The sequence below is a fragment of the Chiloscyllium punctatum genome, chromosome 26 (genome assembly GCF_047496795.1).
Source record: "Chiloscyllium punctatum isolate Juve2018m chromosome 26, sChiPun1.3, whole genome shotgun sequence".
Taxonomy (NCBI): Eukaryota; Metazoa; Chordata; class Chondrichthyes; order Orectolobiformes; family Hemiscylliidae; genus Chiloscyllium; species Chiloscyllium punctatum.
Genome location: NC_092764.1, coordinates 24,783,537 through 24,927,715, shown reverse-complemented (window position 1 = coordinate 24,927,715; position 144,179 = coordinate 24,783,537). Strand labels below are relative to the sequence as shown.

The window sequence follows — 144,179 nt, the reverse complement described above, 5'->3', positions numbered from 1 at the left end:
GCAGCATCCAAGTAGCTTCGAAATCGCCGTTTCAGGCAAAAGCCCTTCATCAGGAATCTTTATTCCTGATGAAGGGCTTTTGTCCGAAACGTCGATTTCGAAGCTTCCTGATGAAGGGCTTTTGCCTGAAACGGCGATTTCGAAGCTACTTGGATGCAGCCTGAACTGCTGTGCTCTTCCAGCACCACTAATCAACAATCAAGTAGATTTACACTGTAACTTTTTTATTGCCTCGACAACCTTCTGGTGTTGTGGATCCTAAAACTTCCATCAAAATGAACACATGCAATTTCTAAGGCTGTGTAATCATTATTTCTTATGATCCCCATATTCATTGAGTGTAGGACCATGGGATTGGACCGATGATATGCTCAAGATGGTAATTTTGAGCATATCAATAACTAATGATCGTCATTTCGATTTTAAGAAATAACTTTTATCAAACACATGGGGCTAACTTTCATCAAAAATTGACTAAATGCCAACATCAGGGAGTTTCCGGAGGCTTTGCCCATAAGTCCTAGTGAATTTTCTTGTACTATTCTCTGGCTGCATTCCTCATTATGTATGCCCTAACTCTGTGCTGGTGCTCACCAGCAGCAGAAGTACTCAGCATTACTCAGACACTCTGGGATTTCCAGCACCAGCACCATATTCCAAATCCAACTGTGCACCAGGTCAAGTACCATCAGCCAAGAAATTCCCTTTCAGATACAGTTAGGGGGAAGGGAATGTAAAAGAATGGCTTCTGAGGGTATGCAGGTGGCACAAGAGACATGTCATTGCAAAAACAAGCTCATGTTCAAAAAGGTTTGTTATTTTACATTATTACCTGTCTGATTGGCAGTCATTGTACTTGCAGCTGCAAGAATTGAGCTACACAGGTTACCCATGTCATGTTAGAACCCTACCTTTAGTAGTGCTACTCTCTCTCTAATGCTCAGTGTAGCATCACATCTTGTTCAATGTGGGAGCATCATGTGCTGGAAAACCTTCAAACAGGTGAAAATGTTTACATTTATTGCACAACAGCAAAAGTGAAGACTTTTTTTTAAAGCTGCATTTGCTTCTGGGAACTAACAGGGAATACTTGCTTTTTGAGCAACAACAGATTTACAGTCAAGGGATAATCACTGCACTCAGTTCACATCTTTTGGAATGGAGTACCAATTAAATCCTGCCTGGCTTGCTGCACTCAGCTCTGCACTGCTCTATTATTCTGAAGGTGATATCCTCCTGCTCGCCATCCTCATCTACCTCTTCAGAAGACTGTTGCTACTCTCCTAGGTCTTTGGGATGTTTATTACAGCCCCTCCCTGCCTACTGAAACAATGAAGAGCAGAGCAAGCAAGCATTCCGTGGTTTGGTGCGTCTGGACGGACTAGAAGGCCTCCAAGACTGTTCTGAGCATTGGAGCCTCACCTGCAATTTGCTTCGTCATGGGATTGGTGGAATAATAGGCTGCATTGTATCTACACTGCACCTCAGTTCGGGGGTAGCATGGCAGAATCATCAGCCATGGTTGGACAGGGTAGCTCTCATCTCTCAGTAATCATTCTTGTAAGACATCCAGCTCTTGGAATGAAGCAGCATAACAGTTCTCAAGAATACGGGCATCATGGCAGCTCCCAGGCTACCTGGCATTGATTTGTATGTGTGGTACAAATGATCACAGGTGACATATAATGAAAATGCAATGCAAACTTTTTCTGCTGATGAAGTCAGCTACATCAGGAACAGTCTGTGTGCAGGGTATAGTGCCCCACACCTGGAGTAAACCAGTGATATTGGCAAAGATTACTGCCTAGGCTGCACAACCGACCTCAGCGCAGGGAAATAAGAATTGGTGTGATCTGGCAGCGTTTGGAATAGTCACAGCCTTGATATATCTGTGGGCGGAGGATTGAGAGATTCCACACAGGTCTCCTGTGGACCTTTAGGATCAGCAAGTTGAATAAAAATTTAATGCTGTTTTCACTTCGATGACTGCCTGCTCCTCCAGACCACAGGTCTTGCTTGGGCAGATGGCAAAAATCTTTGACAGTGACCCAAGACATTTGCTGGAATGTTAAATTGCAAATTCTTCATATACATTCCCCCCCCCCCCCCCCAATAGTACAGGTCTCCATAGTACAGGTCTGTTAAACCTGTGTGGGGAATGTCAGATCTAGAACAGAGTCTTGGTAATGTTAACAGTCAGTATTCACAACACTCAAAATGATGGTTTAGCACAGTCCTCCATACAGTGGGTCATGCAGCACTTCAACAAGGAGGATGATGGATTGCCTCCATGTGGACCTTTGACAGAAGAGACCTTGTTCTGATGTATGCAGCACAGCTATGATTTGTAAATACTGTAATGAACTGTTCAAGGTGAGAGAATATCAACTCCACATACTTGTGCAGACTCTGAGAGCCTGGTTAGTCTTTGTGAATTGGTGACCCACTTTTACGGTAACCTATCATTACTCCTACTGCCCAGAGATGACTATCTTCAATTTCTGATGATCAATGACATGGTCAAAATTGCCTGTGATCAGCACATGTATCCCTCATAATTGAACACTGCATGCATCTCGTATGCAGATTACTATGAATACAAGTGTCTTCTATCTGTACTATATGAGTGCCTGATGGTTGCAACTGCTACTTGAGAGGCCTCACTTTGCTTGTAAGTGGAGTCCATATGCTCAGGTAGAAAAGAATACTTACTTCACCCATTTTGGATTTGATTGCAGCCATTTTCTATTTCCAGTGCATGTTTACAATTCACATAAGGATGGAAGACTACACCAGTTACGCTTGGCAGAGTGAGTCTGGTAACCATGTGTCTGCACCAAACTTTTGTTTGGTGAAGATGTGGATGTAATGTACCTTTAAGAGAGTGAAAAGCTTGCAGAACTATCTGACAGCACCAAGTGTTCCGAATAAGGTAACAATGTAACACTTGGTTGAATGCTCGATTAGCTGGATTGCTTGGAAATGACAAAATGGATTTGAATTAGGCCTATCAGTTTAAATCATCCCTTGGAAAATACCAAACTCCAATCAAGTTTTAATTTAGTATATTGACAACCTTAAAGGCCAAAGACACAATCCAATGGCTTTGGGGGTATAAGACTGGGAAAATCTGAACAGCTGGGGGGAGAACTGCCAAGCCAATGACTTCTGCAGACTGCCTGGAGAATAGCTCTCCTTAAGGTATCTTTATTGATCAGTAATCTATGAAGCAGAAATCCCGAAGAAGAAAAGTAGATTCGACATCTGGCTGGTTTTATTTACATCTTCATCTCCCAACATTACCCCTAAGTCTGGACCCTATAGCTTAGTCATGTCCAGCATTGCACTACATTGTTTCCCTGTCAAAGCCGGACTGTTTGTGACTGCCAATGATTCCTCTACCAATGTGATGAGTTGTTTTCTTTCACTTCCTTGCAGTGCTTTAATGTTGATACAAGCATGTTTGCACACTGATGTTCAATCCTTCATTCCCTGGTTGATAATTTCATCTCTCAATTTCTCTAAAAGGGCTTTTTCTTAAGGTCCTTCAACAGAGAATTTGAAGAGAGAAGAGAGGAAGCCAGCTGTATCTGGAAGCTTTCTGGTTTGCCTCTACACTGTATGAGACACAAAGATTTCTGATGCTGTCTATTCACAGGCTAGACATGTTCCGCTTCATTGCCCCCACATGTACCATGGTCACTTGGTCAGGAACCAGTTGAAATACTGTTGTCAAGAAGTTATCTTTTAGTTCAGAATCTATCAACTCTTTTACGTCTGCATTCTCTCTTTGTTTTCCTAGAAAAAAGCAATATTGTACGCAATTCACAATGTGCTCCAGTGAACATGAACTGCAACCAATCTATTTCCACAGTCCCCTGGTTTAGAACAATAAGTTCCTTTCTTAGTTCACAGTCAAAAAGAGGAAATAAAACATTTGGGCTTTACACTCTGGAAAGAAACAGAGCTAACATTTTAAATCCAAAGTAAGTCTTTGGAACATAGCTTTGCAGGTTGGAAAAATTGGAGGAAAAAGCAGGGGATAATCGTCAAATTGGATTTTAGAACTTGTTTTCTGTCAGAGAAAGGAAGAGCTGAAGGAAACAGTGCATTTGTTGCATTGTGACTAACAGTGAGCCCTTCAGCATTCACAATTAGCATGGAATAAATCAGATGTTGGTTTCTCGATGTACATATAAAAATGAAAATCCAGAAGGTGTCATACAAGTTAACCTATTCCTCAGACTGTGCTGTAACAATTTGGCAGCACAGTGGCTCAGTGGTTAGCACTGCTGCCTCGCAGTGCCAGGGACCCAGCTTCGATTCCAGCCTCAGACAACTGTCTGTGTGGAGTTCCCACATTTTCCCAGTGTCTGTGTGCGTTTCCTCTGGGTGCTCCAGTGTCCTCCCACAATCCAAAGATGTGCAGGTTAGGTGAATTGGCCATGCTAAATTGTCAATAGTATTCAAGGATGTTTAGGTTAGGTGCATTAGTCAGGGACAAGTGTAGAGTAATAAGGTAGGGGAATGGGTTTGGATGGGATACTCTTCGGAGGGTCGGTGTGGACCTGTTGGGCTGAAGGGCCTATAGGGATTCTATAAAATAAAACTGTAGACATTCTATTTAAAAAATCCTGCTGATAGACTTGGCATTAAAATCCATGTACAAGCCTGAAATTATGGCTCTTGCCCACAAAACATGTTAAAACATTCAGATGCAAGTGTATTTTTATTTTTAACAGGGTAATTTTGTTTTCATAGTTGAAGCCAAAAACTCTCCCTGCTGCTAAAAATTAAACTTTATAATGTAGTGTCTCATCCCTTCAGAGTTTAATTATTGTTAGAGATATGTATTTTTTTTTAAAAAAGTATTGTACACATATGTTAAAATATTGCATTTTCTTTCTTTCTTGCCTCTACTGGAATTGAACTAAATCTAATTTATACATTCTGGTTTGGATTTTGTAAGTCTCGGTGAGGATTTTAAAATCTAATTGTTTGAAGATTAACTATTATTTTTCCTTTTTGCATGAGATAGATTTATTCTCGACGATGCTTAACTGAATGAGATATTTGATGACTAAATGTTACGGCTGAAAATGTCTGAGTGCAGCTGTGAGTATGATGAATGGGAATGCTTTTCCCTGTCACTGACTGTAAAACCTAGGTGAAGTTCTGCATTTGCAAGATCTTGGTGAATGCAGAGTTAACAAAAGCATTTACTAATTATTACTTTAAAAAAATGATACTTCAATTTCATTCTGTTAAACAGTCAGCATTTATATGTATTGCCCCTAGATTTTTCTCAAGCAATTTGAAAACAGATGTTCTGAGTAAGGGAATTAAGTCACATGTATGCAGACCAGGAATTGGTGATAGGTTGCCTCCTAATGAATTCAGTTGGGTTTCTTGAACCCTGACAACATTTATGATCATTTCCTGCTGCTGGCTGCAAGCTAGCCGATTCGTTTCACAATTTCACAATGTGCTATATTGGGACTTGAACTAGGATCTTTGGCTGCGAGTCCAACCCAGTAACAATAGACAGAAGGAATTCAAGAAAAAAATCTATCAAGATATACATCAGAGAAATAATACAATCCATAAAGTCTCTTATAAGTAAGTCAAGGTTATGGGGTGCAGACTGTAAACATATGAGCCATAATCTTACTGAATGATGGAGCAGGCTTGAGGATCTACATCTGCTCCTGAGTATATGTTATATTGTCTTTAGAAACTTACATGGTCCATAAATATCACATCGTTTCTCAAAAACAAAGCACTTCAGAAAACATGAACCAAAAACTAGAAATACACAGATCTGGCAGCATCAATAGCATGAAAGAGATTTACCGTTTCAGACCAACGGCAGGTCATCAGTTAGCGATGCAACTGCTTTTAAGTAGAAGTGTAAAATGATACACTTTTAGAATCATTAGGTAGAAGAAAGACAAGCGGTATCTCTGCTAAAAGCAGAAAAGCATGAGACATCTGTGCGTAAGTCACTGAATATGAGAGGGCAGGATCAGACATCTCTTTGACACCCTGGTCTTGATAAATAGAGGCATAGAGTACAAAAACAGCAAGTTAGTGATCAATTGATAAAAATAAACAAATTTGGGCCTGGTCTCAACTAGAGTATTGTGTATAGTTAATCGTAAACCATTAAAATTTGCCAATTAGGCATTTTGACTTGTTATACTTTTAAATGAAGCTCCAGAATGACCAGCACAATCATCTCCAAGTATGACTGTTTTTTAATGTTTCTTTTCCCTGAAGGACACAACACGTTCAGATAGATTCATGAAGATGTTGCCAGGGAAAAACTACTTCAGTTACAGGAACAGAATGGAAAAATTGGGGTTTAACGCATTGGAAACTGTGAGCTGTAAGGACAGAGTAAATGGGAAGAAAAACTGTTTCAATTAACAAGAGTCAAGATCCAAATGACACTAATTTAAGGTAATTGGCAAAAGAATGAGAAGTGAGATGAAGTAAAATCTTCTTACACTTTAAGTGGTTGGGATGAGGAATGCATTGCCTGAGTATGGTGGAGGTAGATTCAATCAAGGCTTTCAAAAGAGAATTGGATAATTATCTACAAAGGGAAGGCTCACAGTATTGCAGGAAGAAGTTAGGTGTGAGGACTAGGAATATTGTTCATGCAGGGGGCTGGCACCAGCACAATGGCCTCTTTCTGTGCTGTAACCATTCTTCCATGAAGCAGAGGCATGATGGGGAAGGATGGGTTGAACAATGAATGGGAAGATCTCTAATGGGGTGGAAGGCAGTTTTGGCTCTATGGTTAAAGGGATGAACTCATACAAGAATAAAAAAAGGGTGATAAGAGGCAAAAAAAAATCATGATCCAGTGAAGCTGGAAATGGCAATAGTGGAACTATTATCAGCACCCCCTGTCCAAACATAGGAAACAAAGATTATGAAATAAAATTGTTGATTCAGTGTCATTGTCAGTATATTGTAGAGTTCTCAACTGAAACTATTTCTTGAGCATCACTTGAGGTTTTTTGAAAGACCGTAGGAGACTGAGAACAGCAATGTTAAAGAAAGAGTCAGAAGGAGAATTAAAATATTAAGCAACTGGAAACTCAGGGTTATGTTTACATGTGTTCAGCAAAACCTTCATGCCCTTGGAATCAATTGAAATTGAATTGGGACCTCCACAAAGTAATCATCATGTTCAGAGAGACCTTTTACTTCAGTTAATTACAGAACTCAGAAATGAACTGAAGCTTTTACCATTAACTAATTACTTTTATTCACCCAAATTCCTTTTGAGGTCAGTTTTCCAATCAAATTGCATGAGATTAAAAATGATCAATTCAGGAAGGCCAATCTGACAATTCAAATCTACCTCTATACAGCTGTTAATTCAACTGTGGGAAACATATTGAGCTAACATCAGTATTAACAAAATATGTGTCTGAGAGGGGTAAGGCAATAACCATTAGATTAACAGGTTCTGTCTGGCGTAGCATTTAGAACTGTGGGCCATTAGCAACAACAGAACGGTATTCAATCAAAATCTGCAACCTCACTCGAGCATTACCATAAAATCCTGGGATTAATGCTAAATTATTGAAGAGGATAATGCCAAGGGCAGCACAAGGCATACCAAAAACTAAGACCAAACCTAGTGAATTGATGGACAGTGTTATTGGTCTGCACACTGGCTAGATTGCAGGTGGGAAGCCTTGTAAAGTTCCCTGAACGGGCATTCCCCATCTATGAATTGTTCACAAGTCTCAATGGAACAAGTGAGCCGAGAGTGGCCCATCCATACGTGGCCCCTTTGAGGCTAATAATTGGCCGCTTGGCATTCAGACTCAATTTCGAGGCAGCAGTGAAAGACTCACACATGGGGGGAAAGTCCAGCACCTCAGATTATTCAGGTCTCTGTGTGAAGAGGATGGGTGCCTCTTTTAGGACCCTTTAATACATTAGATGCTGGCACTTCTCCCTCAGGTTTTCTGCCTGCAGGTGCTCCTTCCTGCCTACTCCCTTCCAGCTCCTCCAATAAAATCCCTTGCTCAAGTTCCTCTCCCTTCCATATACTTATTTTGTCCTGGAGTTAGAAGCTGGGAACTGTTTGTAGTCCCAGTTCTGGCCACTGCTGCCAGTGGCACTGTTGGAGCTTTGCAGCTGCCACTCGATGTGTCTTGCCGCTTGTTCATTGAGGTGGGATTTATAGGAAAGCACCATGTCTAATCAATTAAAATTCATCAAAACATCAAGTGTTTTCAGAGCTGCTATGGTCAGTGAAGACACATCCTTTCCTACTCTTTAGGTAGTGATGCAGGAAAGCCTATCTTCCAAAAACATCCCGCCCGACAGCACAGGACTACACGCTTGCTGGATGGCAGAAATACATCAAAGAGACAGGGCCAAGCAAGTCCACAACCACTGAATCAGGATCAAAACTACACTGTGCTGCCTCATCCAGTCTTGAACAGACGTGGACAATTACACAATAAATGGCAGGATGCAGTTCTAAAAATATCTCTATTATCAATGATTGTCCTTTGTATTGAGACTGCACAAAGTTGAAATCTTTTGCCAAAAGGGTCAAGTGGATTTCAGCCTCCTCTTGAGGTCTTCAAAATCATAGAATGAAGTCACACGGCACCAGGTTATAGTCCAACAGGTTTATTTGAAGTCACAGGTTTTCAGAGCTTGTTGGACCTGGTGTTGTGTGACTTCTAACTTTGCCCACCCCTATCCAACACCGACACCTCCACATCAAGAACATCATAGATAACAGTCTTCAGCCATTAGTTCACTCCATATAGTATCAAGACAGCTGAAAGGCACTGGATATAGAAAAATCCCAAGCAATGGATCTCTCTACAGTTAACAGTATATTAATTTTACTTAACTACTGTACTTAACTAACTGGATTTAAATAGGGATTCATTTATGATCCAACAAAGAAGAAGAAGCTGACACTGAGTGAAGGGTTGTGTACATGTAATGAGCAAACCTGCAAATACGTGCTTATAAAAATGTGAAGTCTGGCTCAAATTCTAGCTTCCAGCACTAGACATTCTGGACTCTAACTCTACACCACATGGACAGTAACTGTGAAAGATGGAGAGTCACTGCCACTTTCTCAAGGCTAATAAGGCTGGGAAATAAATGTGATGCTCACATCCTATAAACAGATAGTAAAATAAAATCCGTAAATTAAGTTTCATCGATCTCTCCTGCATTGCCTGCTGCAGTCTGCATAATCAGCTCAGAGACCAAATACCTCAGGCCCGCTCCATCTTAATTAATTTCTATGCTCATATGTTAGCAACCCTAAACCCCAGTTTGGAAATCTAAACAGAATCAATTTTGTAAAATTATACACCATGCAAATGTGTATCAAAGGTACATACGTTTATGCATGAGCTGTTACATGAGGACATCTAGTGGTTCATTGACCTCATTTCATTCAACCTGAAATGTTCAGGCTCTAAGCCGCATTATTACAAAGGCAGAGCTTTCATTAGATCTAAGAGGCAGTTTTTTCAGAGTCAATGACATCAGGGAAAAGTTGCTCGTTTTGAATTTGGATTTATTGTAGACCTTCTTAAAAACGTTCTGCAAGAGGAAGATATCTCAAGTATAGCAACCACATGGGTAGTGGAACATAGTAATGAGTCCAGTTTTGGTCTTCCTGTTATAGGAAGGATATTATTATGCAGAGGAGGATTTAGAAGAGATTTACCAGGATGCTGCCAGGAATGGAGGGTTTGAGTTATAAGGAGAGATGGGATAGGCTGGGACTTTTTCCACTGGAGCATAGGAGTTGAGAGGTGACCATGTCACCTATAAACTATAAAGTACAGATAAGGTGAGTGGCAAGTTTCCTTTGCTTAGGGTGGGAGATTTCAAGATGAGGGGCCATATTTTTAAGGTGACAGGTAAAAGATTTAAAGACAACTTGAGGAGCATTTTTGTTTTTACACAGAGAGTGGTTCATGTGTGGAATGAACTTCCAGAGGAAATGATGGATGGCAGGTATAATTACAAAAGTTTAAAGGCATTTCAATAAATACATGAATAAAAAATGTTTGGAGGTTTATGGGTCAACTGGAAGCAGTTGGGTCTAGTTTAGTTTGGGATTTTGGTCAGTATGGACTGGTTGAGCTGAAGGGCCTGTTTCTGTGCTGTAAGCCTCTATAGGTCAATTTAGTCTTCTGGATGTGCTCAATGTTGTCTTGTTCAAATGTTTTCCCAATTCCCTTTGAAAAGCTGTTGCAGACTTTACTGTCATTGATTGTGCATTTTCTAAAATATAAAGTAAGGTCTCTTGAAAGAAATAAGGAGTAGAAAAGGAAAGAGGCATTGTTGAACTTTCTGCAAATAACTGGTTAAGATGCAATTCTGTTTGTGTGCACTACAGGAAGTATCTCAGTGCCATAAAACTGTTCATTAAAACGAGATGAGGGATGAGAGTCTTCAAAGCCAAGTGGAGATCTGACTTGTGCAAAACTTCGAAGAGTTTTCAGAAACTAATAGGGAAAAACAAACATTTTCACAAATTGGTGAATCAGTAATGAGAGACTATACATTTGTGATAAAAAAAATAGAAAAATGTTTCAGAAGTGTTAAACACTTCATATTTAGAGAGGTTTTAAATAATGGAATGGTTTCACCAACAGCAGAGATGGAAACAAAATCTGCAATATCTATTCAAAGGAAAGCAAATATATAAATAAGAAATATTTAGAGAGTATGCAAAAGGGCAACAGGAATGAGATTAAGTGGAGCACTCTTGCAAAGTCACAGTTGGTCAATGCGCAAGATTCTGAAAAGTGCCTTTAACTTTTGTCCTGTTGTAGGTTTCATTTTCTAGGGTTCTGCAGTTATACTAATATCAAAAGTTCTCATCAACATGCTGACTGCTTATGAATTACACTTTGGGCTTCTTAACATCACGTTTTGGAGGATTGTGGAATCATTTGACCAAAATACTATATTCTGTATGTTTTGGGATTCCATTGTTGTCCATTTCAGTGCAATAATGACAGTTTCCCCATAATGACTCCAATAAAATCCAGGCCAATATTAAAAGACTTGAAGGTAAACTGAGAGAGACTATCTGGGACCTTGCTGATGTACTTACCAAGATGTTTTAAGTAAGGAAATCTTTACATATTCACAATGTGAGAACTATTTAACTGAATTCCACATCGGAAAATTCCAGATATCCTAAACCCAACATGGCATATTAAAGATTAGAAGCATGTTCTGTTATTGTCAAAAACTAAGAGGAATACAAATTATGTCAGCAGTACAAAGAAACCATTTAAATAACGACTTTAAGAAGTGTTGATGCAGGTAAGAATTTAGAAGCTTAGAATCCAATAATAAGTAAAAGAAAATATGACACTTCCAGGGGGATGTTTAGTTCAATCCTTATATACATCCCAATATTTTACAGTATTTTCTATGATTTTGCCTTTTTTTTACTTTGTCAAGACGGTTACATATTATGAAAGAGCAAATGTTTGAAAAAAAAATTCCAAGGCTGTATTCTCATCATCAATGGTTATTTTAAAAAGTAAATTTATACTGTATAATTCAGAGCTATTTTGAAGATCGGGGGATTATCTCTATTGCCCTGGCCAATATTTATCCTTCAGTATCACAAAAACAGACTATCTGGTCATTATCATATCACTGTGCAGGAGTGAGCTTGCTGTGCAGATATTATTTGTCTCATCTCCTACATTGATAGAGAGACTATTCTTCAAAAGTACTTCAGTGGTTGTAAAATACATCGAGATGACCAGAGGACATGAAAAGCACTGCAATAGTTTTAAGTCTTTCATTTCTAAATTTCTTTGGAAACAGTTCTTCAATTCAACTTGCCGTGTTAAGATGATGCTGAAATTGATTAACATTACATTTCCATACACGTTTAATTACTGACCTGCATGCTCAACTACTCCAACGAATTCCCCTTCAGTCTTTCACAGATTTCAGAAAATCCAAAACTCTCCTGCCCATACTCTTTTATTCACACAGTCATTCACGCAGTGGTTATGTTATTGTAATAGTAATTCAGAGGCCGAGACGAATCATCTGGGGAGAAATCTCATGGGAGCTTGGGGATTTTAAATTCAGATCATACTATGAATCTGGAATAAAAGATTCAGTTGCCATGAAATTATTGGATTGTCATAGAAGCCCAGTTAGTTTACCAATATCCTTTAGGGAAGTAAACCCCCTGTGCAGACCTTACTAGGCCTCTCATATTGGTGACTTCAGAGGTACAGCAACATGGTTGACTTCCAACTGCCATTTTAGGTTGTCAAAAAAAAACTGTTGCTCATTCTCATCTGTCACCCCTGAGAACATGGGCTCTTGCTTCTCTCAATGCCTTTAGTATAACATTCTAACTCTCCTCTTCTCCTTTGACCATATTATTTCCCATCTCTTCAACCTCCTTCAACCTTAAAGCACTTTATGTTCCTCCAACTCTGACTTCTTTTGTATCCCTCACTCTGCCTCATTAGTGGCAGCCCTGGCTTCAATTGTTCGGTCCTAAGTACTGGAATTTTCAACATTAAAGATGAAATTAATGCCATTGAATTATCTTTTTGAATTCAAGATCTGTTGAGTAATGTGTTGAAGGTGAAGATTACAATACCCAAAAATAGATTACTTCTTTTTTGCAATGAGCTGGGCTGAGAGGTGGCAAATGGAGTTTAATGCAGAAAAGTGTGAGGTGATTCATTTTGGAAGGAATAACAGGAATGCAGAGTACTGGGCTAACGGTAAGATTCTTGGTCGTGCAGATGAGCAGAGAGATCTCGGTGTCCAGGTATGTAGATCCTTGAAAGTTGCTACCCAAGTTCATAGGGTTGTGAAGAATGGTGTGTTAGCTTTTATTGGTAGAAGGATTGAGTTTCTGAACCATGAGATCATGCTGCAGCTGTACAAAACTCTGGTGTGGCAACATTTCAAGTATCGCATACAGTTCTGGTCATCGCATTATAGGAAGGATGTGGAAGCTTTGGAAAGGGTTCAGAAGAGATTTACCTCTGATTTTACCTGGTATGGAGGGAAAGTCTTACAAGGAAAGGCTGAAGAACTTGAGGCTGTTTTCATTACAGAGAATAGGGTTCAGAGGCGACTTAATCGAGACATAAAAGAAATTCAGAGGGTTAGACAAGTTGGATAGTGAGAGCCTTTTTCCTCGAATGGCGATGGCTCGCATGAGGGGGCACAGCTTTAAATTGAGGGGTGATAGATACAGGACAGATGTCAAAAGTAGGTTCTTTGCTCAGTAGTAGGGGTGTGGAACGCATTATCTGCAACAGTAGTGGACTTGCCAATTTTAAGGACTTTTAAATGGTTCCACAGGTCAGCGCAACAGCGAAGGCCGAACGGCCTGTACTGCGCAGTAATATTCTATGTTTTACCTCTGACAATATTGAGCACTTCCAGTTCAAACAGAACATAGATCAAATCAAAGTTCAAACATAATTATACCAAATTCATGAAGTCAGCAATGTTAGTTTTTTTTAAATTAATGAGATTATATTTGATTATGGAAATGCAGAAACATTACATCATTATAATTCCTTCAACTAGTCCCTGCGGACACTTATCATTCATATGAATAAATAATGTAAATCAAATTTCTCAACCTGTTACAATATTCCTTATCACTTTTACTTCATCCACCTGTCCAATTTAATGTTAAATGCTGGAATACTTTGTGCTTAAACCACTAATCCCTGAAGTGGAATTTCCAATCTTATAATTCTTAAATCCAAGGCATGTCATCAACTAGAAATGTCCATTTGATCTACTTCATTGCACTCTTTAAAAAGTTATTAACATTTTTATCAGATAACCCCATAATCTTAAGCAGGTCCTGAGACAGCACCTTCCAAATCCATGATCATGACCATTTAGAAGGACAAGAGCAGCAGCTACTTGGGGACATCATCACCAGCAAAATCTCCTCCAAGCCATTAACTCTCTTGACTTGGAAATATATTGCCATTCCTCCAGTGTTGATGAAGTAGAATCCTAGAATTTCTTTCCTGCTCCAAATGGATTGCAACAGTTCAAGAAGGGAGCTCACCACCACCTTTGTAAGGGCAACCACGGATGAGCAATCAACGTTGGCCCAGACAGTGACACTTAGGTCCTATGAAGGAAGAAAATAAGCCAATGTTTTCATTGAAGACCAAGTCCAAAAACTAGGAAGACGTCCTTCACATTTATATTTTTTTTATTTGAAGCTGACTCCCATTAAAGCGCTAATGAATTCTTTCTGAAGTTTCAATATTCGTCATGCAGAATGAAGACGAATACTCAACTGCTTGTATTGTTAATTGATTTGCTTTGACCTTTCCCATTCTACAGATAACTCTTATTTTTGTATTTCTTTTTGTTTATGATACTCGATATTCACCTTCTTTACTTCTGTACAGGATTTGAAAAATGTGGTGCTGGAAAAACACAGGCTGCAGCTGAGAAGCAGGAGAATCAACGTTTTGGGCATAAGCCCTTCTTCAGGATTGTACAGGATTGGTTAGAATTGTTGACGATGTTCGACAACTGCATGACCTTGAATAAGTCCCGCAATAGGCAATTGACATTCCTCTATGTGCTGAGGACGGCACAATCAACTTGTTTTTCTGTACTTGCTGTTTGCTACACTGTATAAGATGGAGCATTTTGTTCTGTGTTGTTGGGCTTCATCTCAGACCAGGATCATGAACAGTGCCAGGAATGCACCTGAGCCTCTAGATCAGCCGTCGATTGAGGGGTCATTACCACTCAGTTTCTATTATTCAGTAGAACTTTTCCACAATCAGTATCCACTGTTGATGCTGAATTTTTTTTTGTAGAAAGGGCTAATTTTCAAAAAAAAGTTATTAACAAAAGATTGACAGATTCCTAGAACTTGTTGACTAAAAGACAAATAATTATCCTTTGAATTAGACAACACAAACAAGAAGAGTTGGATCGGTGGAGGTGGCTTCTCAAGTCAAGCCAGCTGTAATTTGCTGCTACTCTATAGCTCACCCTGCCTCAGCAGTGTAACTCCACTGTCATGGCATCGAGTTTCCTTAAGGTAGGATCGTTGCAATTGCAAAATTGCACCATAGAAGTTGCTTGCAGTGAGCAATTCTGTTTCAAGAACATTTTTAAAAATCAGTTTCACTTGAACTTGCACAACAGTTTTTTTTATTCTCTCTTGGGATATGAGTGTTGCTGGCTGGCCAGCATATATTGCCCGTTGCTAGTTGCCCTTGAGAACGTTATGCTGATCTGCCTTCTTGAATTCACAAATTTTCTAACTTACCGTTTTATTTTGCTAAGGTGCATGGACTCTCCAGAGTAGTACTTTAGATACTGTAGCATATCAACAACAATACCAATGTACATTTACATTAGTTATTATTTATTTATTGAACAAAATGGTTCACTAAGATCAATCTTTTAAAAAAACGCAAAAGCTTAGCATGAATCAATTTCTTTCAGTTGATGCTACTTTCTTTAAACCATCCTTTGCACTGTACCATAGCACAACCTTGAGATATTGCATGAATGGTGCCTTAATGGATTCTTCATAAAAGAATGGCTCATATTGTGGCACTGTCATCGGAGCCAGAAGATTATAGTCTGAAGCCTCAATTTGGATTCCCACATAATCTGATCTGACATTGTATGGCAGTATGAAGGAACATAATGACCTCAGTCTTTTGATGAAATGTTAAATATTGGCCTGGCTTGCTTCTTTGGGTAAATGACACTATTCAAAGAAGAACAGCAAATTCTCCTGTTTCTTGGTTAACATCCCAAAAGTATTAATCTTTCATTCATTGCAGGGCATCCTTGTGAAAAATCTGGAAGTTACATTTGCCTGTATAATAACATTGACTGCTATTCAAAAAAAATTCATTGGCTTTAAATAGCTTTGGGATATTGTGATCTATGGTAGTGCATTTACATTCGCTCCTTCCAATACCGAAACTCCCATGCAAAACTGCTTTATTCCTTTAGATTTAACGAAAGCTCATAGAGATAACAGAGAACATTCATTAACAATGGAAAGGGGGCAGGGAATAGTAATTATAGCACTTCTGGGTTTTGACAGACTATGCAATTACAAGTGTTTTCAGATTTTCAAAAAATGCCACTTTCACAGTTAGTGGTTGGATTCAGAAGAAAGCAAGGGAGTTCAATATTAGAAGTTTTTTGAAAAAAATGGAAGACTACATACAACTGCTTCAGTAGCTGAGGAGTTGTGAATGGGGCTGAACATTGTGCAATCTGTGAATATCCCCACTTCTGACCTTATGATGGAGGGAAGATGTATGATGAAGCAGCTGAAGACCCATTACTTGAACAAGTCAACCTCCTGTGAGATTATATATGGAAATGAAAAATAAAGCAGATGATGTAGTTAAGGCTATCTGCAACTTCCAAAGCCCTATACATTGACAAACATGTGGTACTGAAGTTGCAACTATTTGAATACTGCCTTTAGATTGGGAAAATCCCGTTGAGAAGCCACCTGGAGGCTTATCAGACATTACCAAAATGCGCAGGACAAAAACACCAATTTAATCATGATATTAAGGAAGCTGAATACTGTAGTTGGAAAACAAGATTAAGACAAGTGGAATTCAGGTTTAGTTATTTAAAATGTCATTTCTGATAAGCTAATTAACCTGCAATACCCTGTCTACATTAAGATTTGTGTACCAATATTCCTCTGTCCAGTCACAATGGCATAACTGAACTCTTTAAATAGTTTAGTATTATATTTCCATGATATTAATGCAACCTTCTAAATGGACCTGACTCTTTAGTGATTGAAGATGCCTAGTCACTTGGACGCACTATAACAAAAGAAGCATTTTAAAAATCTTTATCGTACATTCAACATTAACTATTATCAAATACACTTTGTCTGGCTCATACTTCCCTCCTTTCCTCTGATCTTCCCTTGCCAATACTTAAGAACTCCCAAGTGGTTTAACATGTACGTGCTCACAAATCCAATATATATGCAAATGCATCTATACACACATACATATATATTCTCAAAACATGTTGTTTTCTTGGCTATAAAATTGGGGGTGGGGGTGGTATGGTAGAAATTGGTTTTTACTCAGCAAGGGCACTACAGTACTTGGAAATGTCATTGTAATGTAATATTCTGGGGTCAGGATTGACAGCTATTCTAAGGCACCATAAGATGCAGATTTAGTTACCAGCTGGGTACCCGTACTTCTCATAATACAGATGACATTTTCACACTGATGTTCACTTTGAATGGATACTGAACGAATGTACCGACAGATCAGTGTGTGCTCAGTATCTTGAAATTCTTGAGAATGAAAGTAAATCTAAGAATTTTAATTTACTTTATTGTGGTTTACATGCAAGGTAATATTTTTCTTTAATATTATCATTGAATCTTAATAACACAATAAAGGAAAAGGTCATTTTGTTGCCTGGAAATACTTTCATACCTGTTTCATATTGTACACTTATGACAGATGCTTCATCTTTATTAGTTTGGCTTGCCAGCTGCTTGATTAGTTCAGTTGCAAAATGCTGTACTCCTGCCATCATTCCAGTCTTAAACTTCTGCTTTGTGCCTTTCCATTGCTTAACCATTCTTTGACCTCCATAAATACTCATGTAATCTTCCAGCCTCATTTAATCTCTCCTGCAATAATATACAAACCTGTGTCTGTTTTCTTCGTCCAGAGAAGGGAAATAACTGCCCTGTCATCTCTTCCAACAACGTGGATGAAAACATGAAAAGTCCTGGTATTTAAAATACAGAACGTACTAATTTTAACACAAATTAAACACAATAGCAAAGCAAAGCCTCAATTTATCAATGAGGCACCGATATAGTTGCAATAGTATACTGCTGCAGACTGTATTAGTTGAATGTTTTTATTTACTGAAAAACATTGGAGAAATAATACCTAGTGAGTAAAAGTAACACAGAAAATCAGTAGGGTTGGAACCAACCTGAAAGGAGTTGCAATAATTTTGAAGGGTTAATGTTCATGTTACATTGGTTGCATCCATTCTATTAGTGTCACACACTGACTGTGGCTGGGGACAAGTTCTGTGGGGAGCTCGTTCTTACCTACAACCCCACCAGCATCCACATACAAAGGACCCAGTGCTGCCATTTCTGCCACTTCCAGTGAGATACCACCACCAGGCACATATTCCCCCTCCTCTCCTTTGTCAGCCTTCCGCAGAGATTGTTCCCTCTGGGCCACCATGGTCCACTCTTCCTTCACTCCCAGTACCAGAATGCAATGTTGCTTGAGGGAGCTTACTGCCACCAATCGTCCACTATTATTGCTTTGTCTTGGGTCTATTTAGTGATTAGTAGGGGAGAGCACACTACCTTAGACCACCTACAAAAGGAGGCACTGTTCTTCAATAACATGATGGATCATTGCAAAAAACTTGTGATAAGTATATTACATTTGGTCAGGTATAATTATGAGGATCTGGGGGTGGGGGTGGGTGGGGGAGGTCTTACACCCCCTCAAGGAACCTTTACATGCAATCGCAGAAGGTGTAAACCTTGCCCATTTACTTTTTCTCTCCTCACTATCCCAAGCCCCAGATAAGCAATGATTTACCTGCACTTCACTCGAACTAGTCTACTGCATTCGCTGCACACAATGTGGTCTCCTCTACATTAGGGAGATGAAACGCAGGCTAGGGGGACCGCTTTGCAGCACACATATATTCTATGCAGAAAAATGACCCTGAGCTTCCAGTTGACTGCCATTTCGACATGCCACCATGTTCCCTGGCTAACACATTCGTTTCAGGCTTGCTCCAGCGAAGCTCAGCACAAACCAGAAGAACAACACCTTATTTTGCTCTTGGGAGTCGTCGAGCCTTCAGGACTCAATATTGAGTTCAATAATTTTACAGCCTAAGCATTTCCTTCATGTCCCTTACCCAATCCCACACAATGGGCTGCTACCACAACAATCGTCAGCTTCTAATGGCCCCCATTAGCAACTATTCATTCTCCCATTCCTTTGTCTTCCCAACTGTTTTTCTCTCTCTCTGGGCTCCATTTCCACCTATCATTTACTCTTTCTGTTTCACCACATCTTCCCCCCCCCCCAAAAAAAACCCTTCTTTAACATATATACCAAGCTACAATCAGCACTGCAGAAAGGTCACTGGATCCAAACTGTTAACTCTGCTTTCTACCCACACATGCTGCAGACCTGCTGTATTTTCTCAACAATTTCTGTTTATGTTGTCTACGGGTAGCTGGTGTATCTGTACCCGACTTCTCCGCTTCCCGACCCCAACCCCCTCATAATTATGCCTGACCAAATGTAATTGTACTTATTGCAAGTTTTTTGCAATGATCCATCATGTTATTGAAGAACAGTGCCTCCTTCTGTAGGTGGTCTAAGGTAGTGTCCTCTTCCCTACTAATCACTAAATAGACCCAAGACAAAGCAATAATAATGGACGATTGGTGGCAGTAAGCTCCCTCAGCAACATTGCAAACTGGTAGAGGCGGCAAATAATGCAACTTACCACAAGTGATCATCTGGGAAAATATCATGAAAGGAATTAAGAATGCAGGATGCAGGCTGAAGGTTAACCTCTACATATTTAACTTGACTGTTATACTATTTGGTATTCGACAAACATGCTTTTGAACATTTACATATGTTCTTAGGTTGCATTTATGAACTAAAGAAGTAGGAGCAGGAATAAAGCCCCATTAGCCTGTTTCACCAGTCAATAAGACCTGATGGAATACATTTCATTTTCCTGTCTGCACTATGTAACACTTGACTCCCCTAAACTTCAAATGTACAATATTTAACTCAGTGTTGAATATATTAAATGATTCAGCCTCTGTTGCTTTTTAAGGGAGAGAATTCCAAATACTATTGACACTCATAAAAAATAAAATTACTCCTCATATGAAATAAGACAAAGAACTGTAAATGCTGAAGGTCTGAAATGAAAATAGAAATTGCTGGAGAAACTCAGCAGGGCTGGCAGTATCTATGGAGAAAATGCAGAGTTAGCATTTCAAATCCAGCAACCCTTCATCAGAACTGTGAATTTTGCTTTCTCTACACAGATGCTATCAAATCTGCTGAGTTTTTCCAGCAATTTGTGTTTTCATTTCCATTTGCTCATTTCCATTTTAGATGGGTCACCCCTTGTTTTGAAACTGTTTCCACTAATTAACATACAATTACAGAAGCTATCCTAAATTTATAATGGTAAAGAAACAATACCACCCTTCCAAGTTGGATAACATATGAATATTAATTCTTGAACATGTGTTATGGTTGAAATCAGCTGCTGGATTCAACTTGGCTCTTTGACTGCTTTTACATTTCCTCAGCCACTAATTCTATTTTTCAATACAACAGGTTGATATTTGCTATAAAATTTGGAATTATTTACCTGATCTTAAATTCCACTAAAGATTAAATCAAATTATCCAGATGAAATGTGAAACCAAAGCCTCACCTTGCTATTTGTGGGAGCTTGCTTTCTCCAAAATGGCTACTGCATTTCCTATATTACAACAGTGAGCACACTAAAAAAAGTCCTACATTGATTGTCAAGCACTTTAGGACATCCTGTGATCATGGCAGACATTATAAATGCAAATCTTTCTTTGAAGCATTTGTAAGGATTACACATTTGACAGCTTTCTGCTAAATATTTCACAGAAGGCAAAGAATACTATAAATGTTTTGACTTTTGTATATCTGTGGAATAGCACTAATTATCACATTGTTGCTTAGCTTCACGGCAAGCTGACCTTCCCTGCCCTATTTAATGCAACTAATCTCAATATAAGCAGCTGCAGAATCTTCCCCAGGGCCCTGCTTGACTGGCTTCCAATTGAAAATATACATTGCATAACAGCTCAAATTCAGCTCAGTCTCTCAATTGTCAAGTTAACTTATTTATTTTTCTTCCTTTGACAGTGTGAACCTCTCACTGATAAACAGTGGATGCCTTCTGGCAGCTCATCCCAGTGACCATTCTTCAAATGTAGATGACTTAGCTGCAGAAACACCACTACTTAACATAATCCTATTCTCAGCTGACTTCCAAACATCTGCATTGCACTGGTAATCACCAAATAACAATCAAGCATAAAAATTCTGTTTTTGACTAGAAACTGAGCGCAACATCAGCATCCTCACAATTTCAGCCATGGAAGTCCATCTATCACTCACTCCACATTAAAAACAAATCTTGCTGAGGTGGAATGTGGACTCAATTTCAATTACCCTCTGGTTGAATTCAATAGGTTATGAGTAGCTGAGTTTTCTTATACAAATCAGGTTAGCAGCTAAACATCTCAGAAAAACTTCAGATCGGAGACCTCTTGGTATCAACAAGGAGCATAAAATGCGTGCAGCTTTGGAGTTTAATCTCAAAGGTCTTATACTGTAATAGGTAAAGCAGGATTACAAAACATATTACATGAAGGCCTGCAGTGTGTCATCTCTTCTAAAGTAGGATAAGTACCTTATAGGGCTGCCACAAATTGTAGGGCAGCTGGGTGACAAGTACTGAAATGTTTTAAAGCCAATAACAACTGTTAGGTAGCAGACGCCTCAATTATCATTTTGCATGTGGTTTTAAATTTTGAGATCACATCAAACATGCAAGGCAGTCTCACTTTAATATATTGTAAATTAAATCAATAAATACAAAGCATTGCCCTTGAACCTTGGGGTTAATGCTCCTTGCTTCTAAAATATAAACAAATATAGTGCTTGCTTCATCAGGGAAAGGAACCTAAATCAGATAACTGTCATCCATACATTTACATTTCAGTGTGGTTTAGTGTGACAAGGACATGGACACAACTTCAAAGCAACTAATCATCTAACCAATCAAGGTGACCTTCTAGCTATTCCAGCAAAGCATCAAGTACAAGAAAATGTCTGTTCTTATGCACATGCACACTCAGCAGTAAATTTAATACATGTAACTTTCTGAAGACTATATTTAAACTTTTAGAACATCACTGCAGGTTTTAGCTTCTTGTAATATATAATCCTGTGATGCATAATACATTGGATTTGACAGAAACATTTATACAGCTAGGTTAATTTAAATAAAGACTTTAATGCTTAAGTTAGTGCTGAATGATTCAAGCCAGGAATCATTGCAGGAGACAAACCAGAGGTAATTTTTTTGAAAATAATCAAACCTAAAGCAATTTCACAAACCATTTAACATTATACAAAGTTTCCAGTTTTTAAATCTGAGTAATATTTTACTAATTTGCAAAAATTGAGTGTCAGGATAATTTTTTCCATGAAATACATGAAATCAAATAGTATTAAATGCTTTGAACAGAAACCATGTAATCATCTGTTATCACACCCTCAATTACTTTAATTACTAGAAATAAAGTATCTCAAATGTTAGTGCTATCCAGCCTAAAAGCTTTGTAAGAATATACCCTCTGTTATTACCTCACTAGTTATTGCACTTAGCTTTAAGCAGGATTTGTTTTTATCTCCCAAAGATTGCAGTAAAATAGCAGCACAATTAAGGATCAGTTGAAACTGGATCCCCATTCAGTGGCTCAGATAAGCCCGCTCTGTTGGGAGTATGTACAAGTAGCCAACTTAGTGCAACTTGCAAGCGCGTGGAGTTGACTGTCTCAAGGAACCAAGTGGAAGAAGGAAAGAGGTCTTTGGTTGCAATTTGCCAAAACAAAGCAGCTGACTGGCGAGTAGAATTGGCATTTCTAGTCTTTAAAGTAAAAATAAGATCTACAGTTTGTGTTTAGGCCTCTAATGCATATTTCTAGTCCATTTCTATTACGTCTCTTCTTAAAAAGAGCTTAAGTATAAAATTGAAACTGCTGCAAAATAAATAACAACAACAAAGTATAAGGAGCAGGGATATTAGAATGAGGAATTTTTAAAAAATTAAAAAGGTGATTTGATATATCTGGTGGTGTGTTGCTAGACACCCAGGTGATCCAGAATGATCATGTCCGTAGCAAGTATCTGAAGTTCAAGTAACTTCAGATGCAATTTGAGGAGCTGGAGTTTGAACTGCAGATATTGCATCATATCAGGGAGAGGGAAAATTATTTTGATTATTTTCAAACAAAACTTACATCTGTTAGTTTGTCTCCTGCAATGATTCTACCAGGACACTTTACTACATGAAGAGGTCACACTCCTCAGATTAGATTATTCAAATCTGGACTGTGATCAGAGACAGGAGACGTAGATATGGGAACCAAAGGAATGGAAGATCTTTCAAGCTGTTGGATGAGAGAAGGAACTGCAGAAAGGATGAGCAAACTGATCACAGCATCATGGCACAGGGAGGCATTCAAGCGTGGAGAGGAAATAGGAATACAGTGCTGATATGGGACTGCATGATTGAAGGGATGAATTCAGAATAGGACAGGGGAAAGGACAGGGTATACATTTTTAAAAAAAGGGTCAATGCAGGAAAAACAGCAAAAAGATTACGGTATGCACAGTTATGAGATGATCAACGCTAGGAGGGATATTGAGGAATGTTTAACTGCTCAAGGAAGAAAAGGGTTACTTTTCAGTTAGTGTTAAATGGAAAAAGAACAAGAACAAAAAAATGCTCTTGGATTGAAAGTTTTTTTTTTAAACCTCCATCCATATGGATTCGACAAAGGAAAGATGACAAAGAGAAGTTGACTATATCCACTCCCCTGCTCCCCACCTCCCCCACAAAATAGGCATACTGTTGGACAAAGAATAAATCAAGACCTAATGACGCAAAACAGAAAAAAAAGAACAGGACATTAATGATGGGGGCCTTTATCCTCATGCATATTGGGAAAATCACAATTGACAGAGGTAGTTATGAGGAAGAACTCAGAGTGCTTTCAAGACAATTTCCCAGAGCAGTATGTTCATGATCCAATCAGTGATCAGGCTATTTTGGATTTTGCTAATGTGTAAGGAAGCAGGTTTAATAAATGATCTGAGTGTAAGAAATCTTGTGGGAAACAGTGACCATAATATGGTAAAATTTAGCATTTTGTTTGAGAGGGAGAAACTTGGGTCAGAAACAACTGTGGTCAACTTAAATAAAGGAAAATATTTAAGAAAGTAGTTCATGACTCATAACAAAGACATATCCCAATGAGGAGGAAGGATTCTAGGAAGGAGATAAACCAATTATGGATAAACAAGGAAAGAAAGCATAGCATCAAACTGAATGAATTAAAAACAACAAAATGCAGCAAAAGATTTGAGGCAAACCAGAGAATTGGGACAATTTTAATAAAAATGTCAGCGTTTGGCATGTACTCGTTGGCTTTTTGAGAGGGCGGTTGACCTTGTTAAAACATACAAGATTCTTGGGAAACTCGGCAGGGTAAATGCTGAAGGGTTGTTTCCCCTGTGGGACATCCTAGGACCAGAGCGCATAATCTCACTCGAAGGGTTGGCCATTTATGTCACAATGGGGAGGAATTTCTGCTCTCAGACGGCAGTGAAACTGTGGAATTCTTTACTGCAGAAGGCTGTCAATATTGTGTCATTAAGTATATTCGAAACTGAGGTATGATGTGGAGGTGCTGGTGTTGGACTGGGTTGGCCAAAGTTAAAAATCATTCAATAACCGGTTATAGACCAATAGGTTTATTTGGAAACCTGATAAATAAGCCTGTTGGATTATAATCTGGTGCTGCGTGTGATTTTTAAGGAAGTTGAGATAGACAGAATTTTAATCAGTAAGAGAATCAAAGGTTATGGGGGAAATAGGTGTTAAAATAGAGTTGAGAGTCATCAGATCAGCCATGATCTCATTCAATGGCATAGCAGACTATCAGCCAATTAGCTTACTTCTGCTTCTACATCTTATGGTCTTGGTACATTCCATTGTAACAGTAATACAATTATAATACAAACAATATGTTGATCTGTGTTTATGTCATAACATACAACAGTAAATTTTTGATGAGCACTGAATGAGTTACCACTAACTGCTCAACCCGAAAAACTCAACTTAAAAGCGATAGAGAAGGCATCTCAAAACTGAGATACACTCTCTCTTCCCCTGAAATAAACTGTAAACTGTGACTTCTTTCATGGTGAAAGACCTCACTGAGAGCCTAATTGCTCCCCTTATTTGGGTAGCAAGCCCACTTTCTGGCCATCAATTGTCCAATTTGGGGGAAAGCCCTGCTGGGGTGACTGTTTTCACACATTATAGGTCTCTGATCAAAATTTCCAGCCCAACATTGGGTTCCAATGGAAAAGACATAGCCCTGGCCCTGTTCTCAAGTCTGGAACTGTGATACTAAATAAAAGGTCTCTGGGTGGCACAGTAACCTTGCAAGACAGGTCCACTTTTCACCTTAACTCAGGAAAAAAGATCTCACGTCCACTGACAACACTCTGATGAAGAGCTTAGTGAGAGAAAAAACAAAGTCCAATGGTAAAGGTAACATATCTTATCTGATTTAATAAAACTATATATATTAAATTCATTTTCTTAACTAGTTACAATTGCTTTCTTTTGGTCATGCGCATTTAATTTTCCACTATAGTAATTTTTCATATTTATTTGAAAATTGTTAGAATAAGGTGGCCAATCATTGAAAAAACTACCATACCAGTGTTTGATGTTTCAAATATGTAGTTGGTTAATCTACTTTAAAAATGTGACATTGTTAAAATTTATTGCAGCTTCACAACATTTTTTTAGAACTGTTCACATATCTATTTGCCTTAAGCAACTCCGAAGGAAATTTTAGTTTCACCTTTTCCCTGTCAATTCTTTCTTTTCTCAGTTTTTCTCCTAAAAGAAATATCATATTGCTGGGGTATGGTAGCATTTTTAAAGAGTTGCCCTACAGTGGTTACACTCCCACCATCCCATTTCACACTATTTCCCACAGCCTGGATGTGTTATCAGCGATTTAACCTTTGGTGCAGTGTAAAACAATCCTGTTTCTGACAAGCCTCTAAATACTTCCAGAATTAATGATAAGAATTTCCCTCTTTCCAATTTAGGGACTGCATCCAACTACAAGAACCACATCTTATCAATAAACTCAGCAAGGAATAAATACTAGTTGGGAATTTTTAAAAAAATTCATTCACAAGATGTGAACATCACCGGCAGGCTAATATTTATTGCCCATTTCTAACTGCCCTTGCAAATGTGGTGTTGAATTGCTTTCTTCAACTATTGTGGTCTCTGCAAAGTAGGTTTTCTCACAGTGCTGTAAAGAATGGAGTTGCAGGAATTTGACACAGTGACAAAGAAGGAACAGTGATATACTTCAAAGTTAGGATGGTCTGTGATTCGTGGGTGCTCCTGTGCCGAAAGTACTTATCTTTCTAGTTGTGATGCTGATGGATTTAGGTGGTGCAATTGAAGACTTATATCTTGTATATTGTACACACTGCAACCTGCATGCAATGGTGGTGGAGGAAATGAACAGTACATTGTTGGACAGAATAACCTGTGCTGGATCTTGAACTTTGTTGGAGCTGCACACATCTAAGCAAAAGGGGAGAAACCTAACACACTTGTGACTTGAGTACTGAAAATAGAAGACTTTTGAAGAATCTGCTGGCAAATTATTTGCTGCGGAACTTTCAGCCTTTAATATGCTCTTGCAGCTACATTTTTTGTGTAATAGCCCGGTTAAATCTCTTCCTTTGAATGCTTCAACTCCTCAGCAGTTTACCCAACTGAATGATTGCAGAATTTGGAGAAATAATTTGAAATTGAGAGAGCCAATAAGGAAGAATAAGAGGCGCAGTCATGAATGTTCTCACATATAGCAGAATATAACATTTATCACAGAAAATTTGTTTAAGGAGATACCAACTTTAGATTCTAGTTCCCCCCCCCAAAAAAAATCGGCTAAATGTTAAGTGCTCCTATTCAGAAAAAACAGACTAATAGATTTTGAAAAATGTCTGAGCAGCAAAAATATAATAAAAACTTACAAAATCAATTTTATTAGATGACTAAAATGCAATTCATCGGGATTTACAACAACCAACTCTTTCAAATCCAATTTTGAATTTTACTTTTCACAGAGATTACAATATATGTTATTCAATATCATCTATAATATTTTGCTTTAATAAGCTTTTATTAAGCTTTAATATTTTGCTTTATTTCTAATATCAGTTGAAAATATGAACATAAATAAGATTCTACAATGGCAGCATAGAAGTTTAGATAGAATTGTAATGTTATCAGTCAGTAAACAAATGACAAACATGATAGAATCAGATCAACAAAACATTGAATTCCAAATAAGGATAACTGTCAGATTTAATCTGCTGCTTTTCAGACTTACTGATATCCATCAACATCTAAATCAAGAGCTGTTTGCTCTATGCAGACTTGACAAGACACTTCAAAATATACATTGGCAAATTAAAAGCACTTCAATACTCAATGAATGTTAATAAAATCATAGTTAATAGCATTTGGCAAAAAATGAAGTGTACTATGAATCAGAGAATGTGTGACAGAATATGTACTTGTTTAAATCAGTACAACATTGTGACAAAGCTTTTAGCATATCTTCATGGTGCTTCTATGCTTCATTCACTTGAACTATGAAGACATCTAACAGTTTAAGTACATACTGTATGTTTTCACATTTACATGTGGTTAGAGAAAATACTTTGAACTCGAGAGTCATTGCATGTCAGTGATGGTGATAGTAATGCAAGTAATTTGAAGTGATGAATCATGAATATCACACAAGAAATATGGCAAAATTTCAACACCGTGATCTCAGTGACTTCTGTAGTACAAGTAACAGTTCACCAAATAAATCTGGTGTCAACATTGCATTAAGTTTGTATTTCAAATTAAATACCTCTAATAATATCTGATTACATTACCTTTTTAAAAAAATGCAAATGAAACTGCATTTTAAGTGTACATACTGTTGATATTTCTGTTATATTTCAATTACAAAAACTATACTTTTTCAACAATTTCATTTTAACAAGATCTTCAAAATGTAAACACTGTCAATCTATTGTGAAACATTAACCTTGTTAAAATTTCTGTTGACCTCAGTCACAATACAACCTACCTGCAAAAAAAACTAACCAAAACCAATCTCTTACCTCTTAATATAATTCTTTTCTTTATGTCTGCAACAAACAAAAATGCATTATGAAGAATTGCAGAATATGATTTCTCTTTTGATGTAAACCATGACTCATTCTAAACTTCATTTGTGACTGAGCAGGCTACCTCAGCTCATTAAGAATTAATAGCATTGAGTTTCCATAACACATTACATGTATACACAAATGGATTGTCAAGTAAGAACTCAAATAAACCAGTGATTGGGTGACACATTGCATTGGAAAACTGTAAGGATATGAATTTAATCCAGACCAATGGGGAATTCTCCTTGCTCTGTCATGTTACATGACATATGCATGCAACATATTTCTGTTTGATTTTAATGTGTGGACAATCAATTCAGCAAGATATGAAATTAAGAAAAAAAGACATAAGGAAGAATTTTTTTAAAATTTAGTTATGGTCATTTGTCCACCATCAGCTAATGATTGTACTTTTATCTCCTTGTTTCAATCTGAAGACTCCACTAGTGCATCTAGGAATCAATTAAAATTAACAATTAAAAAAAGTATTGTGTGAATAAAGTTAATTCCATTCACTGAGTTTATGAAAGAAGCTCTTTTCAAACAACATTTTTGGAACTGTTTCAGGATGGAGCATAATGATTAGGAATAGTTGGAGGCATGATTTTGTTCCTGGACTAGTAACCTAGCCTCAAAGCTAGTGGTCTGCAGTCACAGGTTGAAATCTCATGGCAACTAGTGGCATTTAAATTACTTGATAACATCTGAAACTGTAAACTAATCCCACTAACAGCGACCATAAAATTATCATAGGTGGGGGTAAAACTGCACCTGGTTGACTCATGCCCTCTCAGGAAAAATATATGCTATCCTTACCTGCTACATTGGAGTCGAAAACTGTCAAGGTGGTTGACTCTTAAATGCCTCTGAAATGGTCATTAAGGGTGGGTTACAAATGCTGTCCTTTGCATCAGCAACCAGTCAGAATCATAGAATTTTACAGAAGGAAGTTATTCAATCCATTGTGTCTGTACCAGCACCTGAAAGAAATCCCTAGCTCGTCCCATTCCCTTGCCCTAACTCAGTAGCTCTATATTCAGCATGCCATGAGTTTTTTTTTAAAATGGTGGGCCTTTGAAAATATTTTAAAATGTAACTCATAAGAGACTCTTAGATAAGGAGGATATTTACAAATAAATTAGTTGAATAAAAGACAATATAAGTAGATCACCTGTAATAGTTATAATTAGACAGACATGATCTAAGTCCTGAGGCACTTATATTTATTCTCAACCAGGTTACTGGAGATGAAGCTTCTAAATCCCCATTGATTTTGGATACAATATGGCACTCAATTAGCTCACCATTCTTTACTCTCAAGAATCAAAGCTTAAACTGAAACAATGTTTTTATTGTTATGTGAAATGAGTCTTGACTCTATTCTTCAAAACTGGAAGCGGTGTATAAATTGCTTATGATTCAGCATCAAACTGGTGTCACATGGATGGCAGGTATGAGAAGCATTGATTTTCATATTGATGTAATTGAAGGTCATCTTCCAAATTTGATGTTGAGGCACACTACTCAGGCAGACTTGAGGAAGTATAAGGTTTTGGTGCTTTAAATAAAGCATGATTCCCCAAAATGAAACAAACTTGCATTCTCCACTGTTTATATTTAAACATGAAACTGTTAAACGCATATCTCATTTCGTTGCCACAGAAGGTTACGTCCACAAATGAAAGAACATATATTTATATTATATATATATTTAATACCTTTATATTGCCCAAACTTCAGTCAGTGATTTACTATTATGTGGAACAAACATGACAAACATTCTACACTCAGCAAACTCTACAGTGTGAAGAATGATTTGTCAACCTATTTTTAGTTGTACTGACAGATGAAACATTGCATACAATACCTGGAAAACACTTGGGCATTTACTGTATAAAATCAAAGCATCTTTAGCTTCTACTGTTTTCATCTGAAAACCAGCACTGGAGTGTCAATGTATATTATGTAGTGCAAGGCTTGAATCAAAAAGCAAATGCCTCACACGTAGAAGTGCTACAAAGTCGTACGTATCCTCTGAATGGAAGTTCACTCCGTAAGTAAACTATGCATCTGCATCAACAGATAATGACAAATGCATTTCAAAAATACATCGTTGAATTTAACACTAGCCCTCTTAAATTTAAACCCTAAAATCAGCTTGTTTTGTTAGTAAACTCCCAGTTGTCCTTTAAATATTTGAGATGTTGACAGTAAAATCAATGAAATCTTTATTACGTTTACAATGCCAAATTGTTACTTGAAATTTCCTAAGAGTTGCATTGCTGCTAATATTCAGATAAGGTTTATGATTACTATATCACCAAGTAATGATACTGAGCACAATGCAACATGAATAGAGTAATATTGCCATATTTAAGATTCACAGGTCTCGGAGCTGTAACTTTCCTGCTCAAAAATAATTTTCTTGTATGCTTTTGTATGTTTTGTCTGTACTGGGAAATAACAGTCTTATCTGTAGAATATCCAATGATCAGTAGTTAATTTTGCAGTTTGCTATTTTTTATTAAAACAAAGAACAGTGAATGCTGAAAATCTGAAATAAAATCAGAAATAGAAATAGCTGGAAAAACTCAGCAGGTAGCATGTAAGGAAAGAAAACAGAGTTAATGTTTACAAATTCTGAACAAAGGTCACCAGACATGAACCATTAACTCTGAAAATACCCAGTTTTGGCAGCATCTGGAGAGAAAAACAAAGGTAACAATTCAAGTAAATGACCTTTTATCATAATTCTGTTTCTCTTTCTCTACAGATGCTACCTGGCATACTTAATATTTCCAAAACCTTTCATTTTTAAATGAGCAAGGTCTTCAATTTGACTTAAAATTTATTAAGCAAATATACTTGTGTAAAAGTTAACATTTTTGAGACCAATTCTTTTTAATAAAGGGTAAGATGGGTAAAACACATCCACTTGCCAGAACTAATATGGTAAAAAGAATCCTTAAGGAAGTAGGGGAAATGGCCTTCACATGAGCTGTTTATTATCTATCTCAAGTGTAACCTTTTTAAATGAATAACAAACTGAGGTTTTTTTAAAACTGATCAAAGAGTTTGTATTTGGTTCTGAAAATCTTGGGCTTTGATTCTAAAATGTTAGTTGATTTTGACTGGTATGAGAAACCATAGTTTTTAGACAATCGAATTTAACAAGGGTGACTTTCACATGAGCATGTTTGGTATGTTTTTAAAGCCAGTGAGTGCATTGTTTCAACGGAGAGCTATGGTGAAGCTAAAACAAACAATGGCTATAGTCAGAGTCGGAAAGTGTGGCACTGGAAAAGCACAGCAGACAGAATCGGTGTTTTGGGCATAAGCTCTTCATCAGGAACGATGCCTGAAATGCTGATTCTCCTGCTCCTCAGATGCTGCCCGAGCTGCTGTGCTTTTCTAGTGCCATGCTTTTTGATTTGTGACCTTCAGCATCTACAGTCCTCACTTTCTCCCAATGGTTATAGTCAAAGTCACAGACATTTGTACCGATTAAAGCAGCATAAAAATTAATAAATGAAAAGGGAAAGTACCTTCTGAGGTATGTATATTGCTGGTATTGAATGAATTATGTAGAGAAATTTGACAGTGTCTTGAAAAATATGATTTGTGCAGGGATTCTGAAACTGGGGATTTTTAGCCTTTTTTTAAAATGATATTTTTTGAAACTCTGTTCTCATCAAGATGAGATTATCAATGTTGGGAGTTTCAAGTATCAAACATCAGCACAAAGCAGTTCCAATTGTCGCAAGATTAGAATCAGGAACAGCTTTCCTGTTGTGTCCATACAGACCTAATCACCAGTCTATGAAAAGCATCCCAAGTTGTACCAGTAGAACATTTTAATTTCTGATGTCAGATAACTGTTGGTGCAAATTAGCAAGTATAGATTTGTGCTGGAGGCCAAAACCTAATTTGAACTGGATTCAGAGTGCCAGCACAGAAAACTTTACTCCATGGGCCTGGGCAAGATATCAACCAAGGCCCCAGGTGCAAAACGCTTCTGTTTGATCTTCCTTTTCTGGATTTTAGTAGTCTTTTATATATAAAATAAAACATTTTAAATAAAGCATATGTCAAACATGAAATGTGCCTGGCTTATTACATACACACAAAAAAAAATTGACCACTATTTTTCAATGGCCTCTAGTCACCATTTTCTGTCAAGTTATCTGTGGTTACTTGGTTAAATTTAGAAAAGTTGGGAAAGCAACCAATTTTGAATCATCTATCCATAATTTTCAATTTACCCCCAACAATTTCAGTCAAGAATAAGCAATTGCTAGTAAAGAATCTAATGATTCACGTCATTGTAAAAATTCTTCTAGTGACCAAGTTGCGAAGGCTGTCAACTGACACAGGCTGAAAAGATAAACACAAAAATATAACAGGAAAGACAACCACCTAGTGATAACGTAACTGGCATCTGGTGGATTTCATCTCAGTAAGTTTTAAATCTACATCTAAGGCAACCTGACAACGATCATCACAAAAAAACCCATTCGGCTCAGGAGTATCTTGTAGGGAATGAAATCCTACCTGGTCTAGCTTACGTGTGACCCCAGTAACGCAGCATTTGATTCTTAACTGCTTTCTGAAATGATCTAACAAGACAATCATTCAGGAAACCGGGGATAGGCAACCACTGCTGGTCCTGCCAGCATCATCCACATCCCATGAAAGAATAAAGTTTGAAAAATGTTTTTTAAAAAAAACCTTTAAATATACCAAAGTTACGTTCAAAATTCAAGCAGCAAGTTTCTCTCTTTCCTCTTCCGACAACCTGGCCTTGAGGCACCAGGATTTGGCTCCATAAATGGGGTTTGGTTTCATCCACTGGACTTTCACTCACGTTTTTGGCCAATATGCAAACATAACTTTAGCAAGCAACTGCATGTTACCATAGTTCATTGAGTCTACTTGATCAGATTTTAGATTAGATTACTTAGTGTGGAAACAGGCCCTTCAGCCCAACAAGTCCACATCGACCTGCCGAAGCGCAACCCACCCAGACCCATTCCCTTACATTTACCCCTTCACCTAACACTACGGGCAATTTAGCATGGCCAATTCACCTACCCTCCACATTTTTGGACTGTGGGAGGAAACCGGAACACCCGAGGAACCTACGCAGACACGGGGAGAATTTGCAAACTCCACACAGTCAGTCGCCTGAGGTGGGAATTGAACCCGGGTCAACATGTTCTAAAACCACACTTCCTGTGATATAACGCAAATACTGATGTGCACACAGACTTATTCATTTTCCATGTGTTAGCAATTGATGCTTCTTTTGCTGCTGTTCCAGTGGGATAATAATTTCATTTTATTATTGTGTGTGTTCATTGGAAGAGTAGAATGATATTGCTGGTAACAATATGCAAAACTGACATACTTCTCCATACCTCTGAGACTATTATTTAATTTGATGACCTAAGGATACAATTAGATCAAAATGTATTGTGCAATCTAGGTGTCAAGCCATATTATTCTGCGCTTTTATGTGGGGCTGCAATTAGATTCATCTTCTGCCAAAAGAAATAAAAAAATGTATATATTGGAATTTTTAAAAAAATCATTACTCCTACACATGAGAATGTTTTAGAAAAGACTTTTGGTTTCCGAGGATAAAACTTCATTTCAAATCTAATAATATTGGCTTTATTTTTAGCTCATAGACATCTCTTCTAAATCTACATTATAACTTCAGAATCAATAAAAGTTATAGTAAGTGTCCAGACTTTGTCTAATAAAGGATTTTAAAAATTCTGAATGCTAAAAATATATCTAAAAATAAAATCAGATTTTCTTTAATTTCTAAATTAAAGTCAAAGCAAAAGGCAATTAATTACATACTATCCAGCATTTTGTATAAATGATGCAAATACAGCCACTGTTTCAAAACAGCTTATATCCACAGATTTGCTGTGAACAAAACTGTAATCTGGTAAAAAAAAATGAATCTCTGTCAGGCAAAGAGTTAGAGGAAATTCACAACCTCTCCTTTGATACAGAAAAGCAGACTAATGAGTACAAATTGTATACATCAAGTCTCAGGAACATTTGGAACTATTCAGTCAGTGTGTGGAGAGTGCTGCATAAAAACCTTAACATCTTTGTATTCAAATCATTGACATTCTTTTATGCTTCCTAATGCTCATGGGGAAAAAAAGATCCCTGACAGGTGCAGGATAAGATAATCTGCTCCACTACAAAGACAATATTTATACTTGCAGCACATTAAGATATTACAAATATATTACTAGCACAAGAAACAAAGGGAAGAAAATTACTATATTGGTTCTTATAGCTGTAAAACATAAATATATTAAGTTTGCACCACCATATACTTAATATGATTCTGTTCTAGGATAACTTTTTTCTTCAAGACAACTTTGAGCACAATTGAGCTGAATGTTACTTGTGCATATAACATATTGCTGAAATGTATTCAAGAATGATCAGTATTTGTTTAATACAACGAAACAGCAGAATCTGTTTATCTTCACAAAACATTTTCTTTGCAGCAAATTGTAATACTTTCTAATTTTAGTATGCAAAAGATCACATTTCCATAATTACAATAAACATCCAGTTGCTGCACAGTTTCAGATAGGAAGTTCATTGCCTTACGAAGAAAAATATTTAAAGACACACTTGTGTTATTTATTCCTGAGGCTTAATGAATGTCTTCTTGCATTTACCACCTCTGGTGCTAGCTTCTGTTTCTTCAGATTGAATAGCTGATCGATCTCTCTTTTTGGTAAACTTCCTTTTTATGGTTCCCACTAAGCTTTCATATCTGAAGAAGACAAGGTTTAATAATGCTTCACTGAATACAGTTTGTCATGTTAACTGTTGCACATTATTCAATATGTAAAACGAATACTTCACAATATTACCAACTATTGATAAGAGGGTTTATGGAGGGAGATGTTAAGAAAGACTACAGCAATTATTAAAAGGAATACATGTTGAGTCGAGGGAGTTTGAATAATCAACAATCAAAAGTGTCCCAGACGATGGTCAAAACAATGAAAGGTGAGAGGATCTCTCAGTGAAAAATATAGGATAAGACAGAAGATGACGAGAGGAAAATCAATATTTTCAAGGAGTTTGGATCAAGGTGAAAATCTAAAGGAAACACAGTATGAGAGGCCAAAGTACAACTTGTGAATAAAGACTGCACAAATGACTCGACAGAATTGATGATTCAAACTTAGGTGGATGGTAAAGCTTCAGTAAAGGGCAAGTGTTTCCACATCTAAACTATGTTTTCAAAGTCTAAATAACAATGTGATCATCCCCAAGAAGGTTGCAGCTTGTAGGTGGGTGGTGGGTTAGTGCCCAACAAGTGCACAAGACAAAATGGTTGATAAGGTTGGAGTACTGTGCTTGGCTTAAGAAACAAACAAAAGGTATTTGATATAACATTGACAGTGACAAGGGTAGCTATGAGCGTGTTCAAGGAGGACCAAATCATGAGATGGGTCAAGATCATGGAGGGAATGGATTAATAACAAGCTGTTTTCAGGAACAGCATGGGTAAAGCATGGGTAGACGGGAGAAAGAAAAGCTAATATGACTAAACTACAGTAAGGAAGAAAGTGGGACAGCTAAAGAGAAAAAATAGAATGGAATCAAGTCTTAACTGGTAATCAACATATGCAATAAATCAACAGGGAAGGTTCAAGTTGCAGAGCTGTTGTGATTACAAACAGGTCAGAATGGAAAGCTTTGACTAAGTTAAAGTTGAGAATCAGTGATGAATGGATTTTTAGATTACGTAAAATCAATTTGGAAAGCCTTGCACTTAGATGGCATTTTTCAGGAGCACAGGGCATTCAAAGTAATGGAGTACTTTTGAAGTGCAGTCACTGTTGTAATGTGGGAAATAGGCTAAGGGCAGTGGCTTAAATGAAGATAAGGGAAATATAAGTACAACATTAAATTTACATTTTAACCAAACTACTTACTGTAAATTGCGACATACAAGTGGACCTGATGAATATAATAACCACATTTGTCCTCTCCAAAAATCATACTTTTGCATTTCAAAGTATACTGCCAGGATTGGAGGGTTTCAGCTATAAGGAGGGGCTGAATAGGTTGGGATTGTATTCCCAGGAGCATCAGAGGGTGACCTTATAGAATTGATCAAATAATAAGGGAGATAGATAGAGTGAATAACCAAGGTCTTTATTCCAGGGTGGGGGGGGGGTTCCAAAACTAGCAGATGCAGGTTTAAGGTGACAGGGGAAAGATTTAAAAGGGACCTAAGGGGCAACACTTTCATGCAGAGGGTGGTGAATGTATGAAAATGAGCTATCAGAGAAGGTGGGTACAATTACAACATTTAAAAGGCAAGTGGGTGGGTACACGAAGAGAAAGGGTTTAACAGAAATATGGGTCAAATGCTGACAACTGGGAATACATCAGTTTAGGATATCTGGTCGGCATGGATGAGTTGAACCTGAAGGGTCTGTTTCCATGCTTTATAACTCTATGCCTGTATATACTTGGTATGGAAATCAGCCCACTTTTCAGTCACATTACACTTGAATTAGTTGTTAGCCTCAATTTCCTACCCTGTTTTATGCCTTATAATTGATCAAGGGATCAAGCAATATAAACATATAAGTGAATATGCACAATTGTTAATAACACAGACATTCTTCACAGGTGACATTTCAAAGTAGTGATCATCCCAAAATCATACCAGCAGTTTACTTTTATACTTTGTATAAGTCGACCCGTGGTTTATCAAGGCTTCAAAGGTTAACTTGCATAATGCCATCTCCATAATTATAAACAATCACTGGGCAATATTTCAAAACTTGAAACTTTAATTATTTAAAGAAAATACAATAGAGAAGGCAGGGTAGGTGATGCATTGGAGGTGCAGCATGTGAAAACTGTACCAACCCAACTCAGGGGAGAATGGCAAAGTGCAGTCAGACACCACAGAAAGCAAGCAGAAAACTAAAATTATTTAGCACAAAGTGCCAACTTCACAAAAATACCATAGCCAGTTGTGAAATGGAGTTTGGTCTGGGTAAAAGCAGATTTCTTTTCAACAACCAATATAGCAGCAGTAGCTGAGAAGCCAGCCTTATATGGCTTGCCTTAGCAAAACTGAAACAGCTGCAATATACTTGATTCATAAAATTATGAAAAAATTAGCATCATAGATAATGCAACTTTCACACTTGTGCAATAACCATTTGTTGCTGTGCATCATACTTTGTTAGACAAGCTTCTGAAACTCAGGAGTCTTCGAGTGAAAGGAGTGATCAAACAGCTGTCTTTCAAAAATAAAAATTATTGGATAGGTGGCTAATAACCTCTCAATATCTTAGTGTTGTCGTACTCAGGGATTTCAAAAGCTCACAAGTACAATAAAAATATTCGAATGAAGGTTAAGGCATTTATTAACAACTATGTTGCATTCGTGACTCAATTATTATGTGCAGTATGATTAACATTCTAAGGTAGTTATTCTATAAATAAGTATTGTATAATGATATTTTGTGTCACTACAGACATCTGATGATAGTAGTGGAATGTGTTGCCATTACAAGAGTTAAAACCATATAGTGCTCTATCACAATTATCTAAACTTTAAAAAACTTTCATCTTTAATAGTTTTGATTGTAGCTGTTAAAGTAGTAAAGCTGTTCAAGCATCATGAAGAAATGACTATACAGAAATAACCAATCTGTTCCTCATGATTTTTTTTTAAAAAAGAGACTGAAGAAAGCATCTTAGGGATTGCTAATTCAATGTTTTGTGGCATTTGTTGGTTGGAATAGATAATGGTGGGCTGAAGGGCCTGTTCCTGAGTTGTATTACTTATCTCACAGCATCCAATTATTTTCTATAGTGGTACTATTTAATATCAGAATGATTGCACCAAAAAATCTATTCATGGTCATCTTTTCTTTGAAGTTGAGATCACTTATTCTAGTTGTATTTGATTATTCACCAATCCTGTTTTGTTTAAACTTGAGCATTATTTTCATGGTTTATGATTATCATAGAAAAAGGCCACTTTTAAAATGATACACTGCAACACCACAAAAGCTGCTGTGATCACAACGCTCACATTTTACCTTAAAATATGCACTGCGTTTTTAACTTCAATGTATTAAATATCTGTTATATTCTGAGTCAAACAGATAAATGCAGCTAATATGTAGAATCACATTCCTTTGAGATACAACAGCTTACCTCCTAGCCATTTCTACATCGGAAACATCTACCTCCATCTTAACATCTTCATCAGACTCATCATTTTCATTCTGGGAATACATCTGTGCAACTAGTTTCTGGAATAAATGCAATTTTTATCTGTTAGCTCTACGAAGTTGATATTGTGTGTGAATGTGATGCTGAATGTGATGACATTAGATTGTATGAAAAATGTTTCATAAATTTGTGCTATGATTCACTTTCCAAATGTAAAACTAATAGTGAGACACTTAGCTGTTAAGATTTCTAATTCGCTGGCACATATAAGACATTAAAAATAATAGGACTTTTAACGTTTGATCTTAGGAACATGCAGCACTGTTAACATTTTGTAAATAATCAAAATTGCCCAAAGTGCCCTTCAGATGGCATTAACAATAATCTACAAAAACTGAAGTCACGTTGACCAGATGGGGCATTCTGGAAGACAGGAGTGAACCAGCTGTGTTTTTAAAATGAACAGCAGCTGGATCTTGCATTACTAGGTTTATTGAATTCAATCTAAGCTTCAAAAGTGGCCATGTTGGGACCTCAATACCTGACCTCTGGATGTCCAGTTGATTACCTCTGCAGTATGGCTTCTGTTTATATTGGGTTCTACATTTTATCACAGCTACAAATCTTCCATTTTTGTCACTTAATATAAAAGTCCAGATTTATAAATAAATACAACATTAGTCAAAAAAAAGAGTTTGGCAAAAATTTGTGTTTAAAACACTTCTTTTAATCGAAAAGACGCTGTTGATTAATATCTCCCTTTTCCAGTATTTTATCCTCACTGCTTAAATCATAGATCCCTTTTTCAACAAGTGAGCCATAGTGATTTCAACTTGCAGCAAAATCATCTGCAATAATTTCAGATTTTCACCTTAGAATATAAGAAAATAAGAAGTAGGAACAGGAGTAGGCTATCTGGCCCATCGAGCCTGTTCCAATATTAAATAAGATTATGGCTGATATTTTTGTGGAGTCAGCTCCACTTACCCACCCACTCACCATAATCCTTAATTCCTTCAACTGTTCAAAAATCTGATATATCTTTGCCTTAAAAGTATGAGGTAGTCTCAAACAACCAGGCAGGGAATTCCATTTGGATGAAAAAGTTTCTCCGCAAGTCAGTTCTAAATCTTTTCCCCCTTATTTTGAAGCTATGCTCCCTAGTTCTATATCTATTCCCTTCATAATTTTATGTTTTGATAAGAATCCCCCCTCATTCTATTAACTTCCAATGAACATAGTCCCAGTCTACTCAATTTTCCGCAAAAGCCAACCTTCTCAACTCTGGAATCAACCTAGTAAACCTCCTCCAGACCCCTCCAGTACCAGCACATCCTTTCTGAAATAAGGAGACCTTGGATGTCAACTTCTTCAGACTGCCTTAAGTCTTGCCATTCTGCAGGACTCATTAGCTTCAAACCACTGCTTACTGACAAGATACCCCTTCACAGAACATCTTCCCTTGTTAACCTACCAAATGTACCTGGTGCTACTTCTAACAAAAACATACTACCCTTTGTTCAAAAAAAAATCTCCTTCCATTCCAAATTCTTAGCCGTATATGTGTTCACTCAAAAATGATCCAGGTCTCCTGGTTAGCACAGGAGGCCATTCAGACCATCACGTGCGGCACGGTGGCTCAGTGGTTAGCACTGCTGCCTCAACGCTAGGGACCCGGGTTCGATTCCCACCTTGGGCAACTGTCTGTGTGCAGTTTGCACATTCTCCATGTGGCTGTGTGGATTTCCTCTAGATGCTTCGGTTTCCTCCCACAATCCAAAGATGTACAGGTCAGGTGAATTGGCCACGCTAAATTGCCCATCATGTTAGGTGCATTAGTCAGGGGTAAATATACGGTAGGGGAATGGGTCTGAGTAGGTTACTCTTCAGAGGGTTGGGGTTGACTTGTTGGGCCGAAGAGCCTATTTCCATCCTGTAGGGAATCTAATCTAATATGCGTGCCGATTCTTTGAATGAGTTAATTAGTCTAAATGTCCTGTCCTCACCAAATTACCATCAAAACTTATCGTTATATGCATATCCTTGTTACTTTCAAATTATTATGGATTCAGCTTACAACATCATTGCTATTGTACATATTGCATCCTAATATTTTTGTTAAAAAAGGTCTCCTTTCATTCATTGCCGTGATCATTTTTTATGCTCTAATGCTGTTTCATTCGCTAATGGAGAAATACTGTTTTACCAATTAACCTAATCAAATCTATCATAATTTCAATCATCACTTTCAGATTCACAACCTATTTTGTCTCTTCACACAATTATAGCCTCTAACTTCATCTAAACGTATCTTTAGCAATACTCCCTAGTCCTGGATGATTTTAAAAATACGATGCTCAAAACAATGTTATATCTGCATCCTAAGTTTCATACTTCATGTTCTAATTACATTCCAATCAATAGTTTTTGTAGGTTTAGCAAGGCATAAATGTTAGTCTTTGATGCCCTGCCCCCCCAAAAATCTCGTCATCCTCGAAGTTCAATGTTCCCTGCATAACTCATCTTAGATACAGTTCGACCATTTCACGAATCATTTTCTGCATCCAACTTGTCTCTCTATTCCCAAATCATCCCAAAGTAATAGCGAATTATACAAAAATTCAATATAATACAAAATATTTGTGCATAGAGTTGCACTTGCTGATTTTAATTGCCTAATCTACTCTACACAAAGGGTATGAATGTTTCCAAATAAAATAGTTCCAACAAGATTGAGGAATCATCCTTCTCTAACAAGCCCTCCAGTTCTCTCTGAACAATTTGATGCAGCAGGACAAAATTTTAAATGTTGACTTTAAATAATTCCAGCACATTACATTCAGCAATGTGTGTTTCATAACAATCCCCACAACTTTATAACATTAAAACATGTAATTTATAGAAGTTCATTGTGTTCAGTTGGATGGAAGTGCTGATAAATTCCTTCACCAAAAAGCCAATGGCGAACAAGACATAAATGCAGATTTCCTAGAAAGAACATACCTCTATCTCTGGATTAAAACCTTTAAAAGACATTCGGCCAAACAACATTTCTTCACAAGGCACAAAGCTCTTTTCTTCAATAATGTGACTCCTGAAACACATTAACAATTTAGCAGAATTAGCTACTGAAGAAAACATTTGAGAGTTTGGAAAATACTAGATTATTTAATTGACAGAAGTCAAAGGTAATTGTTCTGATTTGTACCATGGCAAGTTTGCTGAAAAATTACACATTGGCTTTGCACAAAAAGAAAGTGCGTAACACTTAACATTTAAATTCCAAATCTGAAGTTCTTACAGCTTGGTTGGATAACAGTGGGGTAGCAGGGTGGATGAGCTAATGACAATGGCACCATGCTGCAAGCAGCTATTCAATTGAGGGGATCAAAAAGTAGAATAATTGTAGTAGAGGTCAATGTAGTGAGAGGATTGACACTGCAGTAAACAGCAAGAGCCTAGATGATTGTGCTGCCAGCTCAGCATCAGGGTTCAGGACATTTGCTCAGGATTTAAAACTAATTTAGTGGGTGTCAAGGATACATCACGTGTGCTCCACATAGATACAAGAGACATAGGCAAGTCAAGGATTGATGCTCTGAATAGTTTGAGTAACTAGGCACCATAATAAAAAGTGGCTGTGGTAGCGAGTTTGTTTCACGACATGGTTGAAGAGCTTCAGAGCAGAGGAAATGACCTGGGAGTTGCAATGGGAGTGGGACTCCCTGAGATTCTTGTAGAGAGAGGAGGAAAACTTCTTCAAGGCAGGCATCCTTGCAAGAGGATTCGCAGTCGGGTTAAAATCAATGAGGTAAAAACAATGACTGCAGATGCTGGAAAGCAAATACTGGATTAGTGGTGCTGGAAGAGCACAGCAGTTCAGGCAGCATCCAACGAGCAGCGAAATCGACGTTTCGGGCAAAAGCCCTTCATCAGGAATAAAGCAAAAAGGACAATTTCAAAAGATAATAATCGTGGGACTATTACCAAGTGCAAATAAGACTGGTGTGGAGTGATTTGGCTCTGATTCGTGGGGTATTGGCACTGGTACTGGGGTAAGTGACATCTTTACCATGGAGTCAATCGATACCTGAACCTTGCTGGTCCAGTGTTCTAGTGAACCAGATAACTTGGAAAACAGAGATGACTTAAAGCTAAAAAGTGTGATAATGATTAAATTTGTCAAGATATTGTGAATCAAAGAGTAGCCAGCATGATAAGAAGGAATAGACAGTACAATTCTAACAGTAAATCAACAGATAAGGTTACAGGTTACAAAAAGGCAATACTGATGGCTCTGTATTTGAATGTCATATTTGAAACTAAACAGATGAATTGATAACAAATAAATATATACATACAATCTGATAGTCATTACAGAGAAATGCCTCAGACTGACAAGGATTATGACTTGAGTATTTAAGTGTAAAGACACATTCAGGAAGGAAGGAAAGCGAGGAAATAAAATGGGGCTGATAACTAATGATATGAGAACAATAGACAAGGAATACTCGAGGTAAGAAAGGACATTGCCAGTTCTTGGCAATGATGCACAGTCTCCTTAACTGTTACCATACAGTAAGATGGGGAAAGTGAGGACTGCAGATGCTGGAGATTAGAGCTGAAAAATGTGTTGCTGGAAAAGCACAGCAGGTCAGGCAGCATCAAAGGAGCAGGAGAATCGACATTTTGGGCATAAGCCTGAAGATTCCTGAAGAAGGGCTTATGCCTGAAACGTCGATTCTCCTGCTCCTTTGATGCTGTCTGACCTGCTGCGCTTTTCCAGCAACACATTTTTCAGCCCATACAGTAAGATGGCATATAAAAGAAATAATAATAGGAACTCTCCAGAAAAACTATATGATAGGGGACTTTTATTCTACATATAAACTCGAAAAATCAGATTGGTACACATAACTTAAATGAGAGTTCATAGGATGATTTCAGGATAGCTTCTTAAAACAGTGTATCTGGATCCAAACAGACAGCAGGTTACATTAGATCGGGAATTGTACAATGAGATGGGGTGAATGAAAGACCACACAATGAAAGCACTTTTAGACAGCAGTGATCATAACATATTGAATTTAACACTCAGCTTGAGGGAGAAAAGAGTGGGTCCAAAACTAATATTGTAACCTTAAATAAGGGCAATTATGAGGGCATGAAAGGAGAACAAGCTGAAGTAGATTAGGGTTGGTCAATAGAGATGTAGTTACAACATGTAAATAGATATTCAAATAGATACATTCCTGAGATTTAAAAAAATTACCAAATTAAGTCTGTACCATCTAAATTTAAATAAACCACCACTTATACTTTAAAATCGCTGAGTTCCTACATTGTTAAATGAAGTAACTGAAACAAAACGCATTTAAAAATATAAAATGAAATTACATTCTGTAAGACTGTTAAGAGTCACAAGAGACCACCTAATGGCAGAAGTCAGTCAATGCAGCTAAATGTTCAGGGCTACCGACACTGACTGCCAACCGCAATTAAATAGCCCCCAGGGCCTCAGTTCATATTAAGAAGAGAATCAAAAGCCCAGCAGTAGAAGTAGCAGTGAAGGGAAGACTGTTCCTACCTAGAGATTTCATGTCAATGTCTAGAATATGGTGGTGGTGGATAGCAAGACCCAGGTGAGAGCAAGAGAGCAGGAAGTGATGCCTGGATGTAGCCAATTGGGAGACAAGATAAGAGGGAGACAAAGCTGTAAAACAAGGCCAGGGTGATACAGAAAAAAAAAGAGTTGAGGCAAAAGTGCTTGCCCAAGCCCAGAACAAAGGGGAGAGGATATTTGGAATGCAGGCAGTTCAATAGAGGCCTTTGATTTATATACTGGTGTATAGGTCGAGTTTTGAAGACATTTTTAGGCTGAAATTGGGGGTTGACACAATGATATATGCAAGGTATCGTTGAAGGGGATGAAATTCATGCTTGGCATAAGCCAAAAAATGGACAAACAAGAGCCAGATTTCTATATAAAATAATAAACAACAAAAGGAAAAAGAACTATAAATATTTATCTACAAAATAGCTGTCTCTATTCTGCTTGCAATGGTAAAGCGGTACTGTCATACCGTATTCCAATTACCAGTACCGTACAGTGCATGTAGGTATACACATATGTACAAACACTAATAGGCATACCAGCAGGTGGTCAGGCCATCTACTGGGGGTATTTGTACAACACACAATTCATGAAGAAAAGCAGAGGAGTAAAAACAAAAAATGTTTCATAGTATTTTAAGAAAAGACCGCATGAAACTGTTAACAATATACAATAAACACTACGTCAAAAACTGATATTCACAGCAAAACACTCTTCGCACCATCTACCACAAATATTATGGGATAGCTACTTAAAACAGAAGTTACCAGTACATGCAAAAGTCCATAAGAATCCTTCAAATTCACTGTCCTCGTCAGTTGCACCACTGAATAATTTATTTCAGTCATCTGGGTAAAGTGTATCATTGTATGGATCAGCTTCATCTGCACTCTCAAGGGGATCATCAGTTGATTTGTCATCACTTCCGTCTGACCATAAAAAGCCATCCTTTGTACCAGCTAAAGCATGAGAAATTGCACATTTCTTTTTGAAGGCTTTCACAATAATTGCAGTTTTCATCTCTTTCCAAGACTCAACAATCCACTCACATACAGTTGAAAGTAATGGAATGTGCACGTTGCCACCCTTTGTGAAGCCTTTTTATTTCCCCTTCTTGAATCCAAGTGTCCCATTTGTTCCGTACTAAGTCCTTAAACGGTTTATTGATGTTAAAATCTAGTGGCTGCACCACGCTCGTAAGGCCTCCAGGAATCATTGCAACGTTAGTATCGTTAGCGCGAAGTTCATTGATAACACTTTTCACTCTGTGTGATCTGAACATATCCCAAACCAGTTCAGTTTTTTCCTTTCTAAGTCCTGCTCGCAAATTCCAGACCTCCCTAATCCAAGTTTTGCTGACAACTTCATCCATCCACCCTTTTTCATGGACGAGGATAACAATGCCTTTCGTAAATTTCTATTTGGGCAAAGTTTTCCGCTTAAAAATCACCATAGACTTTAACTTTGTTCCATCTGCCATACAACCAAGTACCACAGTGTTTTGACTCCTTTCATGGCCAGTAGTCTTAACCAAAACTGTTTTTGCTCCAATCTGGTTCACAGCTCTGTTCCCTGGCATATCAAAGTTCATGGGGGTTCCATCCATATTGCAGATGCATGTCAGACTGTACTAGTTTTTCTTCCAATTTCTGATCACAAAGCGATGGAATTCAATTAATGATTAAGTTCTGTTAGTAGATGTTGGACAATCTTGGTTTTCTGTCTAAGCATTAAATCTACCTTTTCATAAACCTACTGCACCATCCACAGCACACTGGCTTTGAAATCACTGAATCATCTTTTATCGCTTCATTTGTGGCACGTATTCTGGTACATTGTCAAGACACTATGCTTCCGTTCTGACGACTCTGAATTACCCAGTCAGCAATCCTTTCTTCTAGTTGTAGCCACTTGTTCAGCTTTCCTTGTTTAGCATTCTTCGGTTTTGGCATAGCCTTTAATTGTGTGGCTTTTTTCCCCACAATCTCGGACAAGTTTTTCAGAAACACAGAACTCTCTTGCTGCTATGCTATTGTTGTTCTTCTCTGTGACTTCAATAACTTTTAGTTTAAACTGTATTGTATACTTGTTTTTTCATGATGCCATTTTGTCAGAAACATTTGGGTAGTTTTACAGCAAATTCAAGGACAACTATACGTGACACTAACTTCTAAGAAACTGACGCAACAGCGGGAAGACGGCTGTTGTCGAGGGCTGCTATAAAGATCCGTAGATATTTGCATACACAAGTCAAATATAGTATGTAAATATTACATAATACACGCACTGTGTGTGTGTAAGTGCCTGTAGGTATATACTATCAACATTCAATTTAACAATTTGAAAATCACATGGCGCAAACATATACTGGTGCGCGTAACAGGTGATGACAAAGGTATTGAATCAAAAATGTGTATTTGAATTAAAAATGTGCAATCATGCCCTTTAAGGCTGCATATAGGGTCAGGAAGAAATCCTTGGAAAACTAGGGTCAACTTACACATGAGGTATATGAAAAATACCAGATTTTTTGGCCAAAAACAAGGGATCGACTATGGTCGACCTATACACAAATATATATGGTATGTTGACAATGGTTGTCAACAAAGCATTCAAACAATGTTAAACCAAAAGATGTGAAACAAAAATGTCAGCAAATTACATTACAATGAAATAACATTAAACAAAGGAATGTTAAATGAAGACAACACTTTGTTGAGACAATAATTAAACTCAATAAATAATTTCAAACACATTGAGAAGCAAGTTATGATGCTACTTTTAATAACTGAAATTCAGAATTTGGGTGTGGTTGCATTAACTTCTACATAATAATTTGACGGACATGTCAGCAGGTAATTGAAAAGAGAAAAAGTGGACCAATAATGTGAAAAACAGCCAATTTCACAAGATGAACTTACACAGGACATTTTACCCAACAGAGAGGTGAACTCAGGCATAGATAAAGTTAGTTTGGCGTTTTTTAAAAAAAAAGAGGCTTTTGAATGAAATTAAACTGAAAAAGTAATCTCAACAGAGACCTTCAAACAACAAAACTAGAGTTTGGAAGGACTGGTCTTTGATTATGAAGCAGAAGATGATAAGTACAACTCGTAATGCTCAGTTGAATGTGTGAAGCTCAGTATCAGTAGGAGAGATTGGGACAGGGTTGGCATTTCCATGTATAAAACTTAATTCTCTCAAAGTGCCAATGTAGACAAATAAAATTTTCATAGAAAGGTCACCAGAAATTTTTTTTTTATCAATAGGGATGCAGAGTACAACAGCAAAGTTCTTGTGGTACTGAAATTTACACAAACCGTTGGTTCAACTATAGCTAGGGTATTGTCCACAGCTTTGGGAGCTCTACAATAGAAAGGACATTAAATGTAGAGTCCACTTAGCATAAATTCTATATGGCAGTAGCAGCAATAAAAAAAATGAAATGGTACAATTATTCCCACAGGAGCGTTGGGATTTTTAAATTATGACATTTTGAAAGTTTTGTATTCATATATGATCTTCCGCATGTTCAGGAAAAACTAAAGCACATTAAAGACAAGGAAATAACCTTTTTGAAGTGCAGTTACTGTTGTAAGGAAGAAAGTGCATTTCTAGATGCTGTTAAAGGGATAAACATTTGCCAAAATACCAAAGACAGTTTCACAACTCTACTTTGAGCTAGTGTTATTAGAACTTTTATTTGTACCTCAGAGACCAACCTCTGGGCATCCTAGCAGATGTCTCCTTCCCAATTTGTATGCTTTGTATCTCCATTTTCAGAGCCATAATAGTGTACAAGATTATTCAGTTGATTGAGTCCATGGCGACTCCCGATACAGCAAACCAACTGGTCTCCTTTGTTTGTTCTATCTTTGCAGCACTGCAAGTTAATTTCTCTCAAATGCCCAGACAATTTCCTTCTGAAATCATTAATCATCGCTGATTCCAGCAGTCTTGTAAACAATGAGTTCTTGTTTTTTGCTATGTATAAAATTCCACCTCAGATCATCCCTGCAGCTTTTGTCCAAAACCTTAAAGCTGTGTCCTGTCATCTTTGTATCATCAGCTAATGGAACAGATTTTTTTTGTCTACCTTGTCCGATCTTGTGATGATCTGTGTAGCTCTATTAAATCCAATCTCAATCTTCTTTGCTACATCTTTTTCAAACTAATCCTTTAACTGAAATCTCTCAGTCGTGGAGCTTTTCTAGCAAATCTTCTGTCCTATCAAGGACCGTCACTGCCTTTGATAAATCATGTCACAGAATGTGATTTGATTTTGAACCAAAAATATTCCTGGCCATGTTTTGTAATTTATTAAAGTCTATTACTAATAACTAGTGCTTTAAGAACAAGATGCAAGTTTGAAATGAATAAAGGAACAGAGATGGAACATTGTGCAAAGCATACAAACTGGGAAGGAGACATCTGCTAGGATCTCCAAAAAATAAAGAATATCAGTTGGAAGCAGATAACTGTGCATTGATTTTGTCTTTGGTCAACTTGCATATTGTTTTCCAATTCTGTTTTAGTTGTACTCATCACCCATCTATATGCTCATTATTTGTGACCTTATGTACCAGTTTCAAGTCAATTATGGCCACTTTACAGATGAATAGTACTTACAGAAAATACAACAGAAGATGACATTTAACCTTTGGGATTTTGCTCAAGGGAAATAATAAATTTATAATTAACTCGGTGTTATTAAATAACTTTCAAGCAGGGTTCTCCCCTCCAACGCTTCCACTTACATCCTCATTCTTATTCTTTGGTTCCAGTGCTCTGACTACATTTAAAGTCATTTAACTTTATCCAGATAACCTTATCAAATGCAAATGTCACAGGTGAACTTGCATTCACGCCTTTAGGCTATTGGAAGTAAAGCTCTTTCTAAGGCACAGACAGAAAAAAATGCTACATTTATATTACAGGAAGCATGCTGCATGGCAATTTCCACAGCTGGTGGTTTTATCATCATTCTGTAATTTTGTCTTTAACCATGGCCCCAGATAGTTAAAGAAGGATAAAGTAAAGTATATAAAAAGGAGGTTAGATGAACAATTTCTTCTTATTATTGGATATATTGGATTTTCTTGATCTACTTTAAGTTTTCTAATGTACTCCTTTTGAAAGGACAGTATATCTATGTGACTTTTAAAAGTTCTTTGAAGAATACCTTTTCATCACACACCACAGCTTATATCATTTAGCTTAATAAATCTGGGTAAACTTCTTACTCCTCTCCAAAGGTTCATATCGTTACACAGAACAGCCCTCAGGTCATTCGATGCATTCCACACAACATTTAGAAAGGGGTGAGGACATTGGTCACAGGCCCTCGCAACATTCTGGTTGTAATGCTGCCACACAGACCCCCTCTATCCAAGCTGTTCAAGTACAGCTGCAACACTGGCATCTACCCAATAATGTGGAAAATTACAGACATGTATGTGGCTCACAGAAATGAGGACAATTCCAACCCCACTTTGTATCTAAAGGGTAAGAATACAAAGTGACAAAACAAGTCCACATTTTGATTACTGAATTCATTTTGAAGCATTTAGGAAGGATATACTGGCCTTGGACGGAATATACAATGTACCTTAATCAGGATGATATCCAAATTCCAAGGGTTAATTTGTGAGAAGGGATTTTAAAAGCTAGGAATAAAAACAGTAAATGTTGAAAATACTCAGTAGGTCAGGTGATACTTAATAGGTCAGGTGATGTCTGCAGACAGTGTAACAAAGTTAACATGTTAGGCCAATGATCTTTTATTCCTCAGATGGAAGGACTGACATATGAGGAAAGACTGGAACGACTGGGCTTGTACTTGCTGGAATTTAGAAGAGTAAGGGGTGAATCTCATAGAAACATATGAAATCCTGATGGGACTGGACAGAATAGATACAGGAAGAATATTCTTGATGTTGAAGAAGTCCAGGACGAGAAGTCACAATTTAAGAATAAGGGGTAAGCCATTCAGGACTGAGAGGAGGAAGAATTTCTTCACTCAGAATTGTAAACTTGTGCAATTCTCTCCTACAGAAAGCTGTTGGGGCCAATTCATTAAATATATTCAAGAGGGAGCTGAACATGGCTGTTGCAGCTAAAGGAATCAAGGGTATGGAGAGAAAGCAGGCATCGGATACTGAAATTTCATGATCAACCATAATCATATTGCATGGTCATGTAGGCTCAAAGATCCAAATGGCCTACTCATGTACCTATTTTCTATATTTTCATGTTAACAGAATTTATTTTTCAAATTTCCTGCACCTGTAGTTTCTTATTTCCACTCCCATTCCACCAGAAACATGCTAAAACACATAGAAGCTAGGGTCAGACTCTTTAGAATTTAAGAGGTTACTTGATCAATGTTTTCAACGGATTCAGTGGAACAGGTACTGTGGAGACAAAGGAGCTTTTTGATTGGTTATGGACGATGCCACCTTTTCAAGCGTGCATCCAAAGCACAGTAGGAAATGTGCTGCATGTGGAACAAACAGAACATGTAGAAGCATGAGCTCTTTCAAATGTGCAATCTTGAAGCAATCCCACTGTAAAAAAATGTCAGCTGTTCATGATAAACAGAAAATGCAGGGAATTTAGAATGAGCAGATAGAGACAAAATTAAGAGGCGTATCTTTTAGAAGTGAGGTTAACAAACAATTCTACAAAGGATGGTCAACCTTTTGAACACTTTTCCACAAAACAACAAATAAATGGTTAATTAATTCTTCATTTTAAATCCAAGATTGCTAATCTCTTTGGAATGGAAACTAAACAATGTAAACAAAGGTTCCTGGGTTAGATCAAAAATCAGTCATGTCTGTTAAATAAGGGTCTAAATGGCATCATGGTGTAGTTTTGGTTTGATTTGATTTATTGTTATCACATGGACCTAGGTACAATGAAAAATTTTGCCTTGCGAGCAATATAAACATCAGAGCAAACAAGGTCATTCAAATCACAGGGTCCTTAAACAGAGCGGGGTATACAAGGTTACAACTGCAGAAGGGGTGCACAAAAGCAAGTCAATATTTTGATTTGAAATTAGAGAGGTTCATTCAGTAGTCTAATAACAGAACGGAAGAAGCTGTTCTTGAACCTGTTAATATGTGTGTGCAAGTTTCTGTGCCTTCAGCCTGATGGAAGAGATTGGAAGACAGTATTATCGGGCTGAGAAGGGTCTTTAGTGATGTTGGCAGCCTTTTTGTGGCAACAAGAAGCATAGTTGGAGTCCATGGAAGATTAGCTTCTGCAATGGTCTGTGCTGTGCAAACTACTTTCTGTAATTTCTTACAATCCTGGGCAGAGCAGTTGCCATACCAAGCCATTCTATGGTGCATCTGTTAAAGTTGATGAGGGTTATTATGGACATGCCCAATTCCTTAAGCCTCCTGAGGAACAGGCGTTGTTGTGCATTTGTGGCTGTTGCATCTATGTGGGAGATTCAGGACAAATTGTTGGTTATTGTCACTCCTAGGAAATTGACACTGTTGACTCTCTCCATCTCAGCTCCATTGAAGTCGATGGGAGTGTGCTTTCCTCCTTTCCTTCTGAAGTCAATTATCAGATCTTTTGTTTGGCTGACACTGAAAGAGAAATTGTTATCATTATGCTATGACACCAAGCACTCTATCTCCTTCCTGTATTCTTTTTGATATCCGGCCTTCAATGGTGGTGTCATCAGCAAACGTACAGATGGGATTTGTTTGAATTTCAGCTACACAGTCATGAGTATACAGGGAGTACAGTAGGGGGCTGAATACGCATCCTTGCGGTGTTGAGGATTATCGTGGAGGTGGTGCTGTTGTCTATCTTCACTGATCGCAGTTTGCGGGTCAGGAAGCTGAGGATCTAGTTGCAGAGAGCAGACTAGAGACTTAGGTCTTCGAGTTTGGTGATTAATCTTGAAGGAAATACGGCATTGAAGGCAGAGCTGCAGTCCATGAGCAGGAGCATGACATAGGGTGTCCTTGTTCCAAGGATGAGTGTAGGGCTAGGGAAATGGCATCCCCTGTAGACCTGTTTCAGGGGACCGAGGCGGGCTGGGAGGTTAGAGTTGATGTGGGCCAAGATTAATCTGTTAAAGCACTTCATGCTTATGGAAGTCCAAGCCATTGGACAGTAGTCATTGAGGCACATAGTGTGTATTTTCTTTGCTACTGGGGTGGTGGTGGTCTTCTTACGCAGATGGGGACTTCAGATTGTAGCAAGGAGAGGTTAAAGATATCAGCGAATTCTTCCGCTAGCTGGCCTGCACAGGATCTGCAGGCTCTGTCCGGCTCAATCATTTTTCTCTGATTTACTCTCAAAGAGATCGATCTGACATCTGTAGCAGTGGCCGAGGGGACAGGTGCATCCTGCACCGTCAGGGCAGGCGACACTATGCGATTGGCATTCTGCTCATAGCGAGGAAAGCATTGAGTGCATGAGGGAGGGATGTGTTTTAGTTACTAATCAACTTATGCTCTTTTAGTTTACTTCCAATCATCAATACAACAACGGTATGAATTTTATCAAGCATATACATATCCTCCAAAAGACTGTTTACCACCGCCTTCTCAAGAACAGGCAATAAATGCTTATCAACAATGCTCACATCACATGAACAAAATAACAAAAATTTTATTATCGATGGGTTTCATCAGAACCAGTTTCAAACTTCATTACAATTTAAACATGTACACAGGAGCTAAATTCCAGACATGAAATGGATATAACTGCCCGCATCAAGGCAGTTAACTACACTACTGTGACTTCATAGGATAAGGAGAATCAAGGAAAAAAATAACTCCAACAGCTGGGAGTCACCTCTGGCAAGAAAGAAAATTCTTGTTGGTTAACCTCGATTTTCCTACTCAATAATATTGAGGCTCTACTTTTATCACAGGGACTAAAGTGCCTCTGGAAGGCACACCAGTTCAGAGTAACTGGGCAAACACAACTCAAGCTAGCCTTGCCAATGATATTCCTGTCTACAATGGTAGACAGGGAAAAGCCCTGAAGAAGGGCTTATGCCCGAAATGTCGATTCTCCTGCTCCTCGGATACTGCCTGGCCTGCTGTGTTTTTCCAGCACATTTTTCAACTCTGGTCTCCAGCATCTGCAGTTCTCACTTTCTCCTACAATGGTATTTACACTGGTCTCTGATTCATCAACAACAAACTGCATTTATATAGCATCTTTAATGCAGCAAAATATTCAAAGAACTTCATAAGAATGGTGTGCAAAGCTCAACAGAGTTTTGAAAACAAGGTTGAGAATTTTGAAATTGCCGGACCAGGAAGCAATAAATCAACCAGCAGAGAGTTGATGGGTGAACAAATGTGGGACAAGATAGGACATAGGCAGCAGAAGTTTGGATGAAATGATTACAAAGCAATGTAAGCCAAACAAATGTGAGGCCAGCTAACAGCAAACTGGAAAATTCAGGTCTTGAGCAAACAAAGGCAAGAATGATCATTTTAGTTGTAGATAGACTAGGGTCAAGGTTCCAAGTTAAAAGTATCCCTGAAAGTAATGGACAGGTTTTTAGTGTTCATTTACTAATATTAGAAAGATCTGTATCATTTTCCATTGAAACGTGGAAGAATGTCTGCAATCTAATAGATCTAGGACACATGCCTTATTTTAGAAATAATGATATTTTCCAATTAATTATGACACAAGGTGTATCTCACATTAATCACAAATCATCAGGCAAACTTCAAACTGACACATTTTCATTAATTGTGTTAATTATTTCTAAACAGGATTAATTTAGCTGCTTTTAAATAGTAATAATTTGCACTTATATAGCTCTTTTAATTTCGTCAAATCTTTCAAAGTGCTTCACAGGAGTATGACTAGACAAAAAATGTACATCAGACTAAAAATGAACATATGAGAATGAGAAGGGAAGAGAGAGCAAGAAAGGGAGAACAAGAGATGAGACACAGAGCTTAATGATCAAAACTATTGAGAGTTTGGTCAATAATAGCACAGTTTTGAAAATCAGGAGTGTGCAAGTGGTCAGAAAATCAGAGGGTTGTTTGTCTGAAAAAGGTTTCAGAGATGGGCAATGCCAACTGCTTAACGACAATTATGGATGGCACTAAATATGGCCAAGCCAGCAATCATCATATCCAGCAAAAGAACACATGGAATACAGGGAGAACGGGCAATGTCGATACAGAATTGGCTCCAAAGTAGGAGACAGAGGATGCTGGTAGAGGGTTGCTTCACAGACTGGAGGCCCGTGACCAGCAATGTGGCATAAGGATCAATGCTGGGTCCACTGTTTTTCGTCATTTATAAATGATTTGGATATTAAGATAGGAGGTTAGTAAGCTTGCTGAAGACATCAAAATCAATCGTGCAATGGACAGCCAAGAACATTACCTCAGAGTACAATGGGCAGATGGAGTTTCCTTTCAATAAATGTGGGGTACTGCATTTTGGAAAGACAAATCAGGGCAGGACTTAATGCCAAGGTCCTGGAAAGTGTTGCTGAACAAAGAGACCTTGGACTTCAGCTTAATACTTTCTTGAAAGTAGAGTTCCAGATACACAGCACAGTCTAGGCAGCCTTTATTAGTAAGTGCATTGAATATCGGAGTTGGGAGGACATTGGTTAGGCCACTTTTAGAATTTACATGTAATCATGAGCAGCATAGATAGGATAGGGTGAATAGCCAAGGTCTTTTCCCCAGGTTAGCGGATTCCAAAAACTAGAGGGCATAGGTTTCATTGACTGAATGATTGATTTATTGTCACGTGCACCAAAGTATAATGAAAACCTCTGTTTACAAGTTTACAAGCAGTACCGGCAGATCATAGTAAGCAAGGATACACAAAATAAAAGATTTAGACAGAGGCATACAGGTTACATTGCACAGGGCATACAAGAGAGATCAACGTTAGCAAGGTCAGCATTATTGGAGGCCAGAGAGCCCATTCAAAAAAGGTCATTCCACTATAATGCGCGTTTCATCAGCCTGAATTGGTTGTTTAGCGATTGATGTATTGTGAACATTGTACTAAATGGGTATAATGATTCTGTATTAGCAATCTTCTACAGTGCGAGGCTACAGAGGAACACAGCTGTCATGTTATAGCAGAACAACTTGTCATCTAATAACGGCCGGGAAGATGCTATTCCTCAACCTGTTAGTATGCTCTGCATGTTCTGCCTGATGGAAAAGGTTGAAGAAGATCATTACCGGGTGTGAAGGGTCTTTGATGATATTGGTAACTCTTCCATGGCAGTTTGGTTCCTGTGATGGCCTGCGCTGTGCACACCACCTTCTGCAGTTTCTTATGATCCTGGGCAGAGCAGTAGCCATACCAGGCTGTTATGCATCCGGACAATATGCTCACAATGGTACATGCGTAGAAGTTGGTGATGGTCCTTCTGGACATACAACATTTTGCTGAGCTGCCTGAGGAAGAAGAGGTGTTGTTGCGCTTTTTTGACCATCATGTCTACATGGCAAGTCCAGGACAGGTTGTCAGTTATCATCACACTGAGGAACTTGATACTGTCCACCCTCTCAACTCAGCTCCGTTGATGTTGATGGGGGGTGTGTTTGCCTCCTTTCTTTCTGAAGAGAACGATCAATTCTTTAGTTTTGCCGACGTTGAGAGAAAGGTTGTTCTCACTGCACCATGTCACCAAGCCCTCTATCTCCATTCAGCATTTTGACGTGTCATTGTTAGATATCCGTCTTATTATGGTGATGTCATTGGCAAACTTGCAGATGGCATTCATTTGGAATTTCGCAACACAGTCTTGTGTGTAAAGGGAGTACAGTATGGACTGAGGACGCATTCTTGGAGGGCTCCAGTGTTGAGTATTATTGTGGAGGAGGTGCAGATATTTGCCTTCACTGATTGTGATTTGTGGGTGAGAAAACTGAGAAGCCAGTTGCAGAGGGCAGAGCCGAGACCAAGATCACAGAGTAGACGAGTGGGGAAAGATTTAAAAGGGATTGATGGAGTAACTTTTTCATGCAGAGGGTGGTGCATGTATGAAATGAGCTGCCAGAGGAAACGATGGAGGCTGGTACAATTACAATATTTAAAAGGCATAGAGTCATAGAGATGCACAGAATGGAAACAGACCCTTCGGTCCAACCTGTCCATGTCGACCAGATAACCCAACCTAAACTAGTCCCACCTGCCAGCACCTGGCTCATATCCCTCCAAACCCTTCCTATTCATATACCCATCCAAATGCCTCTTAAAATGTTGCAATTGTACCAGCATCCATCACATCCTCTGGCAGCTCATTCCATACACGTACTACCCTCTGCGTGAAAAAGTTGCCCCTTAGATCTTTTTCATACCCTCGAACCCTAAAATGATGCCCTCTAGTTCTGGACTGGCCCAATCCAGGGAAGAGACTTTGTCTATTTATCCTATCCATGCTCCTCATAATTTTGTAAACCTCAGCCTCCGACGCTCCAGGGAAAACAGCCCCAGCCTGAACAGCCTCTCCCGATGGCTCAAATCCTCCAATCCTGGCAACATCCTTTAAAATCTTTTCTGAACCCTTTCAAGTTTCACAACATCTTTCTGATAGGAAAGAGACCAGAATTGCACGCAATATTCCAGCAGTGGCCTAACCAATGTCCTGTACAGCCGCAACATGACCTCCCAACTCCTGTACTCAATATTCTGACCAATAAAGGAAAGCATACCAAACGCCTTCTTCACTATCCTATCTATCTGCGACTCCACTTTCAAGGAGCTATTAACTTGCACTCCAAGGTCTCTTTGTTCAGCAACACTCTCTCGGACCTTACCATTAAGAGTATAAGTCCTGCTAAGATTTGCTTTCCCAAAATGCAGCACCTCACATTTAGTTGAATTAAACTCCACCTGCCACTTCTCAGCCCACTGGCCCATCTGGTCCAGATCCTGTTGTAATCTGAGGTAACCTTCTTCGCTGTCCACTATACCTCCAATTTTGGTGTCATCTGCAAACTTACAAGCTGTACCTCCTATGTGCACATCCAAATCATTTATGTAAATGACAAAAAGTAGAGGATCCAGCACCGATCCTTGTGGCACTCCACTGGTCGCAGGCCTCCAGTCTGAAAAACAACCCTCCACCACCACCCTCTGTCTTCTACCTTTGAGCTAGTTCTCTGTTCAAATGGCTAGTTCTCCCTTTATTCCATGAGATCTAACCTTGCTGATCAGTCTCCCATAGGGAACCTTGTCGAACGCCTTACTGAAGTCCATATAGATCAGATCTACTGCTCTGCCCTCATCAATCTTCTTTGTTACTTCCTCAAAAAGTTTGTGAGACATGATTTTCCACGCACAAAGCAATGTTGACTATCCCAAATCAGTCCTTACCTTTCCAAATACATGTACATCCTGTCCCTCAGGATTCCCTCCAACAACTTGCCAACCACCGAGGTCAGGCTCACTGGCCTATAGTTGTTTGGCTTGTCTTTACCACCCTTCTTAAACAGTGGCACCACGTTTGCCAACCTCCACTCTTCCGGCACCTCACCCATGACTATTGATGATACAAATATCTCAGCAAGAGGCCCAGCAATCAAATTTCTAGCTTCCCAGAGTTCTCGGGTACACCTGATCAGGTCCTCGGGATTTATCCACCTTTAACCGTTTCAAGACATCCAGCACTTCCTCCTCTGTAATCTGGACATTTTGCAAGATGTCACCATCTATTTCCCTACAGTCTATATCTTCCATATCCTTTTCCACAGTAAATACTGATGCAAAATATTCATTTAGTATCTCCATTTTCTGTGGCTCCAAACAAAGGCCGCCTTGCTGATCATTGAGGGGCCCTATTCTCTCCCTAGTTATCCTCTTGTCCTTAATATATTTGTAAAAACCCTTTGGATTCTCCTTAATTCTATTTGCCAATGCTATCTCATGTCTCTTTTTTGCCCTCCTGATTTCCGTCTTAAGTATACTCCTACTTCCTTTATACTTTTCTAAGGATTCACTCGATCTATCCTGTCTATACCTAACATATGCTTCCTTCTTTTTCTTAGCCAAATCCTCAATTTCTTTAGTCATCCAGCATTCCCTATACCTACTAGCCTTCCCTTTCACCCTGACAGGAATATATTTTCTCTGGATTCATGTTATCTCATTTCTGAAGACTTCCCATTTGCCAGCTGTCCCTTTACCTGCAATCAGGTTTCGAAAGTTCTTGCCCAATACCGTCAAAATTGGCCTTTCTCCAATTTAGAACTTCAACTTTTAGATCTGGTCTATCCTTTTCCATCACTATTTTAAAATGAATAGAATTATGGTCGCTGGCCCCAAAGTGCTCCCCTACTGACACCTCAGTCACCTGCCCTGCCTTATTTCCCAAGAGTAGGTCAAGTTTTGCACCTTCTCTAGTAGGTACATCCACATACTGAATCAGAAAATTGTCTTGTACGCACTTAAGAAGTTCCTCTCCATCTAAACCTTTAACACTATGGCAGTCCCTGTCGATGTTTGGAAAGTTAAAATCCCCTACCATATCCACCTTATTATTCTTACAGATAGCTGAGATCTCCTTACAAGTTTGTTTCTCAATTTCCCTCTGACCATTGTGGGGTCTATAATACAATCCCAATAAGGTGATCATCCCTTTCTTATTTCTCAGTTCCACCCAAATAACTTCCCTGGATGTATTTCCGGGAATATCCTGCCTTAGCACAACTGTAATGCTATCCCTTATCAAAAATGCCACTCCCCCCCCTCTCTTGCCTCCCTTTCTATCCTTCCTGTAGCATTTGTATCCTGGAACATTAAGCTGCCAGTCCTGCCCATCCCTGAGCCATGTTTCCATAATTGCTATGATACCCCAGTCCCATGTTCCTAACCATCCCCTGAGTTCATCAGCCTTCCCTGTTAGGCCCCTTGCATTGAAATAAATGCAGTTTAATTTATTAGTCCTACCTTGTCCCTGCCTGCCCAGACTGTTTGACTCACTTCTGTTCTCAACTGTACCAGTCTCAGATTGATCTCTTTCCTCACTATCTCCCTGTGTCCCACTCCCATCCCCACCGCCCCCACCTTACTGGTTTAAATCCTCCTCAAAAGGGTTTAGAGAGATGGCGGCAAATGGGACTAGATTAACTAAGAATATCTAGTTGGCATGGACGATTTGGTGTGTTTCCATGCTGTACAGGTCTATGACAATGATTGGCAGCCTGAATTGTATTTATTTCAGTGCAAGGAGTCTAATAGGTAAGATAGATGAGTTTAGAGCTTGGATTAGTACCTGGAACTGCGATTTTTGTAGCCATTACAGAAACTTGATTTAGAGAAGGGAAAGACTTGCAGCTCAACATTCCAGGGTTTAGACATTTAAAGCATGACAAAGAGGGAGTAGGAAAGTAGCACTACTAATTAAGGAGAATGTCGCACTAAATTTGAGGAAGGTCAATTATAAAACCATTGGGCAGGAATTGGAAAAATTAAAGATTGGGGATGGCTAGTTGAGGTTAAATCTACGTCTATATGTGGGAGTCTTTTAGAGGCCAGTTGATCAGAGTTCAGGACCAGCATGTTCCTGTGAGAATAAAAGATAACTATGACAAGATCCAGGAACCAGGGATGATGAGAAAGTTAGAAAGATTAGTCAAAAATAACAAGGAAGGATATGTAAGGTTTAGGGAACTGTAATCAGACAAAAAACCTTGAGGAAGCAGGAAAGAACTTAAAGAGGAATTAGGAAAGCAAAAGGGGACCGTGAAATGTCTCTGACAAGTAGGATTATGGAGAATCCAAAGGTATATTCGGAGCAAAATGGTTGGTCCACTCAAAGATAAAGGATGAAAATTATGCATGGAGCCAGAAAGGTGCTTTGCATCCTTCATGAAGGAGGGGAAACATGGATGATGGTCAGGTTAGGGAGAGGTACTTTGATATTCTAGGGCATGTCAATATTAAGATGCTGGTGGTACTGGGTGTCTTGAAAAACATCAAGGTAGATAAGTTCCTAAGGGCCTGATGAGGTCTATCCCAAGATACTGAAGGAGGCAAGGGAGAAGATTGCTGGGCCTTGGCAGAGATCTGTGTCCTCTTTAGTCAAAGGCGAGGTTGTAGAAGACTGGAGAATACCCAATGTTGTTCACTTGTTTAAGAAGGGCAACAGGAATAATCCAAGAAATTACAGGCTGATAAACCTTACATCAGCGGTTGAGAAATTACTGGAGAAGATTCTTAGTGACAGAATCTACTTGCACTTGGAAAATAATGGACTTATTATGGATAGTCAGATGGCTATATGCAGGGGAGGTGCTGTCTTACAAATTTTAGTTTTTTGAGGAAATGTTAAAGACGATTGATGAGGAAAGGGCAGTGGATGTTGTCTATATGGATTTTGCGAAAGCATTTGACAAGGTTACTGATGGGAGGCTTATTCAGAAATCTCAGTCATATGGGATCTATGGTCAATTGCTAATTTGGATACAAAATTGGCTTGGTTATAGAAAACACAGGGTATTTGTGGAAAGGTGTTTTTCTGACTGCAGGTCTGTGATAAGCTGTGTTCCGCAAGGATCAGTGCTAGGACCTATGTTGTTTGTAATTTATATAAATAATTTGGATGAAAATGTAGCTGGTTTCATCAAATTTCCAGACATCACAAAAATTGGTGGAGTTGCGAGTAGTGAGGAAGTTGTCAAAGTATACAGCAAAATATTGATGACTTGGAAAGACTGGCAGAGAAATGGCAAATGGATTTAATCAAGTGAGAAGTGAAGTATTTTAGAAGGTCAAATGCACAGGTAAAGTATACAGTAAGTGACAGTTAACTTAGCAACAATAATATACAGAGGGATATTGAGGTGCAAGTCCATAGCTCCTGAAACTGGCAACACAAGTGGATAAGGTGGTAGAGAAGGCATATATCACACTTGCCTTCATTGGTCAAGGCTTTGAGTTGGCAAGTCATGTTGCGGCAATATAACTCTTTAGTTAAGCCACATTTGGAGGATTGTATGAAGTTCTGGCAGCCACACTATAGGAAAGAGAGGGAGGCTTTGGAGACGGTACAAAAGATGTTTACTAGGATCTTTGCTGGACTAGAATGTATTCGATGTAAGGAGAGGTTGGACTAATTTAAACTCTTTTCACAACAGCGTCAGAGACTGATGGGCAACCTAACAGAAGTATGTAGAATTCTGAGAGGTATGGATAAGGTAGATAGTCAGTATCTTTTTCCCAGAATGGAACTATCAAATACTGGTGGGCATAGGTTTAAAGTGAAAGGGGGAAAGTTTAAAGGAGATGTGCAAGATAGGTATTTTACAAAGAGGATAGTTGGTGTCTGGAACATTGTACCAGGGTACAAGTATGATAATAACATTGATGAGGCATTTAGACAGACTCACGAACAAGCAGGGAATATACAGATGTGGATGACGTGCAGGCAAATGGGATTAAGTTAAAATGGCATTGTGGTTGACACAGAAACAGTGGGCTGTACTCTTCTATGTTCATTATGACCAAGATAACAATGTGATGATCAGTGACAAAGGTTTGGATATAACCGCCTCCTTCCAATTGTGTCTAGTTTTGATCGTCTCTGCTTATTCTGCCAGACATACTCATGGCTCAGAGCAACTAATTTTACATCAACAGCTTGAAGCCAGAATGAAGTACTGCAGTTCTTGCTACTCCAGTTCGTATAGACCTTTGAAACGTCTAACAACTATAGAAAGCATTAAAAAAAAGGTAGCAACAGCAAAAGAATAAATGAACCAGAAAGTAACTTGTAAGCTGACGTTGCACTTCAGTGGTGCTACTGGGCAGCAGTCTTTTATGCTGTTTAGTGCAGTGTTTAGAAATTGACAGAGTGTTCATTCAAAGTAACAATGTTGGCCTTGAATCAGCAAAGCTGCATGAACACCAACTTTTTAAACCATTATTACAGAGCTCTTCTACCAGAAACAGGCATGACTGACACTAACTTCACACGCCCTCCATGCCTTTGGATGATGTTGTTAACTAAGTTCAAGAATAGATCATTGGAGAGCTAAAACAGAGATTACAAGAGATTCTCTGTTTCAGTTAGGAAAGAGTGGGACCAGTTCGAGGCAGTGCCATTCAGTTGGACAATGGACCACATCATGGGCTGCAGAGAAGAAAGGTGAGAAAAGCTAGGTCTTTACATGACAGAGGATATAATTTCTCACTTTGATGAGGTCCATTATGAGCTTTTACTAAGATCAGAAATATATGTTTAAGAGAGGTTCAAATATGGAACTGCAGAGGTAGCTTGCTTTAAGAGGATAGGCGAGTTATACAGAAGCAGCGCTATAAGATCAAGATCAAAGATGGGTTCTCAAGTAAGTGGACAATATCTGAGGAAAGTGAATCATTTACATTATCAATCACCATGTAGATCAGAAAGGGAAATTATGTGGTCTGCAGTTAAGCTCAGAAAGGAAATGAAGAGAAAGAAGACAAATTAGTGAAAGATGCTGATTACAAAATAGATTTCTGACTGGTATAATAAAACATCTACCTGTCTGCTTCTGACTGAAAATAAATGAGAAAGAAAAAACACTATTTTATCACACTGTTGACTAATAATGTTTCTCAACTGGCCTATTTATATTGTACTTCCCTCTGTGATCAGTGATAACTGTTTTCTTTGGGAATGTTCCTGTACATGCTTAAAAACAACTCTCACCTTGTAAACAATTAGATCAACATGAAGGAAGAAACAAACTGGTTGTTAGTGTTTTTACTATCACAGCATTTTCTCAGTGTTTCTATACTGCAACTGATACAGTTGAATTCCAAGAAACTGTCAGCTCCTGCATCACAAGAAATTGCATCTATAAATCTGTCATTAGGGTAAGGGAGTCAGGTTTATCAATGCATACGCTAAGAACTAGCTTACAAATGATGCTTTCCTGATCGCTGTAACACTAGTGTACCTTCTAAGTGGTTTTAGATCTTGTATTTTGTTTTCACTTTGTAATCACTTTCAAGCTTTTCTTTTGGTTTTGGATACCCAATTCACACTGACACAACTAAAGGCCAAGGTTAGTTTGAGATAATTTTTGGTGGTGATATTAAGGTATCACAACATGAATAAATTTGATAAAGCCTGGAAGAACTTAACTTGTTTTAATATATATAAATTATCCTAGAACAACAATCAATCATTTCTATAAATATTGAAGATGTCTCTCCTTTAGCTCGGAATACTGCTCTTTGGGATCCAAACTTCAGAAAATGGTGCTTACACCTTTATTTAAGATGTATAGATTGTGCTAAGAACTAAATGATCTTCAAAGAACCTTTTGCCATCAAAATTATTTCCATAATATGTTCAGTATTGTAACTGTAAACTTAATTAGACTGGGTCGATATACAGCATGATTGTTTGAATTTTCAAACAAATTGCAAACTATTAGAATGTAAGCCATGGTAACATAATACAGTATTATTTTCATGCTGATCCTCATAAAATTGCATTTAAAGCTGTCACTGAAAGTGATAATTTTATACTAACTATTTCACAATGAATCAATGTAGGAAGTCAACTATTTTATGTGCAAAATGATCATCACAAATAAAAAACACAAAAATATTTTTAAATCTCAACATCTTAGCACTTATTCAAATCTTAATTGGGCAAGCTCAAATTAACTGCTCACTTGACAAAAATGGTTTGAAATAATCTTGAAAAACAAGTCTGTAATTATTTTGTAAAGCTATACAATGATCCAAAGGAAAATTGTAAACATTCTTAAAGGTGAAACCACAAGAAAGTAGAGAATACACCAACGAAGAGGCAATAAAATTGTTAGGAAATCTTGATGTTTCAATAATTATTGCTTGTGAACATTTCTTCTGCCTGAGTGTATTCAAGTATAGGAGTAGGGATAGCTTGTGGGCTACTATGATGCCTCGGGGCCGCAGTAGTCTGGTCGTCACAAACCTACCACAACAGTGAAATAGGTCCTGGTGAATTTAACAGACCCCGTACCAACATCCAGCAAAGTGACCATCATATACAAAATACCCTGCAAAGACTGCAATAGACATTACATTGGATAGACAGGCAGGAAACTAGTCAATAGGATACATGAGCACCAACTATCCACCAAAAGACATGACCAACTACCATTCGTATCCATATACACAGACAAAGAGGGACACCAGTCTGACTGGGACAATACATCCATCCTGGGACAGGCTAACAAACAGATGCACAGGAATTCCTAGAGGTCTGGCATTCAAACGGAAACTCCAGTAACACATCGATTTGGACCCCATTTACCAATCTCTGAGAAAAAGAACTGGAAGTGAAATCACCAAACACAACAGACCAAGACACACAAATAGCAAGTGGGACCAAATGCCAGCACTTCATCGGAGGCTCACTGTTGATGTTACCTAGCGTGGTGATGAAACATCTGAGAATAAATCTACTACCTTAGCGAGCAAACTTATAACCTGATTCACAACCCGAGCTACAAATCTTCTCCAAACAAGGTACTGAATTGAATGAACAGCTATGTTTAAATTGAACAGCATATTAAGTTTGAAGGGTCAAATGATCTGGTCCTGCACTTACATTCCATATATCTGTGTCTCTGAATCAATCTAACTCAGCATGCTTGGTTGATCTTACATCCATGTTGAGAATAATGCTTTTTGAATTCTAAAAGCTGGAATTGTTGGGCAAGAATGATGCAAATGATTTCAAGTGGAGTAATTAACAAATCTTTGTAAAGAGTAGTTTACTTACTCTTTTTCCTTCAATTCTGGTAAATCCAAATACCAGTGCTCATCACTAATTATCTTCTTTTCTTCTTCTTCCAATTGCTTCTTAGTTTCTGTATCCAAACTCCTCTGCATAAACTAAATTTTTAAAAAAGCCATCAATTCCACTGAAAAATTAACAGTAAAATGTTTAACTTTTGGATTTAAAGTACAGATGGACAACCCTTTATCCGAAATCTGAAAAGCTCCAAAGCCCGAAAGTTTCTTTGTGAAGTTTTTTTCTCATTAACAAGGTTATTAGGCGTGCAAACGGTTTACCCAAGTCGACACCCACTCAATGCGTGTCACTCAGTTACAACGTGGTGGGCACGGGCGTGGCCCAGCACTGGTAGGCCTCAATTCTGTCATAAGGCCCGCTTTACTCAGTGAGTCTGCTCCTCCGGTAAGATTGTTAAAAATTTCACCATCAAACTGTCACTTATTCTGAAATTTGAAAATTCTGAATTCCGAAAACCAGCTGGTCCCGAACAGTTCAGATAAAGGATTGTGCGCCTGTACTTCAAAGTACAGTGGACTTATTGCTTTCCAATAAATTTGTCTGAAAGTAAAAGATCCTTACCTATCAATTTTAATACAAAATACAGCTCATGTGTGAGTATAATACAAAGAAAGTGTTGTCAAAATTATACATTTCAAACTCTTCCTTTTGTACCCAAATTTTAAAAACTGAAAAATGTTTTATGAGTGGTATAGAATAAGATCACTTCTGAAAAATAATCACATACCTGAAACAAAGTCAAATAATTTATACTACAGTAATATTACATCACACTGATTTTTCATTCAATTGTATGCAAAATGTCTTACTTAAGACTCAAAAGGGCAGGTTGTCTATCCATCTTCTGAATAAATTTTTATTGTTCAACCAAAATCATAAAAAACAGCTAGACTAACTGGACTTCATCTCATTCCCATTTGCGGAGAAGTATTGCTGCCTTTGCCTAGAAGACAACAGTGACAATTCCAAAAATAATAACTTCACCATCAATTGTCTTGGATGCTCATGTTTTCCTTCATGTTTCTAAACCATCACACTGCAACAATGATTACTAAATTGTTTGATTTTTTAATTGATTTAACCAATCGATCAAATCTTGAAAAATAAATTATGTTCGCATGCATGGGAAGGAAAATTGAGATCATCTCATGTCTTATGAAGATGTGTGACGGTCAAGTAGGTTTTGCATTCATTATCATTTGTGAACCCTGAAAAGTTTGTGGAGTAATATCCAACTAATAATGTGCAAATCACTGTGCATAAAAAATTTCAATTTGTAGTGCACTTGGACTTCTTAAAGTGCTTCATAAGGGCTTTGTAAAACAAAATATGACACTCAGCTATAAAAGAAAATACTAGTGCAGATGACCAATTAGAGAGACAGGATTTAAGGAGAGTCTTACACAAGAGAATTGAGGTAGAAAGGTTAAAGAAGCAATTCCAGAGGTTGGGCCTCAGCAGCAGAAAACTTTGCCGCCAATGGTCAAGCAAATAAAATTGGAAATGTACAAGAAACCAGAATTAGAGGAACGCATAGATTCAAGATTGTAGTGTCCAGGTGCGATGATACTACAGTTTTAAGAGGTATATTTTATCCTGGAATTTCTTTTATGAAGAAAGATTGAGACAGAGGTGCCAAGTCGTCTGCTCAAAGCCAATAAAGTAAACCTTGAGGGTCCCCCCCCCCAAGTTGCAACATTAGAGGCAGCCCGAATGGGCGGGGTTAAGCTCCCACAGAACCAGGATTTTTAATTTTAGCTTTCTGCAGTTGCCAAGATCTTGAAGCTGAATGTGGAAGCTCTCATTCCTCTCTGTTATTGCAACAAGCTGGAGGTCTCCACCTGCTGCTAGAATTGCATATGAGACAATGTGTTTTGCTGAATTTGCCTTTGTCAAGGGATGTGTTTATGGAATGTTACTCTATTGGAACAGTTAATTAGTAGTAGTTAATATATATTATTTTGTTAAGCACTTTGATAGTTACAGTTAAGCTGATTCTTTTAATTTTATTTTGCTTGTATTTTAACTGTACTATAAAAGGAATGTGGGATTTGCTTAAAGTTGAGTAGTTTGACCAATCAAATTGTATCTGGAATGCAACACCTCACAGTTATCTTTGAGAATGTGCATAGGGTATAAGCAGGCAGGGAAAGAGTTAAGTTCTGAGTTTTGTGAAACAAAAGGCTCAGCTGAGCATGACTCAGATCAGATAAGAACTTACAGTTAACAATGGGGTGCTAGAGGCAAGGGTAAGGGTTAACAAGGTGGAAAAGCATTCATCATGTAGAGCCACTTAGCAATATTGGAAGCATTCATATGCAAGGTCAGCTAACAAGGAGAAAAATTTCCATTGTATGAATCCAGTTAACAAGGTTAAGAACATTCATTGTACAACAGTAAAGGGCTTGGTCTCTGCCATTGATACTCGTTGATTGTAACGGTCACCCAATTAATATGTATGTTGCTTTATCTGGAAACTTCTCACTGTAAAATGACTATATAATTCAGTAAGAAATTGTTCTTTCCAGAGAAGACCAAAAACGCATGTCTCTGTGCACGTGGGTGATTGTTCTCCCTCCAGGGTCTGGAATAAAAATGAAGGAAGTAAAACTATGCATGTCTCTGAGTGTTTTGATTCGACCTGGGGGTGAGGGAAGAGACGGAAATGGGATGACACCTTTAGAATAAGAAAAATATATGTTCTAGGTTACTTTTTTTGTATGTTTTGAGGGGATTGTTCTGGTCCAGAACATGAGCTTAACCAAGAGCCAGCATAAGCAAGTGAGGAGGGACACTGAGTAAACAGGAATTGACGAATGTTAGAACACAGTTACAGTTATAGTTTTGGATTATCTCAACTTTAGGTAGAATGTGGAAGGTCAGTAAAGAGTGTATTAAAAGAGCTAAGTCTAAAGATGATATAGACATGGATTATACAGACGAAATTGGTATATTCTTAAATTTGTAGCTAGGAAGGAAATCAGAAAGCACTCTTCTTTTATACAAAGTGTGGTGAAAATTTGCCGCCTGTCCACAAGATTGGTCAATTGAAATTTTCAAGATGAGCACAATAAATGTTTTGTTAGGTACAATTTCCAAGGGATGTAGAGCAAACATGATAATTAAATGTAATTAAAGCATGAATGAGCTTTTCTGCAACAAAAGAGCTGAAGAGGAACACAACTGAGTATCTCTGGGAGATAATAGAGATAAACATGAAATGGGAAGAGAAGCAATTGTTTGTGATTCTCTAGCTTGTTTAGATAGTAAAAATGAGACCAGGCAAGTGCAATTTCCCCCATTATATATTAGTTGAATAGTGCTGGAACAGATTGGTGTGATCAACCATCTGAAAGGCCGCATGCATATCAAAAATAATACCAAAAAAAGGGGCAGCACATCTTTATCACAATTAGAATGCTTTTTGCAATTTTATTAACAGCCATTTACGTATACCAGCAGGAGCAGAAACCTGACTAGAGGAATTAAAACTGCCTTTTGGCAGTGAACAAACACAAAGACTTAGGAGTGGGAATGCAAGTTGAAGATGGAGTAAGATGGTTAGCACTGCTGCCTCACAGCGCCAGAAACCCGGGTTCATTCCCGCTTCAGACAACTCTCTGTGTGGAGTTTGCACATTCTCCCATGTCTGCGTGGGTTTCCTCTGACTGCTCCCGTTTCCTCCCACAATCCAAAAATGTGCAGATTAGGTGAATTGGCCATGCTAAATTGTCCGTAGTGTTAGGTAAATGTAGGGGAATGGGTCTGGATGGGTTGCGCTTCAGCGGGTTGGTGTGGACTTGTTGGGCCAAAGGGCCTGTTCCCACACTAAGTAATCTAATAGTTTGCAAGATCAGCAGGATCAAGGGTAGACTTTTAATGATGAAGGGGTTGTAATGATCAAACCAAACATTCTCAGGCTAACTGGTGAACGATGAATTTGTATAGTTTGCTTAGCTATTTCATGCTTTCAAGAGTTTCAATTTATAAAAGAAAACGCGAGCCAAGATTTAGTTTTAAATAAGATAATTGTAAACCTACTGCTACAGTTACTCAAGTAAAGGTGACAATGATATTAGATAAAAATGATACACATATCTTAAGATAAAGATTAAAGAGGCAAGTATAAAGATGATTATAGGCCTGTTACTAGATGTACAACTCCCTTTCCAAAGGAAAAGAGTTGGACAACCTAAAGTCAGATTTGGAAAGTCCAATGACTTCTCTAGGTTATAAATTACTTTAATGGGGGATTCAATAGGTACAGCAGCTTCAGGTCATGAATAAAGGTCAAAATCTAAATGGTTGCTATCCCACAATTGCACTGGAGGTCAGACGTCTCAGCTCTAGGATATTTCTGCAGGAGTTCCTCAGTGCAGTATCCTAGGTCTAATCAGCTTCAGCTGCTTCATCAATGGGGATTTTCACAAATGATTGCACAATTTATGAGTACTCAGATACTGAGTAGCAATGCAACAAGATCTGGACAATATCCAGGCTTGGGCTGGCAAGTAACAAATTACATTCACACTGCATAAATGCCAGGCTATGATTATCTCCAATCAGAGACAAACTAACCACTTATCGGTAACATACGTTGTTCAATGTTAACATGACTGAATTCCCCACCATTGATATCCTGGGGCTTACCATTGTGCAGAAACTCAACTGGGATCATCACGCAGACAGTGACGACAAGAACTAGTCAGGGGCTAGGAATACTGCAGCAAAGAACTCATCTCCTGACTCCCCAAATCTTGCCTTCCATCGACAAAGCACAAGTCACTTGATTGGATGAGTGCAACTCCAACACCATTCCAAAAAAACTTGACACTATCCAGGACAAAGTAACCCTCTTGATTGGCACCACATACACAAGCAGCCACTCTCTCCAACACCAACATTCATAGCAGCATATTCAGGATTAGCTCTAGGAAACATAGGCTAGACGGGCAAGAGAGTGGCAAGATCAGCCAGCCAGCCTACAGGTTGCATGCAAAGGTTAGAGTCATAGAGATGTACAGCAGCACCTCACCTGTGACTATCGGTGATACAAATATCTCAGCACGAGGCCCAGCAATCACTTCTCTAGCTTCCCACAGAGTTCTCAGCTACACCTGATCAGGTCCTGGGGATTTATTCACTTTTAACCATTCCAAGACATCCAGCACTTCCTCCTTTGTTATCTGGACATTTTGCAAGATGTCACCATCTATTTCCCTACATTCTATATCGTCCATATCCTTTTCCACAGTAAATACTGATGCAAAATATTCATTTAGTATCTCCCCCATTTTCTGTGGCTCCACACAAAGACTGCCTTGCTGATCTTTGAGGGGCCCTATTCTCTCCCTAGTTACCCTTTTGTCCTTAATATATTTGTAAAAACCCTTTGGATTCTCCTTAATTCTATTTGCCAAAGCTATCTCATGGCCCCTTTTTGCCCTCCTGATTTCCCTCTTAAATACATTCCTAATTCCTTTATACTCTTCTAAGGACTCACTTGATCTATCCTGTTGAAACAAGAGTAGTTTGAGCTAGCTAAGATTGATGTTCACAATGGACAGTGACAAGCATGTGGATGGGATTTTTGAAAAAAAATATCAAGTGAGAACAGAGGAAAGCATCAGTTTATCTAAAATGGATAGGCAGGGAAGCAGAGAAATGAAAGGAGGCGTTAATAATTGTAGAGAAGAGTTTCAAATAGGTAAAGAAAAATAATCCGGTAGATTAAAGTAAAACGTAAATTGAAGAGATTTAGAGAGTTTCGACCTTAAGTGGCATCTAAAACATGCCCATAATGGACAAGTTTACATAGCTATGACGAGTTTCAATAACTTGTGTGCAAATATCCTTGTAAATGTAAAGTTGCCATAGTGCAATAAGACCATAGGGTTGCGGCATCTACTGTGCCTCCCTCTATTACTTCTGCTGGCAATGCGTTCCAGGCACCTACCACCCTGTGTGTAAAGTACTTGCTTCATGTATGCCCCTTAAACATTTCACCTCTCACCTTGAAAGCATGAACTCTCATTGTTGAATCCTTAACCCTGGGAAAAAAGTTACCTCTATGTACCCTGTCTATATCCTTCATGATTTTGTAGACCTCAAATCAGGTCCCCCTCCTCAATTTCCTTTTTTCCTAATCAAAACAAACTTAACCTACTCAACCTCTCTTCATAGCTAGCACCTTTAATACCAGATAACATCCTCATAAACTTTCTCTGCACCCTCTCCAAAGCGTCCACATCCTTTTGGTAAAGTGATGACCAGAACTGTACACAGTACTCGAAATGTGGCCGAACCAACGTCATGAACAATTTTAATATGACTTGCCAGCTCTTATCCTCAATACCCTGTCCGATGAAAACAATCATACCATATGCCTTCTTGACCACTCTATCCACCTGTGCAGCAACCTTCAGGGTACAATAGACCTGAACTCCCAGATCCCTCTGCTCATCAACTTTTCTCAAGACTCTTCCGTTTACTGTATAATTTGCTCTAGAATCAGACTTCCCAAAATGTATCACCTCACATTTGCCTGGATTGAACTCCATCTGCCACTTCTCCGCCCAACTCTCCAGTCCATCTATATCCTCCTGTATTCTCTGACAGTCCCTTATACTTTCTGCTACTCCACCAATCTTTGTGTCATTTGCAAACTTGCTGATCATACCAACACAGTGCCCTCTTCCAGATCACTTATGTATATTGCAAACAACAGTGGCCTCAGCACTGATCACCCTTCTCCATTTCGAGAAACTCCCTTCAACTACTAGTTTCTGTCTCCTGTTGCTCAACCAGTTCTTTATCCACCGAGCTAGAACTCCCTGCACACCATGTGACTTCACTTTCTCCATTAGTTTACCATGGGGAACCCTATGAAACGCCTCACTAAAGTCCACGTATATGACATCAACAGCCCTTCCTTCATCTATCAACTTAGTCACTTGCTCAAAGCTGGTAAGGCACCATCTCCCCTGCACAAAACCATGTTGCCTATCACTTGTAAGTCCATTCTTTTCTAAATATGGATAGTTTTATCCCTCAGTACCTTCTCCAGCAACTTTCGCACCACTGACATCAGGCTCACTGGTCAGTAATTAACCGCGATACCTTCACTACCCTTCTTGTACAGGGGGAAGAAAATGAGCAACCCTCCAGTTCTCCGGCACCTCACATGTGTTTAAGGATGCTACAAGGTTGGGGAGATTTGGAAAGAAAGGGCCAAATGTGGCAACAATTGGCCAAGGACAGTAAATATACATTCAAGAGCCCCTTAAACAGCTAACTGCATAACAGCTACTGTGGTGGGGAATAAAGTTAATGTCATGTAACAGATGTCATCCACAGGACAGTAAGGGAATTCTCATTTGGGGAAGTTGGAAGGGGGTGGAGAAAGGAAGAGACAGAATATTTTTCCAGTGAATAAGGGAAAAAACAAAAACTTATGAGTTGCATTGGAAAGAGAATCTGACTTTTTTCATCTTGTAAAGATTTGCAATCAGACTTGCACAAAATAAATATCTAAGAACAGACAAGAGTGTAACACTGCAAATGCTAGAAAACTGAAACAACATTAAAAAAAGTCCTAGAGATAATTAGCTGGGCATGTAGCTCTATGCAGAGAAACAGATATTTCACATCTGTGTCTTTGATAGAATGTCACAGACCCCAAATATTAACATCTGTTTCTCTCTGCAGATGCTGCCTGGTCTGCTGAATACTACTAGCAACTTCTGTAAGAATTTAGATTACTTTCACAGTACAGTAGCTCTAAACCTATTCTTTTATATACAGCAAGTCAAATAAAATCCTAGGGTCAACCTACGTTAACCTAACATCTTAATTTTAAAAATCTTAATCTGTTTTTCCAGGTTACATTTGCTTCCATTCTCTCATAAGTTAAACATTTTTTTTTCCCCAGAAGATTGATTTGAAAATTTATAGTAAATAATGCTGCAAAAGTGCATAATCTGCAATTTATTTTCCTACAGAATACTGAAAATGAAAACTGAAAACGATATCAACATTTTAAAAAATAACTACTTACATTTCGTTAAACAGCCTCCACATGCAGCCAAACTCACGTAGATTAGGAAAAAAAAGTGTGCAAAACTATAACTTACGCAGCATTAATAAGGAAGATTACAGAACCTGTGAGATGAAGTAGGTTTTTATCTTCAAGTTACAGGCTACACTTGCTATCCTTATGGGTAATAGGACAGCAGGTCTGAAAGTAGAACTGCAAGTGGCAGATACTAGATCAGTGAAAGATTTTAACAAACTGCTTGAGTAATTGGTCTTTCACAAGAAAGCCTCTGAAGCATACATATGGCAGTTTTATAGCCAGGTTAAGTGATGTGTGAGCAGAAGGTTATATTCATGTACACTGTACTTGAAGGTAAAAATAACTATCCAAAAATGCAAAGGTTACAGTGATGTAATTATAAAAACATTACTGACATTATCAGTATCATAGTATTAAGTAACTTCATTGCATAAAAATTCTACAAATATTCAAGTTCCTTAAAATTTGCAATTCAGCAATCAAACATGCCCCACCGATAGTAGCACTCATCTTGGGTTTTGGTAAATGGCATAGCTTTCTGATGCATTCCAAAGGCTGATGATACAGAAATGTTGAAATGCTGATGGCTGTACAATTTCTGTCAAGCAATGTTAGCTTTGAAAATGCCTCATACGTCGAGGATATAAACTTTAATAGAAGGCAATCGCTGAGTGTTCCAGCACACATGTAAGATTTATTAGCCAAGTGCCACTTTTTAAAAATTTAGCTTGGTTAGCAGGCTAATGAATAAATGAATTGCTTGAAATGGTCAAACATCAACTGGACCCTTCCGAATTTTAATGATCCAAGAATGGCATGTAGGACAAGTAATTTTTTTTTCAAACATGACACCCCACTTCCCAAAACTACATCATTCACAATGGCCTTCTGGCTTTCAACCTATTTAAGTTAACACTTGTAAATTGTATTATGAAACTATTAAATCTGCTGTTTCTGTTGACCATATCGTATAATCATAGAATAGTCTAGCACAGAAGAAGGTCTGCAGGACGTGGAGCAGGTCAGAACATCTTACATTCAGGACACGATAATCATCTGGTTACAGATGCCAGAAGGTATACCATGTACTCATGAAGACATCATAAAATTACTTAAAGATACACAGGTTGAATTAGAAGAAAAGTTAAAAGATTTGGATATGTTATCATTTTGTATGATCTCTGACATGGTTATGTTACGTACAGACCTCTGTCATGGAATCAATTACATGATTGAATGAAGCATACCTGAAGTGCAAAGAATCAGACCAAAGCCATTTAGCCCATCAAGTTTACAGACAAAAAATCTGCAGATGCTGGAATCCAAAGTAGACAAGCAAGAGGCTGGAAGAACACAGCAAGCCAGGTAGCATCAGGAGGTGGAAAAGTATACCAGAAACATCGACTTCTCTACCTCCTGATGCTGCCTTACTTGCTGTGTTCTTCCAGCCTCCTGCTTGTCTACCATCAATTTTATAGTCAAAGAGTAATCCAGCTAAGAGAAGTTTACCTGCATTCAACCTATTCATCGAGAATGGTCAGCATCACATCAGTCACCTCAATTTCTTTATCCCCTCACCCATTCAAACCTATTTCCTGCTGAACTGACTGCATTCCATGCCCTCAGATACAACCCTGTTTTTGTAATCAAGCCTGCCAATAACTGGGGCTGGTATTGTTTGGCATACTGACTTCTGCATGGAGGAAGCTGAGCACCACGTTTCAGACACCTTCATTTGTCTCCCTTTGGACGATGACGCCACCAGTGAACACCAAGCATTTGTATTCTCGATGGTTACGAATATTTTTTGATCTGATGATTCCCCCACCACCAGTGACTCCAAGGGTACAGTGCTCCAAACTGCGCTTTTCCAGCAACACATTCTCAGCTCCAAACCAGTACAGCCTGCTTCCACCTCCTCCAAGTCCACAAACAGGACTCCCCAGGCAGATCTATTCTTTCTACCTGCTCCTGTCTCACAGAACCCATTTCTGCCTACCTCAATTTGATTTTTTTCTCCACTTGTCCAATCCCTTCCCACTTACATGTGTGATTCTTCTAATGCTTCACATCAATTTCAGAATTTCCAGTTTGCAGGCTCCAGCCATTTCCTCTTCACCATGGATGAGGAACCATTACACATCCATCCTCCATCAGGGCTTCTCCGCTTCAGCCATGTCCAACCCATCTCCTGCACTTCTGCCTTCACACCCTTTCTTCCCTCCCACAACAATGGGGATTCCGTGATCCTCACTTACCACCTCACCACCATCCACATCCAAAGGTTCATAAGCTATCATTTCTGTTGCCTTCAGTGGGATGCCACCACCAGATACGTATTCCCCTCCCCTCCCCTGTCAGTGTTCTACAGAGATTGTGCCCTCTGGGACACATTAGTCCACTCCTCCTCCACTCCAAAACCTCCCACACCTTCAAGATACTTTGCAGAAGGTGTAACACCTGCCCATTTACTTCCTCCCTCCTCACCACCCAAGGCTACAGATACACTTTCCAGATAAAATTGTGATTTACCTGCAATTCATGTAATCTAGTTTACTGTATTTGTTGCTCACAATGTGGTCTCCTCTATATTTGCAGAATACCTGCATTCTGTACATAAAAATTACCCTGAGTTTCCAATTGCCAGGTACTTCAACACACAAGCATGTTCCCTCGCCAACATCTCTGTCTTGGGCTTGCTGCAGTGCTCCAGCAAAGCGCAGTGTAAACTGGAAGAATAAAACCTAATTTTCTGCTTGGGGACCCTGCAGCCTTTAGGAGGGTGGTGGTGGGGGGTTGTTTTTCAGAATGGAGGCCTGCGACCAGTGGAGTGCCACAAGGATTGCTGCTGGGTCCTCTACTTCTTGTCATTTAAATAAATGATTCGTATGCAAGCATAAGAGGTATAGTTAGTAAGTTTGCAGATGACACCAAAATTGGAAGTGCAGTGGACAGCGAAGAAGGTTTCCTCAGATTACAACAGGATCTTGATCAGAAAGGCCAAAGGGTCGAGAAGTGGCAGATGGAGTTTAATTCAGATAAATGCGAGGTGCTGTATTTTGGGAAAGCAAATCTTAGAAGGACTTATACACTTAATGGTAAGGTCCTAGGGAGTGGTGCTGAACAAAGAGACCTTGGAGTGCAGGTTCATAGCTCCTTGAAAGTGGAGTCGCAGGAAGACAGGATAGTGAAGAAGGTGTTTGGTATGCTTTCCTTTATTGGTCAGAATATTGAATACAGGAGTTGGGAGGTTATGTTGCAGCTGTAAAGGACATTGGTTAGGCCACTATTGGAATATTGCATGCAGTTCTGGTCTCCTTCCTACAGAAAAGAAGCTGTGAAACTTGAAAGGGTTCAGAAAAGATTTGCAAGGATGTTGCCAGGGTTGGAGGATTTGAGGTAAAGGGAGGGGCTGAACAGGCTGGGGCTGTTTTCCCTGGAGTGTTGGAGGCTGAAGGGTGACCTTATAGAGATTTCCAAAATTATGAGGGGCATGGATAGGATAAATAGACAAAGTCTTTGCTCTGGGGTGGAGGAGTCCAGAACTAGAGGGCATAGGTTTAGGGTGAGAGGGGAAAGATATAAGACTGACCTATGGGGTACCTTTTTCACATAGAGGGCGATACGTGTATGGAATGAGCTGCCAGAGGAAGTGATGGAGGCTCGTACAATTGCAACATTTAAAAGGCATTTGGATCGGTATATGAATAGGAAGGGCTTGAAGGGATATGGGACGGGTGCTGGCAGGTGGGACTAGATTGGGTTGGGATATCTGGTCGGCATGGACGGGTTGGACCAAAGGGTCTGTTTCCATGCTGTACATCTCTATGACTCTAGAGATGAGTAGAAGGCAGCAGACAACAACATGAATGGCAAATGAGGAGAAATCTCAAAATAAAAATACACAGTGCCACCATAGGCCAAGATTACAGTGGAAAGCATCAGCTGCAGCAAAGACAGGCCAGCAGTCTTCTCACGAAGACTTGCAGGAGGAAGGCCACAAACAGAAGCAGCTCAGTCCCAAAGTGGGGAGGGAGATGAGAGCACCCAGCTAGAAAATGCTGGATTTAAGGAAGGGCCAAATGAAATCCTCCTCCATGATGTCAGGTGCCGTGATGCACACATTGCACCCTTTTTCCAGGTAACCAACTGATCTGTTCCCAGCCCTGCAGTCTTTCCACAAATAATCATGATAGGAGAAGCCTCCAAATGCATCCACAGACGGAATGACAATGGGGCTCAAAATGTCAGAATAAAAGAACAAAGCAGAAGTGCATGCAACAAATTCAGGCAGAAATATCAAGTGGATGCTCCACCTTAACCTCTTGCTGTGTTCTTCACCACAGTTGAAGGAGGGCAAAGAAGATTTACCAGACTGATTACTGGGGACTGACATATGCCCTAATATGCATTGGTTGCAGAAGGGATCATGCATGTTAAAGTACTCTTGCTCCCTCTCAAGGGATACTCGGGCATGGATGTAACCTTAAAAGATAGACAGACTAAACAATCCTCTTTACTGCCTGTTGCCTGGACTGGTTGCAAAACTGTTCCCAGTCCTCCTGATGCAGTCTGAATAAGGCTTTGAACAGCTAAAGCAGAAACTCTATCCCATTATAATTAAGTCCTCTAAGTATAAAAAGGCCAGCACGCCATGAGGATTTTTAAAAAAACTGTTGGCTGTATCTGTCCATGACACTTTGATGATCCATGTACCTGGAACTGCAGGTCTCCTTTGACCACTTTGTTTTGGTTTTCACAATTTAGAAATGACATATTCTTGGATAATACCTCAGCAATGTACATTGAAATCTACTTACTACAGTTTTCCTATTGGCGTAACCTAACAAAATGGCCACGTAATTTTATGCTTCTGGCATAATACCATGCTACTTATCTTTGTAATCAGTAAATTTAGATATACAGGTTTCTATTCTATCGTCTGAGATGTTACTTTAATTGCAGTAATTGAGGCCCCAGTATGAATCCAAACAGGACACCTGTAGTCACGTCTGCTAATTAGAGTACCTGCTTGTTATCACTACTCTTCATCTCCTTCCACTCAGCCAGTTTCCTAACCAGGTGAATAATTTGTCTTCAATTTCATGGGACTGCAACAGTATCTTCGAAGAGACTTTTGACAAATATCTTTTGGAAGTTTATATAAATAATACACATGCCCAATTCAAGCAATTTTGTCAAGTATAAACTATCTTTACAATTTCATGCTGACTCTTTCAGGTTCAGTTAATTATTTAAGTTTGTTTATTGACAGCAGATGATAGGCTAATAGTCTATTTTCTTGTAAGTCTTCCCACTCATTCTTCTTAAATATCAAAGTGACAATTTTCCAATGTAAAGAAACAGTTCTAAATCAAAATATCTGGAAAATTTATAGTTAGGGCACATGCAATGTTCTCACCAACACCTTTTATGTTTTGGAGATTGGTGCCTTTTTTTCCCCCCATTATCATTAACTTACTTACAATAATGTACCATTTCAAACACTTTGCATAACCAATTAGCTACACCATTACCAGGTCCAAAAGAGATCACACAGCAATATTTCAGTTAGCATCGCCACGACTCACTATGTACACCTGGTTGCTTAAACCTGTTCTGCCATTCCATAAGATTATGGCCAATCTGATTACACTGCATTCTCACCCACCCTAGATAACCTTTCACCTCAACTACCTCCCCACCCTTGCTTACCAAGTCCCTGCCCTACAAGTATCTATGGACCTTATCCAATGCTTTTGGGGCACAGAACACCAATGAGTAGGGATCGAGCAGAGTCTGCCAAATTCAGGCCATCAGCCATTAGTCCCCAGGCTGCTTGTCAGGATCAAAAACCAAGTATTTACATTCACAGAAGTCTACAGAGCGTAAAAAAGCCCTTCAAATCTCTGCCAGTCAAGAAGAACCTAACTATTCTAATTTCATTTTTCAGCACTTCACCTATAACCTTGTACATTGTGACACTGCAAGTGCACATATACTTAAATCCTATGAGGATTCCTAACTCTATCCCCTTTCAGGTAGTGAATTCCAGATTCTCACTGCTTTCTGGATGAAAAGCTTTTTCCTTACATCCCCTCTAAACCTCAAGCCTTTTGGTAATTAATCCTGCCATCAAGGAGAAAAGCTTCTTCCTGTTTACCCAGTCTAAGTCCTTCATAACTATAGTCACCTCAATCACATCCACCCCATCCCCACCTCAGTCTCCTCTGCTCTAAAGGAAAATTACTCCAACCTCTTCTTCATAGCTAAAACCCTCCAGTCAGTAAATCCAATCTGTACCCTCTACAGTGCAATTACATCCCTCCTATAACATGGATTCCAGAACAATTACACAAAACTTCTTGGTTCGAAGAATTGGCCATGCTAAATTGCCTATTGTGGTCAAGGAATTGTAGGCTAGGTGTGTTAGCCATGGGAAATGCAGGGTTACAGAGAAAAGGATAGGGGCATATGTCTGGCTAGGGTGCTCTTCAGAGGGTTGGTTTAGTCTTATTGGAGATATGGCCTGTTTGCACTCGGTGGGGATTCTATGATATCCTGAAATGATGTGGAGGAGCTAATGTTGGACTGGGGTGTGCAACGTTAAAAATCACACAAGTGGCACACCCACCCTCCGAAGAGAAACCCACCCCTCTATAGCTACCCCTGACTAATCCACCTAACACTGTGGGCTATTTCGCGTGGCCAATTCACCTAACCTGCACATCTTTGGTCTGTGGGAGGAAACCCACACAGACTGAGGCTGGATTTGAACCTGGTGCTGTGAGGCAGCAGTCAGTGCTCACCACTGCCTCTCCACAACCCTCTGATGAAGGAGCGGCGCTCCGAAAGCTAATGCTTCCAAATAAACCTGTTGGACTATAACCTGGTGTTGTGTGATTTTTTTAAAAAAAATATGTTTATTCGGAAATGATAGGGGGGGGGGGGGGGGGCATCGAGCTAGAAGCGCAGCGTGAGAGAAAAATACAATTTACTTTTTGAGAAAGTGACCTTTTTCGGTCAAGCAGTTGCCGATGGCCTTGTGTGAGAGTGTGGAGGATGAGGACATTAATCTATACCCACTCCTCCCGGGGCCTACAGTCTAACACCAAGTCGAGAAACCTACGAGTAGGCCTCGGCAGTTCAAACTTACCTTCATTTTCAGCAGATTTTTCGATAATTTCATTGCGTTTTCTCTCGCCATTTTTTTTTTGGTCGTTTATCGTTCTTTGGTTGTTTAAAGGTGGTGGTTTGGGGGAGGGGGGGCAATCACACGCACAAAGTATATAACACACTCCCGACTCGCCGGTGCTTCCTCCGGTCCCCGGCAACACGTTGGCAACGGACGCGACCAATCGATCGGACGAGCCAGCCGCCGCAGGCCGGCGAATCAACCGCCGCAAACAGGATACGGAGCTGTCCAACTGCTGCAATACTCTGCTCAGGGTGGGCTCACTATCCAGCTCAGGGAGAGAGAGAGAGGAGAGCACAGTGCAAAATAAACCATCCTGACTATCTTATTCATAAACACAAGGCATGCCCCTTAGAATCTGAAATAAAATAAAGAACTGCGGGTGTTGGAAATATGAAATTGCTGGAGAAGGGTCACTGGACTGGGAACATTCATTCTGTTTCTCTGCCATACGTGCTGCCACACCTGCTGAGTTTCTCCAATAATTTCTGTTTTTATCCCTTAGAGCAATTTCTGTTTTTACCCCTTTGTACTTAGTGCAAACTGGACATCTTTTAAACGTGTCCAATTAAATATCTGTTCACCTCTACCACCCTCACAGGCAGCAGATTTGATATATCCATCCCCCCACAGTGTGAAAAATATTCCTCAGATCTCCTCTAGCCACCTGTTCCTCAGCTTAAACTGATGCCCTCTGGTCTTAGACATGTCTACATGGGAAAGAAATTCTCAGAATCTACTCTGTCTATGCCCCTCAGAATTTTGTATCCCTCAATCAGGTCCTTCCTCAGCTTTCTCCACTCCAAGGAAAACAAACCCAGCCTATTCAGTCTCTTCACATAACTGAGACTTTTCATACCAGTCAACATCCTGCTGAATATCCTCTGCACCCTGCCCAGTGCAATCACATCCTTCCAATATAGTGACTAGAACAGCACATAGTATTCCATCTATGGCCTAACCAATGTTTTATAAAGTTGTAACAAGACTTCCTTGCTCATACTTTTATGACCCAGCAAATGAGGGCAAGCATTCAGTATAACTTTTTCAGCATCCTGTCTGCCCATGCTCATCTTCATGGATCTATGAACTTATACACCAAGGTCCCTTTCTTTCTCAGTATGCTGAAGAGACTTACCATTCATTGTGTATATTCTTCCATTATTTGACCTCCCAAAATGCATCAACTTGCACTTATTGATAATAAATTCCATTTTTCCAGTGTCCCACCCAATTTGTCAGCTGATCAATATCAGACAAAAGCACAAAACTATCCTCCTCACTATCAACAACATCATCAAATTTTATGTCAACTGAAAACTCACTAATTATACCTACTATATTTGCATCCAAGTTAAGGTACATAACAAACAGTACCGATTCTTGTGGTATACTGCCGATCACAGGTTTCCAATTACAAAATAACCTCCACAATCATCCTTTGCCTTCTATTTGTCAGCCAGTTTGCCAACTTGCCTTGGATCCCATGAGCTCTTAAATTTTACACCACCCTCCTTGTGGGACCTTGTCAAAACCCTGACTGAAGTCCAGGGAAATCACGTCAATTGCACTACCTTCATCAATGTATTTAGCCACTTTTTCAAAAAGCTCAAATAATTTGTCAGGTAAGACTACCATCGAATAAATCTGCACTGACTATTCCAAAACAATCCCTACCTTTCCAAATATTGGACAATCCTGTCAGTCAGAATTTGTTCCAATAATGACCCCCCTACCAGTGATGTCAGATTAACTGATCTGTTATTACCTGGCCTATTCCTGTTGCCCTTCTTGATTAAAGGAACCGTATTAGCTATCTTTGAGTCATCTGGCAGCATCTGTGGCCAACAAAATAGTAAATATCTCTGCCAGGACTCAAACAATCTCCTCCAACTGCCTCCTGTATAATCCCACATTTCATCTCCTCAGGTTCTGGGGACTTATGCACCTTTACTCTCATAAAAGTAAAACCTCCTTCTTTATTAATGTTAATGTGCTCTAGAACCTCACTAACCCAACTGAAATCTCCAGCCACAGTATCTTTCTCCTTTGTGGATAAAGATGAAAAGTATTCAGTCCAGACCTCACCTATGTCCACTGGTTCCATGCACAATTTGCCCCTTTGTCTCTAATAGTTCCCACTCTTTCCTTGGCAAACCTCTTACTCTTAATAGGCTTATAATAACTTTTGGTGTTTTCATTGATCTCACCTACCAAATATTTTTCATGGTCTCTATCTGCCATCCTAACTTCCCTTTTTAAGCAACCTACACACTCTATACTTTCAAAGATCCTCCCCTTGTTTAATGTGCTGTACTTAACATATAGTTCCTTCATTTCCTTTATCAAACTCTCAATATTCCTTGATATCCAGGATTCCTTGGACTTTCTGCTCTTGCCCTTCACTCTTTGAGGAACATGGTGGCCCTGAATTCTCATTATACTACTTTTGAAAGACTCCTACTTTCCAAATGTAAACTTAACTGCAAGTAACTGTTCCCAGTCTATGTTCGCCAGATCCTGATTAATGATATTGAAATTGGCCTTCCCCTAATTTAGACTCTTAACTTCTGCATTATCCTTATCCGTTTCTATAATTACTTTGAAACTGACAGAGTTATGATCATTATCCTCAAAATGGTCACCCACTGAAACTTCATCCACTTGACTGACTTCATTCCCTCGAATTAGCTTCAGTCCTGCCCGATCTCCAATAGGACTATCTGCATATTGGCACAAAAATGCTCTCCTGGACGCACTTTAAAAAATTTGACCCTGTCTAATCCTTTCACTCTAAGACAATCTCAGTTAATGTTAGCAAAGTGGAAATCCCTGACAACTATACCCTGTTTCTCTCACAACTTTCTGTGCTTTGCCTACATGTCTGTTCTTCAATCTCCCTTCTGACTGCTGGGAGGACTGTAGTAAAGTTCCAGTAAGTTAATCACCCCATTTTATTTCTAAGCTCTACCCAGATGTTGAAGACCCTTCTAAGATGCCTTCCCTTCTTAATACAGTGATGGTTTCCTTTGTCAATATTACGTTTGGACTGCTGAGATTCAAATGCGCACTGGGATCATCCATCAAAAACTCTGAGGCCAAGAGGCTCCAATGTCAAGCAGGCCTCTCCGCTCCACCTACAGAACTAGGGTCTACACTAAGATGTAGTCAGAGGGAGAGAAAGATTAAATCTTTTTTAAGGGCAATTTGATTACATAGGTGACAATATTCTGTGCATTATTTGCACATGTCTATAGAAAGCACTGTTTTGAGTTTCCATTTGGCTGCTTGTCTCTCCATGTTGTCCAGTTGTAACTATATCTTATGATGCCTAATTTCATGATCACTCAGGATGCACCATGGATTGACATTTGTGTAGAGAAGCATATAGAAGCAAGATGAACAAGATGTCAAGGGGACCCACTGACACCTTTGCCCCTCAACCTAAATCATTCTAATTCTCTGTGTCTAAAAATGTTGGTGTGTTTGAGGTGGTCAGTGATGTCTGTGATAGAAGTGTGTACAACTCACAAGGAGCCAATTTATTAGGATTGCCAGGGATTAGGGATCCCACAAGTCTGTTTCCTGTGCTGTGCATGGATCTATTTGAAATGTTGTTTCCCTTTAAATGCCTTCACATCAGTGGATCCTGCAAAACCTCCCTAAAGGGTCAAGTCACTTACCCCACTCATTATGAGTATTTCATTTTCCATCTTACACCTTTGATTTCCAACATAATGGAAGGTGACAGTGTGTACTCTTTGTCCAGTAGATGGCAGCCTCGACCTCTATGTGTAGATGGAACTACCAACACCTCCCTCATAGCCAACTCTAAGAACCCCATATGCTTCACACCTCTCCAGATCCCCACCCAACATGAGCCTGAATCTGCTCATCTTTCCCCTCCAGTGCTGGTATTTGAGGTCAGCATGCCAACTGAGCTTATACACTGCCCTTGCCATTGAAGCCAGGGTGTTCCTGACCATGAATTAACTGTTCTCCCACATGACCTCCTTCTCATTCATGCTTTAACATATCATCCCTTGCAGGGTATGTCTCTTCGCAATTGTCATCCCCCTTCCCTCCAGCCTGCAGTCACCAATAGGTTCCTGAGTCTTCCCCCTATACCGCTACATCCCCCAGCCCCACTTGCTCTTAGGTTATGTCAATGGACCTGACAGGCAATCCCTGGTCCTCCCCTTGATTGACTTAACTAGTTAACTCAGGACGAGAAGTGTTCAGACTCCTATCTGACATTTATACATCTCCAACCATGGCAGGCCTACCCTCACCATCACCCCAACCACACCCCCAACCAACTGACTGTTATTGAGCCATATGATTGTCCATGACCTACTCCATAGACTGCAGCACTGTGGAAATCCTAACTGAGAACACCTTGACACATGATTGTAACCAATTCTCTGGTCTGGTATGATGTGATGGGATAAGGAAGTTGACAGGAGCCTCCATGGACTTCAGTGAGGAAAACTTTGGTATATGGCTGCTTGCTTGCTGCTCATGTAGTATCTTTGCTGCATAAATTTGCTGGCACATGGTGCAAGGGTGAGATTGAAGTACCACACTGCCTTACAGCAAGATGTACACCCCTTGACTGAGCACTGTTAACCAGCAAGACAAGCTCCCTCGTAGTGTGATTGCACTAATTGTTATGGCAAGACAAGTCAGAGCAAGGCAAGCTATAGGTGCTGCAAACATGTAGGTACACACTAAATGAGTGACTACTACAAGCAAAAGAGCAGCCCTGAGATACAATCTAGTCCATTCCATGAGCTGGTTGCCTGCCTGCACACACGAAATGTTCTTGCAGCAATGTTTCAATGGTAGTTGCCAGTGCGCCTTGTAGAATGTCTCTGCTTCCTAAGCAGCTGACAAGCAGATTGGACAGAGGCCATGATGAACATAAAGATTTGGCAAATGTCCAATGCCAATTTCTATGGATATAAGGGATGCATGTGACTGCAACCCATGTACCGTGCTCTGGGATGCTATTTTGTACTGACCAACATGGAATCTGGTGGCCCAGGAGTAAGCTGAAAACACCATATAACTGTTCTGACTTCCATGTTAAGATTTCTCAATGCCTAGCTTATTCATCATATTTGCTAAGCTAGGAAACTTATTGAGGTGATTTGGGTCATTGACAAGAGATTTAAAAAGCAAGAATCCCCCTTTTTGGCAACTTGCCATTGTCCAGTGTGAGACTCACCTTGTTGCTCAGTAAAAGCATTAAAGAAATAGCAAGCTGCTCCTGATGTTGAGATAGGCCCCTGAGTCACCATAGCCATGTCACTCAGACCACTTTAATATTTCACCCTTTATTTTCCTTGCCCATCACTAAACACACATCTCCTCTGTAACATCACTCATCTAATTCAACTCGGCAAAATTATCTGTTGCTCAAACCCTGACCTATGCCTTTACTAACTTTAAACTTGACTATTCCAATATTCTCCTGAATTACCTCAATTTTAATATTTATTCAATTGAATGAAATAGCCACAAATTTGAGCTCATTCAAAATTGAGCTGATGATCTCTTAAGCTGTGCTGTCATTCTGTTACTCTTTCCCCACCCCCCACCCCCTGACCAGGGATAAAAACTCAGGAGGAAGTCAGGATTCAGGTGAGTGGCAGACTTTCTTCAAGTGGAAACTGGTTAATGAAGGGAGAGGGCCAAAGGATCGTCCTCAAATCTGGCCTCAATGTGAGAACATGGTTATTGCCTTAAACAGTGACTCAGATCAGAAGAGAGATCAATGACACCCCATGATTTTTACGGTGAAATAAAACAGTTTTATACATTTTGTGTTACAATAATCACACACAGCATGGTCACAATATCCTTTCCCCTTATTCCATGCTCCCTATCCTGTGAAATATCTAATCGATGAAGGGCATTCCTTTGGACAACCCCAGGTTCTCAGACTCTCATGGTGTTAAACAGACAGTATAATCTCCAGGCCTCAGAATCTTTCTATGCATCCTATTAATTCACATTTCAAAGTTACTGGTTATACTCCTTTGGGTCTGTCCCAGGCTTCCTTATCTCTAACGCCTGCTTGAATTCTGTTTTTCATTGTATTCCATATGCCATCTCTATTAAATTCTATTATTCTCTTATATTTTTCACTGTCCCAATTGTGTACATAAAATATTCAGTTGATTTTAACTCACTGCAATAAGATTCATAATATTTTCTGTTATAAAGTTAGTTATATAGTGTAAAGTTATACAAGTACTTCTACTGTTAGCACTTTATGATTAATAAGTTGTGACCAAACTATTTCATTCAGGTTTACCAGGCATCTTTTTAGAGATAGAAGAAAGTGTTTCCTAAGACTAATTAACTTCCACATGTTTAATTTTTTTTACCAGTAATGCTTCTATTATACTTTAATTATATGTGTATCTATACTTAGTTAAAATTTATCTCTATGATTATCTAAGAATCCTTAACTAGAACCTATTTCTTAATATTGTGAATAACTTCAAAGAAACAACCAATTACTACAAAGTAACTTTAGTTGTGTTCACCGCTGCTTAATGAGTCAGGTTGGCCTGTTCATGGGCTGAGGTTTACACCCCTTGTTCTAATTGGTGATGTTCACTTAATGGAACAACATCCTTTCATTAATGAGGCTGGAATCAATCACTTGTCTATCCCTAGACATCATCTTATTAAACTGTCTCGGATGGTTGATTGCAAGGCCCCTCATTGACCTTGGGATAGCCCTGTTCAAAGATAATATGATGCTTCACTTCAATGTTAGAGCAGGTTGTCTCATTTTATTTAATCCTTTTCTGTCATTTTGTGTCTTTCAAACATAGACTGCCCTTACATGCGCTAAATCCTATTACCTCTGTGCTCTCTGCCCTACATTGACTCAAGTCCAATAATGACTTAGTTTTAATTTTTCCACTCATATTTCCAAATCCCACATACCCTTGCACATTCATATCTCTTAACCTCTATCTTCAGGCCACTTTTGCATTTCTTATTTCCTTCATTCCACCACTGTCCACTATTCCTTCTGCTGTCTCAGCTCTGATTTCAAAGTGCACACAGCCGAAACATCTTCACAATTCTACTCTTCTTTTTCCTCCTTTAAGATGTTTCTATTACTTTGATCACTGTCTGAATAACTTCTAATGTGTCTTGATGTCAAAATCTTGTTGAAACATCATGGAATACTCTGTGAAATTAATGACATGACATAAACACAAACTGTGATTATATTGCTATGATTTCCTTGCTTATGATGTTTTGCAGTTAGATTCATATCCATTTTATTGTTACTTGGTGAATGAAGAACATTTTTATCTTTCTTTTCCAGATAGACGTATGCCCATCACAATACATTAACATTTCCTATGTAATTGATTTAAACTATTTGTTTAAGTTCTTTTATCTTCTACTATAGGTAATAATTTTCTTGTATATATTTTTATCTGTCTAGCTGCTAATTTTACACCCAGAAATTTACCATAGTTTGGCTTGTCTTTTCAACCAGTTATGTTTCTGCTTTCTTCCGAGTCAGCATTTTATATGTAAACCACATTTTCCTCTTATACTATAATTTCCAGTCTCCCTTTTAGCTTTCTATTTTGTTGATAGAGTGGTTTCATCTTCTATACATCACATTTTATAGATTAAGTGTATCAGTTGTTGGACTAAATGCAATATTATATTCGAACCCAAGGGCAAAAGTGTTGAATGACCATTTCACTGCTTTTATTTCATAATGCACAGTGGAACCAGAGAACATTGTATTCTGTGATGTGCATTATTTGTTATGTCATTTCAGTAAATACTTGTGAAGGTCAGTGAATAGCTAACCCTGAGCAAACAATATTAGGCTCCAGGGATCCTAAGGTCTCTCCAGATTATGCAATTGCTTATAAATCCAGAAAAAAAAATCAATCCTTGTGGGCTGATGTCTAATACACATGGTCAGCTATTCCTACAGATATTTGGACTGCAGTTTTGATCTTTTTTGCATCCTAATTCTATAATGATTTTAAAGAGGGGGCAGCTATGTAAAAATGTGTTTGATTAAAACTATTATCTTTGTTCACAAATCCAGAATCAGAAATACACCATATAATCCATATATAATATCATTGTCATAGAGCATAGAACATTACAGCGCAGTACAGGCCCTTCGGCCCTCGATGTTGCACCGACCTGCCATACCAATCTGAAGCCCATCCCACCGACATTATTCCATGTACGTCCATATGCTTGTCCAATGACGACTTAAATGTACTTAAAGTTGGTGAATCTACTAACGTTGCAGGCAAAGCATTCCATACCCTTAGTACACTCTGAGTAAAGAAACTACCACTGACATCTGTCCTATATCTATCACCCCTCAATTTAAAGCTATGCCTTGCTGTCACCATACTTGGAAAAAGGTTCTCCCTGTCCACCCTATCTAAACCTCTGATTATCTTATATGTCTCGATTAAGTCACGTCTCAACCTTCTTCTCTCTAATGAAAACAGCCTCAAGTCCCTCAGCCTTTCCTCGTAAGACCTTCCCTCCATACCAGGCAACATCTGAGTAAATCTCCTCTGCACCCTTTCCAAAGCTTCCACATCCTTCTTATAATGCGGTGACCAGAACTGTACACAATGCTCCAAGTGCGGTCGCACCAGAGTTTTGTACAGCTGTAGTATAACCTCATGGTTCCAGAACTCAATCCCTCTATTAATAAAAGCTAAAACACTGTATGCCTTCTTAACAACCCTGTCAACCTGGATGGCAACTTTCAAGGATCTGTGTACCTGGACACTGAGATCTTTCTGCTCATCTACACTACCAAGAGTCTTACCATTAGCCCAGTACTTTGCATTCCGGTTACTCCAACCAAAGTGAATCACCTCACACTTGTCCGCTTTAAACTCTATTTGCTGCCTCTCAAGCCCAGCTCTGCAGCTTATCTATGCCTCTCTGTAACCTACAACATCCTTCGTCACTATCCACAACTCCACCGACCTTAGTGCTGTCTGCAAATTTACTGACCTACCCTTCTACACCCTCATCCAGGTCGTTAATAAACATGACGAACAGCAGTGGACCCAACACCAATCCTTGTGGTACACCACTGGTAACTGGGCTCCAGGATGAACATTTCCCATCAACCACCACCCTCTGTCATCTTTCAGCAAGCCAATTACTGGTCCAAACTGCTAAATCTCCCACAATCCCATTCCTCCGCATTTTGTATAATAGCCTACTGTGGGGAACCTTATCGAACGCCTTGCTGAAATCCATATACACCACATCAACCGGTTTACTCTCATCCACCTCTTTGGTCACCATCTCAAAGAACTCAATAAGGTTTGTGAGGCATGACCTACCCTTCACAAAACTGTGCTGACTGTCTCTAATCAAATTATTCTTTTCTAGATGATTATAAATCCTATCTCTTATAACTTTCCAACATTTTACCAACAACTGAAGTAAGGCTCACTGATCTATAATTACCGGGATTGTCTCTACTTCCCTTCTTGAACAGGGGAACCACATTTGCTATCCTCCAGTCTTCTGGCATTATTCCTGTAGACAATGACGATTTAAAGATCAATGCCAAAGGCTCGGCAATCTCCTCCTTGGCTTCCCAGAGTATCCTAGGATAAATCCCATCCGATCCAGGGGACTTATCTATTTTCAAACTCTGCAGGATTTCTAATACCTCCTCCTTGTGAACCTCAATCACATCTAGTCTAGTAGCCTGTATCTCAGTAATCTCCTCGACATCATTGTCATTTTCTAGAGTGAATACTGTCGAAAAATATTCATTTAGTGCTTCCCCTATCTCCTCTGACTCCACACACAACTTCCCACTACTATCCTTGATTGGCCCTAATCTTACTCTTGCCATTCTTTTAGTCCTTAAATACCTATAGAAAGCCTTAGGGTTTACCCTGATCCTCACCGCCAACATCTTCTCATATCTCCTCCTGGCTCTTCTGATCTCTCTCTTTAGGTCTTTCCTGGCTACCTTGTAACCCTCAAGTGCCCTAACTGAGCCTTCACATCTCATCCTAACATAAGCCTTCTTCTTCCTCTTAACCAGAGATTCCACTTTCTTCGTAAACCACAGCTCCCTCGCTCTACAGCTTCCTCCCTGCCTGACAGGTACATACTTATCTAGGACACACAGTAGCTTTTCTTTGAATAAGTTCCATATTTCTAACGTGCCTATCCCCTCTAGTTTCCATCCCCATCCTATGCTTCCTAAATCTTGCCTAATCGCATCGTAATTGCCTTTCCCCTGCAATAACTTTTGCCCATTGGTATACACCTATCCCTTTCTATCACTAAAGTAAATGTAACAGAATTGTGATCGCTATCACCAAAGTGCTCACCTAATTCCAAGTCTAACACCTGGGTGGGCTCATTACCCAGTACCAAATCTAATGTGGCTTCGCCCCTTGTTGACCTGTCCACATACTGTGTCAGGAAGCCCTCCTGCACAAACTCACCCATCTATAGAACTCTTAATATAGTGTACGCGTCAATATTTGGGGAAAGTTGAAGTCCCCCATTACAACTACCCTGTCTCTCTCACTCCTATCTAGAATTATCTTTGCTATCCTTTCCTCTACATCTCTGGGACTATTCAGAGGCCTACAGAAAACTCCCAACAGGGTGACCTCTCTTTTCCTGTTTCTATCTTTAGCCCATGCTACCTCAGTTGACGAGTCCCCAAACATCCTTTCTGCAACTGTAATACTGTCCTTGACCAACAATGCCACACCTCCCCCTCTTTTACCATCTTCTCTGTTCTTACTGAAACATCTAAATCCTGGAACCTGCAACAACCATTTCTCTCCCTGCTCTAACCATGTCTCCGAAATGGCCACAACATCGAAGTCCCAGGTACCAACCCATGCTGCAAGTTCACCCAACTTATTCCGGATGCTCCTGGCATTGAAGTAGGCACACTTCAAACCAACTACTTGCTTGCCAGTGCCATCTTGCGTCCCTGAAACTTGATTTTGGATCTCCCTACTTTCAACCTTTACTATTCTCGAACTACAATTTTGGTTCCCATCCCCCTGCTGGATTAGTTTAAACCCACCCCTGGTGGGTTTAGCAAATTTCCCCCTCAGGATATTGGTACCCCTCTGGTTCAGATGAAGACCATCCTGCTTGTAGAGGTCCTACCTACCCCAGAAAGAGCCCCAATTATCCGAGAATCCAAAACCCTCCCTTCTGCAACATCCCTGTAGCCACGTGTTCAACTCCTCTTTCTCCCTTGCCTCACTAGCACGTGGCATGGGCAACAAACCAGAAACAACAACTCTGTTCGTCCGAGCTCTAAGCTTCCATCCTAGCTCCCTGAATTTCTGCCTTAAATCCCCATCTCTCTTCCTACCTATGTCGTTGGTGCCTATGTAGACCATGACTTGGGGTTGCTCCCCCTCCCCCTTAAGGATCCCAAAAACATGATCAGAGCCATCATGAACCCTGGCGCCTGGGAGGCAACATACCAATCGTGAGTTTCTCTCATCCCCACAGAACTTCCTATCTGTCGTCCAACTATGAAGTCCCCAATGACTACTGCTCTGCTCCTCTTCCCCCTTCCCTTCTGAGCAACAAGGACAAACTCTGTGCCAGAGGCCTGTGCCCCATTGCTTACCACTGGTAAGTTGTCCCCCCCAACAGTATTGAAAACGGTATACTTATTGTTGAGGGGAATGGCCACAGGGGATCTCTGCACTGTCTGCCGGTTCCCTTTCCGTCCCCTTACTGTAACCCATTTGCCTTTTTCTTGTACCTTATGAGTTACTACCGCCCTGTAACTCCTCTCAATAACCCCCTCTGCCTCCCAAATGATCTAAAGTTGCTCCAGCTCTAGTTCCCTAACACGGTTTTCGAGGAGCTGGAGTTGGCTGCACTTCCCGCCAATGTAGTCAGCAGGGATACAAGTGGTGACCCTTACCTCCCACATTCTGCAGGAGGAACATTCAAGTGCCCTAACCTCCATTCCCACTATTCTAAATTCCCAAAGAGACTGTTGAAAATAAGGAATAAAAAAAAACTCGTTACCTTACCAATCTGGCACACAGGTCCTTTTTGTTTGGTTAGAGGAGGAGGACGGGTGGGGGACACTACCTTAGTAGTGTTTCAGGTAATGCAACCACACAAATATATGAGTTCCCAGAAGTCCTTCGCTCCTCCCTCACACTTCTCAGCAAATGGAGTTCCCGACTCCCGAGGTAAGTCCCTTTTAATGCGGGAAAACTCACGCTTCCCGGCAGCTCTCGCTTCACCACTCCTTCTCTCTTCGCTGCTCTGGCAAAATAGCTCATTCAAACAGATGAAAAATCAGTTGCCAAACATCTTGTCATGAACTCAAGATTTCTTCAAGCATTTATCTTTCATTTGATCAAAAGAAATGGAAAAAGATTGGGTTATGTTTTTAAAATAGCAGAACTACCCCTTAGTTTTTCTAGGATCATTCATTATGAATCTCTGCAAGTCTTTGTATTCAAGGACAATTTTACAAACATGCAATTTACAGGCTGACATTGGTGAATTCTCTTTTTCACCCTTGTTTCTTCTATTATTGTGATTGACATAAGACCATGACAAAGAGTGAGATTTGGAGGTGGCTATGTTCTAACCATATCTTGACCCAATTCCAGCCAAGAGCTGTGGAATACAGTAATTCATTCCTGTTTAGAACTGAAGAGTCTTCAATTTGCAGCTCTATGTCCAAAGTTGAATTATTACAAATGTGTAGTCTATTGCCGCTTGGTATTGTTAAATTTGAATATTGCTGAGTAGAGAGACATGTTACCAAGCTATTGTCTAGCACTTGTCAGCACAATTACAAGAATGCCACATGAGATAAGGGTACTGATTCATTGGCACGTCAAGTTTGATTGTTTGCAGCATTGTCACAGAAAAGGTAATGTAGAAATACAGTTCTCCCATCCAGTAACCTCATAAGTAATTCAAGGAAAGGTGTAAGGCTTGAACCTATTCTCTCTGTTTGCAGATGATAGATTCCTTTGTGTCAATACATGATGCTCCCAGCAAGTGAAAAAATGCATGTTACAAGCTTCACTGATTGTTTTAAATTATTTGTTAGTGTAGCCAATAGTGCAAATAGGATTGTTCAGAAACTGCTGCAAAATTGTGAAATCACGTCAGACTTATACATTTAATGGTAAGGTCCTAGGGAGTGTTGCTGAACAAAGAGACCTTGGAGTGCAGGTTCATAGCTCCTTGAACGTGGAGATGCAGGAGATAGGATAGTGAAGAAGGTGTTTGGTATGCTTTCCTTTATTGGTCAGAGTATTGAGTACAGGATTTGGGAGGTCATGTTGCAGCGGTACATTGATTAGGCCACTGTTGGAATATTGCGTGCAATTCTGGTCTCCTACCTATCAGAAAGATGTTGTGAAACTTGAAAGTTTCAGAAAAGATTTACAAGGATGTTGCCAGGGTTGGAGGATTTGAGCTACAGGAAGAAGTTGAATAGACCAGGGCTGTTTTCCTTGGAGGGTCGAAGGCTGAGGCGTGAACTTATAGAGATTTATAAAATCACAAGGGTCATGGTTAGGATAAATAGACAAAGTCTTTTCTCTGGGGTGGGGGAGTCCAGAGCTAGAGGGCATAGGTTTAGGGTGAGAAGGGAAAGATATAAAATTGACCTAAGGGGCAACTTTTTCACGCAGAGGGTGATACGTATATGGAATGAGTTGCCAGAGGAAGTGGTGGAGGTTAGTACAATTGCAACACTTAAGAGGCATTTGGATGGGTCTATGAATAGGAAGGGGTTGGAAGGATATGGGCCGGGTGCTGGCAGGTGGGACTAGATTGGGTTGGGATATCTGGTCGGCATGGACGGGTTGGACCGAAGGGTCTGTTGGGATTTCAATGACTCTATGTATGTAGCCTGTATATCCCAGCGGTTGGTAGATTGATCTGAACAGCAAGTTCCTTTGATTGTTCACTATAGACAGAGGACAGATTGTACTAAACTAGTCTACCCTTGCAAAACCCACAACAAAATTTCTCCTGTTAAATGAGATTCTACAATTGGACAAATGACAAATTATCCCGAGTGTGCCTTTTCTAGCATAGATAGCCATCATTATTTCTTGGATGCATTGATTAGATAACATACTGAAAAATGTTGGTCATGCTTTTTGTCCTATTGAAATGAACCAGCACCTAGAAGTTCAATGCCACTTTGACTACTGCCATTTGCAGCACCACCCTTACAATGGTCCAAGGCTGTAGGCCATGTTGAAGAAAGTACTGTTGTCCTGTGGCCATGCTTTTGTTGAACCTGTGTTGCTACAGACACAATTCTTGGGAGAGTTCCTGATTTAGGTTATAGAATGTTGTCAAGAAACTCATGTCTAATAGGCTCTTCTGTGAAGAGCCACCCTCCCTCTCTTTCTTTGCAGAGTTTCCTCTGTCTGTTGCCACTGTTCCATTGTAAGTCATGCTTTCAGACCCAAGGCACTGTTCAATGATGGTCATGTTATATTATACAGTGTTGAATCACCAAATCCCCGAGGCCCTTGAGTGTTTGCATCAGTTCACAAGAAAAATTGCAAAAAAGAAGCTATATTTGTAAGAAAGAAGAAGCATTTTATCTGCAGGTTGGAATGTTGTCCTTTGAACTACCATTGACTCTGCTGCTAAACACCTTGTCAGCAGAGAGTGATTAGCACAGATATCATTTGTACACGCGCAGACTAATGTTCACTAATGTCCTTTCGGGAAGGAAACTGCCATCCCTACCTGGTCTGGCCTGCATGTGACTCGAGAACTACAGTAATGTGATTGACCCTTAACTGTCCTCTGGGCAATTAGGGATGGACAGCAAATGCTGGTGTAGCCAGAGAAGCCCTCATCCTGTGAAAGAATAAAATAAAGACCTAGTTTATGACATGTGCATCAAATCAGCTAGAGCATTTAATTGACATAAGAACTACTCCCACTCTCACACTACTGACACATATAGCAGTACGGTGCTCATGCAAGCACATTGTCTATTATGGCAAACCAGAATGCACCAGAAGTGATTATTCAGAAGTAATTCATACCATTTTATGGCTTCAGGTCTTCCAAAGCACCAGTAGCAGTGCCACTACAGAACCAACATTACGAGCATGGTTTGTGGAATCTTGCACTTACCATACCTTTGGCATCCTATGAAGTGTTAAGTCAAATTGTTCACTCTCACATTTCTTCACAATAATGAGACTTCCCATATAAGATGGAAATCACTGTTATTTCATCAGAGGTTTTGACATGAGATTGGATTTTCATTTCAAAACAGGAGTTAGAAAATTTCCCAGCTTGGTGTGCCCATCTTAGCAAAAACCGTTAGCAAACACTGGATGTTTGTTTAAAAGGAGAAGATATGCCCACCTCCCCCAGAATCTACAGGCATGTGCTGCTTAAAAGGCCTGCTTTTGGCACTTTGTCCCAGTTGGAATGAATTACAGTAAAACAATGGCCAGCCCTCCATTCCTTACCTTTTATCCCTTACTCTCCATACCCGACCTATACCAACTTATGCCATCTCTGCCAAGCAATAGCACTTTTGTTCCCAGTCAGCTACAATATGTTCTTTATAAAATCATTGAATCCAATAGTAACAGTAGAATAAATCAAAAATTTTGAAGAGATGTAAGTAATTCATTACTTCCTATTTTAAAAAAAAAACTTTCCATTCATTACAGGCCAGCAAGATTGTCAAACACCCAGACCTTTTAATGTGCTAATAGAAGAAACTGCAAGCACTTAAATCCTCTTTACCTTTTGTGTATAAGCATTGTGCAATTGACAAAATAGATCACAGGTCAAGAGCTGTCAATAAAACAAAGTATTTTCTTGGGTGCCTCTGTTCTAACAGACTGATTGGGCATGCCCAAAACATCAATTCCCCTGCTCCTCGGATGCTGCCTGACCTGCTGTGCTTTTCCAGCGCCACACTCTTGACTCTGATCCCCAGCATCTGCAGTCTTCAATCCCTCCTGACTGGGCACTCAGCCAAGTTTTATTATGGATTGTTGATTAACAGCCCAGTCATCCATTAGATGAATGAAGTGACATAGCTTCACATTGAGGGCATGTAGAGCCCAGAATGCTGATACATTGTAGCCATATGGTGTTCATACCACATAGTGTCTGCTGTCTTTGGGTTGGGGTTAAGGCAATTCTGCTTGGATCAGAAGCTGCGAACAGGTTTGGTGACAGGGCCAAAGACCAATACAGTGGCAGCACCGATATCCATAATTTCTGCTGCTGCCCCTGGGGAGGGGTAGGGGCAGTACTTAGCATGGAGGAAGGAGATGCCAAGAGGGCTGGATGGAAGGTCTTAGAACATAGGCCCTTCAGCCCCTTGAGCCTATTCCGCCACTTAATGAGATCATGGCTGAACTTTGGCCTAACTCCAAATAGCTGCCTTTGGCCCAAATCCCTCAATACCTTTGCTTAATAAAAATATATCTATCTTAGATTTACAATTAACAACTGACCTAGCATTTGTAGAAGAGAATTCAAAACATCTACCACCCTTTATGTGTCGAAGTACTTCCTAACATCTGTCCTGAACAATCTGATCCTAATTTTTAAGACTGCGTCCCATTGTTCTAGAATCCCCAAACAGTAGCAATTGTTTATCTTCATCTGCTCTGACTTCTCCTGTCAATATCTTGAAGATTTTGATCAGCTTAACCTTCTAAACCTTTTATAAATATTTAATAAAATATTTAGAGAAAATAAGCCCAATTTGCATGATCTCTCCTCACAACCTAACTCCTGAAATCTAGGTATCGTTCTTGTGAATCCTTGTTGCACTCTGTCCAAGACCAGTATATCCTTCCTAAAAAACTACCCAAATCTCTCCATAGTACTGGCATTGACAGCATAACTAAGTCCTTTTGATCTTAAACAGTTAAAATGTTCCCTCACCAAGACTGTGGTGTATGGCATCTCTGAGACGCTATGAATCACAAATCCCTTAAATTCTGGCACAACTCCAAAAAATTGCAGAAATGAAATATTGCTAAAAGGTACAAAATTAAAACTTTTTGTTTGCACTTACTAGGACTATGGCAAAAGAATTGCAGGAGTGGCGCAACTTACATAATAAAAGGGGCATAGAACCTGAAACAGGCACAATCCTTTGACGCATTATGTAGTAGATTCTTCTCAAACTGGAACTGATCGTTTTGTTGGTCTTTCCATGGGCACCAAGACTACTGAGCCGATGGTGACGTTATTAATGCCAAATAAAACTTTTGGCATACCTCACTGGAAATCAAATCCTGTAAGACTCAAAGTCATCACAGATTCACTACAATGCAGATGGAGGCAATTCAACCCATCAAGTCTGCACCAACCCTCTGAACATACCATTACAGTATATTGCTGTTACTCCACATTTACCATAGTTAACCCACGTAGTCTGCATGCTACAGGATAATTTAGCATAGCGAATACACCTAATCTGAACATGTTTGGACTGTGGGAGAAAACCAGAGCACCTGGCAGAAACCCTGGAGAACATGCAAACTCCACACAGACAGTTACCGAAGGCTGGAATTGAACCCGGGTCCCTGGCACTGTGAGGCAGCAGGTCTGAGCACTGCACCACCCTAAGAAATTAAAGACTTTTGAAACTTATTTTGCCAATTTACCTGTCTCTTTAGAGAGGATGACAAAGCATGGACCAAGTTTTTGAACTTAACAAAAATGACAGTTCAGTGCAAATAAATAGATTTTAGCGACAGATAAACAATTATGAATTGTTAGCATATAACTATACCAATTAAACTCTAACCCCATTATAAAAAAGAAAAACTTGGAAGACAGTTCAATGTTCCCTATCCACAGGTTTTGCTGAGATTATTCTTTGGCTTGCTAGGACTTGCCGCTCCTCAATTCCTCTTCTCCAGATATTTCACTACCTTCCTGAAAGCATAGGGTGACTGGTTCATAGCTTACAAAGTCTCTAATTTATTAGATAAAAGCAATATATTACAGCAACTGGCAAGGAAAATAAATTGGCTTTCTTCATGCTTCAGATATTTGTTTCTGCAGAGAGAATGACAGCACTTCTCTTCCAGGAAATCTGAAGGCTTCTGACCCTATCATTCACATACAGAAATTATCCAGCAACTTGGGAGCCAATCACACAATTGTCAGCAGGCAGAAGGCTATAGTCATTAACAACTGGTTACCATTCCACAAACTAATTAGCTAGTGGGTTGCTGGCCAATTCTTTCTTTATACTTAGACTCTGGTTTCAGTTCACCCTCAGGAACCTGCCCCTGTGCCCTCCCTCCACCCAACCCACCCCCAGCTGCGTAAACAATCTACAGTACAAACAGCATTCACGATGTGTGGTAGGCTTTTAAAAAGTGCAGCAATCTCTTGCACAATTCTTGGTTTTTAAAACAGTTCTTTTTCCATTATCAGCACACAACAAAAAGAAACAGAAAAACAAAAGACAAAACAGTCTTTGCAACATGCCAAAGAATAATGTCCACACATGCTAACACTGAATTTACAGGCATAGCTACTGGAGTGTTTGGAACCAGGTTGACATTATTAACTATGAGGTCGTTGATAGGGGTTATTAATCCTGTGCCAATCAGGAAAGCCCTGGCTGACCAATATAAGCAGGAGAGCTCTCTTGTGGAGGAACCAGAGTCACCAGTCTAGCATACCATCAATCTAGCAGTGCTATCATATAACCCAAGCTGGAAGTTCAACACTTTTTGAACTCTGGCTGTCTGGCATAATTCAAGTTCAATGAAAATCATTTTTGTAACTTTTAGTATTATACTTTGTAAACTGTGATCCAAACCTAACTGCATCCAGCACTTGGGAGAGGTTGATTAAAAAGTTGAAATCATCATAAGCTTTATAAAAAGCAGCAGCATTGGTGGTTTTGAAAACTGCAGCCATTTTATAAGTGTTAGCTGTGTCTGAATAAAAGCACATGTAAATGCAAAAAAAAAGGAGATTAGAATCTCCTCAGTCGAGAATTGACTCCGAGCTGGCTGACTACAGCCTGCGTACTGTGTACAAGTCAATAAAGGGTGACTTGGTGATGGTACACCGGCCGCTGTGCAGTTATTTCACAAACACAGTCCCACATATGGTTGCAAACAAAAACCAGGAGAGGGAAGGTTGTGATATGGTGATAATGTCATTGGCCTCGTAGTCCAAAACCCGAGATTAGTGTTCTGGGAACATGGGTTCAATTCCTAGCTCTGCAGGTGGTGAAATTTCAAAACTAAATCTCACCAGGAGATGAGAATCTCTTCAGTCCAGGCAACTGACTCTGAGCTGGCAGGCCACAGCCAGTGTGCTGTGCACAAGTATGTAAAGGGTGGTTTGGTGTGGTTATTTCAGTTGTGATGGAAGAAAACAGGATAAGCCTGAAGAATATTCACTTGCAACAGTCAGCTTGGAGTTAAGTATTTCTGGCATCATGTTGTGGGATATAGGTAAAGTAGTGTTACTTCTGCAATTATAATTACTTATGCAAGGTAAATGAACTCACACCAGTGTGTAATTGTTTCAACTAAGAGCTGAGTCAACAAGAATGCAAACTATGTGGAGGAAATACATAATTTAAATTAAGGGGTGGTAGGTATAGGACAGATGTTTGGGGTAGATTCTTTACTCAGCGAGTCGTGAGTTCATGGAATGCCCTTCCAGTAGCAGTGGTGGACTCTCCCTCTTTATGGGCATTTAAACGGGCATTGGATAGGCATTTGGAGTATAGTGGGCTAGTGTAGGTTAGATGGGCTTGGATTGGCGCAACATCGAGGGCCAAAGGGCCTGTACTGCGCTGTATTTTTCTATGTTTCTATGTTTCTATAATTGCTTTTGTATTAGCTAAAATTGTATGCAAGAATGAAACGTGACTGCAAAACAATGGTAGATGTTACAGACAAATAGATAAGGTGCTGTGAGGATGTAGGTTAAGCCAGATATGCTTGCACAAGCAGTAGTTATAAGCATCTGTTTCCCACTTTTACAAAAACACAGGAACAAACCCCAATTAGAAGGTCATAAGGATCAGTATGGTTGGGGAAAGCACAGATGGAGGGAGTAGATAATACCTAACAATGGGTCACAGCAGGATGTGGTCAAACGGCCTTGAGGCCAGAAATAAGCATTTTGTCACAGACAAGGCCGGGTAAGGCAAGAGATGGACAGGAGTAATGGGTGCCGGTCTTAGAGAAGTGGAAGATGTAAACAAGAGAGGAGCAATGGGATAAAAAAAAGGAACCAAATTACATAAATATCATGTATTCATTGAATTCATTGTGTGTGTGTGTGTGTGTCCCAGCCTTGTAGACAGTGGACATCGAACCCTCTTGCAAGGGTAAAATAAATGACACTACTGATTCAGATCTTGTCTCGGACTGAAACTATTGAAGTGAGTGAGCTTTGTTTCTCACAATGTCTTTATTTGGGAAGCTTAACTTATTTGATACTGCTGTCTAAAATAGGGCCCAATATTTGGAAAGAATGTGATTTTTTTTCTAAGCAAATGGCATTGGGACAGATGACAAACAATGAGTACTCCTTCTGAATACTTGCAAACCTGCAGCATTCTTGTTTACAAGGGGCTTAACTTTCCCAGAGGCACCAGATGCCTGCAATTCTGAGATGGTTTTGGTTTTCGGTATCAGGATTTTTGACGAGCTTGAGAGAATTTGGGGGGCACATGTGATTTGGGTTAACACAATGAGCTGATGAGATATTGTTTGGTATGTGGAATTAATGACATAACTGTGCAGGAGTACCTACTAGCTGAAGCTCAACCCGATTTTGAACAGTCACTACAGCTGGCTCTGTCATTAGAAAATGTGATAAGTGGAGCATGGGAGCTACAGGGCATCCCAATGGAAGTGCACTTCCTCATCTATCTGACTGAGCTTGAGGAATACTATTTAAATGGAAGCAATCAGAGCCTCATGCAGGGCATATCCTGAGAGAGGGACCCTGGACCAGTCCACAGCAGAACCACAACAAAGCTCAGTCTCGGCCAAGTGGCTAAAATGTTCTTCAGAATCTGGGCTGTCAAGCCATTGTAGTTGCTGCTGGTATGCGGATTCAATACAACAAAGGAGTCCTACAAGGTCTGACCTGAGTAAGAAAACTCTTAGGTTGGTGCCCAGGAGACTGCACACCCTGGAAAGTTTCCCAACATGTGGGTTGCAACAATTAAATTCTTTAGCGACATACAAATCAGAACCAATTAACTTAATGTTTGGATAAATGGTTACAGAGTTCCTAAGAAGTTTGTACCAGTGGAGCTGTATCTGTGATTGTAGAATCTGTCTTTAACAATATTTGCTCGGACTCCACCCATTAAGTTTGCATTACACCTCAGCCACTGAGGAGCTGTTGCAGATTCTACTTCGGTTCCAGTCTCCTATGAGAAGCAGTTGGTGCAGTTCTCAACTGGTGGTATTAAAGGATTGGGGTCAAGCCTATTGGACAGAAATTGGTTGAGAAACATTCACCTGGATTGGCTCAACATTTTTCAATTAGAAAATAGCTGCCTCAGTGAAGTCCTCGTGAAATACCCAGGAGTATTTCAGGTAGGGCTTGGGAACTGTCAAAGGGGCCAAAGCCATTTTAAATGTTGACCAGAATCTTGTAAGGCCCGCCTGGTGCCATTTTGTCTTGCAGGTCAAAGTGGAGGGGGAAATCAGGAGGCTGGAGAGTGAAGGAATCATTAAACCAGTCCAGTTTGTGGAATGGGCAGCACTGTGAAGCCTGATGGCTTAGTTTGCCTTTGTGGAGATGTTAAGCAAACGATGAACCACTTCTCACAGCTGGATAAATACCCAATCCCTCACATCGAGGACTTGTACACAAAGGAGGTGGGTGGGGCTGTCCTTTACAAAGCTGGACAGAGCCATGTTTGTTTGCAATTGCGACTGGAGGAGGAGTCCCAGAAGTAAGCCACAATTAACAGCCATAAGGGTTTATATCAATATACAAAACTGTCATTTGGGGTATCAGCCTGTGCCCTTTTCCTGCGGACCACGGAGAACATTTCACAAGGGCTACCCCAGGTTCCCATTTATCTGGATGTCATGCTAATAACAGGGAAGACCAATACAGAGCACTTGGAAAATTTGGACATAGTGTTTAATGTTTCTCCCAGGTGGGCATATACCTTAGAAGAGAAACATGTGTGTTCCAGGTGACCTACTTGGGTCACAGAATTAACAAAATTGGGTTAACCCATTGGAAGAGAAAGTGATGATGATCAAAGGAGCCCCAGCTCCCATGACTGTATCGGAGCTAAGGTTTTACCTTGGGTTGTTGAATTATTACAGAAAATTCATACATAACCTGACCTCCATCTTGGCACCCTTACAACTGCTAATGAAAAAGAGTCAGCCTTGGAAATGGTCACGCAGCCAAGAAATAGCCTTTAGGTAAGTTGAAAAGCAGCTATCATCATCTAAGTTCTTGGCCCACTACAAAAATCTGAAACAAGAGGTAGTGCTGATATGCGATGCCTCCCCATACAGTATCAGGGTAATGCTGCCTTATTGGTGGCCCAATGGAGAGGAATGCCCAATAGGGTATGATTTCTGGACTTCAGTTGATGCCAAACGCAAATATGCCTAGCTAGGGAAGGAAGATTTGGCTGTCATCTCTGGTCTGAGGAAGTTCCACCGGTATCTTTATGGATGGGAATTTATCAAAGTAACAGATCACAACCCCCTGCTAGTGCTACTTAAGGAAGACAAGATGGTGCTGCCCATAGCCTCCAGTAGAATTCAGATTGGGCCCTTGTACATGCTGAGAATAAGTTAGAACACCATCCAGGAAGCTGTGTGGCTAATGTAAATACCTTGAGCTGCCTCCCACAGGATACTCAAACAATAGTGCCTCCCTTGGAAGAGTCCATTTTGATTTTAAATGTTCTGGACACGTTTCCACTTACTGCTGATAATATCCAACTGTAGATACAAAAATGTCCATTCTGAGCAAAACTAAAATGGCTGGTGGAAATGGGGGGAGCAGAAGGGCCATTGCAACCTGAATTGAAACCTTTTTGGACCTGGCAAGACCAGATCAGCGTAGAGGACGGCATATTACGAAGAGGAGCAAGGGTGATTGTCCCAAGTAAAGGTCACTGGAAGATACTGGCTGAACTCCACCAGGGTCGTCCAATGGTTTCCAAGATAAAGATGCCAGCAAGAAGCTATATCTGATGGCCAGGGTTGGATGCTGACATAGCTGCATTGGTGGAGGAGTGCCCAGAGTGCTAACAAGGACAGAAATTGTCACCAGCAGGGTCCCCACATACATAGGAATGACTGGGAAAACCCTGGACTCCGTTGCATGTCAACTATGCTAGTCCTTTCATGGGCTCAATGTTCTTGTCATTGTGAATGCCCTCAAAGTGGCTGAAGGTGTATACAGTTTGTTCGGCAAATTCTGGGATGACGGTTGAGAAGCTATGAGCATCATTCATGATACACAGACTCCCAAAAATATTGGTCATGGACAATGGGACATCATTTACCAGCAGGGAATTCCAATAATTCCTAATGCCCAAGGTATTCAGCACATAAGGACAGCTCCAAACCATTCATCCAGTAGTCCAGCAGAAAGAGCTGCCCAAACATTGAAGGTAGGCTTAAATAAGCAGGCTACAGCATCAATTGATTCCTTATTGTCCTGATTTCTGTTCAATTTATAGGACCACCCCACATGCAACAAAAGGGATAGCTCCAGCAGAGTTGATGATGGGGAGAACTCTCTGCACCAGGTTAAACCTGATATTTTCAGAGCTGGGGGTGTGGTGATGGTGAAATGGCAGCAGGAATGCCAATGCCACAGGCTGCCTTGAAGCAAGAGAGTCAATTTAATTCAGGGACGAGGCCTGGTGCTGGAATCACAGAAATGGATCTGTATGGGTGCAAGGCGAGGTTGATGCAAGGTCAGGTCCTGTGACTTACAATGTTTGGGTGGGTGATACAGTCCTGAACAAACGCATGAGTCAGCGGAAAGCTGTTACCTCGCAAACGGGACAGGAGCAAAATATCCTGGCAGCCGGAAGGCCTGTTGAAACTGTAGGCTCTCGCATTCCATCTACTGGCGAGCAAACCTCAGAGTCCCTGATGGATGCAGCCTCGATACCATTACCACCGGAAGAAGAGGAGGAAATTTTCTCGAGATGCTCGTGACACAAGCAGCAGGTACTGTCTGTCCTGCCTGTCTCAGAGTTCGAATCAGAGGACTTGGGGCAAAAACGTTGCAGTGAAAGCTATAAGCCAAAGACTAGGCTGACATTCCCAGACTTGGGAGCGGAAGGATTGGAACCAGGTTGACTTCGTTGACTATGAGGTCGTTGAATGGGGTTGTTAACCTGTGCCAATCAGGAAAGCCCTGACTGCCCAGTCTAACCAGGAGATGGACAGTCCCAATGCAATGGTGAGGGGTGGTGGGGGGGTGGGGGGCGGGGGGGTCAGGAGAGAGGACATGATAACTACAGAACAAGCTGAAAGGGAAGAAATGGTTTACAATTTGAAGGTGTTGAACTCCAACATCAAATCCAGAAGGCTGGAAAGTGTCCAATCTGAGGAAAAGACATTGTTCTTCCAGATTATGCAGTGATTGGAGCACTGCAGCATGTGGAGTACTGACATGACAGAATGCGAGCAGGATACTGATAAAATGGCCAGCTACGGGAAGGTTGGGTTCCTGTATGTGCACAGATAGGAGGTGTTCCACAAAGTGGTCACCCAGTCTGTGTGTGATTTCTCCAACATTGAGTAGGCCACATTGGGTGCAGCAGATACAGGAATAACCAGGAGATGATTTTTCTTCCTGGTGGTGGAATACAAATAAAGTTTTCTGCACTTGATGTTTCTTCACCGTGTCTTACACCTACACGCACACGACATGGGTTCTGGGGAAAAATAAGCACTACTGCTTTTTTGCCGTAGTGTGGGAGTTTACAAAAAGAAAACATTAGAATCTCCTCTGTTGAGGAAAAATAAAACAAAAACATAACTAGGAGATGATATTCCTTTCTGTTGGTGGAATATAAATAAAGTTTTCTGCGCTTGATGTTTCTTCACCTTGATGTCCTACACCTGCATGCACACAACATGGGTGTGGGGAAAAATAAGCACTACTGCTTGTTTGTTCCAGGTTCACTGGTCAAATGGGTGCTTTCCCCAGTGGTGGAGATATTGAATAAAATTATTTTGCACATGGTGACAAAAATATATTACCAGGAGATTAGAATCTCCTCAGACCATGTGACTGACTCCAAGCTGGCTGGCCACAGTTAGTCGAAAGTGAGGAATACAGATGCTGGAGATCAGAGTCTAGATTAGAGTGGTGCTGTAAAAGCACAGCAGGTCAGGTGGCACCCAAGGAGTAGGAAAATTGATGTTTCAGGCAAAAGCCCCTCATTCCTGATGAAGAGCTTTTGCCCAAAACGTCGATTTTCCTGCTCCTTGGATGCTGTCTGACCTGCTGTGCTTTTCCAGCACCACTCTAATCTGGCCACAGTTAGTGCATGTGCACCAGTAAATAAAGGTTGACTTGGTGATGGGATACTGGCCTCTGTGCAGTTATTTCAGCTACCAAGCAACAATCTGTTCAAAAACACCTCATTATGCCACACTAGGCCGAGTATATAAAATCCTCATGAAACAGTAAGAGAAAATGAATGACCCTTTAACTGAGTTATTTTTACATAGCAAAGTAATAGTAAGGATCTAGGGGTGACAAATGTTGCTGCAGATTGCAAAAGAAACAGCAAGGCACGAACTTGATAAATTATATGATAGCATGAAAGGAATCACTTTAAAATGTAAGTCTTGGAACCGCATAGAGATCAACTCCAGAATTCAACAGCTGCCTCCACAAAAGGAAAAATCCATTAAAATTTAAAGTTTACGTAACATGGAAGAGTAAAAGATGAAAGTGTGTTATTTTAAGACTACAATGAATGACATTGAGCTACAAGTTGGAACAGCAATATTGTATTGATCAATCCAGAGGTCAATTCTGGAGTATGGCATGGAGCTTTGATCATTCTACTTGAAATATATATGACATAGATTCCCTACAGTGTCGAAGAATGGCATTTGGTCTTTTGAGTCCACACCAGCCTTCCAAAGAACAGCCCACCCACATTTACACCCCATAAATTCCACCTAGCTTGCAGCTCCCTGGACACTATGGGAAATTTAGCATGTCCAATCAATTTAACTTGTATATCTTTGGACTGTGAGAGGAAACCAGAGCACCCAAAGGAAACCCATACCGATGTGGGGAGAATGTGCAAATACCACACAGTCACCCAAGGATGGAATCGAATTCAGGTCCCTGGTATTGTGAGGAAGCACTGCTGACCACTGAGCCACTGTACCACACATATTAAAAGGATTTCAGAAAAAAGTGATTTATATGATTTCTAGCATCACAAGAATAAATTATAAACTTGGGATACAATAACAGTCACTGTGGCAAAATAAATTACAGGAAAATGACACTCTCAGGAGAAGGAACATCACACAGTTGAACAGCCACCAACAACGTCACAGATTGGCATGATTGAAAAGTTGTATGTGCAACACACGTGTAGAGACTGAGAAAAAAAAAGTGCAATGCTAATGCATGAAAACAATGTTGCATAGTCAGGAACTTGGGTAACTCAGTGTAAAAGATCATGGTGCATTAGCCATAAATAATTAATAAATGCCTTAGAAAAGAAATGTGAGGCAGAAAGGCTTAGAGTGGAAATTCCAGGGCTTTGGGCAAAGGCAATTTGAGCTCGGACATCAATATGCAGTATTATAATCAGAATGCTCAACAGACTAGAATTAGAGAAGCTTGAGAGATCTGGATGGCTTATGGGACGAGGAGAAAAAGGGACAGATTATCGAGAAATGTGAAAACAAGGTTGAGAACAGATTTACTGTCGGGTTTGATGGTAAATTGAATGTTTTGCAGATGGCTGCTTATATACTTTCACTTCCTTAAAACCCTATCGTCTTTATGAATGACATGGGTCATTTTTGCTCCTTTGGAGTTAGACATGGAAAAGAGGGAGCATCAGCAAACATTGCTTTTTGCTGGTTAGGCCATCTTTAAAGGGATTATGCAGTGGCTTCAAACAACAATTAGTTTATTACTTATAAAGGAACTAGATTCAACTCTGCATGACCATGCTTTATGGTCTAGCTGGAAGGAAACCTACACTTTGTCTACAAGATGGCCCAATAAAGTTGTAACTCGCAAAAATTGATTTTTATTAATTCTGGATGTAACGGAACTTGTAATTTATAACCTGTCCCCTCTCTTGCCTCGCTTAATTTCCTGAGGACTTGTGTTTATGGCTGAAGTAGTGAAATAAATTTCCTCATCCCTCAATTTCTAATGTCTTATTCATAAACATTATCTTTGATTTCATCTTAGAGGCTCTTGCTGTAGGTTATTTCAAAAATTCGAATTCAAATATCAGGATTTCAGGAACACCCTTTGGCCTACCTTACTAAGGAATGGGATTAAAAGGAGGAAAGAACAAAGCAAACAATACCTGGCTGTCGTGTACATGACAGAGGAAATGTAATTATCGTTTAAATTCACACACTTTCCTCCTTTGTCTGTGAACAAGAGTTCAAGGGGATGGATTTAGAATCTAGTTTTAAATTGGAAATATGTTTTTTGACATACAAACCTGCATTCAGAATGCATGACTACAGTCATTGGTCTCACCCACAGGAAAAGTCTTTGTTAATTCTCTGGAGGAGCTTCTTCCAATTCATGTATAACCCTCTGTGTGAAGACATTTGCCTCACAAGCTTGGAAGGAAGATGTTTTACTTTGGGAACAATGGCCAATTACCCTATGGAGAAAGCATCCTGCTTTTTTGGTAGGACACTCTTTGTGCCTGTGGGACTATTTGACACCACACCACTGGAACAATTTGATGAAATTTTGAACTTTCCCTCCCAAGATTTTCTGGTGTTTCTTTCATCCTTTGCTTCTGTGCTGAGGGAACTGTCTGGTCACTGCAGGTTTCCTAAACCACGGTTTTCTTCACCTTTCAAAATTACCCTGTTCTGATTTTTGGAATTCTAATTATCTCACCACCAGTTATATGTTTTTATTCTTTTTTTCCTTTTTTTGGCGGCAGTTGGAGGGGGAGGACCGACAATGAGGACCAGACGCCCAAAGGGAAAGTAAATTTTAAAAGATATAAAAGCTTACTTCAGGAGTTCAGCATTTTCCATTTTTTTTTCAGCAGCATATGGAGTGGGAGGACCAACAGCAAGGGCCAGAGGCCTGACAGGAAGGTCAATTTTAAAAGATATAAAAATTTACCTCATGTATAGGCAAGAGCACACTGAGCAAGAGTGGACACAGGACTGCTGGGTAAGTGAGGCCTTATATTTGGGTAGTTGCTTCACCTGAAATGCAACTCAGGTAGTGTCTCCCATCTGTCCTCCTCCTCTAACCAAAAAATGTGCACCGATTGGTATGGTGATTGGTTTCTTTGCTTTTTTTGAGTTTTCCAGTAGTCTCGTTGGGAATTTAGAATAGTGGGAATGGAGGTTAGGACAGTTGAATGTTCCTCCTGCAGAATGTGGGAGGTAAGGGTCACCACTAGTATCCCTGCTAACTGCATCAGTGGGAAGTCCACCCAACTCCAGCTCCTTGAAAACCGTATTAGGGAACTGGAGCTGGAGCTGGATGAACTTCGGATCATTCGGGAGGCAGAGGGGTTATTGAGAGGAATTACAGGAAGGTAGTCACACTTCAGGTAAAAGAAGAAGGTAGATAGGTTACTTTCAGGGAACGGAGAGAGAACCGGCAGGCAATTCAGGGATCCCTTACGGCCGCTCCCCTCAATAACAAGTATATCATTTTGGATACTGTTGGGGGGGGACAACTTACCAGGGGTAAGCAATGGGGCACATGTCTCTGGCACAAAGTCTGTCCTTGTTGCTCAGAAGGGAAGGGGGAAGAGGAGCAGAGCATTAATCATTGGGAACTCCATACTAAGAGGGACAGATAGGAGGTTTTGTAGAAACGAGGGAGACTCACGGTTGGTGTGTTGACTCCCAGGTGCCAGAGTTCGTGATGTCTCTGATCGTGTTTTCAGGATCCGTGAGGGGGAGGGAGAGCAGCCCCAAGTCATGTCCACATAGGCACCCATGACATAGGTAGGAAGAGAGATGGGGATTTAAAGCAGACATTCAGGAAGCTAGTGTGGAAGTTTAAAGCTAGAACAGAGAGACTTGTTATCTCTGGTTTATTGCTCATGCCACATGCTAGTGAGGTAAGGAATAGGGAGAGAGAGGAATTGAACACGTGGCTACAGCGATGGTGCAAGAGGGAGGGTTTTGGATTCTTGGATAATTGGGGCTCTTTCTGGGAAAGGTGGGACCTCGACAAACAGGATGGTCTTCACCTGAACCAGAGGGGTCCCAATATCCTCGGGGGGAAATTTGCTAATACTCTTCAGGTGGGTTTAAACTAATTCAGCAGGGAGATGGGAACCAAAATTGTAGTTCAAGTATACAGGAGGATGAGAGTAGTGAAGTCAGAACTAAGATTTCAAGATCGCAAGAAGGCACCAGCAGGCAAGAAGTTGGTTTGAAGTGTGTCTACTTCAATGCCAGGAGCATACGGAATAAGGTGGGTGAACTTGCAGCATGTGTTGGTACCTGGGATTTTGATCTTGTGGCCATTTCAGAGACATGGTTACAGCAGAGACCGGAATGGTCATTGCAGGTTCTGGGATTTAGATGTTTCAGTAAGAACAGAGAAAATGCTAAAAGAGGGGGTGGTGTGGCACTGTTAGTCAAGGACAGTATTATAGCTTTTTTAGATTAGATTACTTTACAGTGTGGAAACAGGCCCTTCGGCCCAACAAGTCCACACCGACCCACCGAAGCGCAACCCACCCATACCCCTACATTTACCCCTTACCTAACACTACGGGCAATTTAGCATGGCCAATTCACCTAACCTGCACATCTTTGTGACTGTGGGAGGAAACCGGAGCACCCGGAGGAAACCCACGCAGACACGGGGAGAACGTGCAAACTCCACACAGTCAGTCGCCTGAGGCGGGAATTGAACCCGGGTCTCCAGCGCTGTGAGGCAGCAGTGCTAACCACTGTGCCACCGTGCCACCCACAAGAACTGGACACCAAGAATGGACAGTTGCAGAATGGACATTTGAGGACCCGTCTCCTGAGGTAGTATGGGCTAATATTAGAAACAGGTAGGGAAAGGTTACCCTGTTGGGAGTTTTCTACAGGCCACCAGATAGTTCCAGAGATGTAGAGGATAGGATTGCAAAGATGATCCTCAATAGGAGCTAGAATGACAGAGTAGTTGTTACGGGTGACTTTAACTTTCCAAATATTGACTGGGAATACTAGAGTTCAAGTATAATAGATGGGTCAGTTTTTGTCCAATGTGTGCAAGAGGGTTTGAAAGAAGACAGAGGGTGGTGGTTGATGGGAAATATTCATCCTGGAGTTCAATTACTAGTGGGGTAACGCAAGGATCTGATTTGGGTTCACAGCTGTTTATCGTTTATCTAAATAACCTGGATGAGGGCATAGAAGGATGGGTTAGTAAATTTGCAGATGACACGAAGGTCGGTATAGTTGTAAATAGTGATGAAGGATGTTGTAGATAAGCTGCAGAGCTGGGCTGAGTGGTGGCAAATGTAAGGTGGTTTACTTTGGAAGGAGTAATAGGAATGCAGAGTATGGGGCTAATGGTATGAATCTTGGTAGTGCAGATGAGCAGAGAGTTCTTGGTGTCCAGGTACAAAGATCCTTGAAGTTTGACAAGTATATTAAGAAGGCATACGGTATGTTAGCTATCATTAGTAGAGGGATTGAATTTTGGAACCATGCGATCATGCTACAGCTGTACAAAACTTTGGTACATACAGTTCTGCTCACTGCATTATAGGAAGGATGTGGATGCTTTGGAAAGGATACAGAGGAGATTTACTAGGATGTCACCTGGTATGGAGGGAAAGTCTTTTGAGCTTGAGAGGTGACTTAATTGAGACATATAAGATAATCAGAAGGTTAGATAGGTTGGACAGCGTGACCCTTTTTCCTCGGATGGCGATGGTTAGCACGAGGAGACATAGCTTTAAGTTGAGGAGTGATAGATATAGGACAGACCTCAGAGGTAGTTTCTTTACTCAGAGAGTAGTAGGGGCTTGGAATGCATTACCTGCAATAGTAGTAGACTTGCCAAGTTTAAGGGCATTTAAATGGTCATTGGATAGGCATATGGATGAGAATGCAATAATGTAGGTTAGATGGGCTTCAGATTGGATCCACAGGTCAGCACAACATTGAGGGCTGAAGGGTCTGTACTACACTGTAATGTTCTATGTTTCTATGCGTTGCTTTTCTAATGTGATGTCTTTCTTGGATAAATAAGCCTGATAGGGATTAATTGACAATATTGTCTACAATGCCATCTTGTCATCAAATCTGTTTGCTTAGTTCTCCAGAACTGGTTTCTGGATTCTTTTGTTGAATTTGCCCTTTTCCAGAGTTGTTTTGCTCCACAGATTGAAAGAATTCTAAAAGATTTAAAAATTTCCTAAATTTTATCTAAATTTGCATTAATACATTATCTGTTACTGTTCCTATGGAATAATATGTTGACTTGTTTAGCATTAGACTTGTACAATCTTGAAACAATTTTGAACCTCATGAAGCGTTTTTCTCCAAAGTGTCCAGTTTTGAATTTGGTTTGGTCCTTCTCTGTCCTCTCAGGTAGTGGAAATTTTTTTCTCATGTTTTATTCAAAACTTCAAAGTATTTTTCCAGTGTTGGAAGATTTTCAATACTGCTCAGCTGTACACTGACTCTTCTCACAATCTTTGTCTTTCCTTGAAGACATTAGGATAGATAATAAAAATAAACTTGTCAAAGACGCAGCTTGAAAGGAGTATATGAAAGAAGGAGAGGTGGTGGAGACGTTTAAGGAGGGAATTCTAGATCTTAAGCTTTAGGCCATTGAAGATGCCCATGCTACAACTATTAAAATTGAGATAAGCAAGGGTTAGAATTATATGAGCATAGAATTTAGGACAGAGATTGTACCTTTGCAGCTGTGGCTGGCTTCTCTCATGAATAAAGTGTGATTGACTGTATATATATTACCATCACGTTACAAAGCAGTTAACAGTCAAGTGATAGAAGAAGTTGTCATTACATCCGTATACAGTCAGTACAACTGATCATAAGAATAACATCATGTAGGTTTGTGCAAAGTGTCTATGGAGCTGCCACATTAGTTTTACACTCAGATACTCCAAATGCTGTTCTACTTTGTCAGAAATGCAGTAGAGTGCTTGCTGGCAGAACAAGTACTAACATCTGCAGAAATAGCTGATGATGTCCCAGTGCAGCTTCATTTCCATCCACACATATACAAGTGAAAGAAAACCCAACCTGGATCCTTATAAAACATACAGTGGAAAGAGAAAGAGATCAATTGGGCGCTTGATGAGGTGAATTGATCTTGGCATGGAGGGATGTTCTGAGGCACGTGGTCCCAGAGAGAACTGCCAATCACAGGGTCAAGACTGAAGGATCAGGTGGAGTGGGGGGCGCTGATGGTGCTGTTGGTGATTATGGGAAGAATGCTCATTGGGGATTGAAGGGCAAGGGAAAGGGTTTTGGAGACTTGGTCTGATAATATTCATACATTAAATGCCAACCTGCCTCCCTGATATTCTGTGTGGCAGACCCACCTTTTGCCTCAGTTAAGAGTCAGGATGGAGAGGTGGGTGGGTAGGGGGAGGATGGCTGATTGTGTTGGAGGAAGATTGGTATCAGGATTCCCTCAGATTTTTATACCCCACCCCTGATGGCAACCTGTTATTTATGATCCAAACTGCTTCCAAAGAATTCAATACATTACTGTGGATTGCGGCATATTGTGTAACCACATTATAGAGAGAACTGTAATTGGTGTAAAGCTGATGGAAACCTGTTGTTTACCATATGGGGATCCTTAATGTGCTATTAGCTGGTGGCATCTGACTGCTGGAACCTGCATGGCTTCATCCTCACACTGTTGCTGTCAGGATGATTTGAACCAACTGCCTGCTACAATTTATGGTTAAGTGTTTCTTTCCTGTTCCTCACTTCCTCAACTAGGACTTCCATGGATGTAGCAAGAAAATGGGTTGGATGCAGATGGAGAAAACTGTTCCGGGAAATATTTTTAAGTTCACTCTACAATTTATAGGTTTTCATAAGTTATTCACTGGAAATGCGGCTGGAGATGCATGCAACCTCACTATGAGAGATGCATCTCCAGACAAACCAGGTATCAAATCAGGATTTACATGATCATGAAGGCAGTTAGCTCAATGACTATTAAAAGAGATTTGAGTCTTAGGTTGTCTGACCCTTATGTCACCAATGCCATGGGGGCTTGGCACATCCCCATCCCAATCTCTAATTAAAATCAAGGCTTACGAGTTGGCCGAATGATTCACAATAAATGACAAATATCAAAAACAAGGGGAACATGGTAAACTTTGTGCAAATCATTAAGTGATTTGATATAGCTAGTACAATACAAAAAGAATAATTCTAGAATATTCATCATTGCTTATGTAGTGCATTGAGTGTCTGGGTTGGGATGACATGTTGTGGTTGTACAGGACATTGGTGAGGCTAATTTTGCAATATTGTGTGCAGTTCTGGTCTTCCTGCTACAGGAAAGATGTTGTGAAACTTGAAAGGGTTCAGAAAAGATTTACAAGGATGTTGGCTGGCCTGTGGGGTTTGAGATATCGGGAGAGGCAGAAGAGGCTGGAGGCTGAGGAGTGAACTTATAGAGGTTTATCAAATCATGAGGGGCTTGGATAGGGTTAAGTTTTGCCTGGAGTGGGTGAATAAAAACTAGAGGGCATAGGTTTAGGGTGAGAGGGGAAAGATTTAAAAGGGACCTAAGGGGAAACATTTTCACGCAGTGGGTGATGTGTATAAAAAATGAGCTGCCAGAGAAAGTGATGGAAGCTGGTACAATTACAACATTTAAAAAGCATCTGGATGGGTGTATGAATAGGAAGGGTTTAGATGGATATGTGCCAAATGCTGAAAGTGGGACTAGATATATTTAGGATATCTGGTTGGCAAGGATGAGTTGGACCGAAGGGTCTGTTTCCATGCTGTACATCTCTATGACTCTTTTAAATATGTCAGTACTACTGAATGACTGCCCATTTATTGTGCATAAGAGGAATGAAATACAGGAGAATTCTTTTTCACCAAGGAAGCAATGAAACATATGGCAAGAATAAAACAAAGTCATGGAAATTGAGGTATGTAACTCTAAGGCAACACAGTCTTGACTGTGTTACTCTAGTGGATACTGTTAGATACCACAAATATATCGCTGTATGGCTAGAAACTACTCATTAAAAGCCGCTACATTTACTCACGAAACAAAATCAATTTGGAAATGGACAAATCAATGCTTTGCTGGAAAAGCGCAGCAGGTCAGGCAGCATCCAAGGAGCAGGAGAATCGACATTTCGGGCATAAGTCCTTCCTCAGGAATGAGGAGGGTGTGCCAAGCAGACTAAGATAAAAGGTAGGGAGAAAGGACTTGGGGGAGGTGCGTTGGGAATGAGATAGGTGGAAGGAAGTTAAGGTGAGAGTGATAGGCCGAAGGGGGGGAAGAAGATTACAGGTCAAGAAGGCGGTGCTGAGTCCGAGGGTTGGGACTGAGATAAGGAAAGACCACTCCTTCCGTGACTCCCTCGTCAGGTCCACACCCCCCACACCCTCCACTCCCGGCACCTTCCCCTGCAACCACAAGAAATGCAAAACTTGCGCCCACACCTCCCCGCTCACTTCCCTCCAAGGCCCCAAGGGATCCTTCCATATCCATCACAAATTCACCTGCACCTCCACACACGAGTTACTGCATCCACTGCGCCCAATGTGGCTTCCTCTACATTGGGGAGACAGGCCGCCTACTTGCAGAACATTTCGGAGAACACCTCTGGGACACCCGCACCAACCAACCCAACCACCCCATGGCCGAACACTTTAACTCCCCCTCCCACTCCACCAAGGACATGCAGGTCCTTGGCCTCCTCCATCGCCAGACCATGGCAACACTACGCCTGGAGGAAGACCGCCTCATCTTCCGCCTAGGAACCCTACAACCACAAGGGATGAATGCAGATTTCTCCAGCTTCCTCATTTCCCCCCACCTTATCTCAGTCCCAACCCTTGGACTCAGCACCCCCTTCTTGACCTGTAATCTTCTTCCCGACCTCTCTGCCCCTACTCCCTCTCCGACCTATCACCCTCACCTTAACCTCCTTCCACCTGTCGCATTCCCAACGCCCCTCCCCCAAATCCCTCCTCCCTATCTTTTATCTTAGCCTGCTTGGCACACCTTTCTCATTCCTGAAGATGGGCTTATGCCTGAAACTTCGATTCTCCTGCTCCTTGGATGCTACCTAACCTGCCGCACTTTTCCAGCAACAAATTTTTCAGCTCTAATCTCCAGCATCTGCAGTCCTCACTTTCCCCAAATCAATGCTTTGGTATTATATATGTGATGCATTGTAGTAGAATTATTTTTTTCAACAGATTTTCCAACTTACAGCTTCATGAAAAGGATGTTTATTTTGGAATTAATTTATACATAAGAAAATACTGCATAAGGTTGGTGTTCTATGAGTGAAAACAACAATAATTAATGAGATCCTGAGGTAAAGCATATTTTATACAGTATCTTCTTTGTTGCATGAGTGTATCACAGTGGTATGCATACCCAACAGAGCAGGCTAGCTCTGCGGAGTGAATAAGTATTGGCCTGAATTTTCTGATGACCACATTGTCAGTTCTGTAATGCAGGCGCTGGATTGCCAGCATTTGTGCAGCATTTTTGTTTGGTGTTTGTGTCTTGCTTAAGTAACACCTACACTACAATTGGAAATGTTTCTGATAATAGTCATTTGAACAGAAGCTATTTTTGAATTATAGGTAGCACTGTGTTTTGCACAAGATGACTAGGTCATTATAGGAAATAATTTCCTTGATTTGTACAGAGTGTTGGATTGACTGGGTAGAACTGCGGAGAGCAATTGCTTGAAACTAATCTGTTAAATCTTCTTTGAAAGCCTTACCTTCTGCCTTTCTATTTCATGATATTCACTATACTCAGTTGATCCAGTGTGCCAGGGCACAGATCAGTAATCTCTCCCTTTATGTGAATCGTTGGATTTGCTACTTTTGGTTTAGATATGTTCAGAGCTCGTGCAGATTAAGAATGAATAAAACTGCTTCCTGATCATTAACAATGTCGGGTGCAGGTCTATATCTGATCCTCTCCAATTATCCAGAAAATAATACAATCATTACCTTAGTCATGGACTTGATCTTAGTGACAACAAAAGGCTCTTCAGCCCATTGCATCTGCACTGGTCAAAAACAACAACTGAACTATTCTAATCCCATTTTTCAGGACTTGGCCCATAGCCTTGAATGCCTTGGCATCAAAAGTGTACATCTAAATACTTTTTAAGTATGACAACGGTTTCTGTAATACCACCTTCAACAACACTATCCCTATCACCCTTACAGGCAGTGAATTCCAGAATTCTATCATCCTCTGGGTGGATATGTTTTTCCTCACATCCCCTCTAAAGCTTCTGCCCCTTACCTTAAGTCTACGGCTCCTGGTCATTGATCCCTCCACCAAGTGGAAATATTTTCTCATGTTTACCCTATCTACACCCCTCACAATTTTATACATTTCAATCATGCCCCCTCTCAATCTCCAAACTTATATCATTTCATGTTATTTGTGAACATAATATATGAATATGGTATTTGAGATAGCTGTTGAACAGATCTTGTTTTCCTTTAAGTTTCCTCTCCAGAAAGCGGTAGCTTCATTGAAGCACAGTTCGTAGTGGTTGAAGTCAACAGATCAAGTCTTTGTAAGAAATGCTCATTCAGCTACTGACACCCAGAATATGATACATGTTGAACAAACTATCATTATCGCCTTGTACTTTAGGAGATGCAGCAGTGTAAGAACATTGGGCACCTGTTAGGTTATTTTGAGGGGAAAAAATAGAAGTGGAAGCATATTGATTGAATATGTTGGTTTTCTCTGTGAGCTGATGGTAAAGTGTCTTTAATGAGCCACAAGCTCATTATCTCTGCCATAATCTCTGAGTGTAGTGTGTCTGTCCTGTTATGACCTGCCATTGGGTGAAGTTCTCCACTTAATTACTGTTTCAGATGGCATACCTCAAACCATTAACATCTGGACAAGGAGGAATGAACTTGCTCACCTAGTTTATTCACCTGTCTCCTTGTTTGGTCACAATAAGATTAATTTAGAAAGCATCCCTTCCTTTGTGGATACCTTTCTCCAGGTTCTAAATTAATTATTTTTAAAGGAATCAATGTAAGCAGGTTGTCTTGAATTTACAAAGGGTATGAGATTATTAACTGCTAAATGCAAGAGGAAATAGCAGTGCAATACACAAATATACAGATTAAAGAGGTGCGTCTTAAAAAGTAACAGCTTAAAAAAGATGTGCAGATCAGTCTCTGAATTCTTTGTGAAGAGTGGATACTCAAACATTACAGTGTTTTATTGAATATTCCTGGAAATGTTGATGTTGCCAATTGATAATTTGATTTCAAGATTTCAAGCTTTGTAAGTTGATTAAAACTCCCTGGTCCTGACTCCTTTCTGCAGTGACTGACTGGCAGAACTCAGAGTTAGAGATAGCCTTTTCCTTTGCGTTATCAGCATGCAGGAGTGACTCTGCCATGAGGCATTCATTGCAGACAGCCCATCTCATAACCAGGTGAAAGATAGATTATTGTCTGGTGAGGCCATAACATGATAAGGGAAGAGAAGGCTCTTGGCACACTGGCCTTCATCAGTCAGAACGTTGAGTATAGAAATTAGGAAGTTATGTTGCAGTTATACAGGACATTGGTGAGGCAGCATTTGGAGTATTGTGTTCAGTTTTGGTCATGTTGTCTTAGGAAGGACGTTATTAAACTGGAAAGAGTGCAGAAGAAATTTACAAGGAGGTTGCCTGTATTCAATGATCTGAGTTATCATGAGTGGTTAGACAAGCTCAGACTTTTTTCTAATGAGCGTAGGAAACTGAGGGGAAATCTTTTAGAGGTATATAATATCATGACAGGTATGAATAGGTGAATGCGCTCAGTCTTTTTCCCCAGGTTGGGAAATTGAGGACTAGAGGGCTTTAGTTTAATATTAGAGGGGAAAGAATAAAAGAGAACCTGAAGGGCATTTTTACACAGAGGGTGGTACACGTATGGAATGAGCTATCTGTGGCAGTGGTTGAGTCAAGTACATTAACAACAATTAAAAGGCATTTAGACAAATACATGGAAAGGAAAAGATTACAAGGATATGGGCCAAGGGCAGGGAAATGGGGTCAGCGTGGATGAACATTTTGGTCGGCACGGACCAGTTGGGCTAAAGGGCCTTTCTCTGTGCTATAGGACTCCATGACTATAACCTGACTATCAAAGTTACAAACATTTACAGAAGTTCTCAGTTTGGTAATCAATGGTGATAGCATATTCATGGGAGAACAGATGCATTTGTCCATACTGTGGAAGAGCAACTCAGATCTGTACACTAATTTGGTAAGCAGCTCAGATTTGATAACTACTTTGAAAAGCAGCTTAGATCTTTTTGAACACAATGATGTGGTGAAAAGAACCAAGTTTCAACAGCAGGGCCAACAGAAAGATCAAAGGTGATAGACAAATTGTAAATATTGCAGAGGTCATCACATAAAACAAAAGGAAACACGCCCAGTGTGAGGAGATCTGTGTTTTAATTGCAAGAAATTGAGCCACATTGCATACAAGTGTTTGGCTAGGAAGACAAACAAGCCTATAAACATTATAAAGATGATTGCTACAGTGATGACAGACAAGGATGATGAAAAGTAAACAACATATGATGGACAAAGGTTCAGATGATTCAATCTACACCTCAGGGCAGGTTAGCAACATCAAGTCTAAACAAGAAAACTGCTTTTTAAATATTGCAATGAAGACAACAGAACAAGACCATCAAATGAATATGCAGTCCTAGATAGACACTGATGTTTCCCACAATATCATGAACTTTGTAGACTGTGCAAAGTTGCACTGGATGGCAAATCCAACTCTGGAAGTTGAAGCTACATGATGAAATGACCCTCACCTCAAGAGCCCAGAGTAATCTGAGATCCCAATGCTGTGACAACACTGAGAATTTGGAATTGGACACAAAGCCAAGGCCACTCATCTCAGCAGAAGCAAGTCGAAAGCTCACATTTGTAACTGTAACCATGCCAAAAGAGTTTTGCAGTATTTCACAGGCCATGTTAATTGACAAATCAACAAACAAACAGCAGAAGACAGAAAGCATCTAACTGCAGGACTGCAAAGGAAACCTGATGTAGAAGTAAAAAAAATTAAAAAGTTTCCTTGCTGGACACAGTTTATGTAAATATTGGAAAGTGAGCAGAATCAACCAAAGAGGTTTTTAAACAGAACCAGACAGCACATCATTCCAACCAGCAGATGTTGGAGGAAAAGCTGACAACTTGCACATGTGTCTTGCATGTAAAAAAACTGCTAAGAAGGATCAATTGTGAAGAAAAAACTGTTTTGTAATGCAGAAAAACAGTTGTTTGCATAGTGCGTAGCTTGGGTGGCTCAGTGTAAATGACAGTGTATGCAAATGTTTTTTTCAATGAAAAGAAAGATGTTTGGAAGGAAACATTACCAATCTGCTTTCCTGCTTGCTGTAATCTCGTAACATCTGCCATGAGGTACAAACTACAGGCAGCCATCTACACCCAGTTCAATAAAGAGAGACAGTACAAGAGAGACTGTTGCCCTGTGAGCTCAGAGGACAGGGTGTCATCTTTCCACTTAAATTATATCAGAACACCTTCCATGAAAATTTGAAGGAAAGAAGCTCGTAAGCTGTGCAACACCATGCTAACAGCTAAAATCAGAGGACTCATGATGAAAAAATTATAACAAATTCTTCTGTACCACTGAAACATACAGAACTGATATCCTGGAGTTGAGTTCTTGTTTCGAGCTGCAGATTATCTTGGTAAGCCATGAGGTAGCAAGCAATACACCTAATTACAAAGGTATCCTTCTATCAGAAGCAGGAAGATTTAATTAAATATATCCAGAATGTGTTAATGAAACAGTTCGATGCTGTGTATCAGACACAGTAAAAAAATTAACGATTCTGAAACGAAGTAAAGTACTAACAGAACTAAGAGGGAAGTTTGAAAGAGAGCTGTAAGAGATCAACATAGAGAAGTGGTTGACAGAATCACAATGCCTTTGGTTTGGGTTATTTGATGAGACAGAGTTTGGCCTGGATTCCAATTATGTTAATCAAGCAATAATGAGGAATCACAGCCTGTTCCATCACTGGAGGAGATCCCACCAGCATTGGGAATGGCAAATGTTTTCAGAAGTTTGATACCAGAAATAGTTATGAGAATGCAAAGGAATCTTCATTTTTGGCTAGATACAACATATTTTTTACTGGTATAAACTCCTGTTTTGGCCTTAAAATGAACCAGGATACATTCCAACAGAAAGCTGACATATCATACGGAGGATGTAAAGGAGCAGTTGACATAGGAGAGGAGATAATACCTAGATCAATGATGTGGATGAAAACGATCATGAAACTGAGGGCATTCTGGCTAAGTTTGCAAGTGATGCAAAGATAGGTGGAGGGGCATGTGGTATTGAGGAGACAGGGAGGCTGCAGAAAGACTTAGACAGGTTAGGAGAGTGGGCAAAGAAGTGGCAGATGAAATACAACATGGGAAAGTATGAGGCCATGTACTTTGGTCAGAACAATAGAGGCATGGACTATTTTCTAAATGGGGAGAAAATTCAGAAATCTGGGGCATAATGGGACTTGGGAGTCCTAGTCCAGGATTCACTTAAGGTAAACTTGCAGGTTGAGTTGGTAATTAGGAATGCAAATACAATGTTGTCATTCATCTTGAGAGGACTAGAACATAAAAACAGAGATGTATTTCTCAGGCTTTAAAAGGCTCTTGCCAGACCTCATTTAGAGTCTTGTGAGCAATTTTGGGTCCCATACTTCAGGAAGGATGTAATAGCCCTGAGGGGGGGGGACAAGAGGAAGTTGATGAAAATGACCCCAAGAATGAAAGGCTTAGCATATGAGGAACTTTTGAGGGGGCTCTGGATTATACATGATGGAGTTTAGAAGGGTGAGGGGAGATCTGATTGAAACTTACAGAATACTGAGTGGTTTGGACACAGCAGATTAGATTAGATTAGATTACTTACAGTGTGGAAACAGGCCCTTCGGCCCAACAAGTCCACACCACCCCGTCGAAGCGTAACCCACCCATACCCGTACATCTACATCTACCCCTTACCTAACACTACGGGCAATTTAGCATGGCCAATTCACCTGACCTGCACATCTTTGGACTGTGGGAGGAAACCGGAGCACCCGGAGGAAACCCACGCAGACACGGGGAGAACGTGCAAACTCCACACAGTCAGTTGCCTGAGGCGGGAATTGAACCCGGGTCTCCGGCGCTGTGAGGCAGCAGTGCTAACCACTGTGCCACCATGCCAGATGTTGTGAAGATGTTTCGATTGGCTGGAGTGACTAGGACCCAAAGGCACAGCCTTAGAATAAAGGGAAGACTTTTTAAAACAGAGATAAGAAAAAACATCTTCAGCCAGAGAGTGGTAAATCTATGGATTTAATTGCCACAGAAGGCTGTGGAGGCCAGGTCATTGAGTATATTTAAGACAGAGATAGATAGGTTCTTGAGTAGCAATGGGATCAAGGATTACAGGGAAAAAGTGGGAGAATGGGGTTGAGAAACCTATCAGCCATGATTGAATGACAGAGCAAACGTGATTTCCTGAATGGCCTAATTTCTGCTCCCATGTCTTACGGTCTAATGTAGAGGTTGGCAGGTAGGGGTGTCAAATAGTGTTGCAGTGGATGTTGGGAAGATGTTTCCATTGGTATGAGAGACTAGGACCCAAGGGCATAGCCTTACAGTAAAGGGATGACCTTTTAGAACAGAGATAAGGACAAACTTCTTCAGCCAAAGAGTGGTGAATCTATGGAATTCATTGCCACAGAAGGCTGTGGGGGCCAGTTCACTGAGTATATTTAAGACTAAGATAGACTAGTTCTTGATTGCCAAAGGAATCAAAGGCTATGGAGAAAAAGGAGGAAAATAGGGTTGAAAAACCATGGTCGAATGGGAGAGCAGACTCGATGGGCTGAATTGCCTCATTTCTGCTCCTATGGTCTTATGGTCTTATGTGAACCATCTCCATAACGTGGAAAGAACGTTAGGAGCTGGGATCAAACCACATACAAACAATGCATTGTAAAGTTGACAATGTTAGTTTTTCAAAATAGTATACCGAGCTAACAAAATTAAACAGTTTTTTAAAAAAAATCATTGAATGCTGGCATTGCTAGCTAGGCCAGCAATTATAACACATCTCTAATTGTCCAGAGGACAGTTAAGAGTCAATAAGTCACATTCAGGTCAGGCCAGAGACTTTAGTGAGTCATATGGGTTTTTATACTAATTGATAATGGTTACACAACCCCCATTCAACTAGCTTTTTATTCTGATTTATACTGAATTCAAATTTCACCATCTGCCACTGTGGGATTCGAATGCATGTCCCCAGGACATTAATTTAGGGTTTTGGACGACTAGATCAGTGACATTGCCATGACATCATTGCGCCCCCTGAAACTGTCCTCTGGGCAATTAGGGATATGCGACAATTGCTGGCCTAGCTAGCAATTCAATGAATTTTAAAAATATAATCTGGTTAATTTTGTTAGCTCTGTATACTATTTTGAAGAACTAGCATTGTCAACTTTACAATGCATTGTTTGTATGTGGTTTGATCCCAGCTCCTATTGATAGAAGCTCCAAAAGACACAAAAGAGTTGAAATGTTTCCCTGGCTTGATCCTGTGTATCTTTTTTTTCATAACTTACTTATACGAACAAATAACAAAATGACAAGAGTTGATGAAAGAAGAGTACCAGGGGTCCAACTTACAAGAGTGGAGTTTTGACAAACTCAAAGAAATGACATGCATTGATACAACCTTTCCTTACAATGTAAGAAAGGAAGTTGTCATTCTGCAAGTAGATGCTTCTACAAAAAACTCTAGGGGCAGCCTTGGTACAAGAAGGAAAACTTGTAGCATTTGCATTGGAAGCTCTGACATCAGCTGAGCATAAATATGTCAACATATTGTAATTCTTCTCCTTCTTCTTCTCCGTTCACTCCTGAGGCTAGCATAGCAGAGGTGGAATTTGTGATGATTTCTTCAAATCAATGGATATTTGACCAGCTACAATACTGACAACTACCTAGCCGAAAGTTACCTGAGACAAAAGAAAAACAGGCAACTAAAGACCGGTTAGACTCACATCTGCCTTCTGGAAAATGTTAAGAGTATTTTGGAGGATGTAATAGCAGAGCATTTAGAAAGGCATTTTATAGTCAAATAAAGTAAGCATGGTTTTATGAAGGGGAAATCATACATGACAAAATAATTATAATTCTTTGAGGAAGAAACAAATGGGTCAGACATAGGAGAACCAGTGGATATAATACATTTGTATTTCCAAAAGACAGACAATGAGATACTGCATGTAGGTGTAATAATTAAAGTCAGAACACATGGCGCTAAGTTGATATATAAGCATGGAAAACGCATTGTCTAATTAATAGAAAACAGACAGTCAGAATAATCAAGGCATTTTCTGGCTGGCAACATTTCAACTAGTGGAGTGCCACAGTGATTAGTACTGTTCTGCAGTTATTCACAATATTTATTAATGACTTGGAATGGGGGAGGGAATATTGCAGAAGACACAAAAGTGGCAACAAAGACAAGTAGTGAGGATAACATAGTGTCTACAAGAAATGGCAATGCTGGGTGACAGCTAAACTACTATTCAGAGTTAAATTATGTCCCCTTTATCAGAAATGCACAAACTCACATGACAGACAAAGCAATAGAACTCCGCAGAGATGTTGGGTCTTAGAAAAAAACAAATGGAATAAAACGTAGCAAGGGACTGAACTCAAAAGATACTAAGAGAAATACTTCTCATGGTCCAGATGGTTTCATGTCATTAAATTGTAATGTTGACAGCAATAGAATGAATGAGAGATCTTTAGATCAGTCTTCAATTGCGATCAGAGTCACGCAAGACATAAATCTTTGAACAGAAGGAGTTGTTTAACTTTCAGAGGTTAAAAGAAAGTTTCCTAGGTTCCAAAATCTGTGTAGCTGGTCCTGCTGTCAGAGTGTTTCTATCTTTTAAAACAAAGATCTTTCTGTGCCTTCTGTTCCTTCAACTGACATAAGTAGCTGTGTACTGAGACAGCAACTTTAGTTCAGAGGCTGTTGCTAGGTACCTTTCAGCACATAAGACCCACCCCTTCAAAGCCAGATTTGTCAAGCAATTGTAGATCATAAAACACATATTTTATCTCTCTTAAAAGCATTGCATGTCTGTTTACCATAAAGTTAGCTGATGTTTTATAATCAGTAGGTGAACATTATGACCTTTTAAACTTTGTCTTTTTCAGCAATTACAGATTAATTCAACTCCTCAGAATTATATGTCTATTCAAAACCCTTTCTATTCAGAAGGTTCAAAGACCTTCATATTCAAATTCCTCACGGTTTTAAGCAAAAATTTATATTCTGAATATCATGGATTGCAATCATTCAAGATGCCACGTCATTGATACCTTTTCAAATTAAGGATGAACAATAAATCCTGGGCTAGCCAGTGATGCTTACATCCTATGAAATGGTAAGAAAATATGTAAAGCTATGGAAAAGCAAACCAACCACACTGCCTGAATGAATCACTGCGGAAAATGTAGGGGGTGATGGATTCTTTTTAGATAGATTACTTAAAGTGTGGAAACAGGCCCTTCGGCCCAACAAGTCCACACCGCCCCACCGAAGCGCAACCCACCCATACCCCTACACCTACCCCTTACCTAACACTATGGGCAATTTAGCATGGCCAATTCACCTGACCTGCACATCTTTGGAGTGTGGGAGGAAACCGGAGCACCCGGAGGAAACCCACGCAGACACGGGGAGAATGTGCAAACTCCACACAGAGAGTCGCCTGAGGCGGGAATTGAATGTGGGTCTCTGGCGCTGTGAGGCAGCAGTGCTAACTACTGTGCCACCGTGCCACCCACACTCAGGGGAATGTTGTACGAACAGCCAAGGTTCTGGTATTGAGACTGGCTCGAATGCAATGAGGGGTACGTCGGCTTCCAAGAGATCAATTGTGTTTGGGGATTCTGTAGTCAGAGGTACAGCAAGACGTTTCTGTGGCCAGCAAAGAAAAAGCAGAATGGTGTGTTGGTTCCCTGGTGCCAGGATCAAGAATGTCTCAGAGAGTGTGCAGAATGTTCTCACGGGGGAGAGGGGCCAGCAGGAGGTCATTGTCCACATTGGAACCAACAACATTGGAAGGGAAAAGGTTGAGACTCTGAAGGGAGATTACAGAGAGTTAGACAGAAATTTAAAAAGGATGTCCTCAAGGGTAGTAATATCTGGATTACTCCCAGTGAAACGAGCTAGTGAGGCCAGGAATAGGAGGATAGAGCAGATGAATGCATGGCTGAGGAGCTGGTTTATGGGAGAAGGATTCACATTTTTGGATTATTGGAATCTCTTTTGGGGTAGAAGTGACCTGTACAAGAAGGACGGATTGCACCTAAATTGGAAGGGGACTAATATACTCGCAGGGAAATTTGCTAGAACTGCTTGGGAGGATTTAAACTAATAAGGTGGGGGGGGTGGGACCCAGGAAGATAATGAGGAAAGAGATTGATCTGAGACGGTTACAGCTGAGAACAGAAGTGAGTCAAACAGTCAGGGCAGGCAGGGACAAGGTAGAACTAATAAATTAAACTGCATTTATTTCAATGCAAGGGGCCGAACAGGGAAGGCAGATGAACTCAGGGCATGGTTAGGAACATGGGACTAGGATATCATAGCAATTATGGAAACATGGCTTAGGGATGGGCAGAGACTGGCAGCTTAATGTTCCAGGATGTAAATGCTACAGGAAGGATAGAAAGGGGGGGCAAGAGAGGAGGGGGAGTGGCATTTTTGATAAGGGATAGCATTACAGCTGTGCTGAGGGAGGATATTCCTAGAAATACATCCAGGGACGTTATTTGGGTGGAACTGAGAAATAAGAAAGGGATGATCACCTTTTTGGGATTGTATTATACATCCCAATAGTCAGAGGGAAATTGAGAAATAATCTTGTAAGGAGATCTCAGCTATCTGTAAGAATAATAGGGTAGTTATGGTAGGGGATTTTAATTTTCCAAACATAGACTGGGACTGCCATAATGTTAAAGTTTAGATGGAGAGGAATTTCTTAAGTGTGTACAAGACGATTTTCTGATTCAGATGTACCTACTAGAGAAGGTGCAAAACTTGACCTACTCTTGGGAAATAAGGCAGGGCAGGTGACTGAGGTGTCAGTGGGGGACCACTTTGGGGCCAGCAACCATAATTCTATACGTTTTAAAATAGTGATGGAAAAGGATACACCAGATCTAAAAGTTGAAGTTCTAAATTGGAGAAAGGCCAATTTTGATGGTATTAGGCAAGAACTTTTGAAAGCTGGTTGGAGGCAGATGTTCGCAGGTGAAGGGACGGCTGGAAAATGGGAAGCCTTCAGAAATGAGATAACAAGAATCCAGAAAAAGTATATTCCTGTCAGGGTGAAAGGGAAGGCAGGAAGGTATAGGGAATGCTGGATGACAAAAGAAATTGAGGGTTTGGTTAAGAAAAAGAAGGAAGCATATGTCAGGTATAGATAGGATAGATCGAGTGAATCCTTAGAAGAGTATAAAGAAAGTAGGAGTATACTTAAGAGGGAAATCAGGACGGCAAAACGGGGACATGAGATAGCTTTGGCAAATAGAATTAAGGAGAATCCAAAGGGTTTTTACAAATATATTAAGGACAAAAGGGTAACTAGGGAGAGAATAGGGCCCCTCAAAGATCAGCATGGCAGCCTTTGTATGGAGCCACAGAAAATGGGGGAGATACTAAATGAATATTTTGTATCAGTATTTACTGTGGAAAAGGATATGGAAGATATAGACTGTAGGGAAATAGATGGTGGCATCTCGCAAAATGTCCAGATTACAGAGGAGGAAGTGCTCGATGTTTTGAAATGGGTAAAAGTGGATAAATCCCCAGGACCTGATCAGGTGTACCTGAGAACTCTGTGGGAAGCTAGAGAAGTGATTGCTGGGCCTCTTGCTGAGATATTTGTATCATCGATAGTCACAGGTGAGGTGCCGGAATACTGGAGGTTGGCAAACGTGGTGCCACTGTTTAAGAAGGGGGGGTAGAGACAAGCCGTGGAACTATAGACAGGTGAACCTGACCTTGGTGTTGGGCGAGTTGTTGGAGGGAATCCTGAGGGACAGGATGTACATGTATTTGGAAAGGCAAGGACTGATTCGGGATAGTCAACATGGCTTTGTGCGTGGGAAATCATGTCTCACAAACTTGGTTGAGTTTTTTGAAGAAGTAACAAAGAAGATTGATGAGGGCAGAGCAGTAGATGTGATCTATATGGACTTCAGTAAGGCCTTCGACAAGGTTCCCCAAGGGAGACTGATTAGCAAGGTTAGATCTCATGGAATACATGGAGAACTAGCCCTTTGGGTACAGAACTGGCCCAAAGGTAGAAGACAGAGGGTGGTGGTGGAGGGTTGTTTTTCGGACTGGAGGCCTGTGACCAGTGGAGTGCCACAAGGATCAGTGCTGGGCCGTCTACTTTTTGTCATTTATATAAATGATTTGGATGTGAGCGTAAGAAGTACAGTTAGTAAGTTTGCAGATGACACTAAAATTGGAGGTGTAGTGGACAGCGAAGAGGGTTACCTCAGATTACAACAGGATCTGGACCAGATGGGCCAATGGGCTGAGAAGTGGCAGATGGAGTTTACTTCAGATAAATGCAAGGTGCTGCATTTTGGGAAAGCAAATCTTAGCAGGATTTTACACTTAATGATAAGGTCCTAGGGAGTGTTGCTCAACAAAGAGACCTTGAGTGCAGGTTCATAGCTCCTTGAAAGGTAGATAGGATAGTGAAGAAGGCATTTGGTATGCTTTCTTTTATTGGTCAGAGTATTGAATACAGGAGTTGGGAGGTCATGTTGCAGCTGTACAGGACATTGGTTAGGCCACTGTTGGAGTATTGCGTGCAATTCTGGTCTCCTTCCTATCAGAAAGATGTTGTGAAACTTGAAAGGGTTCAGAAAAGATTTACAAGGATGTTGCCAGGGTTGGAGAATTTGAGCTATAGGGAGAGGCTGAACAGGCTGACTGTTTTCCCTGGATCGTTGGAGGCTGAGGGGTGACCTTATAGAGGTTTACAAAATTATGATGAGCATGGATAGGATAAATAGGCAAAGTCTTTTCCCTGGGGTTGGGGAGTCCAGAACTCGAGGGCATAGGTTTAGGGTGAGAGGGGAAAGATATAAAAGAGACCTAAGGAGCAACTTTTTCACGCAAGGGGTGGTACGTGTATGGAACGAGCTGCCAGAGAATGTGGTGGAGGCTCGTACAATTGCAACACTTAAGAGGCATTTGGATGGGTATATGAATAGGAAGGGTTTGGAGAGATATGGGCCGGGTGCTGGCAGATGGGACTAGATTGGGTTGGGATATCTGGTCGGCATGGATGGGTTGGATGGAAGGGTCTGTTTCCGTGCTGTACATCTCTGTGACTCTATGTTAGTTTTTAACTAAACTCACTTAAGTAACATATAAAATTTAATAAAAAAGGTAAAGTATTTCGTAAATTCTGTGATAAATGCAGTACATCATATGAATGGAACAAGTTACAGGGTTGGTGATATAGAATTGACAAAGGGTTGAAGATCACTTGTGAAAGAATTATTCAGTGATAATTATTTTTAATTTCATAAGCTTCTACTCCTTTCGTGGCCTGTCATTTCTCTTATACCAATTTAGTGCCTAATTCCACTAACAACTATTTCCCCATTCACCTACCATAAGAACTCATCCAGTTACACCTATACAGAGGATTTTAAAAAGCATTATTTATATTGCTGGCTACACTCTGCTGAGAAAAGCATTCTAATTAAAAAAAATACTTTATGGTATCTCTTGAAAAGTTTGAAGATTTTGACAGTTCTTGAGAGATCTGACAATTCTTCATACATTTGACACTTCTGGATGGCTCCCGACAAAGTGTGACACCAGCTTGACAGGTCTTGACAGACTTGACAGTTCTTGGTATGTTTCACATTTCTTGACAATCAGTACAATATTGTAAAAACAAGTCATTGAAAAATGCATGTTAACACCTCCTGGCCACCTCCTGGCAGGTTTGACACTTCTGGACAATTTTGACACTTCTTGACAGTTCTTTACAAGTGCAACAGTTCATAACAACCTCTACAGTTCCTGACAATGTTGAACTTCTTGGGGGTTGACAATCTATTAAGAAAAACACGTTCACTGCAAAACACATTTTGTCAGTTCTCAACAGGTTTGATGCTTCTTGACAGTTTTTGACAAACTTGACACTTTTCCATACGTTTGACTTTTCTTAACAAATTTGACACATCTTGACAAGCTTGACACTCCTTAAAAAAATTGACTGGTTTGACAATTCTTTGACAGCTTGACAATTCCAAAGGATACCTGACACTACACACCCTCCCTCAATGGGCAGCAGAATCAATGGGCTAAATGACCTAATGTCTGCTCCTATGTCTTATGATCTTCTGGTCTTAGAGGGTTGGAAATCTCTTTCAACATAGACAGCTACCTGATTTAAATAGCCAGTTGTCTCATGCAAAACCTGGTCTAACTCCATTCTCTCATCTCCATCAGTGGGAAGTCCAGTATTGAGGAGGGATCATGAAATTTCAGGCCACATGCACATTTTCACTGCAGTGGAACTAAGCTTTTGATTGATTTGAATGTCTGTGAAGAAGTCATGATATTTGTTCAGGGTACTTCTTTCATTTCTTTTCTTGTCTCATCGCCATTCCCTTTTAGCCTTGTAAGACTTACTGTTCAGTCATCCATTATCATTGAACTCCCTTTTGTCCCATTTCCACCCATATCCTGCTCAACACTGACTGCATTTTTACCTTCCCAGTTCGGATGAAAGTCTTCCTTTAGTCCTAATAAAAAATACTCTTCATAGGCAGACATCCCAACACCAATCTCTCTTTATTTATAAATGCATAACCTTTAACAATAGTGCTGCCTTTCACTGAGTTGGGCATTTCGGAATTGAATGTCCTTGACATTCGTCCTAATATGTTGGCCAGGTCCCATTGATTGAGGCTGTTAATTTGCTCCAATCAGGGCACCCATATTCGTTGAGGTGCAGCTGGCTAACCTCGTTACAATCACTACACTCATGTTTGTGTCTCTCTCCGCATAATTTGACAGTTCTGCTGACAATTCCAGCACTTTCTGTTTTTATTTCAGATTTCCAGCATTTGGTGGTATTATAATTTATGTTTTAAATTAAAATCCGGTCCTGATTCTCAGTGCAATTCAGGAGCACATCAGGCTTCTATTCCCCACAATGAAGTAGGCCAGTGCACGTGGTGGAGCAACACTGCTGGAATATAGGAATATATTAGCTCTGACATCTTACAAAGGTGTTACTTATTTTTATTTCTCCTGTGAATCTATAATGCTGATAACTTTAAGCACTTTAGTTGCACAAGGTAACACCATGGTGAACTTTCATCTCAAAGTCTAATTCAGTCTTTTCCTTCATAAAAAGATACACTTGTGTGCTTCATTTAGCCTCTGAACAAGTAAATACTGCTCTTGTGATGCAATAATTAGCTGGCCGTGATTGAAAAAGGGGACACATTGTTGTCCAGTTCAGGCACCATTATGTAAAATGCTGCAAGGTTTTGAAAAATAGTACAATTTATGTCATTAGTATTTTTCTATTGAAACATCCTGACTGTCTCTACTGCTATTAATGGATATGCTTGAAATTAAGTACTTCTTTTAAAACTATTATGAGAAAGGTAGAAATAATCCTTTTTGGAAATTAAAAGCAATTCATCCTTAGCGAAAAATGCTTATTTAGCCAAAACAATCATTGCCTTGGCTTTGGCACCAGTCCAGCCTAATATCAAGCCAGGTGTCTGTACTGTGGTAGTACGTTTTTCAATGTTCTGAGAAAACATTGTTCTTGCTTTCAGTTTTAAGATATTTCATTTTACAGGTAAGTGATGCCTTGTGAGTATACATTGGCCATTAAGATGAGGAGGGACAGACAGTGCAATTAGATTATAACTCACAGTAGTGTTGGCTGGAAAGTAATTATTTTACTGACTGTTATGGACCAGACCAGATTCCATCAAAATATATTAAGAAGATAGTCCACACCCTAACTTTTTCTTATTTTAAAGTTAAATGTAAGGTGTTGCATTCCAAATTCAATGCACTTGGTCAAACTACTTGATGTTAAAGAACAAAGAACAAAGAAAATTTACAGCCCAGAAACAGGTCCTTCATCCCTCCAAGCCTGAGCCGATACAAATCTACTGTCTAAACCTGTCACCCACTTCCTAAGCATCTGTATCCCTCTGCTCCCCACCTATTCATGCATCTGTCCAGATGCATCTTAAGTGAATCTACCGTGCCTGCCTCTACCACCTCTTCTGGCAATGCATTCCACACACCCACCACCTTCTGTGTAAAGTACTTGCTGCGTGTATCCCCCTTAAACTTTCCACCTCTCACCTTGAAAGTTTGACCTCTTGTTATTGAATCCTTTACCCTGGAAAAGAGCTTGTCTCTATCCACCCTGTCTATAACCTTCATGATTTTGTAAACCTCAATCAGGTCCCCCCTCAATCTTCTTTTTTCTAATGAAAACAAACCTAACCTACTCAACCTCTCTTCATAGCTAGCACCTCCTACACCAGGCAATATCTTCATAAACCTTCGCTGCACCCTCTCCAAAGGGTCCACATCCTTTTGGTAATATGGTGACCAGAACTGTACACAGTGCTCTAAATGCCGCCGAACCAATATCTTGTACAATTTTAACATGACTTGCCAGCTCTTATACTCAATACCCCGTCTGATGAAGGCAAACATACCATATGCCTTCTTGACCACTCTATCCACCTGTGCAGCAACCTTCAGGGTACAATGGACCTGCACTCCCAGATCTCTCTGCCCATCATCTTTTCCCAAGGGTCTTCCATTTACAGCATTATTTGCTCCAGAATTCGACTTTCCAAAATGCATCACCTCACATTTGCCTGGATTGAACTCCATCTGCCACTTCTCCACCCAACTCTCCAGTCTATCTATATTGTCCTGTATTCTTTGACAGTCCCTTATGCTTTCTGCTACTCCACAATCTTCGTGTCATCTGCAGACTTGCTGAACATACCAACAGTGCCCTCTTCCAGATCATTTATGTATATCACAAACAACAGTGGCCCCAAAACTGACCCCTGTGGAACACCACTGGTCATCCTTCTCCAGTTTGAGAAACTCCCTTCAACTACTACTCTCTGTCTCCTGTTGCTCAACCAGTTCTTTATCCACCTAGCGAGAACACCCTGCACACCATGTGACTTCACTTTCTCCATTAGTCTACCATGGGGAACCTTATCAAACGCCTTATATGAAGTCCTTCCTTCATCGATCAACTTGATCACTTCCTCAAAGAACTCTATTAAATTGGTAAGGCACGATCTCCCCTGCACAAAACCATGTTGTCTATGACTGATAAGCCCATTCTTTTCTAAATATAAATAGATCCTATCCCTCAGTACCCTCTCCAGCAACGTTCCCACCACTGACATCAGGATCACTGGTCTGTAGTTACCTGGAATATCCCTACTACCCTTCTTGTATAGGAGGACAACATGAGCAACCTTCCAGTCTTCTGGCACCTCACCTGTATTTAAGGATGCCACAAAGATATCTGTCAGGACCCCAGCTATTTCCTCTCACGCCTCCCTGAGCAACCTGAGTTGGATCCCATTGGTACTGGGGATTTGTCCATCTTAATAACCTCTAGCCTACCTAACACATCTTCCCTACTTATGTCAACATGATCCAGACTAATCAAACTTCTACCTTTAATCTCAACATTCATCATGTTCCTCTCCTCAGTGAACACCGATGCAAAGTAATCATTCAGAATCTCACCCATTCTCTCAGATTTGACATACAGCCTTCATTCATTTTCCTTTAGTGGACCAATCCTTTCTCTAGTTTCACGCTTGCTTTTTATATAAGAATAAAATGCTTTGGGATTCTGCTTAACTCTGCTCGTCAAAGCTATTTCATGACCCCTTTTAGCCCAATTGATTCCTCATTTAAGACTTGTCCTACTTGGCCTATTCTTCCAATATTCGTCCAGGGCCCATTCTGTTCTTAGCTGCCCAGACCTTCTGCACACTTCCCTTTTCCTCTTGGCTAGCCGTACAATTTCTCCTGTCATTTATGGTTAACGAATCTTGCCCTTCTTATTCTTTGCCTTCAATGGGAAATGCCTATCCTGCACTAGCTTTAACCTATCTTTGAAAGCCTCCCACATATCAAATGTGGACTTCCCTTCAAATAGCTGTGTCCAATCTACATTTTCCAGTTCCTGCCTAATTTTGATATAATTGGCCTTGGCCCAGTCCTTTTTCCCTGAGGACCACTCTCATCTTTATCTAGGAGTATTCTAAAACTTACAGAATTGTAGTCACTGTTCCCAAAAAAATCCCCCCAATGCAATTTCTACTACCTGTCCTGGCTCGTTCCCCAGTATCAGGTCCAATATGGCCCCTTCTCTCGTCGAACTATTGACATACTGCTGTAGAAAACTCTCCTGGACGCTTCTTACAAATTCTACCCCATCCAGACCTTTGACTCTAAGTATATCCCAAATACTGGATTAGTGGTGCTGGAAGAGCACAGCAGTTCAGGCAGCATCCAACTCTATGTATATCCCAGTCAATGTTGGGAAAATTAAATCCCATCACCACTACCACATTGCCTCTACATCTTTCCATGATCTGTTTACCTATTTGTTTTTCTACCTCAAGCTCACTGTTGGGAGGTCTGTAATACAGTCCCAACAATGTAACTGCACCCTTCTTATTTCTCAGCTCCACCCATAATGCCTCACTATCCATGACCTCCATAGAGTCCTCCTTTAGCACAGCCGTGATATCATCCCTAACCAGCAATGCAACTCCGCCTTCCCTTTTACTTCCCTCCCTGTAATGTCTGAAGTGTCTATATCCTGGAACATTTAGTTGCCAATCATGCCCTTCCTTCAACCAAGTCTCTGTGATTGCAATAACGTCATACTCCCAGGCACCAATCCAAGCCTTAGTTCATTTGCCTTACACACTATACTCCTTGCATTAAAGTAGATGCATTTCAGGCCATCAGTTCTTTTGCGTTCATCTGCTCACTGCTACTCTTCCCTTTATTAATGCTATTAAGCAAAGCACTACTTATTCATCCAACAAAAGAAAAAAACTAAAGTAAAATAGCTGGCTTAGGTTTAACTCTATTGGAAAACTTAACAGAATAATAGATCAGTGAGCAACTAAACAGTAACTGTTCCAGTTTGGTAATACACTCTTGGCAAAAGGCAAATTCAGAAAACAGATTGTGACACACGCAACACTAGCAGCCCAGAAGGAAGAAAAAACATCAAGATAACTCTGCGTGTAGCAGGGAGAGCTGTACTGTAGCAACATACACAACTGCTACTGAAAAATTAAAAAGCTAAAACTCCTGATTCAGTGGGAGCTTGACCCATATCCAATTCAGGCTGCTTCCACTGTTCCAACTTTAAAAAATATTCCCCAAGACCTCACAAGCTGTTTACTTTATGTGTTTTCAATAGACATCTCATCACTTATGTCTTGAAACCTTGCTTTTAAAAAAAAGGACAAAAATTACCTCTTAAAGCCATAGTATTGTCACACCGACCAACATTTGACTGGCCTCAGACTGGAAACACAGTATGAATGAAGATAGAATATTTATCTTTCAAAAGAATATGCACACAAACATGCAGCTTAGAAAGAGTAGGCCATTTGGTGCCTCAAGCCCACTTTGCTATCCAAATTGATCATTGTCTAACTGTATCTTCAATCCTCATTACTGTTCATCCCTCAATGCTTCACCCACGTGCTTATCAAGAATCTATCTATGTCTGTCTAAAAAGGTAAGCAAGAACTTTGACAGAAATGAAGGCAGAAATTGCAGGGGGCACTTTCAGACTGGAGAATTGCAAACATATGGCCTTGTTCGAGAAAGATTGTAAGGATAATCCCAACAATTACAGACCCAGTTAGTTTAACCCCAGTTGTAGGATAGCTTCTAGAAATAATTATTGAAGTAAGAACTAGTAGTCATGTGGAAAATGTTGGATTATTTACGAAGGGTAAGCATGGATTTCTAAAGGAGAAATGTATTTTAACTAACTTGCTAGAGTTTTTTGAACAGCTAGCAGAAAGACTTGATGGAGGTAATGCTGTCGTTGCGGCATTCACCGATTTCCAGAAGATGTTTGATCCAGTGTCATACAACAGACTTGTAAGCAAGATTACGGGTCATGATATGAAAGGGACAGTAGCAATATAGATACAACATTGGCTGAGTGATAAAAAAATAAAGTGTCAATGGATATTTTTGGGCTCGATGCAGGTGTTTAGTGAACTCATTCATTGGGTTGGTATTGGGACCCTTGGTTTTCCTCATTCATATTAATGATCTAGATCTTGGCGTGTAGGGAACAATGTCAATGTTTGCAGATGTCACAAAACTTGAAGAATTGCAATCTGTGAGGAGAAGAGAGTGGAACTTCAAAAGATCAATGACAAGTTTGGGGAGTGGAAGATAGAGTCATGCAGGACAGAAGCAGCCCTGCAGCCAATGAGTCTGCTCTGACCTACCTACTCTAATCCCACTTCCCAGCATGAGGCCCATGGCCTTGAAAGCTGTGACATTTCAAGTGATCATCCATGTGCTTTTTAACAATTATGAGGTTTCCTGTCTCTACTGCCCTCCCAGGTAGTGTTTCAAATTCCCATCACCTTCTGGGTGAAAACATTTTTCCTCAAATTCCCTATAAACATCTTGCCCTTCACCCTGAAATTATACCACTCCAGTATTGATTCAACAACCAAGGGGATCAGCTGCTTCATCTCCACTTGTCAATGCCCCTCATAATTTAATATACAACAATCAGGTCCCTCCTCAGCCTTTTCTGCTCTAAAGAAAATAACTCAAGCTCATCCAGTCTCTCTTCATAGCTAAAATGCTCCATTCCAGGCAAAATCCTGGTGAATCTCCTCTGTACTCCTCTTAATGCAATCATATCCTTCCGATAGTGAGTTGACCAGAACTGCATACTGTACTCCAGCTGTGACCTAACCAAAGTTCTGTTCAGCTCTTACATGATTTCCAGCTCTTATAATCTAAGTTATGATTGAAAAAGGCAAATATCCCACATTCTTTCTTAACTACCCCATAAACCTGTCTTCCAGCTTTCAGAGGCCTATGGACAAGCACCCATGATCCCCTGTTCCTCTGAGCTTCCTATTGTCCTGCCATTCATTAAGTACTCCCTTGTCTTTTTCCTTCTTCCAAACTACATCACTTCACACCATTCAAGGTTAAATTCCATCTGCCAATTTGATGAAGTCATTGACAATTTCCTGTAATCCAAGACCCTCTTTCCTTACTACTAACCTCACAGCCAATCTTCATGTTATCCACAGATTTGCTTGTCATTTCCCAACATTTTCATCTATATCATTTATAAATATCACAACAATAAGGGATCCAACACTGATCCCTGTGGTATGCCATGCATATCAATCTCCAGTCACACAAGCAGCCTTCTATCACCACTCTCTGTCTCATACCACTAAGCCAATTTTGGATCCAACTTGCCAAATTATCATGGAACCCATGTGGTTTTACTATTTTTAATCAGTCTCTCATGTAGGTCCTTGTCAAAGGTTTTACTGAAATCCATATAAACTGCATTAACTACACTGCCTTCATTGATACACTTAATCACCTCTGCAAAAATATCTATTAAACTTTGTTAGGCATGGACTTCCTTTGACACAGCCATGCTGACTATTCCTGATCCAACCTGGTTGTATTAATGGAGATTAGTTCTCTCCTTCATAATTTTCCTTCATAATGTCCCTCACATTGATGTGAGATGCACTGGTCTGCATCAGAGAATAACAGAAACCATACACTGTGGAAGCAAGCCATTTGGCCCATCGAGTCCACACCAACCCTCTGAAGAGCATCCCACCCAGACCCTATCCTATAACCCTACATTTCTCTGGACTTGATGCTCCTATAATTCACCTTAAAGGGAAAATACAGGTCTATACTGTCCCTGGTTTCTTTTTGGATGTCCTCACTGTTCTGCTGTGGATTTTCCCTCAAGTAGCTGTTCCCAGTGTATTTGGTCAAATCCTGCTTTACTTTAATAAAATCTTCCTTCCCTCAACTGCTGTTACAGACAATCTTTTTTGCTGTTGCATAACAAACTTAAATTGTGTTGTCGTTGCTATCAGTAATATGCTGCCCCACTGCCACCTTGACCACTTATACAGCTTTGTTGACCAGAGTTAGGTTGAGCACTGCACCATGTCTTGTTAGACCTTCTACATGTTGATATAGATGGCTTGGTTGAACACATTTCAAGAAATCCATCTATTCTAACCCTTTATGCTATGACAATCCAATTAATATTGGTGACGTTGAGATCTTCCAATATAATTATTCAGGATTGCTTTTCTCACAATCCTCAGTGAATTGTCTACATACCTGCTCTTCTATTGTCTACTGACTGGGGGCTTATAATACATTCCAAGCAATATGACTCCCCCCCTTTTTATTCTTAATCTCTACCCGCAAGGCTTCATTTGAAGACTGTTCCAAGATATTGTGCTTCCTTAATACAGTAACTCATTCCTTAATTAATAATGTGAAATCACCTCTTTTTTAGATCTTCCCTGAAGATCTTATGCCCCAGAATACTGAGTTGTCACTCTTGCCCTCCTTCAACCATGTCTCTGTGATGGCAACAATATCACACTTCTATGTGTCAATTCACACCATTAACTCAACTGTCTGACCAATAATATTCCTAGCATTGAGGTAGAGGCCAACCAACCTTGCCTTACTTTCTTGAAACCGAAACCTAGCTTAAATCCCTCTGTCTAAGTTCCTTTACTATAGAATGCTGTGTCCATATTGCACTGATGCTCTGTTTCACCTTTCCCTTGCTGAATGCCTCAGAAAAGTATCAGAGAAGTGTTGAGGCGATACATTTTCTTATGAAGAATATTGAAAGACAATACAAAATAGGAAGCACAATTGTAAAGGGGATGCAGGAGGAGAGGAGTCTGGGTGTACATGTGCATAGATCATTGAAGGTGGTTGAAAAACTGGAGAGAGCAGTTGATAATGCACACATAATGTCCTTGGCAATATTAATAGGGGCACAGAGTCCAAGAGCAAGGAGGTAATGTTGAACTTGTATAACATACTTCTTAGACCCAAGCTGGAGTATTCTGTACACCTGTGGATGTTCGATTATAGAAAAGAATTGAATGCTTTGGAGTCAGAGCAGAAGTAATTTACAAGAACGGTCCAAGAGTGAGGAAAAGCTATGAGTAGATTGGAGAATTTGGACTGTTCTCCATGGAGAGGAGGATACTGAGAGGAGACTTTCAAAATCATGAATGGGCTGGATTGAGAAGCTGTTCCTGCTTGTGAAAGTGAGAGTATGGCATGCACTATGATGTGGTGGAGGCAAGTTCAACTGAGTCATTCAGGAGTGTACTGGATGATCACTTGGATTAAAACATCATGTAAGAGCACGGGAGGAGAGCATCAAATAGTATGAGGCAAAGATACTCATTTGAAGAGCTGCTGCAGGCAAAATGGGCTGAATGATTTCCTTCTGCAACATAAAAATTCTATGATTCTGTGATACTTCTACTGCCTTTTGAGGAAGCAAATTCCAAAGGCTCATGTCCTTCTGTCAGAAATAAATTACGCTTTTCTCTATCTCAAACAGCAATTCCTTATTTTAAACAGCCCTAGATTCTGCCTTAAGATGAAAATTCTTTTCCACATCATCCTGCTCAAGACCTCTCAGGACCTTATGTGCTTCAATCAAGTCAGCTATTACTTTTCTAAACTCCAGTGGAAACATGCCTAGGCGGTCCAATGTTTCCTCTTTGGATAACCTGCCCATTCCAGGCATTAATCTCGTAAATCTTCTCTGAATTGCTTCCAATGTATTTACATCCTTCTTTAAATCAGGACACCCAAACTGTATACAATACTCCAGATATGATTTACTGGATGACCTATAAAAGTGAAACACAATCTTCTTACCGTTGAATTTAATTTTCATGACAACAGTAAGATTCTATTACCTTTTCTAATTATTTGCTGTACCTGCATAATAACCTTTGGTGTTTTATACAATAGACCATGCAGATTCATCTGCATCTCAGTCCTCTGCAACTTTTGACCATTTAGATAATATACTTCTTAAAATTCTTCCTCCCAGAATGGATAATTTCACATTTTCACACATTATATTCTATTAAACAAATCTTGATTATTCACGTAACCTGCCTTTCAAAGATTTTATTCAATTCTCACAGGATGTTTGACATGCACTCCATTTCATCATTTCATACAGATCCTTGTATTTATAAACTTTATCAGTCATTCAAATGGCACAAGTATCAGAGTTATTTATTAAGAAATAGCAGGATAAAATCCTACAATCTTCTGTTACCCAATCATATTAGAAAGGAAATAAATAATGCCAACTTCTTCACAGTACAGCAAAAGCATAATGCTTTTTTTTGAGGACTTTTCTGACAAACAAGCATCATTCAGCATTTTCAATGGCTTTTTCCCATTTCCTTGAACACAGTGCAAATTTCAGAGATACTCTACCAAATCCTTCCCTATTGTTATTACAACTGTTTTCTGATTATTTCCCTCAATTAATTGTTGCTTTTTGTGCTCAATTTCTTAATCCCATCTAATTGTAATGGGGTAAGTGTGAGTATGCCAGAAGCAGCACCTAGCCTACCTAAAAATGAGTGTCAACCTGGTAAAGCTACCAAACAGGACTACTTACATGTTAAATTGCATTAACAACAAGTGATAGACAGAGCTAAGTAATCCTAAAATCAAGCTATTGTCACAAACCTGTTCCTTTTCTCAAGGATTCTGTGTCCTTGATTTTCTCAGAAGGGTGTTAAACCAGCTCTTGGCTCTGAGGTGGCTAGTTTGGTACAGAGATGGAAAAAGATTTTGAGAGGCTCTTTGTTTATATGTAAACAGATGAGACTTCAGGCCAAGGTGATCATGTTTTAGAAGTGACCTGTATAATGTAAGGGGAGTGGTCAATACTGAAAGTGAAAGTTGTTTGAGGCAGTTCAGCAGTGGACTGTGTGAAGAAAGGCTGCTAAACTCTCTCTCCTTCTGCCCTCCTAACTTCAACCTGTAAGCCTCTCTTTCAGTTTTATTCTATGTTTAAGGGGCTTGTATTTAAGGCACTGTTGTGTACATTCAGAACAGCATAATTAAGTCTAGTTTGGATAGACTGGGTTCTGTAGATATTCTTTGTTCTGTTCTTAGTGTTTTGTGAATAAATTTTTGTCTTTTTAAAACCTGGTAGTCAACCTAGCTAACTTACTCTGGGTAATTTTCACTGTACACTTACTAAACCAAATTGTAAAGTTATGGTCTGGGCTGCCTGCTTAAGAATGTTTTCAGTGGTCTGACCTAATCCATAATACTCTGCAGTCCTGCCACATTCAGTCATGAATGGTGGTGGACAATTAAACAATGGTCAGGTTCTGGGGGATGAAGCTGAACAAAGATTCCATGCAGTGCAGGTTCATAGTTCCTTGAAAGTAGAGTCACAGGTAGATAGGATAGTGAGGAGGCCATTTAGTTATGTTTTCCTTTACTGGTCAGCGCATTGAGTATAGGAGTTGGGAGTTGCGGCTGTACAGGATATTGATTAGGCCACTTTTGGAATAGGGCATGCAATTCTGGTTTCCCTGCTATAGGGAGGATGTTGTGAAACTTGACTGGGTTCAAAAAAGATTTACAAAGATGTTGCCAAGGTTGGAGAGTTTCAGTTATAGAGACATGCTGAATAGACTGGGGCTATTTCCTCTGGAGTGTCAGAGGGTGAGGGGTGACCTTATAAAGGTTTATAAAATCATGAGGGACATAGATACGGTGAATAACCAAGGTCTTTTCCCCAGGGTAGTGGCATCCAAAACTAGAGGGTATAGTTTAAAGTGGGAGGAGGAAGATTTAAAAGGGACCTGAGGGGAAACTTCTTCATGCAGAGGGTGTTGCATCAATGAAATGAGCTGCCAGAGGAAGTGTTTGAGGCTGATACAATTACAACATTTAAAAGGCATCTGGATGGGTAAATGAATATAAGTTGTTCAGAGGGATATGATCAAATGCTGGCAAATGGGATTACATGAATTTAGATTAAGTGGTCAGAATGGACGAGTTGGACCAAAGGGTCTGTTTCCATGCTATACAGCTCTATGACTCTATGACTCTATAACTCATTTGGGGAGGAGTGTCCATAAATATCCACATTCTCAGTAATAGAAGAGTCCAACACACCAGAGGAAAAGCTAAGGTTGAAGCATTTGTAGTGATCTTCCACTTGAAATGTCAAATAGATGATTCATCTCAGCCTTCTCCAGTTGTCCCCATCATCACAGATGCTAGTCTTCAGCCAATTCACTCCATGTGATATTAAGAAACGATTGGAGGTACCAGATACTGCAAAGGCTATGGGCCCTGACAACATTCCAGCAATAATACTAAAGACTGGTAGTCCAGAATTGCCTCTCCTTTGCAATCTGTTCCAGTAGTTACAACACTGCACCTGCCCGACAATGTAGAAAATTGCCCAGGTATGTCGTGCATGTAAAAAGCAGGGAAAAAACCCACCCATGCCAATTACCACCCCATCAGTCTGTACTCAATCATTGGTAAAGTGATGGAAAGTATCATCAACACGAGTATCAAGCAATACCTGCTCAGCAATAATCTGCTCAGTGAAGGGCAGTTTGGGTTCTGCTAGGGCCACTCAGCACCTGATCTCATGACAGACTTTGTTCAAAACAACTGAATTCCAGAGATGAGGTGACAGTGACAGCCATTGACGCCAAGGCTGCTTTTGACCGAGTGTGGCTTCAGGGAGCCCTAGAAATACTGAAATCAATGGGCATCAGAAAGCAAACTCTCCACTGATTGGAGTCATACCTGACACATTAGAAGATGCTTATGGCTTTGAACGTCAGCAATCTCAGTTCCAGCACACCTCTACAGGAGTTTCTCAGGGTGATATTCTAGGTCTTAACATCTTCATCCACTTCACCAATAATTTCCATCATAAGGTCACAAATTGTTTGCCAACAATTGCTCAATTTTCAGCACTGGTCATGACTCCTCTGGTACTGAAGCACTCCATGCTCAAATGCATCAAGAGACTGAAGGCCTGTAATCAGTGGAGTGCCACAAGGATTGGTACTCAGTCCACTACTTTTCATCATTTACATAAATGATTTGGATATGAACATTGTAAATAAGTTTGCAGATGACATCAAAATTGGAGGTGTAGTCAACAGCGAATAAGGTTACCTCAGATTACAATGGGATCTTGATCAGATGGGCCAGTGTGCTGAGGAGTGGCAGATGGAGTTTAATTCAGATAAATGCGAGGTGCTGCATTTTGGGAAAGCAAGTCTTGGCAAGACTTATACACTTAATGGTAAGGTCCTATGGAGTGTTGCTGAGCAAAGAGACCTTGGAGTGCAGGTTCACAGTTCCTTTAAAGTAGAGTCGCATGTCAATAGGATAATGAAGAAGGCGTTTGGTATGCATTGAGTATTGGAGTTAGGAGGTCATGTTGCATCTGCACAGGACATTGGTTAGGCCACTTTTGGAAGATTTGCATGCAGTTCTGGTCTCTTCCCATCGGAAAGATATTTGAAACTTGTAAATCTTTTCTGAACCCTTTCAAGGATGTCGCCAGGGTTGCAGGATTTGTGCTATAGGGAAGGCTGAATAGGCTGGGGCTGTTTTCCCTGGAGCATCGAAGGCTGAGGGGTGACCTCATAGAGGTTTATAAAATCATGAGGGCCATGGATAGGATACATAGACATGGTCTTTTCCCTGGGGTGAGTTAGACCAAAACTAGAGGGCATAGGTTTAAGGTGAGAGGGGAAAGATATAAAGGGACCTAAGGGGCAACTTTTTCACACAGAGCATGGTGCGTGTATGGAATGAGCTGCCAGAGGAAGTGGTGGAGGCTGGTACAATTACAACATTTAAAATGCATTTGGACGGATATACGAATAGGAAGGGTTAGAGGATTATGGGCCAAGTGCTGGCAAGTGGGGCTAGATTAGGTTGGGATATCTGGTCAGCATGGGTAAGTTGGACCAAAGGGTCTGTTTCCTTGCTGTACATCTCTATGACTATATGACTCTATAACTGGACAATATCCAAGATGTGGCTGACACGTAAACTAACATTCACACCACACAAATGCCAAGCAATGACCATCTCCACTAACCACTACCCCTTGACATTTAATGGTGTTGCCATCATTGAATTCCCCCACTATCAACATCCTGTGGGTTACCATTGACCAGAAACTCAACTTAACTCATCTTGTCA

General features: G+C 40.0%; 1 protein-coding gene across 1 annotated transcript; it reads right to left on the bottom strand.

The window, feature by feature from the left end:
• Nucleotides 1-27,007: 27,007 nt before the first annotated feature.
• mphosph6 (M-phase phosphoprotein 6) lies at nucleotides 27,008-80,317 on the bottom strand. Its single transcript, XM_072595948.1, has 5 exons — nucleotides 80,104-80,317; nucleotides 64,841-64,953; nucleotides 41,481-41,571; nucleotides 38,460-38,557; nucleotides 27,008-35,031 (listed from the first exon to the last, which is right to left on the bottom strand). The coding sequence occupies exons 1-5, from the start codon at nucleotides 80,152-80,154 to the stop codon at nucleotides 34,896-34,898; spliced, it is 489 nt and encodes a 162-aa protein (XP_072452049.1). The 5' UTR covers nucleotides 80,155-80,317; the 3' UTR covers nucleotides 27,008-34,895.
• Between the last annotated feature and the right edge of the window lie 63,862 nt (nucleotides 80,318-144,179).

Bases quoted from the DNA above. Each gene is read 5' to 3' on its own strand.
- mphosph6 (XM_072595948.1), bottom strand. From the start codon at position 80,154: ATGGCGAGAGAAAACGCAATGAAATTATCGAAAAATCTGCTGAAAATG. The intron at 64,954-80,103 runs GTAAGTTTGAAC...TTAAAAATTTAG, and splicing joins AAAATCTGCTGAAAATGAAG to TTTATGCAGAGGAGTTTGGA. The intron at 38,558-41,480 runs GTATGTTCTTTC...CATTTATTCCAG, and splicing joins GTTTTAATCCAGAGATAGAG to AAACTAGTTGCACAGATGTA.